Source organism: Pomacea canaliculata, linkage group LG5, assembly GCF_003073045.1.
Source record: "Pomacea canaliculata isolate SZHN2017 linkage group LG5, ASM307304v1, whole genome shotgun sequence".
NCBI lineage: Eukaryota > Metazoa > Mollusca > Gastropoda > Architaenioglossa > Ampullariidae > Pomacea > Pomacea canaliculata.
Window position 1 is genome coordinate 31,705,928 of NC_037594.1, and position 112,810 is coordinate 31,818,737.

The window sequence follows — 112,810 nt, forward strand, 5'->3', positions numbered from 1 at the left end:
AGACGGTCGTCTAAGTCTGAAGTGGCTGCTGAACGAAGGTTCCGCTGAGGTTGGTGACGGCGAATGAGTTCTTGTAGCATCCATGACTTTGACCTCTAAACAACACTCTTCTACTGCACAGACAGCCTCACGCACCGGCTCACTGTCTGTACTGAATGAACGATAGAGTTCAGTGTCATCTGCAAACATCTTACGGTTCACACTATGCTTCTCAATGAGAGGACCAAGCTGAGATGTGTAAATAGAAAATAGAACAGGGCCCAAAACAGAGCCCTGCGGGACACCGCACAACAATGGAACTGTCACTGAAGAAGCCTGATTGACCATCACCCTTTGTGTACGGTCACTGAGGTAGGAATGGAACCCCTGCAAGGCGGAACCACCAATGCCCACCTTCATCTGGAGACGAGTCAGAAGAGTGGTGTGATCAATGACATCGAAGGCCGCACTCAGGTCAAGGAGGACCACAAGAGTCACTTTCCCTGCATCCGCACTGCACAGAAGATCGTTCATAAGACAGAAGGGCTGTCTCACAGCTGTGCTTGGGTCTGTACGCCGATTGGAATTTATCCAAAATGCTGTAGCGATCCAGGTGGAGTGTCAACTGCTGAGCAACTACACGCTCCACAAGTTTCGAAACAAAAGGCAAATGCGACACAGGTCTATAGTTTTTACACAAGCTAGGGTCCAAGTTGTGCTTCTTTAAGACAGGCTTGATCACAGCTGTTTTAAATTGTCTAGGTACAGTGGCAGAGAAAATGCACCCCAATGTTCAGTCCACTTTTTCTCTTGGCTTCAAAGTCACCATTCATTATAATAATCGATGTGTTAAACAGAGAAATAAAGTACCATTGTGGCATTGTCATTATAGCAACCATTTGTGTACAGTATTTTAAACAGAAGTCGAAGAATTGTTTGGCCTTAAACTTTACATTTCTTTTGGAAATGTCAGATTTAAAAAGTCAGCTATTTATTAACAAGTTGTGACAGTCTTTCCAAGTCATTGTTCTGTCAGAGATTTTGCAGTCATCTTGATAATGGTGTTAATGGTGTGACAAAAGGCATGCAGACATTGTTACATGACCCTTTAAGTTCAGTTCAGTTTTTTTTTTTTTTTTTTGAACAGCAGAGTGATGTACATAATAATACTTAATATTACATACTCCAAACAGTTTCTTTGCAAAAAAGACATGAAAGAAGACAAAATTATGCTTGCATTTTTTTATTTAGCTTTTATGACAAACATTTTTTTGTCTCGGGTTGATTGGATTTCAGCTATATAAAGCAAGTTTATTATCAAGTAATCAAAAAACAAAGCACGTCAATATAAATGTGAGTATTTATCTAAAATAAGGCTGGGTCGACTCATGGACTAGCAATGACAGACTTACTCTGATCGAGTCAATTCGATCACAATGCCCAGATAATGATTCTTTGTCATATAAAGTAAGAGAAAATACAATAAACTGGATAAAGTGACTGTCGGCAATCACAGTACAGAGCAATGCCGAAGAATGTGGAAAGAATTGGAAAAGCAGGTATGGTGTGTGTTTTAGAGATTTATTTGCAGGGCTATGCATTGCTACTGTATAATGTATCACATAAAAAAAATCAGTTTTTAGAAGCTACTGCAATGATGAAAGCAGATATGGACTAAGTTCACATACATCATACAGTCTTATTTTGAATGCTGTCTGCTTCACACACACAAAGGCTTACCAATGCAGTATTTTAGCAAATATGCATGTTTAATGTTCATATTCAAAGTGAGCGCATTTATGAAAATTAACCATGACACTAGCCAGCACGTGTGATTTACAGTTTACAGTTGATTAAAATAAAAGTATTACTGATGCTAGTGAAGGATGTTTTCGATGCGTAAATGATTTTGTTACAGCTGAGCACCTCTCAGTTATCTGACAAATTGCTTGCAAAGTATTCAAAGCTGGAGCCCTCAAAAAAAAAAAAAAAAAAAAAAAGAAGTGGAGTAGTAAAGCCATGGAAGCAATACCAGATTATGAGGTAAAGTCAATAAGAGCAGCTTGTATGTTGCTGTCAGTTTATTTTGTAGCTATAATGGGAATGAACTATCTTATAGAGTGTGGTGATGCATATTTGTTTGCACACTCTGCATATGTGTGTGTGTGTTTTGTATGTTAATGGCATAGGCCATTGTACCTAACCCTGTCTCTTTTCATGTGTTTTAAGGGCCTTCTTATAAAGGTCTTGTTGGTTGCATTTTTTTTAAACAGTGACTGGGTAAAGCTCAGTGCAAAATGCTATTTCCCTAGATCTGACTAAATATTTTTGGTTCTCAAAAACAATTTATGAACCATCACAATTTGACTTCTGTAAAGTTTGGATCTATTGGATTCTTCATTTTTTTAAATTTTTTTTTAAGGTACGAAAGCATCGTACCCTTAGTGATATTTTGGAGGATGCTAAAGCAGCATCACCAATAAAAGTGAAAAGGGTGAGTATCAAGTTTTTTCCTGTCATTTTACTTCTACCTTGCAAACCTTATAATGTTGTAGGCAGGTTGACTGCTTTGAATTAGGATATAGTATCGTAACAATAACAACAGTTAAATTTAGTACAGCGCATTTTCCTGTGCAGAGTTGAGCGCTAAGCTATACTTATGACTAGAAACAAGTAGCTTAACATACAACAAAGCAGACGCTTAAACACATAAAATTAGATTCCTATAGATTGACTAACATTTAATTAGTTGTGGAGTCAATGAGAATAGAATGTTTAGATTTCTGAGGAAAATAATCCTTATGTCTTCTTGTTGCTTTTAGCTTTTTAAATTACTTCTTAAACTGTCCAGCAGCCAGTAAAGCCATTGTCTCCAGAAAAAACATATATCAAAAAGCATTTTGAGAAAACGAAGAAAAAATATCCAACAACGAAAAAAAAAGAGGTTGAGCAAAATATCTTGCACAGGTGGGAAAACCTCCCACGAAGGAAACGGGTAAATTAAAAAATTTTCTGCTCTAAATTCTTTAAAAGTTTTCATTTAGTCCCTTGCTACTTATTAATATGACTTCAAATTCTCTTGAAAAATTCATCTTTGAAAAAGATGAATTCATGATGTGATCGCTGGAAATACCAAATCTGTTTTTCTTTTTTTAGTTGAACATGAAATGTTGAAGTTCTGCTGTCTGTAGAAAATATGTTTTCTACCTTTGTGTGTATATATATATATGTGTATGCACTTTTTGTGTAATTATATTCTTTTGATTCATACTGAAGTTTCTATATTTTAAGAAATGTGTTGTAATTAAGCGAGTGGGCGCATGCTGGACGAGTGCATGGGAGTAAAGTGAACCATTGCGCGCAGGATCCACATTGCAGTCCATTACAGTCATATAAAGTAAGAGGCAAGAAAATAAACTGGGATAAAGTGACTGTCGGCAATCACAGTACAGAGCAATGCCGAAGAATGTGGAAAGAATTGGAAAAGCAGGTATGGTGTGTGTTTTAGAGATTTATTTGCAGGGCTATGCATTGCTACTGTATAATGTATCACATAAAAAAAATCAGTTTTTAGAAGCTACTGCAATGATGAAAGCAGATATGGACTAAGTTCACATACATCATACAGTCTTATTTTGAATGCTGTCTGCTTCACACACACAAAGGCTTACCAATGCAGTATTTTAGCAAATATGCATGGTTTAATGTTCATATTCAAAGTGAGCGCATTTATGAAAATTAACCATGACACTAGCCAGCACGTGTGATTTACAGTTTACAGTTGATTAAAATAAAAGTATTACTGATGCTAGTGAAGGATGTTTTCGATGCGTAAATGATTTTGTTACAGCTGAGCACCTCTCAGTTATCTGACAAATTGCTTGCAAAGTATTCAAAGCTGGAGCCCTCAAAAAAAAAAAAAAAAAAAAAAAAGAAGTGGAGTAGTAAAGCCATGGAAGCAATACCAGATTATGAGGTAAAGTCAATAAGAGCAGCTTGTATGTTGCTGTCAGTTTATTTTGTAGCTATAATGGGAATGAACTATCTTATAGAGTGTGGTGATGCATATTTGTTTGCACACTCTGCATATGTGTGTGTGTGTTTTGTATGTTAATGGCATAGGCCATTGTACCTAACCCTGTCTCTTTTCATGTGTTTAAGGGCCTTCTTATAAAGGTCTTGTTGGTTGCATTTTTTTTAAACAGTGACTGGGTAAAGCTCAGTGCAAAATGCTATTTCCTAGATCTGACTAAATATTTTTGGTTCTCAAAAACAATTTATGAACCATCACAATTTGACTTCTGTAAAGTTTGGATCTTTGGATTCTTCATTTTTTAAATTTTTTTTAAGGTACGAAAGCATCGTACCCTTAGTGATATTTTGGAGGATGCTAAAGACAGCATCACCAATAAAAGTGAAAAGGGTGAGTATCAAGTTTTTTCCTGTCATTTTACTTCTACCTTGCAAACCTTATAATGTTGTAGGCAGGTTGACTGCTTTGAATTAGGATATAGTATCGTAACAATAACAACAGTTAAATTTAGTACAGCGCATTTTCCTGTGCAGAGTTGAGCGCTAAGCTATACTTATGACTAGAAACAAGTAGCTTAACATACAACAAAGCAGACGCTTAAACACATAAAATTAGATTCCTATAGATTGACTAACATTTAATTAGTTGTGGAGTCAATGAGAATAGAATGTTTAGATTTCTGAGGAAAATAATCCTTATGTCTTCTTGTTGCTTTTAGCTTTTTAAATTACTTCTTAAACTGTCCAGCAGCCAGTAAAGCCATTACATCCCGAACAAATGTACATTAAAAAACATCTGATGAAGATGAAAAGCAAACAGCCCCTAACAAACAGAAAAGAGATCTACAAAAAGATCTTGGAGAGGTGGGAAAACCTCCCACCAAGGAAACGGGTAAATTAAAAATTTTCTGCTCTAAATTCTTTAAAAGTTTTCATTTAGTCCCTTGCTACTTATTAATATGACTTCAAATTCTCTTGAAAAATTCATCTTTGAAAAAGATGAATTCATGATGTGATCGCTGGAAATACCAAATCTGTTTTTCTTTTTTTAGTTGAACATGAAATGTTGAAGTTCTGCTGTCTGTAGAAAATATGTTTTCTACCTTTGTGTGTATATATATATATGTGTATGCACTTTTTGTGTAATTATATTCTTTTGATTCATACTGAAGTTTCTATATTTTAAGAAATGTGTTGTAATTAAGCGAGTGGGCGCATGCTGGACGAGTGCATGGGAGTAAAGTGAACCATTGCGCGCAGGATCCACATTGCAGTCCATTACAGTCATATAAAGTAAGAGGCAAGAAAATAAACTGGGATAAAGTGACTGTCGGCAATCACAGTACAGAGCAATGCCGAAGAATGTGGAAAGAATTGGAAAAGCAGGTATGGTGTGTGTTTTAGAGATTTATTTGCAGGGCTATGCATTGCTACTGTATAATGTATCACATAAAAAAAATCAGTTTTTAGAAGCTACTGCAATGATGAAAGCAGATATAGACTAAGTTCACATACATCATACAGTCTTATTTTGAATGCTGTCTGCTTCACACACACAAAGGCTTACCAATGCAGTATTTTAGCAAATATGCATGGTTAATGTTCATATTCAAAGTGAGCGCATTTATGAAAATTAACCATGACACTAGCCAGCACGTGTGATTTACAGTTTACAGTTGATTAAAATAAAAGTATTACTGATGCTAGTGAAGGATGTTTTCGATGCGTAAATGATTTTGTTACAGCTGAGCACCTCTCAGTTATCTGACAAATTGCTTGCAAAGTATTCAAAGCTGGAGCCCTCAAAAAAAAAAAAAAAAAAAAAAAAGAAGTGGAGTAGTAAAGCCATGGAAGCAATACCAGATTATGAGGTAAAGTCAATAAGAGCAGCTTGTATGTTGCTGTCAGTTTATTTGTAGCTATAATGGGAATGAACTATCTTATAGAGTGTGGTGATGCATATTTGTTTGCACACTCTGCATATGTGTGTGTGTGTTTTGTATGTTAATGGCATAGGCCATTGTACCTAACCCTGTCTCTTTTCATGTGTTTTAAGGGCCTTCTTATAAAGGTGTTGTGGGTTGCATTTTTTTTTTAACAGTGACTGGGTAAAGCTCAGTGCAAAATGCTATTTCCCTAGATCTGACTAAATATTTTTAATTGGTTCTCAAAAACAATTATGAACCATCACAATTTGACTTCTGTAAAGTTTGGATCTATTGGATTCTTCATTTTTTTTAATTTTTTTTAAGGTACGAAAGCATCGTACCCTTAAGTGACATTTGGAGGATGCTAAAACAGCATCACCAATAAAAAGTGAAAAGGGTGAGAATTAAGTTTTTTCCTGTCATTTTACTTCTACCTTGCAAACCTTATAATGTTGTAGGCAGGTTGACTGCTTTGAATTAGGATATAGTATCGTAACAATAACAACAGTTAAATTTAGTACAGCGCATTTTCCTGTGCAGAGTTGAGCGCTAAGCTATACTTATGACTAGAAACAAGTAGCTTAACATACAACAAAGCAGACGCTTAAACACATAAAATTAGATTCCTATAGATTGACTAACATTTAATTAGTTGTGGAGTCAATGAGAATAGAATGTTTAGATTTCTGAGGAAAATAATCCTTATGTCTTCTTGTTGCTTTTAGCTTTTTAAATTACTTCTTAAACTGTCCAGCAGCCAGTAAAGCCATTTAAATCCGGAAAAATGTACATAAAAAACATTTTAAGAAGAAAAAAAGAAAATATCCGACAACAAAGAAAAAAGAGATGAGAAACAGATCATGGAGAGGTGGGAAAACCTCCCACCAAGGAAACGGGTAAATTAAAAAATTTCTGCTCTAAATTCTTTAAAAGTTTTCATTTAGTCCCTTGCTACTTATTAATATGACTTCAAATTCTCTTGAAAAATTCATCTTTGAAAAAGATGAATTCATGATGTGATCGCTGGAAATACCAAATCTGTTTTTCTTTTTTTAGTTGAACATGAAATGTTGAAGTTCTGCTGTCTGTAGAAAATATGTTTTCTACCTTTGTGTGTATATATATATATATGTGTATGCACTTTTTGTGTAATTATATTCTTTTGATTCATACTGAAGTTTCTATATTTTAAGAAATGTGTTGTAATTAAGAGAGTGGGCGCATGCTGGACGAGTGCATGGGAGTAAAGTGAACCATTGCGCGCAGGATCCACATTGCAGTCCATTACAGTCATATAAAGTAAGAGGCAAGAAAATAAACTGGGATAAAGTGACTGTCAGCAATCACAGTGCAGAGCAATGCCGAAGAATGTGGCAAGAATTGGAAAAGCAGGTATGGTGTGTGTTTTAGAGATTTTTCTCTGTTTTTCCAGTGTAAAGGTTACAGAGATTGCTACTATCTTATAGAGCGTGGTGATGCACATTTGTTTGCACACTCTGCATATGTGTGTGTGTGTTTTGTATGTTAATGGCATAGGCCATTGTACCTAACCCTGTCTCTTTTCATGTGTTTTAAGGGCCTTCTTATAAAGGTGTTGTGGGTTGCTCAGTGCAAGATGCTATTTCCCTAGATCTGACTAAATATTTTTAATTGGATAATACAAATAACTATTAGTCTAGAATCATCAAACGTGTAATTAAAAGTAGCACACTGATTTTGTGATTGCACTACTTGGAATATGTACATATTGTCTGAATTTTTGTGTGTGTACTAACCTACTGTTAGTGTTGATTTTGTTGTCTGAACATATGTCTGCATGTTTCACATTTTTTACTGTTACTGTAACCCACAAGTTCGTCACTTGTCAGGCACTGAAAGTTGTTGCTCATGCTTGTAAACTGCTGAAGTCTGTGTACATGCATGTGCAATCATGAACGCACATGTATGCTGAGTAGGTTGTCTTTGGTTTTTGCAAAAAAGAGTATTTGTGATAATAGAGGCAGCTCACTGAGAAGGACTATAAAGTTGGATACTTTCCTGTCAAAAAAAAAATTTTTAATTGGTTCTCAAAAACAATTATGAACCATCACAATTTGACTTCTGTAAAGTTTGGATCTATTGGATTCTTCATTTTTTTTTCTTTTTTAAGGTTCGTAAGCATAGAACACTTCCAGAACTTTTATCTGATGCTCAGACTGTTTCACCTAAAGTAAAAAGGAAAAGAGTGAGTATCAACTTTTTTCCTGTCATTTTACTTCTACCTTGCAAACCTTATAATGTTGTTGTTGTTTTGTTGTTGTAAAGCACTGAGTCATTAGGAATGACCCTCTATAAATAATCCTTATAACTACTTTCGGCGCTGCGCTTAGTGACAACATGGTCTGTGTCTATGTTCTGTAATAGTAACCAGTGGCAGACACTTTACTGAGAAGGATTAATAAAGATGTTTTGTATTCGTGTTGTATTTGTAAGCCTTTCTGTCATTCACCGACTGTAGGAACGCTTTAAGACAACGGACAGAACTAAAAGCTTTGGCCATGAAGACGACAGCCTACCAGCTACGTCATTCGAGACAAGCAAAATCTTAAATTCCTTTGACGTCACGCCATGATGCAATATTGTGAATTGTGTCACATCAATCACGTGAGAGTGTACCTAACGTGTTCGGCCACATTTAAGTGTGTAAGGAACCATTCCAGTAAGTTAAATCGCCAGCCATTACAACCAAGCTGAGGTTTTACGGAGAGATAGTGAAGAAAAACAGTAAGTAGAGGTGAATATGTGTGGATGTACGAGTGAATGAAACCACTCTAAGACATTTTAAGATGTAGATTACACAGTGTCAATAACAGTAAATAATTTCTGAGAAATAAATTTGATTTGATTTAAAAGTTTGATATATTTGAAAGTGTTTTATATGTTGATAATTTCTTCTTAATATTTAATGGATGATAGGTGAATATGTAGTCACAACCATCGTGTCGGAAATTTTATGTTTGATACTGTTTGCAAATCACTTTATCTGATACCTGATTACAAGCGCGTTTAAAGCTGTATTTTAATTTTAAAACTTTATTTGCTCACCGTTTTATGTTTTGTTCATTTAATCTGAATTTCAAGATGGCAACGACATCAGGTACTCAAGAGCCTCAGGAGGCCGGAATAACTCCTGAAAAGGTCCGGCCAACGGTTAAGACATTTAATGTTTATGAAATTAATTAGCGATGAGATGTAGATGACACAAAATAAAAGAACGCTACTCCCTCAGCGTCAACCTCCTCCTACGGTTAACAGACGGGCTGGCGGGATGACTGATTGGACCAGCAGGTTAATCCAATGAATTACTTCACGCAGTTCGTGAAGTTAAGGTGATTAAAGCCGTATCGGCGAAGATGTTATATTCCGATTGAATTAATTACTACACCACACTCGGAATACACATGTTAATACTCCACTGGAAAAAACGTTGGATATCCGTTGAAGGCAGTTAACCCACACACAGTTCACTCCCCACGGAGCTCTGTACTCTCCAACTGCTTGGTCTCGACTGTCTCGAGAAACGTTAGAACCACCCAGTTAACTCATCCTTTTTCTCCTCCTGACCAATCAGGCCCCCCTAGCGACCAGGTAACTAGGACGACCTCCTAACAGTCTTTCTTGGAGACCTCTCCAGAGTCGCCCTTCGATGGACTCCAGACGGCCGAAGAAAACGAGGCCGCCCAAAGGAAACTTGGAGGAGAACAACTGAAAGGGAGATGAAATTAAAGGGCTGGACATGGTGTCACCTAGAGCGGGTTTCAGCCGATCGACATCGGTGGCGGACTCTGGTCGAGGCCTTATGTGCAACCTGATGCACGAAGAGGACAAGAAGAAGTCTAAGATAGGCTCCAGTAATTTTTTTGTTAGGGGATGTGGGGTTAATTTTCAAGCATAACAAGCCATCGGAAAATTTCATTTAATCTGTACCTCTTTATTTCCAGTCTGTGAGAGCCCAAGCTATGACACACTTTATGACATTTGCTTTTGGGAGTGACTTCAAAATAACACGTGTATCAGGTGAGAAATTTAATGCTTATGATTTGCAGTGATCTTCGCTTTGGTACTTTAAATCAGAAATAAATTATTATGACAGAATTCTGAAGCCACAAGTTTTAATCTTACAGTCATTAATGTTCAAGATTTATTAGTCATTGCTCTCTTTATATCTGTATATATATATATATAAAATTTTTGCTTTGAATTTCTAGAATTTTGCTTATGTTGGTATGAAATGAAGTGATTAAGCCAGTGTTAGGTTATTAGTTTATTCCTTGTCGCTCCATTGAGGAGCATTATAGGGTCACAAAGCCAAAGTTGGTGATGTCAACATCTTTAGCAAAATCTGCTAAACGTGGCAAAACCAAAGAATTTCATTTATATTATACTCAGAAATGGTTATTATATAACCACGGACGTATATAGTTCTTGATATAACGAACGGCCCTCAGCGTGCGACAGAAAGCATCTCCACACAGTTTTCAGTAAGTTTTTCACAAGGGAGGTAACGCCAACACACTTCCTAAGTAACTGGGTTAAGAAAGCGTGGTTAAGTGTGCACTGATGGTCCAAGAACAGGAGATGGAATCTACCTTTTATACCGCGAAACTTCAAAATTGAAGGTGTGGCAGTAGCCAACTTGCGACGAAGCTAGTCGCATCGCAGGGTGCACGGAGAAAAAGTCCGAGTTAGAAATCTTCCCTGTCTTATCGCTGCAACCCACTGTGGTCCTCTCCCCTACCATTATGTGCATCCTCCATTGATCCTCTTTACAGTCATATAAAGTAAGAGGCAAGAAAATAAACTGGGATAAAGTGACTGTCAGCAATCACAGTGCAGAGCAATGCTAAGAATGTGGCAAGAATTGGAAAAGCAGGTATGGTGCGTGTTTTAGAGATTTTTTCTGTTTTTCCAGTGTAAAGGTTACAGAGATTACTACTATCTTATAGAGTGTGGTGATGCATATGTGTTCGCACACTCTGCATATGTGTGTGTGAGTTTTGTGATCAGCCAGCAAGGCCACTGACACCACAAAGACGTGTTATAAAGGAACAGAGACAAAAAGTGAAAGCAAGAAATCCTGGAATAAAAGCGCCAGAGATTAACAGACTGTTGTCTGAGAAGAAGCAAAGTCTGTCACCCAGGAAACGGGTAAATTAAAAAATTTTCTGCTCTAAATTCTTTAAAAGTTTTCATTTAGTCTCTTGCTACTTATTAATATGACTTCAAATTCTCTTGAAAAATTCATCTTTGAAAAAGATGAATTCATTATGTGATCGCTGGAAATACCAAATCTGTTTTTCTTTTTTAGTTGAACATGAAATGTTGAAGTTCTGCTGTCTGTAGAAAATATGTTTTCTACCTTTGTGTGTATATATATATGTGTATGCACTTTTTGTGTAATTATATTCTTTTGATTCATACTGAAGTTTCTATATTTTAAGGAATGTGTTGTAATTAAGCGAGTGGGCGCATGCTGGACGAGTGCATGGGAGTAACTGTGGTGTCGAGCAGCTTGCCACGCTGGTAGCCCAAAAGTTAAGAGAGTGGAACAACACCACACCAGCGCAACCAGCCCCACCCCCACCAGCTTAGGCAACACCAACGACCTTTTTCAGAGAGGACGCCACCCGGTGTCCGCCCAGCGGGACTGCCACCTCGCATGCGTCAGCAGGGGAGAGGACTGTGCTACAGGTGTGGAATTCAAGGACATCTGGCGAGAGAGTGTCGGGCGAGTACTCCACGACATTTAAAAGGCAACCAGTCACTGTTAAGGTGCGGACAGTGACTGCACCAGCGACACCTATCTTGAGGACAAGGGAGCTCCAGACTGATCATGCAGAACGAGACTCGTCCGAATATTTAGATGCTGTGTTGGTACCCTCCTTCGAATGTGATGTTACTGTTTGTGGTTTTGGTACACGCGTCTTGCTAGACAGTGGGTCACAGATCACGACCGTGGCAGAGCAGTTCTATCGAGATAATCTCTCTCACATTCCCCTATTGAATGTAGAGGAGATTTTGGGCTTTAAACAGTCAGTGAGGGGAGCGGGTGACCAGGTGGTACCTTACACAGGTGCCATCAAGGTTAGCTGTTGTCTGCCAGCGACCGTAGTAGGGAGCAGTGATACTGTACACGTTGTAGCACTAGTGAGTAAGGACACAGAGTATTCCTCTAAAGTACCTATCATTATCGGGACAAACCTTTTTAAGCAGTTAGCGGGGAAGGGAAACCCTGAGGCCATTTTTCAGCAGATCCCTTCCGAAGTCGCGCTGGCAGTACGGCTTAAAGGGAGTGATGTCATTCTTCCAGCACATTCCCAGGTCATGGTACAAGGAACCTCCAGGGGAACAGTACCACGGTCAGGTGTTGCAGTCTTAGTCCAAGAGCCCGTTTCACAACCCCTTCCAGAAGGTTTAGGTGTAATAACCACCAAGGTAGTGGTAGCAGATTTGTCCAATATCGACGTCCTGTTATGTAATATCTGACAGGGACGTGAATCTAAAAGGGGGGGGGGGGGTGTCTGTGGTTGCAGATATTATGCGTATTGAGGCCGAATATGATGTCTACCAATTGTTACAGGAATTACATGCCGATGTGGTAAGTAATCATGCGAGCCCTGAGGTTCAAGGTCAAACTCGGACAAGAAATAGTAGTGGGTATCATTTCAGTTTGGACAGAACGTACCCGACGATTGGAGGGAACAATTTGAACAAAAACTTCAGGAATATAAAGATCTCTTTGTGCAGGACGAGTTTGACATTGGCCGGGCAAACACGGGCACAGAGTTTAATATGGAAGTCCAACCAGGGCCTAAAATTCGAGAGCGCGCTAGGCCGCTATCACCCCAAGACTTTCAGGACTGCAAACAGCATATCCAAGGGTTGCTAGATGCCGAGATTATCAGGCCCTCGACATCCTCCTTTGCTAGTCCTCTAGTCTTGGTCAGGAAGAAATCAGGGGCCCTGCGTATGTGTGTCGACTATCGCAAGCTGAACAGCCGCACTGTGCAGGACAGTTACAGCATTCCGAAGGTAGAAGACCTTTTCCTTACCCTAAGTCAGGCAAGATATTTTTCCAGCATGGACCTATGTAAAGCCTATTACCAGATTCCAATTGGACATAAAGCCGGAAGTACGTCATAAGCTATCATCTCACTGCCACCAACAGCTGTGCAGCCTTGACGTCACCTGCGAAAGCGCCGTTAGGTCCAAGTCACATGAAGCATCTTCACCCTCGTCACCGGAAGTCAGCAGTGAAAAGGTCGTTGCGATGGAGACGAACGCCGAACCTGCTGACTGACACCAAGGAACCCTCTCTGAAAGCTCTGTCCGAAGCGGAAGACACCAAGACAGTGCTGAGCTCCGCACATGCGTACATCACAGTAGTTATAAGCTGGCTCTGTGTAAGAGAATCCTCACTGAGCAATTTATAAAAAAGAAAAAGCATGTTACTTGTCAGCTGAGCCTGTATAATGAGCTTAGAAGATCCTAATGATGAAAATCACAACGAAATTCAAGATTCTTTGTTCTGTCACCCTCTAAGGCAGTGGTTCTCAAAGTGTGGTCCGCGGACCACTAGTGGTCCCCGGGCATAAGTCAGGTGGTCCGCGGCTGACAGTCGTCATATGTCAGCAAAGTGATGTTTAAAGTGATACATTCCTCGCATTAACATTTTAATTACAAATAACGAGGTAGTTTTATGTCAACTTATTACTATACTACTGTCACAGAAGGACATTTATTTAGTTTTGAATTGTAATAAAACAAATGCGGCAATTTAATTTTGAAATTCATAGTACAGAGGGATTTTAGGCCTTGGTGGTCCGCCATATTTTTTACTTAAGTAAAGTGGTCCGCGGTCCGAAATACTTTGAGAACTACTGGTCTATACCAGCTCTCCGTGGCAGTGCTTCTCCCAGTCCCTATGTCTGTCCTTATTTGGAAGAGAAGACATTTTTCAGCTCACATGAGGCAGACAAAATTTGTTACAAAAACAGACAGTGCCCGTTGCCCGTTGCAATGCCACCCTTCATAGTGTTTAAAATTGTTGATTTATCAGAAGAACATGTTCATATGTCGTGGGTACGGGTGTGGCTGAGCGGGGTGGAGGAGGAAAAATAAAAATACAAACCGGGAAGAGGCCGTGCAGTTGTCTGGTGGCGAGCTCAGGAGACAGAATGGTAAGTCAACCTGTTACACTTGCGTCTTTGAAATTACTTTATTTTTTTGATTGTTTGCCTTCCTTTCCTAATAATATTAGATATGACTGTTGACATTGTCGCATGAGTTCAGCTACGGGAACACAACGAATGAATAAGACTGTAAAGCACAAGATTTACATACAGATTGCGACGGACATTATTTGCGACAGCAGACTTGACTTAAACTTATGAGATTGACTCAGATGCTAAGACGATCGTGGCCCAAGCCAATTATAGGATACCAGTTTTAACAGCCTTCCATTTTCAGTCGCCAGTGACCAATGGAGTATTTACAATGCATAATCTGCAGTTGTACCATTAATCCCATTTTGCATGTCTGGATGGAAATGGATATATGGGTTAAACTGAAATTATGTTTAATCTGTACCTCTTTACTTCCAGTCTATGAAAACATATCAGTGTTTATTTGGTCGCACATCGACTTTCCCAATCTCTGAATGAGAGTGGCATCGAAGAATCTGTGTCAGGTGAGAAATTTAATGATTATGATTTGCAGTGATCTTCGCTTTGGTACTTTAATTCAGAAATAAATTATGACAGAATTCTGAAGCCACAAGTTTTTAATCTTACAGTCATTAATGTTCAAGATTTATTAGTCATTGCTCTCTTTATTTCTGTATATATATATAAAATTTTTGCTTTGAATTTCTAGAATTTTGCTTCTGTTGGTATGAAATGAAGTGATGTGTCAAAATGTAAGCCAGTGTTAGGTTATTAGTTTATTCCTGGTCGCTCCCTTGAGGAGTATAGGGTCACAAAGCCAAAGTTGGTGATATCAACATCTTTAGCGAAATCTGCTTTTTGTTGATCTTTTGATGTTTTGGGTTTTTTTTAACCTCTAGTAGTGCATTTTGTAATAGATAATATAAAAATTACAATATTTGCTTTGGTGACTAAGTCCTTAAAATTGTGATGTTATCTAGGAGGTTTTGAAATGTAAAAAATCTGTAATGTGGCCTTCGATCAGGGCAAACGATCAGACGGAAGATTTCTAACTCAGACTTTTTTCCTCCGTGCACTCTGCGATGCGACTATCTTCGTCGCAAGTTGGCTACCGCCACATACAATTCAATTCTATAAAACTTGGCAAAACCAAAGAATTTCATTTATATTATACTCAGAAATGGTTATTATATAACCACGGACATATATAGTTCGTGATATAACGAACGGCCCCCAGCGTGCGACAGTTAACAGCAAGTTTTTCACAAGGGAAGTAATGCCAACACATTTCCTGAAGTAACTGGGTTAAGATGGTGTTCATTCCTGCTAAGTTTTTATGTTATTCTAGTACTCGATATTTTGCGTTAAGGGCTCTAATTTCTTTGTTTCTGGCTTTTGCTTTGCTTTTGCTGTGTTGGATTGTTATGTCTTTGAGTCTTTCTTTTAGTCGGTCCCACCAGTCCAGGAGAAGGAGGCCTTTTAGTTTGGTTAGTGAGGCAAAGTGTAGCAGGATGTTGATTTTATTGATGTAGTGTCTTGCAGGAGTGATGTATTCAATTTCCAAAAGCTCTTACCTACGTTGGTTGGTGTCGTGTGGGAAAGTTCTATTTGGACATAGTCGTGGTCGGAAAAGGGGCATACTATGTGTTCGGCCGTTAGTACGTGTTGGGCCAGGCTGTGGGAGATGAAGATTTTGTCAAGTCTACAGCCTACCTGGGAGCTATGCCATGTAACGCTCGTCGTGTTGGGGTGCAGGAGTCTGTATGCGTCTACAAGTCTATGGTCCCTTACCGCTGCCGATAGTTCGGCGTGACCGATCTTTCCTGTGTCTGGGTTGCCCCCTATTTTGTCTAATGTGGAGTTAGCGATGCAGTTGAAATCTCCAGCGAGGATTTGCGGGTGAGATGTGGCTAAAAGTGGGTATAAATCTTTGAAGAAAGTTTTACGCTCGCACAGGTCGTTGGGGGCGTATATGTTGGTGATTTGCATCGTGCATGCGTTGATCGTTACTGTGGCTGTTATGTACCTACCGAGGAAATCTGTCTGAAAGTGGTGTATTTCTGCATTTAGTTTGTTGTTTATGTAAAGGGCTGCCCCCTTGCCCCTTGGGGTGGTGAGCGACCATATTATTTTGCCGTCGAGTTTCTGGGCGATCTCATTTCCTATCTGCAGGGAATCTGTGTGTGTTTCCTGAAGTAAGAGGATGTCTATGTTGTGTTTCTGTATGTGTTGGTGAAGTGCGTTGATTTTGTGGTCGTGTCAGAACCTCTGCAGTTGAGGTTTGATATGCGCATGGTCGCCGTTTGTGTTACGAGGTGAAGTGTGATGATGGTGTATACCAGTGGTTCTCAAAGTGTGGTCCGCGGACCACTAGTGGTCCGTGGGCATAAGTCAGTTGGTCCGCGGCTGACAGTCGTCATATATCAGAAATGTGATGTTTAAAGTGATGCATTCCTCGCATTAACATTTTAATTACAAATAACGAGGCAGTTTTATGTCAACTTATTACTATACTACTGTCACAGAAGGACATTTAGTTTTGAATTAAAATGAAACAAATGCGGCAATTTAAATTTGAAATTCATAGTACAGAGTGATTTTTAGGCCTTGGTGGTCCGCCATATTTTTTACTTAGGCCTTGGTGGTCCGCCATATTTTTTACTTAAGTAAAGTGGTCCGCGGTCCGAAAAACTTTGAGAACCACTGCTCTAAGGGATATTGAGATATTAAAAATATATCCATACACAACTGATTTAAGGTAAATGTGTCAAGAAATATGTCAAACTGGATACCATCTACAAGTACTACATGCAGATATACACAGATGGCTCCCACGACCCAGAGACATTTGAAACTGGACTAGGAGTCTATAGTCCTGACTACATAAACCTTTCAATCAAACTACCAACCCACACCTCCATTTTCACAGCTGAGATGACTGCTATACAGACAGCCCTTGAGAATATACATCTCACAATGGGAAACACCACAAGACAACAGTTCTTAGTACTTTCAGACTCCTTGTCAGCACTCCAGGCTCTTCAAAATCTATCATCTAGCAGACTAGACATTGTTTATGAAATACTGTCCCTCATAAACAAGATCACCACTGGAAATGGTGCTGTCAGGTTCCTTTGGGTTCCCTCCCATATTGGGTTAAAAGGGAACGAGGAAGCCGATAAACTAGCCAAAAGGGCAGTAAAACAAACCAACAATCATAAAATAACTACCCTAAACATCTCTATTTCACCTGCGGAGAGGAGAATGGCTATAAAACCAGCAATAAAATTACGATGGAATGAGAAGTACAAGTTTAAAGGTAAAGGAAATAGGAGACTGCTAGATGATCGTCCTAGTACTACCCTGATTTTCTTTGGCACTAATAGGTTCAGTCAATCAAAGATAGCCAGAATGAGGCTTGGCGGGGAATATTTCACAAAATATAGGTTACACCCTCTTTCATGTACATGTGGGGATAGGCTTAGCACTTCGCACGTACTTCTGGAGTGTTATGAAATCAAAGATGACAGAGTTGTCTTAAGTCGGGTCTTAAATAAACACAGGCTATCCTTAAACATTATCAACTGTCTTAACCCACCAAAAGATATATGGCACACCATACTGTCATTGGTAGTGACCGTGGTGGCACACCACGCGTGTGGTAAGCTTATTTAAACAGGTTTCTATAGGTTGGACTAAACAGGTTGAAGGTAGTCCTGAGTAAGTCTTTCAAAGTTTACTTATATGGAGATCAACTATCTACCGGGTGATTGATCATCAGAACTACAGCTGAACTGAATACTTATTATATTTAATATTTATTATTTTAAATTTGAGAAAGTAAATAAATAATTCGTTCATGTAATTAACGGCTTAAATAGTAGAAATATGGCAACATATCTGGTAACCTGGACTCTACATCACCTCTGCGGACCTGGCAGGCCTCCAGGACATCCTAAGCGCTGCATCAAAGATGGTACAGGGCTCCAATAAACAGTGCTTGCTGAACCCGTGACCGGCATCCCTTCTCCTTTTCCTACTGGTTCCGCCACTCTCAAAAACTTCCCATCTCCTAACCTCTACCTCCCTTACCCCCTCCCCCACAGTGTGAAATCGCCTTCAGGTGGAAGCACTTTCCTTTTAACTACAACAACAAAATATGGCTTCCCTTGATAAACTATACTGTGGTACATTACAGTAGTTATAAGCTGGCTCTGTGTAAGAGAATCGTCACTGAGCAATTTATAAAAAAGAAAAAGCATGTTACTTGTCAGCTGAGCATGTATAACGTACTAAAAAGATCCTAATGATGAAGATCACAACGAAATTCAAGATTCTTTGTTCTGTCACCCTCTAAGGGATATTGAGATATTAAAAATATATCCATACATGTTCATCTTTATAAATAGTGTCTGTTATTCACATACACTCACTGGTTGGTTGTTGAAAGCTTTTGAAAAACCTAACAGCAGCAGCAACAAAAAAAAAAAATGAAAACTAATTCTTGGTATCATACGCTCCAATCCAGAGGAAGAGATAGTAGAGGATACAAAGGAGGACCTCGACTCGTGAACTAGACTAGCAATGACAGACTTACTCTGATCGAGTCAATTTGATCACAATGCCCAGATAATGATTCTTTGTCATATAAAGTAAGAGAAAATAAAATAAACTGGGATAAAGTGACTGTGTGTGTAATCACAATTGCTGCTGGTGATTAAAATGGAAGTATTACTGATGTTAGTGAAGGATGTTTTCGATGCAGAAATGTTTTTGTTACAGCTGAGCACCTCTCAGTTATCTGACAAATTGCTTGCAAAGTATTCAAAGCTGGAACCCTCAAAAAAAAAAAAAAAAAAAAGTGGAGTAGTAAAGCCATGGAATCAATACCAGATTATGAGGTCAAGTAAAAAAGAGCAGTTTGTATGTTGCTGTCAGTTTATTTTGTAGCTATAATGGGAATGAAACAAGCAGTCAGCTTAGTTAAATTTGAGGCAGGTTGACTGCTTTGAATTAGCATATAGTATCGTAACAATAACAACAGTTAAATTTAGTACTGCGCATTTTCCTGTGCAGAGGTGAACGCTAAGCTATACTTACAACTAGAAACAAGTAGTTTAGCACACAACAAAGCAGACGCTTTACCACATAAAATTAGATTCCTATAGATTGACAAACATTTAATTAGTTGTGGAGTCAATGAGAATAGAATGTTTGGATATAATCCTTATGTCTTCTTGTTGCTTTTAGCTTTTTAAAGTACTTCTTAAACTGTCCAGGATTCGGATCCTGGAATAACAATCCCAGATATTACCAGACTGTTGTCTCAGAAGTGGCAAAGTCTGTCACCCAGGAAATGGGTAAATTAAACAATTTTCTGCTCTAAATTCTTTAAAAGTTTTCATTTAGTCCCTTGCTACTTATTAATATGACTTCAAATTCTCTTGAAAAATTCATCTTTGAAAAAGATGAATTCATTATGTGATCGCTGGAAATACCAAATCTGTTTTTCTTTTCTGGTGGGGTGAGCGATGGTCATACCGGAGGAAGGACGTGTGCGTGACTTCGTCCGATAAAAAATTTGTTTTTTGGACACAAAACGAATGTGCAGCCTATAAATGACAGAGGATAGTGTACTGATGGATATATATATATATGTTATAACCTCACTTCAGACTTGTTTTTCTAAAAAAAAATATGTGATTCGAGAGATATCTGCGGTGGGAAAGTGCGGGGATACGTGCAACGTGCGAACATACAACTGCTGACCTCTGGTCAACTAAGAAGTTGGTGTTGGACGATCGCGTGGCCTGTGTTTGCAGGTGTTGTGATTCTTGATGCTGTGTTGTCCTTCCTTTCTGCCTCTTTAGAACGTTAAGCAATGGCTCCGAAAAAAGACAAGAAAAGGAAACAAGAATCAAGCGCCGAAGAAAGTTCTTTCAGCACGCCTCAGAAGATGGAAGAGATAGAAAAATCAAGGGACAGTCGTCAGAAGGAGAGAGCGGGAAGCGTGACCAAAAAAAGTAGACCATCCCAATCACATGACAGACAGACTCTCCTAACTCAAACCTTCTCCTTTACAGTCTCAGAAACATGCTGACTCCATATATACGTTACATAAGGGAACACACAGAAAATGTTAAAGCAAAGAATCCTGGAATAACACTCCCAGATATTACCAGACTGTTGTCTCAGAAGTGGCAAAGTCTGTCACCCAGGAAATGGGTAAATTAAACAATTTTCTGCTCTAAATTCTTTAAAAGTTTTCATTTAGTCCCTTGCTACTTATTAATATGACTTCAAATTCTCTTGAAAAATTCATCTTTGAAAAAGATGAATTCATTATGTGATCACTGGAAATACCAAATCTGTTTTTCTTTTTTAGTTGAACATGAAATGTTGAAGTTCTGCTGTCTGCAGAAAATATGTTTTCTACTTTTGTGATATTTAGTGTACTTAGTGTGTTATTCGGTTGGGGTAAGGTTGATTAGAATGGTTAAAGTAGTGAACTGGTCAAGCAGGCGGATCATCAGCCCGACTGACGCGCGAAATGTCTGGCTCCCCTATTCAACACCGGTGGCCAGTCAGCACTAGCGACAACACCTGACGTAAGCGGCCGCGATTCAACCACGGAAGCGAAGTCTGGGGCAGGGGTGGCGTGTTAGAGAACAGCCGACGGAGATCCGTCTGGTGTGAGACGTTAAAAAGGTCCCAGGGACTTGAGATATGATTGTATCTGGATGTAAGGAATCTTTTGGTGAACTGTAACGGATGGTCGTGGTGCGAAGCTAGGAAAACAGTGCTTTCTCTCTAAAGGTTTGATCTTTTTATTCATACATAGTGTACGAGAAGATGCAGGGCCAAGAAATTTGCAAAGGTGTTCTTTTTGCACTCACAGTTTTACTGTGTTGTTTTAGGAGAAGTATCACTTGCATTACAGTAAGGATCGGGAAGACTTTGTGAAAGCAAATGAAGAGTTCTTGTGAGTATACTCTGCAGAATTTTAAGTTAAGTTTTTTTTTAATCCTAACTGATCAAATTGGTCAGTTTAAAAAAGATAAGACCATATCAAATTATTGTTTGCTCTTTGAAATACCTTTCTACTTCGTGCTAAAAAAACAATGGTAGAGAAAATATATCTTTAAGTGAAGGAAAGTGATTGAAATTACAAATTCAAAACTGAACCCATTAGCCAATGACTGATCTGATTATTTTTTTTATCTACTAAAATAAAATAAGTATAACTCTTACTTATCAGTCACAAGTTCCTCAAAAGCTGCGACCACACTGGCTCCAGCCATTGTCTATATTCGTCACTCCAGCCAGCCTGCAAGCAGTGCTCTGACTGGGCACAGACTCAAACTCTGTAGAAAGTGTGTACAAAGATGAACAAGGTACTGTGGCAGTGTTCCCAAAGTCAACGAAGAACAAATCACATGCATCAGTGTCTACACACAAGGTAGTAACCTTGGCTCTGTACCAGGTCTTTTCACCAAACTGGGCTGCACATAGCTGGTTAACCAGCTCATCCTTCTTAATGTGGCATTCTTCAAGTTTGGAGTAGTGTTCAAACATTGAGTCTATTAAAGAGTTTAAGCAGCCTTGAGAATCCTTGCGCTGAATATAAAACAGTGAAGGGGAGACTACACAACTAACAATTACTGCTACCTGCTGACCAGGAAATAATGTAATCACAACTTTCATCAGGATTCCTGTTGCAAGAGACTGCTTCTGTTTCATCTGCAGGCATGATGACAACATCAGATGTGTCTTTTGTTTCATCCACGGGTGTGAAGTGAATGTCAGATGTGTCTTTTGTTTCATCTGCATGTACACTGTTAACATCAGATGCGCCCTTGTTTACTGCCACTTGACTAGCAACTATATCTTTAACACTAGACCCATCTTCCAGAGTCAGTCTCACTGTATATGGATGATGCTGGCTTGGCTCAAGAAACCTAACATGGAATGTATGCTGTAGAACAATCTCCTCCAATTTTGCACTTATCTCTTTTTTTTTGCAGCAGCACAGCCATCAAATTCTAGTCTACAGCTATAAGAAAGTGGGGGAACATTAGAACTGCACGGTGTGAGACTTCTCAGATCATTTTTAGCAACATCTTTACTGCCATAGTCTATGAATCGAACCACCACACTGTCTTCATTAATGTCCTCAACAACTGCACGATACCAAGCACCATCTTCGGAGAATTTAGCAGAGTATAAAGAGCCGACAGTGAGTGAGGTGATGACTTCACTGCAAGATGATTCACATTCTTCCTGTAGTTTCTCAGTCAGGGAGTCTCTGGCTTCATCATCCACACTCAACTGAACATAGAAGCAGCAATCTCTATCAAAATGAGACACAACACAAGTATCTGATTCTGGTGGGAATTGTGATGGTAATAGAGGAAAAGGTGAAAGTTTTTGATCACTAGCAGTCAGAGGAACTCTTTCTTTTGATAAGTTTTTGCATTCTGGCTTCTCAATTACTACTTGTGTATTTAAACCGGAAGTCTCACCCTCTAGAAGTTCAAGGCCTATGCTGCGAGTCATTTCAACATCATATGGTGGCTTGGATGAAAGAAATGAGACACTCACAGTTTTCTTTTCTGTCAGTGTTTAGAACTTCTCTTTCTGTTCTTCTGTCCACTTATCAACACCATGCAGTCTGCACTCATAAGCAAATGCTGACTTGGTCATGAAGTCAGAGGGAAGCTTTACAATACTTGTCTTCTCTGTCTGTCTTCTAGTGCCTAAGTCCACAAGAAGTACCTCCATAACAGATCAGGGTGTAGGCCTTTCAACTGGTTTGTCGGTGAATATTCTGAATTTCCATAGTCTACAAACTGCACCAAAGCCTTGCCACCACTGATCAACAGCACACGGGACCTCTACCACCAGCCATCAGCTGAGAAACAAGCACAGCAAATAGTGCCTTTGGATATGGCTCCCTTCAAAGGTATGCCGCTGCCAACACACATAGACTGCACAGTGGCAGATGCTCTAGCTGAGAAGATGCACTAAGAAGTTGGATGTAGAAGTTTCCTCCTCTATATGTGTAATGAATGCATCAGATGATCCTGTAGGTGGAGAAGGTTCTTTCAAGACTTGCATGACAGATGCCTCTTTAAACACCCTTTGCTTGTACAGGGACTCGCCAACATCAACATTCCCTATCCTAACTTTAACATTCTTTCCACCAGTGAAAGCTAGTGTAAGTTCTTTTTCTGTGACCATGTTCTCAAAAGTTGCTATAGGTGCAGCATCAGAAGAGCTGGGCTCAAATCCCTCCAGACAACATTCTAGTGCAAAAGTAGGTTGAGTAATGAGGTCTGCAGAGATTGGCTTTACATTCTCCCTTTTCACAAGTTCAGAGTTCCCATAGTCAACAAAATGCACATTCACTTTCGTTCCATGCACAGACACAACCACAGCACGATACCACAGACCATCTTTGTCATAGAGGGTGCAACAAGGCTGTCCTGGTGACAAGGCTGCCAAAGCTGGCTTGGAGCCAAAACCATAGTTCTGACCTAAAGTTTCTTTCATAGAGTCTAGCTGCTTATCTGTGCCAACAAACTGCACCCAAAATCGAGAAATGGACTCAACAAAACTGACATATGCTTGAATGGTTTGTCCAGCTGCAATATTCATGCAGGCATATCCTGTTCCCTCTCTGGACATCAAAGGTTTGTCAGTGATTTTCCCTAATGTTGCTTTCAGTTCATCTGTAACTGACTGGTTATTCTTGAACAAATGAACAATAAGCCTGAAACCTTCCTTTGTTTCACCCTCATGTCCAGTTCTTCCTCAGTGATCTTTACAAATTTTTCCAAGAGACTATCTGCATTTCAGCCTTCATGGATATCCAGAGAGCAATGAATGGCTTGGGCAGGCAGTCAACAATGCAGGATCTAACCTGAACACTGTAGTTCGAGGAGATGTCTGGATATTGCCATAATCCACAAACACATCACATCATGTGCTGTGAATGACTGCACTCGAGCTCTGTACCTCAGCAAACTGGGCAAACATGGCATACCTACCTGAAAGCACAGGCAACATTTTTTAAAATTTAATTTTGGTTTCAAAAGAAAGGAAAAAGAAAGTGTCAGCATTTTTCATCCATAAAATGCAAGATCCCAATTTAAAATTGCAGTGGTTAAAACTTATGGGGGTTTTAAAAAGATACAAATTATTAGGGGAGGGGTAGGGTACCTGCATGTCTCAGAAAGAAATGCACATTAATATACATTTTACTTATCTTGCTCTTGATCCATGTCTTAGATATCAATTAGTTTTATATTTATTTTAATGTTATTAGTTTCAAGTTTATTTCCCATGTCCTGCTTACATCACTACTCACTACAGATCCATAATTTTTCCCATAATTCACCTTTTCAAAGGTTTAGGAAATAAGCACTGCTAAAGACATATGATAACAACTAATGACAAAGTATCAGCTTTGATATATGTAGCTTACGACAAAATGTCTTACAAATTACAAAGAACTCTGGTGTCTTACTGTTTACATGTTTAGACCCCTTTTTAAAAAATTACCTTGACATATTTGGTGCAATCTAAAAAGATTTACATGTTTCTACAGAATAGAAAACATGAAACAATGTCAAATAATAAACAATAAACATAAAGACAATATTTCACTTACCACATAAAATATAGTAAATAACACACAAAACATACAGACATGCTATCAAAAATATCATATCAGCACATTCAAACCACCATCTTGTGCTCAAAGAAAACCATTGACCTACCAGAGGAGAGATGAGAGGTCAGGGCTGAATACTGGAGCTCTGACCATTCAGGTCTGACATCAAACTGTCAAGGTTATCCATGTTTGTAGACAGCTGGACATAAAAGTTCTCCACAGACTCTGAGTGCGACACATACACCTTGGTAAATTGTCCTTGCACAAAAAATTGTCCTTGTGTGAATTGCTTGGTGTGACCAGTTGGTGCTGGCTCTGGCGTTCAGTGCCCCACAGAAAGAGCTGCCATTTCTTCACCAATGTCTCTGCTGTGAGCTTCAAGCTTCACCAAGTATTTAGCTTTCTTGCAACCAAGAATTTTACATGTTGCTCCATTCTCTGTTAGCCTTTCCAAGAAATCTTTTGCATCAACATTCCATGCCTGTCCTTGCAGAGGATGTACACCATCTAAGCAACAACAGATAGCCTGTGCCAGTATGTGTGAAAATTGGGAATCTAACTGTCGTAAATCCGCCAGTGACACTTTTTCAGAATTTCTAAAGTCTACAAATTCCACTGTTGCATCTTGACCAAGATACAAAATACTTCCACGGTACCAGGCCCCATCTTCTGAAAACTTTGCAGCAACTAAAGAACCTAAATGTAGCAAAGAAGCAGGAACAGCTTTAGGACTTGTATAGAACTCCTGCAGACCATCAGTCAGTCTCTCCAGAACTGATTGGTTATCAGCAAACTGAATGTAGAATTCTTCTGGTTATCTCACCCAGCTAAGAAACACCTACACACACAGAAAGAAAACATCATGTTAAAAGCAAATTTGAAATGCACATCTTTGCAACTTTCTATCTTTCTTTTTTTCTGTTTGCACAATCACCAACTACAGATCCATAATTTCCCCCAAAGTTCACATCAATTTCAAAGGTTTTATGTACAAGCGTAGATACTTGAAATTTCCAAAAGTAAATTCTTCATTTAAATTTTTTTTAATGATTTCTTTTGTATCAGAATAATCAAATATAAAATAATTAGCAAACAAATAAAAATAAGTTTTTAAGAAGTTACAATGAAAACTTTGACTTTCAAAAATGTACTATTATTTCAAAATTTGTTTCAGACAGTACTGATAACAGAACAAAGATTACTGATTTTAGTGTTAGTGTAAAGTACAAATTATCTAAATTTGTAAGCATGCTCATTTTGATATTTTGTAAAGTCTTGGGTACTGTGAGGTTAAAGAGGGTATCCCCACAAAAACTGAACCAGATAACTAAAATCAATAACTTACAGGTATATATATACTGGCCATTTAACTATATAATTTAACTCAAACATAGCATTTCAAGCATACAAAAGTTGTTTTATTAGTATTTTTGTCACAACATTATCCCTACATTTGGATATGCATGAATTGCATCCACTGTTTCAGCTGATGCACTCAGCACAGGTCTACTAAAATTCATATGTATGCTGCCTGGTTAAGTTTTCTTTAATAATGATTTCAAACCTGTAATTTTCTATTTGGGGAGACCAGTTAATACATATAAAAAAAGATTTATAGCATATACCTTGTTTTATCAACTTGATTATTCACATTGAATCATGCTGTCCTTTTGTTTTTAAGTAATCGTGAAAAAATTGCTTATAGAAACCAAATTAGGCACTACGGATAATTTTAGTAACTGCCATACTTTATTACCAATGGCACATGTGAAAAAAAAGTTGCACTTCGACATTATCGGCATGTGCTTGTCATTTTCTACTCAATTGGCTTTCTTTCATCGTGCATTTCCATGTTTTGGATGTTTCTTTTCACAATGTTTTACTTTATATAAGTTTATTATTTTCCATCACAAATAAAAAATCCACTGAATTGTGAAATAATATCTCGGGTACCTCTAATAGAGTGGACTAAGGGAATGATTTCATTATGCCATGTCCAGTTTAGAACAATGGATGTGGGCACAACTAAGGCTAAGACAGGAGCGATTTATGGTATGTCAAAGTATCAAAATCTATGGTTGTCTTATTGATCCCAGCACCCCAAAACCGATTTCTTCTGGAGCTGTCTCCTACCTTAAGTCCAGCTCAGCTCTCAACCTGTTTTCTTATTAAATACTTACTGATACTGAAGTAGTAGTTGTAACGGAGAGGACAGGTAATTTTGGAGGACTGGTTCCTTTCATGATAATTCCAGTACTTATGTTGATGCCTGATGTTATAGCATGAACATCAGAAGAAAGACATTCTCAGAAAAGTCGAGACAACATCCTTCTTTCCAATCATGTCAAACAGCTGGACCATGTAACTACCAATGAAAAAGGTGTATATTCTTTATTACATTTCTGTTCAAAATCAGGGAAAATAAGACACATTACATATCTGTCATTGATATACAAAGTGACCAAAATATGACAGAAGTATTGGTGTAAAATCAAGAAGGGACTGTCAAATTTGTGCTAAACAAGAAAACACCTAATTCTCACCTTTCCTGAGTATCTCGATTAAGTATGTTGGCCATGAATGTATGATCCATCACAAGCTCCTCAAAGATCTTTTGCAGCATCATTGTTCCACATACCACTAGTAGGAACAATGCGATGAAGTGAGCATTTCACAGCTTGTGCTGGAAGACCCCGAAACGTTTCCTTCAGTTCTTTCACATTAGCTACAGAGACAATCTCTGTTACCATAGTCTAGGGAAAAATACAGAGACATCTTGGCCAGACACCTGGGGAAAAAAGGAAGCAGTTAACAGACACATGCCCACATACATAACTTTGCACCATCTTTCAAACATCTTCAAAAACATCACTTAAGGTGTTCTGCCAGTTTGCAGATGCACACGCATGAGAGAAAGAGAGGTGGATTGGATTACCTAATATGTTTGGTTTATTACACAATGTCTGACTGGTTGTTGAATGTGATTGGATCAAACAGTGATCCTGTTTACAAAGTTGCAAACACATTCAAGACTACGTATTTAAAAATAAACACATTTGCTTCAATGCCAACCAACCTTCTCTATGATGGCTCTGTACCAAGTCTCATCAGCAGATGACAGTGCAGCACATACATAACCTTGCTGGAGTACACGAATAGCAAGATCTCTCATTCCCAATGTGCTGTACTCAGAATTCAGCTCTTTTGACATTCGTGCATTTTGCTGACTAAACTTGCTGGCCTCAAAATTCCACAGGGCTTTTAACAAACATAACTGTGAACTCCACCTTTTCTCCAACATTCAATCTAACATGCTGAAGAGGTCTTGGTGAGGTTGCTACATGTCCATCTGCTTCAACACCTAGTGACTTGGCAATGCCACATGTTGGTTTGGGGAAGCTACCAGCACGGATGGTCACCTGAAGATCCTTGTCACCACTTGCCTGCACACTGCGAGAACTACCAAGTTTGTTCCCACCCCCAGTCTCTGAGCAGGACATTTCTAGCTCTGCCAGTAGGCAAAACTGGTGGTTCAGGTTCTCATCATTTTCTCCCATCAGCTGCACCATGTATGTGTTGGTACTAGCATTGTAACTTTTCAAGACAGTTGTGACCGATTTGTCAAGAACAAGGTCCTCAAACTGTGCAATGTGTTCAGGAGACCAGAAGTTCTGCAATGGTGCCATACCCTGCAGTTCACAGTGAAAGCTAAGCTTGGGTTCTGAGAGGAGATTAGGAGGCAAGCAGCGTACATTCTCTACAGACACAAAATCTGTATTTCCAAAATCCACAAACTGAACTTCCAACACATTTTCCACTGGATGACCTAGATTTTAGAAAACACACAGATAATACATGACATCGATTAGAAAGTAGAATTTTCAGTTGAAACTGATTTTATTAAAAGCACATACAGCTACATATCTGTGAGCTTACAATAAGGAACTGTGAAGCAATAAATCAGGGACATTTCTCTTTTCTTGATGAGACAGTATTCATACCACTCTCCTGGATCTATGCAATAGATAATATTAAAAACACATATGGTTTGAAAATTTTTGCAGCATGGTAAATTACTTCAAAAAGGACACCCCCACCACCATTAAGGAGCATGCTCTTAGCACCTGAGACAAGAACATGACATGGACAACACCCAAAGGAACAGAATGATGAATAAAACTGATGACTAAATCAGGTAACATGAACTACAAGTGTTGTGATGCAGCAGAAGAAGATAAGTAAGGAAATAGCAATAAACAAAAAGGGATGTGTGTGCGTGTGACAAAGAAGAAGTAGCATGAAAGTATGTGAAACAGTCACTGTGCTTAGATGTTCAATTTTTTTAGGAGAAAAACATAATGATGAAAGAACATTTTCTCCTCAAAAATACTTAACAGACTGACTTTCTAGCATATATATGTTTGTGCCAGTGTTGTGCACGGTGAGCTGCTTTTAGTTGGAACCTGGCATAGTATAAGAATTATTATTATTATTCAATAAGACTTGTCTAAAAATACAACTTTTCAAAAACTTATTACTTAGGTATATCTGACAGCTACTCATTTAAACTACTTCAAGACTTAAAAAAAAAAACTTCATACCTGTAATCTGGCAGCCATACCAGCTAGTATTTGAGTATAGAGCAACACAGGGTGCTTGTAAATCCCATGACGTTAAGACACCTCCATCTTTGCTTTTGTAGTATTCCTAAACATAGGAATGCAATGACAAATCCCTCCAAAAAAATCAAATTGTAGATGGACATAATGTCAAAGCCATTTTGGGAATAAAGGTTTTGTGAAGAAATTTTTTTAAATGCTTGCAATTCAACAATTGATATTAAAAAAATTCCTACTCTCTTTTCTCATTTTTTTTCTTGGCGATGTATGTTCATGCATTAGTAATCAGCATTTCGCGAATTAAAAGATAAAAGGCTACTCTTTGCCCTGGAATGTGAAAAAGATCTTTTAATCCCAAAAAATATCATTTGAATTTCTCAAAGACCACTATGAAAATGATCAGTCTACAATATCTTCAAGCTCAACATGCAATCAAGTATTAATGACTTATTTGCAATGTCACTGAATGCATGTGCACAGCATGATAGTTACTACGAGACACTTCTTAACTTGGTGTATATATATATATAAAATGTTAGATAAAGTTTAACAAAGTTGTGTGAACATCACAAAAAACGAAAACAAAGCCCCAATGATTTTGGAATAAATGTTCAGGACATTAAAATAAAACACAGGTAAGACAACAAACCAGACAAATTATTTTGATATGAATTGCTTCCCTTAATGACCCTTAAGCAGGGTGTCACTAGATAAAACTGATAGACCAAGCAGCACATACGTTTTCTGAACTTTTCTTACCAGGTTTCCAGAACAAAGCATACATTCTCTCCCCTTGACCAAAAAACAAAAAAACCTTCACAATAGCAAAGAATTGTTCCTTCATACATACTGAAAGTAAAACTAAATTAAGAAAACGTAATTGTAAAATCTAAAATAAAAGGGTTGCATCATGAACACACCTGGAGTTGATTAGAAACCTTTTCTAGAGTGTCTGCACTGCTTTCCAGTTGTACAAAGAAGTTGTGAGGATCTTTGACAAAGGTAACATACACATCCTCAATAGAACCCGGTCCTAGGGTTCTATCTGTGTAAGTCTTTTGCCTTAACATTTTTGTATTGTCTTCAAGCAGAACGCACTGTCAAAATCTGTAAAAGGCACAAAACAACCCAAATAAAAATTCTCTCACAGTAATTTGTAGTTCAACAGTTTTATATAAAAATTAATCATTGCAATTTGCATCTTGAAGAGTCATCATGTACTTCATTAGCGTACATGGTTTTTATGTTAAGGGTGCGACTTCAAATCCTTTGGATGTAATCAGTTTGTTTGTACTTTAAAACTAGCTTTTAATTCTGTTTTAGTTCATTCTTTTTTGCTTAACGCTATCCTTTTTAAAGCACAGCCAGAATTCTTACTGGGGGGGGGGGTTTGGTGTTTTACGCTGTGTCAGCAACTAAGGCTATATTACGGCAAGCAGCCAGCCCTGTAAACAGATGCCACATGCAGAGAAAGAGCAGCGTGCCCGAGACGAGAAATGAACTCTGGGCAGCCAACCTTCACTGTATTGGTGACAGGCGTTAACCGTTGCGCCACCGGACCGCTCTGAATTCTTACTGGAGCTAAACTTACACTAACATATTTTGATGAGAAAGGTATTTGCTAGAGGCTTCTCCGATTGGATCTATTAAAATCGAGTGAACAATTCTTTTGTTCAAATTGTGGATCATCCAAAACTCAGTGTCCATTAACATTAAAACTCATTGCCTACGTCAGGGTTCAACGAGGTCACATTCCCCTCGTGCGCATGGAAATTCACCAATTTCAAAAAATCATAAAAAAATGATAGAAAAAAAAATTTAAACTAATAATACGAGATCAAGCTGTGTGAAACAAAAATGTTTACATCTGAATCCTGCATGAACAGTCACTTATTAGGTAATCCAAAGCAAATTAGGTATGTGTAATTGAATTTTAAAAATCTCTTCACGCAGGGTTGCACAAGATATATCATGCTAGCACGAGGTACACCTCCAGGAATCACACTTTGATAACCGCATATAAACTTGAAATGAAAAAACATTGTTCTTGTAAAAAAAAATCAGATTGATTTATTTAATATTATTATTATCGGTTCGCTACGAAGGTACAGAGCCGCGCGAAGATAATTCACTACGAAGCACCGAGTGATTGCGAATAAAATGTTCACCGGTGTTTTAAAAATTTATATTTGGTAAACTACAAAAAAGATAAACATATATGTGATACGCCGTTTAAAAGAGCATTTTAAAAACATTTGCTTGGTGTTAATTTCAAGAATTATAGGTTCTGATTTCTTATAGTAAGCTCACATCAAAGATAGTAACGATATGGGGCAGATTTCAGAAATCGGGCCTGAGATCTAAAGTAAGAAATTAAGAAAAATAACTTGTTTACATAATATATACAAACATAAAGTACCGAACAAGATCCTTTTTAATAGAATATACATTAGTATTACTTACTGTTTTCTTCTCATTTTTGTTGTTTATGTACAAATCTACGTAAATTCGAGTGAGCAGCGACGATGTCAAGATGGCGCTCAAGTAAAAACCTTCGTGTGGTTTAAAGTCTGTTTAAGACGAAAAAAAGTACCTGATTGGTTGATTTTTTTCCAGCCTCTAAAGGGAAGCAATCGAAAGACGAACGTATTCTAAAGGTTCATGTGTTTTCTCCCTAATGTATTCGTTCATTTACACACAGGGTTACAAATTTAAACAATACACTGGTTACAGAAGTGCGTCGGGCACTGGAGTCCGACGCATACAAGTCACGTGAAGCCGTTTGGTCGGACTCTTGGATCCGAAATTAAAGTAGGTCACGCACTCAGGGTACAGATCGCTAGGTCTTCTTGATCCTTGTCGCCCCCAGTGGAGCATAGGGCCGCAACCACGCAGATCACTAGGTCACATAACCTCAAATCCTGACATCTATATCTACTGTCTCAAAGATCCCCATTTCACCTAACCTGAAATCATCACACCTATAGCTACTGTGTAACCGTGTAACCCAACAGGTCGTCACGCCGACGAATAATGTACTGCAGATTAGGCTACCACACTTAAAACCTCTGTACAATTAGTTTAAAATAAGGTCTTCTTGTATGATTTCTGAGTATAGTCGGGTGCGGTATAGTTTCATTTTTTGTCTTTATTTATTTTGTTTGTAAATTTTGCTTGTATTTTTATCATTCATTTTCTTTCAAGCTGTCGATGGCGTTTCATTTATAGCTGTTTCTCGGTCAGTGCAGAGTGTTCATAGGACTAAAGTCAGGGTGTGCTAGTTCCTTGGGTTGGGAGTTACCCATCCGTTTACATCTCGGGTGGGGAACCTTTTTTCCACTGAGGGCCATTTATAAGATCATTCGATCGTGGGCCATAACAAAATCATCAACTGAAAAATTGGCTTGCTATATTTGGTCAAGCCATAGTTTGCCACAGTATGTTAACATTTCGGGCGACATGTACGCTCCCAGCCTGCCTGTCCAGTGAATCCACGCCGAAATAAACAGGCGCGTTGCAGACGACGAGAAGCATTATGTGTCTTTTGTCCTGTCAAGTTCTCCCATCCCCGTAATGAAGACGTTCCTTGCTCAACCCTTGAAGTTTACATTATTATTGTGATTAACTTAATAAAATTATGTAGCTAACGGAAAACATCTCTAGACTTATTGAATTTAGTTCCGCCTACGGCTACCTTTGTCGAGCAGACGAAATTATTTTGTGGGCCTTATATGGCCCGCGGGCCGGACCTTCCCCTGGTGTATATGGTCCTGGGCGACGCAGCATGCAATGGAGTACATGTACATTGCACCGTTACTTTGAACTGACAGAGGTCATGTTACATTGATTCCTTAATGTGAGTTGTACACGTGGCAGATGATATACATTTTTGCAGTAGTCTACATTTGAGGGCAATGACAATGCTTTATTTACGAGGGTAAAATAAGCAACTAGGCTTTTTTCCATTTAGCCCTAGTTCTTTACAGGGAAGGAAATTAACTACATAAATGAAGTAATTAAACATCATAGAAAAAAATTGTAGCAAACATAAAGAAGGGGGAATATTTACAAGGTGATGGTTAAGAATATATATTTACGAGGTCACTTGGAGTCACTGTTCACACGTGAGAGCTCACCATTCACAAATATTTCCCTTCTTCAGATACAATGACGTTCAATGAAGATCACAGCTCACTAATAATACCCTACTTCAGACACAATGATATTCCAAGTCCCTCGGACCGTGAGACATGCGCTGACAGATAAACAGTGGCTGCAGTGACTGCCTCAACTAGAAAGTTGACCATTTTCGTTAGTGCGACACATAACTGGTGATATCGGCGATTATAATGAGAAACAACCTGCTGTCTTCAATATCTCCAGTACATCACCACCACTACCGCTGCCAGCGTCCTTGTGTTTTGGTAATATATTTGGATCTCCTAGATACTTTGTTTTGTTTTTTCTCCACATTTTTAATTTTAGACAAAAGCACTCTGCACTGTATTCTAGCGGATTACAAAATAGAATCTACTGTTCAGAGGTGGTGTTTGTGCTACCATCTTGCCAGACATTGCTTGCCTGAATGTGGCTTCATGGGTCGTGAGGGAGGGGGCGAACAATGTCGCAAATGTTTTAAGAGTTGTGGCTTGTCAGTATTCACTTAGCTCAGTCATTAGGCGGTCCCGTAGCTACGAAGCTTAGACAATCACTTAGCCGTCTAGATACCTCTCTACCTGTCTATTTCTAACACAGACTCGCGCACGCACGCACAATATGCACGCATGAACCAACGGTGAACTCAGGTATCATGTTATGGATCAGTTTACCGCTTTGTTAATTATTCATGTCGGAATATTTAGCCCACTGACTGAGTTCACAAAAAGGTGTTATATTTCACCGTGTAAGGTATGAAGACATGAATACATCGATATTATATTGAACTAAAGAGGGCTTTTAAGAATAATTTATTCATGTGACCTTCACCCCACGTGTCGGTTTGACCTTTTGATGTCGGTCATCGGTTGTGTACATCTGACTTTCATCAACCCTCGAGAAATATTATAGCGGTAGACTATGACCTACTTATTCTAACTAACACCTATCTAGCAAACCTAACACCTAACTCCGTGGGTGGGGAAAGAGACTGAGTGCACGAGCCGCTATTTCCAGCGGACCAGATGCCTCGCGGCACAAAGGTACTTCTCGCTAACTCAGTCTCAAAACGTCACTTACTGCAAGGGTGAGCACTGCTCTTTGCCCGCTATTTGTACCGGGCAGCTTGGGTGCCACGTCACCTGCTGTTGCTGCCCGTGCGCGCCGCTCGCGCGACCACGTGTGGGGTGGAAGGGGATGTGGGGTGGAGGGCACTGGAGGGACTATGCACTGTCAGCAGTACCCGCTGACCTAAACAGCGCTCCCGCTACAATGGCCAACAGTTAAAAAACTCACGAACTTTTCCTGTTTTGGAAACGGCTATTACAGTTTCTTTGGTATTCGTCAAAAATGGATTATAGTAAATAAGGGAGACCACTACTCCTAAGCTATTACTTACTACGCATTGCTGTGTTACTCCCCTGAACCACGTTGGACGTAGGGGAGTTTGGGTGTGCTTCTTGCTGTCGTCGCTGTCTTGGGAGATAGGCGATTATTTAAAGAGCAATAGGGGTTGCGTCCCTTATACCGCATCAATCACAATCTGGCCACACATTTACACCTATAGAATAGATGTTATCTACACATTTCAGATTCACCATTGACTGCGTATGTAGAGATATCCAAACACATTTGCGAACTCGCACATATGCACTACACATATCACCCACAGACTTCAGAGACACACTCAACTTTTAGTTTTAATGCCTAGTTCTATAATTAGGACATTTTGATGTACGTGGCTAGAATGATAGTGAAGCAGTGACGTGTGTGGTTTTGCCATGTCTTATGTGGTATATTCACGTCTCGTTCTCGAGAAGTTCAAGAGACCTATGTCCGTTTCTTCATATGTGCAGTGAAACATGTTTGTGCTGCCGAAGAAGAAAAAGTAATGCTAATAGTAATGTTACATCACTGTCCTTGTCATTTTGTATCACGTGTGTTCACTCTCTCTCTCCCCCCATTAAGTTTTACCCTTGGCTTCCTCTTTCCCGCCTAACTCCTGGAATTTTCCTTCTCCCCCTCCACAGTTCATTTGCTCTGTTTCCCGACATGCCCTTGAACTGCTCTGGGACTCTAACTCTAGCCCTAACCCTTTCTTCTTGTGCCTCTTCACCCCATACTCGTCCAAAAGTCTGACCCCTCAGCCCCAACACAAACTGGGAAACATAAAAATGAAGACATCAGCAAAGTACGTAAACCTCCAGTACCTGGTGGTGATTTGGGAGGGGACGGGGCATTTATCGTGTCCCACTATATTCACCTTTAAATAAACAGCACCGTGTTATATGAACACAGAATGTCACAAGGCTGTCGTCGTGGCGCCTGACCTTTGAGAGGACAAGTGTATTTTTCTCTCAAATATTGTTCTGTTTGAATCTACCCGGTATGTGAGCTTGTGACCAGTCAGCTTCACCAAGGGACTATGGGTAGTCATCGAGACAGCTGAGTTTTACAGAGCAAGCTGACCCGCTGTTCACTGTCCAACTTGGGTATCAGGCTACGGGGGTATGTCAGCTCTTGACAGGAACATGTAGACAGGTGTGTGTGTATATTTAATATCTCAATAACCCTTAAAAGTTGAAGGAATAAATTATCCTGACAGCCCGCAGTCGCAGCAAGTCAACAGTCAGTTGGGTATTCTTAAATTTACCGAGACACCAAGAAACACCTGCTTGCCCATCGTAGCATTTGATTGTGTCCGAGCGTCTCCATAACTATATTTTGAAATCCACCAGAAAAAAAAGCCTCAATTTCTACGAACCGGAAGTACATCGTAATGGAAATTACAATTAACCAAAGTCTACAAAAAAAAAAATGTCTAGTCCACCGCCGAGAGCCAGGCAGTGTTTCTCCGCTTCTATCTGGCGCCGAACAAATCAATCTCATCCACATTAAGTCGACATCTAATACATGAATGCTACAGCATGCAACACCAACTAACTAATGAGTGCAGTCCAGCTTGATTACTAGTACTGTCTACGTTCATTAGCGTTTGTTTACACCTGCTTGCAGTTCATGCTACATCGCGCAGACTGTCTACCCAACAGGCGTAGACACATCAGGTAGCAACAACCTGGTATCATCAAATATGCAAAACGGATGACTACTGGCCGGGTGGGAGAGGGGTTAAAGAGACATCATAGAGTACGGGTACATGCACTGTTGTTAACGACCTTCTTGCACTTGCGACGATAACGACGGAGGACAGCCGCCACGTGTGACTTGCAGCACAGACCACTACAGGCAACACGTACATAGGCAGAAAGCGTGACCACGATGACAGGTATAAATGCGGGTAGGGGGGAGGTCAACAGGCGGCAGGTCATTCTTGTGTGACCAAAGCGTTGTCCATTGTCTCGATTCACCATTAGGTGTAGGACGGCCGAGTGAACGGTAACCAGCCCATGACGTCACCATGTGACTGGCTGGTGAGTACGGTATCAAGTGGTCATCTACAGCTCTGTAACAACTACAACCTTTTCCTCAATCAATCCTCGATACCAAAGGAATTTTTTTGTTTTTTTTTATAAAAAGGAAATGACCAGTTGGTTTGAAGCACTCCGCTGTTCACTTTTTCATGATTACTGAATTTACGAAAATTTGATACATTCTATGATGTTAAAAAAAAATTCTGGTAACCAAAGTTTTTGCGTCTGAGCCCTTCAAGATTTTTCGAAGAAAAAAAAATAAAAGGAATCGCGGCGAAATTTATACGAAAAGTAAAGAGCAATGATGCTCAATGTACATACAAGTAAGTTTTAATAACATTATTTACAAAGCGTTGGACTCGCTTAACAGAAGCCACACTTTGCTTATACTCAGTCAAGAAACGAATATGTATCTTCATCAAGAAATATTTAGTACCAACTTAAAACCGACTGCTCAGGCTTTTTGTTAAATTTGTATTGTCAACTACGCTAGTTTATTCTTGGAACTGTTTATACAACTAGCCCTATCTGATGTTATGGGGGAAATGTTTCCTGAACAAAACCAAACAAAAAGGTCAGAGTAAAACAGAAATAGTCACTGAGTCACGCAAAGTATAAAATCACTTGCATTGTTTGCAGGGCCCAGATTTGTTAGGTTTTGCACTGTGTCAGGCCTATGTTGGAGAAAACCTTATCTACGGTCATCTTACCATCTGACCTGTACCGGAGTTTGTTTTTTAAATTATTATTTACCTGGACATTCTTTAACGCAGATGCCGCCATATGCAAACTTGGCATCGGGATTTATTATGTTGATCATCTGTCGAAAGTCGTAAATAATGGTTGGGGGGCAGTACGGCACACACTTCCCATCGTCGATAAAACTGCGACAAGCCTGTGGACAGGAAGAGGTTTAAAATGCAGGTACAGGTCAGCACGAAAAATGACGGGGAGTAACAGTTATGTATATTCGTTTTTATGATATTGTGACGTAACGAGGCGGGGAGAAGGATGGGCCTAACTCGCCGAGGGGAAAGGGGTCTCTTCAGCTGGCTCGCTCTACCCGGCTTTCGCCCTCACACCCACTCACCTACTCGTTCGCACGTCCGCACGCGTACTGACCACTAGTCACACTCACCCGCGTGCGCAAACACAACTAACAAGATAGTGTACAACGTAAAAGATTATAATTAAACAAAAAGAAAATTAGGTTGACATGAAATCAGTTACAGAATAATGAACTTAGGAGATAATTTGGTCTTACGTCAGTATCTGCACATGTCCGGACACACGGACAACACAATGGCCCTTCGTGTACCGCTTTATAGATCTAGCACCGCCTGCCGCTTGAAAATAGCCCATCAAGGCTCGCTACAATATCTGGCAGGGGCTGCTACCAATTGTCAGCGCCACACCTTCAAATTTGAAGTTTCGCGCCCAAAACATGCGCGTAGGGACGGTAGGGAGTAATGATTTGAGGCGCCAAGAGGTTATAGTTATCCAATGCATTTTATACTTATAGAATTCATTCTATATTGTACAAGTCAATTCTATAAAACTTGGCAAAACCAAAGAATTTCATTTATATTGTACTCAGAAATTATATAACCACGGACGCATTTAGTTCGTGATATAACGAACGGCCCCCAGCGTGCGATAGAAAGCATCTCCACAGTTCAGATCGAGTAAATTCGATCACAATGCCCAGATCAGTATTCTTTGTCATATAAAGTAACAGAAAAGAAAATAAACTGGGATAAAGTGTACAGAGCAATGCCGAAGAATGTGGAAAGCATTGGAACAGCAGGTATGTGTTTTAGAGATTTTTCTATGTTTTTCCAGTGTAAAGGTTACAGAGATTGCTACTATCTTATAAGAGTGTGGTGATGCATGTTTGTTTGCACACTCTGCATATGTGTGTGTGTGTGTGTTTTGTATGTTAATGGCATCGTACTGCTGTACCTAACCCTGTCTCTTTTCATGTGTTTTAAGGGCCTTCTTATAAAGGTCTTGTTGGTTGCATTTTTTTTTAACAGTAACTGTGCAAAATGCTATTTCTCTAGAGCTGACTAAATATTTTTGGTTCTCAAAAACAATTATGAACCATCACAATTTGACTTCTGTAAAGTTTGGATCTATTGGATTCTTCATTTTTTAAATTTTTTTTTAAGGTACGAAAGCATCGTACCCTCAATGATATTTTGGAGGATGCTAAAGAAGCATCACCAATAAAAGTGAAAAGGGTGAGTATCAAGTTTTTTCCTGTCATTTTACTTCTACCTTGCAAACCTTATAATGTTGTAGGCAGGTTGACTGCTTTGAATTAGGATATAGTATCGTAACAATAACAATTAAATTTAGTACAGCGCATTTTCATATGCAGAGGTGAGCGCTAAGCTATACTTATGACTAGAAACAAGTAGCTTAACATACAACAAAGCAGATGCTTAAACACATAAAATTAGATTCCTATAGATTGACTATCATTTAATTAGTTGTGGAGTCAATGAGAATAGAATGTTTAGATTTCTAAGGAAAATAATCCTTATGTCTTCTTGTTGCTTTTACCTTTTTAAATTACTTCTTAAACTGTCCAGCTAGTAAAGCCATTATCACCGAAAAAGTGTTACAAAGTGTTAAAAAGGTTCGTAAGCATAGAACACTTATGGAACTTTTATCTGATGCTTCACCTAAAATAAAAAGGAAAAGGGTGAGTATGAAATGTTGAAGTTCTGCTGTTGTACCTAAATCTTTAACACTGGAAGTTTTGTTTCTGTCCATTTGACTAATACGAATACAGAAGTCAAAGGTTAGGATGTTTTTAGAAATTGGAAAGTAAAAATGGTCTTCTAATCCACCGTTAATTCTTCCTTATGGTCTATGCTAGATAAGACTTTAAAGAACAGTGACAAAATAAGAGGTGGTGTGATGCTAGGAAAACAGTGCTTTCTCTCTAAAGGTTTGATCTTTTTATTCATACATAGTGTACGAGAAGATGCAGGGTCAAGAAATTTGCAAAGGTGTTCTTTTTGCACTCACAGTTTTACTGTATTGTTTTAGGTGAAGTATCATTTGCAGTACATTAAGGATTGGGAAGACTTTGTGAAAGCAAATGAAGAGTTCTTGTGAGTATACTCTGCAGAATTTTAAGTTAAGTTTTTTTTTTTTTTAATCCTAACTGATCAAATTTGTCAGCTTAAAAAAGATAAGACCATATCAAGTTATTGTTTTTCTTCGAAATACTTTATATGTAGAATTGAGATTAGATAGAGACAAAAGGTCACAGTAATAAGAAATGTACATCCTCCCATTGTTCTGCTTACATACCTTACCACTGTTCTAATTTTTCAAGATCATTTCTAACAGCATTTTCTGTCTTTCATATGCAGACAAAACAATCCAGCTAAAAATAAAATAAGACATGAAGGGAAACCACCTGCCCTACCATTCGCATTTCAGTGTTTCTACAATGCAAAGATTTCGAAGTATAAACAGAAACACCCTAATGTATGTTCCTTTACATTTTTGTGCACTTCATTAGTATTTATTTATTTAGATGCTCCACTTGTTGTAGTGATGTCATAACCAATCAAATCACAAATTTAAGTCCGCAAGAGAAATTTTAGCATAAAGAATTATTTCACTTGATCTTGGACAGATATTTTGCCTAGGAAGAAAAAAGCATTCATTGATTTCAGTAAGACTATCATTGTTAAAAGATGAACCTGGGATTTGTGCTACTCCTATTCTGGGTACTCTTGATAACTAACAAGTGACTTTTACGCCATTGCACAGACTATTTTTTTTTTTGTGTGCACTGTTGCAACAGGGGCTCACACTCCCAGACATTCCCAGCATATTCGATGGTCACTCATTGACCTATGTCATGCAACAGTGTCAGTTAATTCTCAGTGAACACAAGCATACACGTGTTTGACACAAATTACAAGAACACTAAAAACAGAAAGTATATATGCACATCAAAAGCAATACAGCACAGAGACATAATACCATTCTGAAATGGACACCAGTGTAAATATAGAAAACATCTGATGCAATTCGTACCTGTCTTTAATACACAACGATGAATCCCTTGCGGGCGGCATAGCTTCACTATCTAAATCTTCCTCACATGTCAATAATCATTAAGCTGGATGAAAGGATGCTCATAATACCTGCTTTGGTAGCCTGTCCATTGCGTCTGAGCTCTAATTTGGTCCCATCCAACATCTTTGTCCTGCACTGTCTTCTTGTTCCTGATCATCCCCAGGAGTATAGTGCCACAACTACACCACACAAAGTGATGGTGCTGCATTTGCAGCTTCTGTAGCATAGTTGTTATACAGGGTGGGGTTGCTAGCCCCAGGCCCATCCCTCCTCCTTCATCCGGGCTTGGGACCGGCAGGTTACCCAGGGAGTTTCCAGGCGGAGTTGATCCTGCACTGTACAGTCTATTAACATGACAATAGCGTTGAGGTACAGTGCACTACCCCCACCTATTCTCTGAACAAAGGTTGTGACACGAGAGACAAATCACGATGGGGATAAAACTTTGCAATCGACCACATGGACAGCTCAGCCTAAAACATTTTCTCAAGAACCACAACTATTACATTGGCACTAAAGTAAGTCACATATGAAGCTCATAATGAAGATTTGTCTGGACAAAAATGGCATAGCTGATATGAAAAATTTGAATGGCAGGCATAAAACCTTTGAAATATAAAAATGGAGTTTAAAAAAACAGTATCTTTTTGTGTACTAAAACTTTGTTTTAAGTATTAAACTCTTTCAGTACTTTCTCCTCCAGTTGAAACATGATGTGAGATGTGTTTTGGCAGGGCTATGCATTGCTACTGTATAATGTATCACATAAAAAAAAATCAGTTTTTAGAAGCTACTGCAATGATGAAAGCAGATATGGACTAAGTTCTCATACATCATACAGTTTTATTTTGAATGCTGTCTGCTTCACACACACAAAGGCTTACCAATGCAGTATTTTAGCAAATATGCATGTTTAATGTTCATATTCAAAGTGAGCACATTTATGAAAATTAACCATGTATGTGTAATTTACAGTTTAAAATAAGAACAGCAAGAATTTCAATAAGGCCTGAGCATTTGGTACTAACCAAGACCTTTGATTTGTGACTTCAAGCTACGTTTATTTACTAAATCCTGAATTTGTAAAAGCCATGTAATGCTACAGAACATTTATTCTATTTTTGAATGCAGTTATTCCTTCTCAGGAAAAAGTAGAAAATGTTTAAAGTAAATGCAAGTCCAGATATGGGACTTCAACACTGATATGATCCTCTGTAAGAGCCAACAGTGTCTGTACCTCTCTGTTAGCTGTCCTCACCCGGTTCTATCAGTTCCTTTATTGAAAGTCTCTTCACTTTTTCATTCATCTCTTGGTTCCACAGCCTCTCCCTAGGGAACAGGAACAGCTTTGTCTCCCTTGTTAATATCTGTTCCAAGATCACTGGAATCAGGCAGAGGGAAATCCCTTATGTCATCAACAAATCTTCAGGAAGGCAACCCTCATTCTATTTCTGATCATGTGTTTTCACTTTTGGTCTGGCTGTAGGTATGTGATGCCTATATGCAGAACCAATCGTAAGCACAACTCATTCACTTCATAAACTCTACTGCCGTAATCTTGTACTAGCCTGAGGTCATCCATTGTGTCTGTTGTTAGGAATATGTATGTGTGAGAGACACTATTTCAGTATGTACATTTATATCATTTATATGTTATTGCTAGTACGAGCACTATTTTCAATTGCTCCTGGGGATCAATAAAATTGTATTGTATTGAGAGATGAACTCAGGACAGCCAACCTTCACTGTATTAGTGACAGGTGCTAACTTTTGTGCCACCAGACTGCCCTTTGTAATGAAGGGATGAATAATAAATTACAACAAAAATGAAAATAATTGTATGCTTTTATGCTTCTTTACAATCCAGTTTATCTTCAGCTTTAATAACAAAGCATGGGTCTTTTTTGTGTTTCAAAATTGTATACATTTGGAGGGTCATAATCATTGTGGAACATTTCTCATTTTCGACCCATTTCTTTATCGACATTAGTCAAGATTGACAGATCAGGAAGATCCAGGTTTGCAAGACGTGTTTTGCTGTTACAGGGATGTAGATGAAATCACAAGACAGCTAATGGAAGTTGCCCCCAAAGATAGGAAGAAAAAGGCTAAAGTCATAAAGAGTGGCAAAGTATGGCAGAGGAAAAAGTATGGGACAAAGCTTCAGAGATTGAAGGAAGACTATGAACTTCAAGTACAAGAATTTGAGAAGGTAAGTCTGCATGCTGCAAAGGTCATCTGTACTTATGAACTGATTGTAGAGTGTTGCTTAATGTGTACAGTTAGAATTATTATTATTATTTTTTTTTGGACAGTGTTTTATGATCATTTAATATTTTTTTTCAGACAGTCACAAGGGGATCTAGCAAAATTCAAGGAGACTCAGAATTACAGTAGAAAGAAAAGAACAACTGACTAACTGAAACTAAAAGCACTTTTCCTGTGTACATAAATCATTATCTTTTGCTTTATTGGGCTAATTATAAATCACTATTTGTATGAGAAAATTGAGAAACTGACAATATTATAAATGTGTAATTTTGTGTTTTACCTTGACTTGATTGCCCTGGGGGGTAGAAGAGGTACAAGAAAGACATAGAGATCACATATCAAACAGTTTTCTGAAAAAGGGAAATCACAGAAAGCACTTTTATTTATAAAACAGTTATCTAAAGTATTTTTGGTTACAGTTATTACTTACAACTAAACAACAATAAATGCGTTAAGACTTAGCAAGAATCTGAAAAAGTGCATGTTTGTAAGAACTTTAGTTTTAAATTAATTTTGAAAAAAATGCCCATCAACGAAAAAGCTTAGAATTATTATTCGAATGTTTTGTTCTTAAATAAGGGAATGTTATATTAGGTTTTAGTGAGATTTAGTTATCCATGTGATACATTTTGTGTAAAGAGAAGTAGTGTGAGCATAAATACTTTATTAGGAGCTGTCTACTGCTACCTTTATTGATAAATTACTAAACCTTGATTTTGATCAATTTGGGAAAAATGTTTAAACTAGCTCGGCTTTAAAAGATGATCAGAATATATGTACAAGGTAAGCATCACTAACATTTAGATGCATTATTACAGAGGAAGATTGCACGATTTTAAGAATTTTTAGCTTCCTGCAAAAAAATTGAGTTGATTTTTATAATTATGTCGTCAAGGTGCAATCTGTGGTATATGAGCTAAGCATACTAAGTTGAACAGGGCAGGTAAAAATAATCCTTTAAAGAAAAGGGAGCAACCTGACAATCCTACTGACAAAAATAGTTACAGGCCTTATGTTGAAAATATTTTTAATAAAGTTTGTCTTTGCTTAAGTGTAACCGATTTGATGTATTTGTCGTTATTGCTTGCTGGATGCCTGGCTGCCTGCCTTTGTTGTGTGTGGAAAGGGCACAGACAAGCACATCTCGGGGGAAAGCAAAACATTTACAAAAATTGCTTAATACGTATAGACAGTTATTTGAATGAAAGGATATATATCTACCTGCAACATCGATGTATGTCATGACGAGATCGTTAACAAAGCTTCCATTTAATTAAATAAAATTCCCTAGACGCTAAAACAGTCGTACCAAGATGTTATTGTTCATGAATGTCAATTTTTTAGCGTCTTACTCTTTACTTTGTTAAACATATACCAGTGAGAGATCATTAAAAAATATATGAAGTTATAACAGTGATGCTTTGGTGCCTCTTGTTTACGAGAAAACATAGTCTTATACATCATGATTATTATCGGAAAATGACCTAGGTATAGTGCAGGTAATGCTTCTAATTCTGAATAAGAACAAGTGATGAAATACGTTTTAAGATTTGGCAAAATTCTGCACTTTATTTTGAAGATCGGCCATAATAAACAAAGAAATGCACGGAACTGATGACGGTAGGAAACATCAACAATGGCAGCGACTTCTGTGTAAAGACTGTATTATCAACATGTAGTAAAGACGCCTATACGAACCAATTCACGTCCACATACAAGACAACTACAAACATCTTAGCGCCACCTGCTGGTCCGGATTCCCTGCAGAGACGCAACATGTGGTTGCACGCCATGTCATCACAGCTCTTAGTTTTACTATGGTTACTATAGTTGCTTTCAGCTCGATGATAAAGGTTCCCATGAGAACTGAAGCTCCAAGCACAATCGTCTTTTTTTCAGAAGAGTTTATTGTTGGAAAATATGAACGACGACGATGTCAACCCAGCAGCTAGGAATTTATTGGCTACAGGTGGACAACAGTGTTGAGTATCCGGGGCCATGTGTGGGCAAAATGGGCGTCGACCCATAGCGAAAGTGGGAAACGGTGCCGTAACAACGGGGTCACTGTCGGTTTTACCTGTCAAACAAGCGTGGGACGCTTCTCTCCCCCTTGTGACGTGGCTTAGTGTCAACCTGATTGGCTCATGGGTAGTCCCCGTTTTTTTTTTTTTTAGTATATCCACTATCTTATATCTTCAGATTATGGTGGTATTTTGGGATTTCGCATATCTCTGATTTACATATTTCTAAATCAAGACATGCATTCCTATAAAATACCAATATTCAAATATGGAGTATAATTTGTGTATTTTGCGAATAATAATGATATATAACAAGCAGCAAAAGAGTGCACAAAAGTGCAAAATGTTATAAAAAACAGAACATGATTTTTGTCATTTTTGGCGATTTATTGAGGTAAAATATAAGGATAAGATTAAAGTCAACTACTTAAAAAAGATATTTTTTTAATATACAATTTTTTTTAAAGCATTGGACTCATTTGTATAGTCAGTAAACAATTACATTTAATCAAGGTAAAAATAATTACACATAAATAAGATAAAAAGCAAACTTATAAGAAAATTAATGTTAAAAATATACAATTTTTTTTAAACATTGTCTCATTTGTATAGCATATGACAATTTTGATTTTATCAAGGTAAAAATGTTATCATAAATAGGATAAAAAGCAAACACTGATAAAAAAAAAATAATTTTTAAAAATATATAAAATTTTTTTAAAGCCATTGTCTGTTTGCATAGCATAAAATGTTTCTCTGATATATTAATGCAATAATTCGTTATTAATTATAAGTTGTAAGAAGCGAGATGCAAACATTTCCATTGACAAACATTAAAGTTAAATTGCAGTTTCCTTAATCACTCAATTACAATTTTCCCAAAAAGAGAAAGGTTCAAAGATCTATGATATTATCAATATAAGTATGAAACTGAATTGCTGGTCAAAAAAGAGTGTGCTTTTAATAGACATTTCTTAAAAATAAATCAAAGTCATGAAATTAACTATAAAAGGGTTCTAGGTTGGGATTGCAGCTTTTATGGTATTAACTACAATCTTTTAAAACAGATTAAAATTTTAAATTCCACCTTTATCACTAAGAAGAGGAAACCATCAAAAACATGTTTGAAACACAATCATGTTCAAGAATTTTAGAAGGTATTAGAAAAGAACTGTAAACATATAAAGTGATTCTGAATTTACCACAACACATCTCTATTGGATCGGGTTGAAAATACTCTCATTGATAAATTAATGGGTTAAAGTAGAATAATAATCAAAGCACAGGTTTTATATAATTATATAAATCCAGATTTAGTATGCCAGGTTTATGTACAAGAATTTTACAACGTGTATGGTGAGAAAGTTGCATCAGCTTTACTCTTTCCACCCACCCTCAGAAAATTAACTGACGTATAGGCGTGTTGCTCAGCTTTCCCTTCTGCCATTGCTCTTGATCCTAGCACCATTTAACACCAAGTGATGCATGCCAAGTCAGCATCGTAGCCTAGCTTCAGGATAACTTGTATTTCCTTGCAGCATTCTAAAAATAGAACAATATATAGAATATGAGGTCTGCATAAAAAAGTAATCACTTAATTGTAGGTTACTGACCCTAAAATCCAGAATATAATGTGGAAACAACAAAAAAGAGGTACAAATGCAAATTATACTGATATGTAAATTGGCATTAAAAAGATTTTAAAGTGTTAGAGAGAAACACAGAAATGGAAACTACATAGTGGAAATGCATTTGAATTTTCAGTTTAGAATTTCTATAGGCAGAAAAACTCTGGAAATTCTAATTTAAAAACAATCCCAATACACATGGGAACTGTAAAGATGCTCTATAAACTGTCATTTTAATTCCTTTCTACACAGTATACGAGCTGATTAAAGGACTACAGTCGTCTAGAAATTGCGTAAACATGTGTGTCCATATTTTATTTTGGCAATGTAATTAATCAATAAACTGAGTAAAATGATGGAGGGACAGTCTCCAGGCCTGCATTTATCTCTCTGTCCAGTTTTTTTTTTTTTAGATGATCCATAAACAAAAATTTCTGTCTGCACCTAGCAGAGTCCAAGTTAGGTCGTTTAATGTTCATCCTAAACACTAAAGATAGTAAGAACAATGATCCTAAACAGTCCTATTTTATGACTTCATGTTATTAATTGTAGACCGCATACACAGCACACATCACAGAGTCAAAATAGTTTAAATCCTAACCACCTGAAACTGTTTGTAAAATGAAGGGTGTGGTTCTTGAGTAGCCTCATTGAAGTTGGGTAATCAGGCCAACCATTGAAAATGAAAAAATAGCACAGATAGAAGCCCCCTCACTCATGCTAATCGAACGTTGGTCATGTCGAAAGGATTCTCCTAACGCATCACCGAATTGGCATTCCTGTTTATTTATAACATTGACAAAAAATAAATACACATCATTTAAAAAAAAATTGCAGATAGGCAACATTATAATACCTGTTATGACACAATAGTATTTAAAGACGACCCCCCCCCCCCCCAAAAAAAAGACAGCAACAATTCATGAAGTTTCATACAACCAAGCAAAAGTGGGTACAGAAAATTTACTATCTGCTCTAATCAATGCACCATAACAATGCCTTTATATACTTTTTAGTACTGCAAACATGTGAATATAGTTGTTATACAATGAATGGTATGGTATGAAACTTTAAAGGGAATCAGATAAAAGAATTTGACTCGCTCCTACTAACAAATCAGAATAAAGCACATACCAAGCATGTCCTTTTTTATGGGTCTGTCTTCATATCTCCCTCAAGACTCTTTCTACATCTTCTGCTGATTGTTAAGGGAGACTGGAACCCCTCTGGCAGATTTCCCGTGTCATTTGCCTTTCCTGTTCTTGTTCCTCCATCCATGTAAACATCCTTTTAAGGTGTTTGTATCATTCTTCATCTCTTTCCAGAAGAGACAGTTGTTGCATCCCAACTTTTCTCTAGTTTAGTTCTAACCTAAGAACACAATAGCAGTAAAACACGTAAAATACTGATTCTTTGCTAGCTTTGCTATAGTTCACAATGCCTGGAAAATACCATTTATTTTGGTTACTCTTTACCATTTGTCATATCTATTTGATATGTGATCCATATTGTTTCAAATTTTTTCACTATGGCAAAAGGCTGGGATTTTTTTTCCACTTCCAGTTGAGATTAACTCATTAAAAGCATGTTCATAACTCTTGGCCAAGGGTAAGAAGAAAAAAAAAGCTAAAATGATTATAAACATAAATGGCTTTAAGAAAATTACCTTCCAAGGGGTTTATGGGGTCTTTATGCTGGCAGGCTGAAAACCAGACAATGGAATCGGAAGGCGCTGGGGGTGTGAAGGCAAAAAGGTGAAACAGTCCTTTTTTTGAAAGCTGCTACTTGGGACACCGCTTGAGATGGTGCCGTAACCACTAGTGGCAAAGAGTATGGCAATGGTGGGTGGACATTGCTGCATAACTGAATGGTCAGCATATAGTGATTCCTCGGCATCCTTCTCTCTTCGCTGTTAGCTGTGGCATCCCTGTGTCAAATGAATACATTTGCATAAACTTTTTTCAGCTTAGTACATTTAAAACTGTCAGCTGCTGATAGGTTGTTAAAAATTTTTTTAAGAACATTTTATTGTTATTGTACAAAACTTGTTTATCACTTGTATGCTATTTTACCAGAAAGAAGACACAGCCTTGTGTCCCTACATGATGTCCACCAAAAAAAATTCCCTAAATATTAAGCAGAGGAAATGAAAACAGACCGAAATCTAATCGGAGTTATCCGTATCCTTTTTGGTTGAGTGGGAGCGATTTTTGTCATCACTCTCCACCTCCGACATTTTTTGTCCCTTGCAGATTCAGCTAGATTCTTGGTAGTTACCTGCATGGAAATAAATATAGAAGGCAAATAAGATTCACAAATCAAGATCAAAAGTATAATAATACACACTCTTATAGTGCAGCATCACAACAAAAGCTACACTAATCTGTGGTGTAATGACTGTGTTCAAACAGTTCAGGTATTATCTTTTTCTCCTTCCTTAAATCTGCAGCACACAATAACATAGAAGTCATTTTGACCATTAATGGTCACATGCTTCATAAATTTTCTTTCTGCACAAGGATTATGAATATTATGAATCAAAAAGTAATTGGCACTTACTTAATGACTTGTGCAGGAGAACTGGAAGCATAGGACATGAGGAATCAGCTTTATAGCTCTAATTAATGAAAGCTTGCATCTGGTTCAATAGATTGTGGTGGGAAGTTGCACACCCTGTGACCACTTTCATCTTAAAAATGCCAGCAGCCAGCTATCTAGAATAACAGTAAAATAAATTATTGACCATTATGCAGTTATTATGATTTGTTGTTGAAAAAGACCATTAAAGTTGTCTGAAATGATACTTCCAGTCACAATCAGTTGTCAATGGGCTATCTATATAAGTTTTTTTTTTGGTTCACCACTGGGAACACAATCCTTATGCTGCTCTTTGACAAATATTCTTAATTAGCTGCTGCAGTGGAAAGTTTGGTGTTTGAAAAAAGTCGTTTAAGCTAGCCTAAAAAAGTTTATAAAATTGAGAGGCAGAGGTTAAGAGTCCAAAGGACCAAATCTGTCAACATTATCAGCAATATGTGACAAAGCAAGTACATTTACACCAAAAATCCTTTACCATACAAACACTGCTTCTTGAACAAATAAACATGAAAGGTTATGAGCCTAATAATCAGCATAGTTCACACACAGCCCAGGACTTGCAAGACAAAAAAAACAAACCCACAATAAATAAGAGAAAAAAATATTATACTGCCCGAAGAAACCTGGCATTTTAAACGCTATCGTAGCCAGTAAAACAGACGGAACTGTCGAAGCTCTGTTACGTTCCACTTTCGTAATCGCAATTTGAGGAAATTCTGACAGCTTCAAATTCTCTCCATTGCTAACGCTAAAGAATTATCAAATACAAGCGTTCAGAACTGCTGAGCACGAATTCTACCTCTGTCTGGAAAACTTGTGCATTTATTGGCGTTAATGTGTACTCTTATTCTTTCTTCTGTTAGAATGATATTCTGCATTAAATTTGGACATTTCTGTAGTTAAAATCTCAATACTATGTTAATATAGAGTATAAAAATTATACGTACTGTTATCGAAGCGTCGAACACATGTATCAGTATAGAAATTGACCGCTTGAGAAGCTTTTCTGTTGGGCAAAGTATAGACTCCAAATTTGAAAAATGGCGGCCGGTCGTATGTAGCACGCCATGGCCAAAAAAGGTCATTGCCATGTTAGGGGTCACGACCCTATATGTGGGCATGATCTCCCGCACTCTGGTTTCGCCTCGGCGAGCGTGGAGCTTGGCTTATGTGCGCATGCGCTGGCAGCGCCATGCCCCATGAGTCAAGCATTGCGATAGATTGACCCCCTGTATCACAGTCGGATCAAGACAAACTTGGTGGACCCCTTGAGCTTATGGTTTCCGATGCTGCTAGGGAAGTTCGTATGTAACACGTTTGCACGGATCGACAAGGGGATGACAGTGAAGGCCTGGAGTAAGGTATAAAGGTCGAAAAGACATATAACAAGACGCATGAAGCAAAAATACAACACGCATGCACACACACCTCTGCATGTAACAACATAAGCAGGATTATAACTAAGGAGACTCGAAGTTTAGTAAAGGTTTGATCACACAGGTTTGTCTGTTGGATAATCTGGCAAACGGCCTAGAGTTTTGGCGACAGTGCATCAGAACACAAAAAAGCGCTGGTGAAAGAAAATAAAAATAATATACAGACGTGCAGTATTCACTATATATATGTATATCTACTGAGTGGAAAACAAATGTTTAAACATAGCTTCTAGAGATTTAAACTTTTCTAAAAAGTCTCATCAGATTTAGCAGTAAAAACTTTACTTTTTATGACAAACATTTTTTGTCGCGGGGTTGATTGGATTTCAGCTATATAAAGCAAGTTTATTATCAAGTAATCAAAAAACAAAGCAAGTCAATATAAATGTGAGTAACTATCTAAAATAATAAGTATTTAAATAATAAAACATTAAAAGCATTGTCAAAAAAACTTTACAAAACTTACAATTGCGATTTTTATTTCACATACCAGATTTTCTTATAAGCATACAGTGAATGGAAGTCATAAAAAGCCTCTTATAGGCTTTTCGGTACTCTATATTTTTCCAGGTGTACACGACAAAGTTCAGCAAAGAATTTGCGAAAACTGGCATTAAAATTGCAGCTACAATCCCTTCATCATTATCCGATCCTTTGTCAAAGAAAATTGAGTGAAATACAAACGGAAGCCAGCTGACAGAAAACAGAATGTTTATAGTCACAAACATAGCAATACATTGACTTTTCTTCAAGTTACTGTCGTTTTGAGAGGTGCAAGGATTAGAGACTGGACTAGTGTGAGTCTCTGGAGTGCCGTGTAAACATATGGTGTCCGTGGCCAGTCCTGTCCTTTTGTATGTCTGTGTAGTCAACGAAAGGTCAACATCAGGTGACTGAACTACCTCACTAACATGAAAATGCGAGGCAAGCACCACCTCACTACTATCTGGACCATCTGGACCTGCCTGTCGTGTGCCGCCACAGTTGCCTTGATCTTGAACAGCTGGGACGATCGGAGGTTCAAGATGACCATTCTCTTGAGCTTCCTCTGAAGACATATGTTTACCAGACTTATATATCCTTCCATTAGGCCTAAGCACTTTGTCTTCAGCAGTAGTACTGTTATCTTGGCACACAAAACCATTCTCTGTTGACCTGATATTTGCCGTTACCTGTAAAGTTGTCCGTATTCGACGTTGATGATTCCGAACAAGGCAGGCGATTCTCATGTAGCACGCACCTGACAGGAGAAACTCTAAGACTAGCGACAAATTCAAAAATATTTTTTCGTACACGTTTCCTCTTGTAAAAAACCTACAGCCCCCTGTTACAAAGCTGCTGTGCAAGACGATGACAGTGCAACAAATAGCTACAGATAAACACCAGATTGTGATTATCAAGGCCTTGGTGAACCTGTCACTTACGAAACGTCCGTAGAAGAAAGGATACACGATGTAACACAGGCGGTCCAGCGCAATGGCCAGTAGGGTGACATGGGATACAGTGATAAAGACAGTGTAAACAAACACTCCTGACATACACAACACGTAGCTGCTGTCGATGATGGCTCTGGCCTCCGGTATGAAGAGACAGGCCATCCACACCAACGCAGCTCCAACTAGAAGGTCGGCTACTGCCAGACTCAACACATACATATTGGCCTGCCACTGGTCACTGTGACGTAGTTGCGGCGTCCGCAGGACGACCACGATGGTCAACAAGTTGACTGCAATGACCAGCAGACCTATCATTAATAACACCGCTGCTATCAACGTCTTGTCCAGTATGGTTGCCATGGAGCTGGTAAGTAATGGCTCTGGATTCGTAACAGTTCTGTCAACACAGTGACCGGAATATAACTCAATGTAAGTAATTTGCACACAGTGTGTTTCCTCAGTTTTTCTGCAATGTCCGCACCTGACCTGACAGTGCAACGGCGGTGACAATCAGTGGAAAACACTTTACCGTTATCCAACGGATGGTCCTGCTGCAGGTCCTTAAAATTACCTTCTCCGCGTGCAGCAGCTTAAATAGAAATTAAATCAGATCGATATTTGCTAATGAGCCTGAAAATACTGCAAACACATTTTGCTCATTAGCATGCGCGAGAGCTTCCTGAAACCATTGGAATCAGAGAGCTTCGCATCTCAGCAGAGATAACTGGAGCGGGAGATAGAGACTACTTATTTTTGTGATATTTATGATGATGATGATGATGATGATGATGATGATGACGACGACGTGACGACGACAATGATGATGACGATGATGATGATGAAGAATTTCAACACTCTTTGTGATAATGAACAACTAGGCGCATGCAAAAATAAAAACAGTTCAAACTGATTCAAAATTATAAAAATTTGGAAATCGTTAAAATGAAAAGTGAAAAAGTGAAAATCGTTGACGTACAAAACAAAGTCCTCTTCATTTTCATCTGCAATATATATATACACAAGTTTTATGATGTCAACGTTTTCCCGTTTATTCCGTCTACTACAGGACCTCGCACTACGCTCGTCTCATACACACGCAATGAACGAAATTTATAAAAAGCCTTTTATAGGCTTTTCTGTACTCGATGTTTTTCCAAGTATACACGGCAAAGTTCAGCAATGAATTTGCATAGACAGGCATTATAATTAGACCCATGGACCTATCATTGTTCTCTGTTCCTCTATCAAAGAAAATCACGTAAACTATAAACGGAAACCAGCTAAGAGAAAACAAGACATTTATAGCGACAAACATACCAACAGATTGTGGTTTCTGCACATTACTATCTTTTTCAGGAATTCTCCTAGACACAGTTCTGTCTGCAATGCAGTGATGCACAAGACTGGGTCCTGTATTTACAGGATGTGCAGGTTCAGTCTGTGGACCTGCTGCGTTTGAACATATCATAGAGTCCAAGGAAGATCCTTTCAGTTCTCCAGTCTTATCCGTAGCCAGTGAAATGGCAACTTTCTCTGTCTGAGCAACTACCTGGTCACTTGGCAACAATACCGAATCTGAATTCAGCGCCACCTGGCTACTGTTTGAACAAGTCTCACCTGCTTGAAGATCATCGCCATTGTTTTCTTGACATTGAAAATCTGCGAGCTGAAGTTCAAGAACAACATTCTTTGATGAAAATAAATCAACTTGAGCATCAGGGACTAAGGACTTCGGAGAGGACTTACATGCACTTGCCTCTGGCTTCACCACTTCATCTTTGTCAGAGATGGAGGATTCTGCTTGTATCACATGATTGTCTCTGAAGCTGTGATTGGCCGGCGTGGGTACAGTGGCCCGTACTCGACGTTGCTGCGTTCGAACAACACAAGCTATCCTCAGGTAGCACACACTTGCCATAGTAGACTGAAACAGCAACAGGGCGGTGAGAATGATCTTAGTGTCATACACCATCACCACTGTGACCGGTTTGCATTCAGTTGTAGCAAAGTTATTTCTCGTCAAAGAAGCCCAACAAGCACTAACTACTGATGCGCACCAGATTACTAAGATGTAAATCTTCGTGGTCCGCTCACTGACAAACCGTTCGTACCAAAAGGGATACACGATGTAACAGAAGCGATCCAGTGCCATGGTTCCAAGGGTGCAGTTGGAGGCGGCAGCACTGATGGAGGCAACGATGACCCTGACATACACAACACGTAGCTGCTGTCAAAGACCTGTCTGGTTACCGGCAGGAACAGACAGGCCATCCACACTAACGCAGTTCCAACCAAAAGGTCGGCTACTGCCAGACTCAGCACGTGCAGGTTGACCTGCCACTGGTCGCTGTGACGTAGTTGGGGCGAGCGCAGAACGACCACGATGGTCAGTAGGTTGACTGTCATGACCACCAGACCTAGCAGCAGGAAGGCGGCTGACATCAACGTGTTTGCCAGACTGTTTTCCATAGCACCCGAGAGGAGACTAAACTATATCTCCAGGCTGCTTTATCAGTCAATGGTGGAAGTTGCTGTTGTTGTCGGATGAATGGCACCGAGCATCTAATGTGTGGCTTCACACAGAACTAAAAACGTCTGCGGTTATCCAGAGGACGGTCCAGCTAAAGATCTTTGAGAAGAATTATCTTGCAATGTGCACCTGTTTGAATACAAACTAAATTGACATCGATTTCTTCTCAGAACCTGCAAATATGGAACCATTACTGTGCTTTGCGGCCGTGAGTGTTTATCCAAACCATTTGGACGAGAGACTTGTGGGCCTACAGAGGGTTAGCATCGACCAGTTGGTGCAGACTGTGAAATTAAAGCCTCTGTGACAGTCTTGATATAAGTGATGAATTTAATTATTTGATTGCGAAAATTTCCTTACAAACATAAAGATATTTTATCACCCTTCTTCACATACCAGTCAAATGGAATTTGACCTCTATGTTAATAATATGATAGTAATTTGATACTAATATACCAAACAATAAAAAGACCCTTTCTAAAGTAGGTAAATTTTTTAGCTTATTACTTTGAGGTGTGACTTACAAGAACCAACTTGTGTGTGTGTGTAGTGGTGGTGGGGGAGGCATATATGCAAACACGAGAATACGGGAAAAGAGAAGGACAGAGTGAAAGAGAAGAGAGTGTCCCAAATTTTATCCTGGGCCTCAGACGACTAGATGTGTGTGTGTGATTTCTCAACTGTTGGTTGGTTGCCATAGCACCGTCGAGAGTGGAGTAAGGTAAGGCAGCGAGGAAGAGCCATGCCTAGACACGAGGCGGCACCAAGGGCTCTAACACTTCACTAACGTGGGACAAAATGGTCGTCGGACTACGCTTTTTTGAGGTGCTTTTTATTTGTATTAATCATAGAAATATTAATCCAAATACTTGAACACTTTAACTCATATTCATACGCAGGGCTCTTCATGAAGGGTCGCTTACCTGCGGACGCGAATACGATCACACTATCGTCCGACGTGCACACTAGCAGCGAGCAACACTCACTTCAGGTTTAATTTATGCTTTATTGTATAAACGACTAAACAACAGATAAAGAATGTTTAAAGCACATTTGTGTTAGGATATTAGCAAGTCCGTGTAGTCCAACTTTGAACAACATACAGAAACATGACACAAAGCATGAATGTGTAGTGGACACACTCTTAATTTTAATAATTTAATTACACATCACTAATCGCTTTATAATGTCAGCAGGTCTGTCTGTCTGTCTGTCTGTCTGTCTGTCTGTCTGTCTGTCTGTCTGTCTGTTTGTCTGTCTGTCTGTCTGTCTTGCGATATCGTATTTCTTCACATTTTCTGCAATACAAGGTGAGTTCTGAGAGCAAACTTCCTCAGGTTAGTATTACAGAATAAAGCAACATCAGTGTTTGGAATGTTTCGTGTTTGTTAGAAACATTAGATTAGTTGGCAGCGTCACACAAAGGAAACAACTCACATTTGTAGAAAAAAAAACTACTACACTGATTTTCTGACATTTTGGACTGTTATTTTCGAAAACATTCACCTTCTGCACCAAAAATGAGACAAATCGCTGAAACACTTTTTAAACGCATTCCGATACTCTGGATTGTTTACCCCGTAAATAGCGAAGTTGACTGCAGAATTGAAATAAATCATCAAAAGTAACACTCCCGAAACCCTCTCATCAGTATCTGTCCCTCTGTCGAAGAACATGGAGAAGATGACGAAAGGAATCCAGGAACCACAAAACAAAGTGTTGACGGCCACAAACGCATGGACAGACACAGTCTTCCTCGTATTCTGAGAGGACAATGAGGACTTGTTGTGTCTTTGTTTTGTTTGGGTTTTGAGGCTGGCACTTGCAGCATCACTGGAAACAGTAGGATGTAAGACGACTACAGGGGTCGAGACTACAGCAGGGTCTGATGGAGTCTGCAGTGATGCACCAGCTTCTATATCAGTGCTCAGCATCAATACACACGACTGTGGGACTGGACTGTCCCCTCGGTGTAACTCAGCATCTGGTCCAAGTGTCACGTGACCTCTTTCCTCTGCTTGTAAAGGTGGTTGAACCTCAGCCGCAGACACAAAGTATGTTGACTTAGTTGATGCTTTAACTTGATTGGCTGGTGTCCGTGCAGACGTTAACTCACTTGCTTCCTTCGTGCGTGCTGCTGTCACGTGACCGCTTGCACGTATTCTTCGCTGTTGGCTACGAACTACACAGGCAATCCTCAAATAACACGCACATGTCATCACTGACTGCACAAGCAAGACAACAAGTACAGTCCTTTTCAATTCCTCTGACATAATAACCGTCATTGGCTTGCACCCACTTTCTTCAAAATTGTTGCTAAGTAACATGAATGTGCAACAACCAGTGAAGGACACCATCCAGATTCCTAAGATGATTGTCTTTGTCACTCGCTCGCTGATAAACCGTTGGTATAAATAGGGGTAGACGATGTAAATCAGACGGTCTATAGCAATTGCTTGTAGAGTTTATAGGAAACACAAGTACTGTTTGCAGTAACAATACTGCTCATTATGCACAGTCCATAACAACTGTCCATGAACGCTCTTGTTTCGGGTACATACATAACGGATAACCATCCCAAACAAACACCCACCAGGGTGTCCGCTACAGCCAGGCTGAGTATATAGAGGTTGGCCAGCCACTGGTCACCGTGACGTAGTTGTGGCGTTCGTAGGACAACAGTAACGGTCAGCAGGTTGACCGTTATAGTCACCAGGCTTAACAGCATAAAAGCGGCTGCTATGAAGGTGTTGTCCAGTCTAGTCTCCATGGAGCGGAGAAAGACAGGTCGGGTGATATGTTCGCTTTGAATTTTGTCTATAAACCAACGCTTGGAACCACGTGACAGCTAAATAGCTGAGTCTGTACTTCACCAGCGGGAACGTCACAGGGAAAACAGTTAATGTAAAACTAAAGGGACAGGACACTCGGCATGACTAGAAATAATTGGGGAGAAAGCTTTATCAAGTCACGTGACGTAGATGGTATTTGTTCATTAGGTCTAGAGATCACTGCACACAAGAAGCTGGCAAACACTGGGCCATTACTGGGATTTGCACATTATCTCATCTGCCGGCATCTGGTGACTCAGCACTCGTGGCTTTCCTACTGTGATAGCAATGGATGCACATGTATTATGCTCAATTAAGGCTCGTTTGTAGTAATAGATAACGGCTTACTCTCAAAACTTGTGTAAGAAAAATAGAAGAAGAAAAAGACCAAGATGAACAAGAAGAAGGAATTCACCGTATATTAATATCAACATTTTTTAAAAGTAAAACTCGATTCTAAGACTTTCGTATGCATGGATGAATGCTATTTTTCAACACGATGGAATAGAGAATTCACAGCATTGAGATAAGATGCTGGAGGATCCTTTGATGTCCTTCAGAGACCACATCATCCACGAGAAAAAGAAGAATCAGGCCATACAAAGACCACCTGACCAGAATGAAAAGCTGAAAAGTGGTGTAAGGACACAGATTAACATCCCTTAGACTGTTATACAGGTAAAAGTACATACAGGTAAATCGGAGACAAAACAGAAGTAAGCGAAGAAGTTGGCAGGCAATCGTCAACCATGTGTGATCGATCACTGAGATCATCCGTCCCTATCCCAGAGTGCCAAACAATATTATGGCTAGAGTAGGTCGTGATATCGTCAGGCCCCTCTTCGGCAATCAGCTTGAAGAATGGATTCTATCTTTTAATGTTGATGATTATATTAATATTAAAAAGCGAAGTACTTGGACGTTAAACTTCACACGTGAGAAAACTATTTGCAGAGTTGCAGAGAGCCATTGCTCCACCCTAGATGTTAATGCTGTATGTAAAATACGGACTAATTAATCTGGAGAGGCTGAAGTTTTATGAAGTGTTTTGTTGAAGCTTTTGAATGTGTTTTGAGAGTGGATACATACCTGGATTGGGTGATACTTTGTAGGGCCGTCTAGATCATTTGATTTGTCCATTGGCATAATTTATGATAGCTTCATATGTGTTGGAGAGTAGCATTTATCAACACATAGGCTACACATCATCTGAGTACAAAAGCTTTAGTCTCACCTTTTATTCAGAAGCTTCTGCATTTTTCTAAGTTCTTATCGCTCCTAACACCCTGATGAACTGTGCCCATCGCACGTGACTGTACAGGTTACTCGGGGCGTTTTTATTATTGTTCTCTAAAACTATTTTGCTGTCAACAGTTTTGAGATCGATGCGTTTCCTATTGCTGCGAACGAGTCATGATAACGCATAATACCCGCCCATTCCTTTCCATCACAGTAGGAAGACCAAGAACTGAGTTATCAGACGCCGGGTGATGAGAGAGGGTGCACATCACAGCAATGGCAGCGTGTTGTGTGCAGTGATCTCTTGATCAAATGGGCAAACATCATTCAGGTAGCGTGACTTGATAAAGCTTATTTTTCAAATGCTTTTAAACAGGCTGAGTGTCCAGTCCCTTTGGTTTTACATTAACTCTGTTTTCCCTGACACGTTCCCACTGATGCAGTAACACCCAGTTTGTTTTTAGCTGTCACGTGGTTCCAAGCGCTCGTTTCATAGACAGAACTCAAAGCGAACAACTCACCCGACCTGTGTCTTTCTCCGCTTCATGGAAGCTAGACTGGACAACATCTTCATAGCAGTCACTATCCTGCTGATAGGTCTGGTGGCTGTTGTGGTCAACCTGCTGACCATTACTGTTGTCCTACGAACGCCCCAGCTACGTCACAGTGACCAGTGGCAGGCCAACCTCTATGTACTCAATCTTGCCATAGCGGACACCCTGGTGGGTGTTTCTCTATTGGGGGTGGCCTCTCTCTACATCCCGCAAACAAGAGCATTCATGGACAATTGTTATGGACTGTGCATAGCAGGTAGCATTGTTTCTGCAGACAGTACTTGTGTTTCTTATTTAACTCTACAAGCCGTAGCTATAGACCGCATGATCTACATCGTCTACCCTTACTTATACCAACGGTTTATGAGCGAGCGGGTGACAAAGACAATTATCTTAGTGATCTGGATTATGTCCTTCGCTGGTAGTTGCGTATCTATTTTACCTAACAACACTTTTGAAGAAAGTGGGTGTAAGCCGATGACGGTTATTATGACGAAGGAACTGAAAAGAATTTCACTTGCTTTCGTGCTTGTGCAGTCAGTGATGACATGTGCGTGTTATTTGACGATTGCCTGTGTAGTTCGTAGCCAACGGCGGAAAATACGTGCAAGCGGTCACGTGACAGCGACACATACGTACGAAGGAAACATGTCGACGTCTGCATGTACACCACCCACTCAATCATCAGCTAACAGAGCAACCTGCGAGCCAGCGGCTGGAGTTGATCCATCTTTAGGAGAGCAAAGAGGTCACGTGACTTCTGGACTACCTACGGTGTTACACCGAGGGGACAGTCCAGTCCCTCAGTCGTGTGTATTGATGCGGAACACTGAAATAGAAGCTGGTGCATCACTGCAGACTCCATCAGATCCTGCTGTAGTCTCGACCCCTGTAGGCAGCTTGCATCCTACTGTTTCCAGTGATGCTGCAAGTGCCAGCCTCAAAACCCAAACAAAACAAAGACACAACAAGTCCTCATTGTCCTCTCAGAATACGAGGAAGACTGTGTCTGTCCATGCGTTTGTGGCCGTCAACACTTTGTTTTGTGGTTCCTGGATTCCCTTCATCATCTTCTCCATATTCTTCGACAGAGGGACAGATACTGATGAGAGGGTTACCGGCGTGTTACTTATGGCTGTTTATTTCAACTCTGCAGTCAATTTTGCTATTTATGCGTGGAAAAATCTAGAGTATCGGAATGCGTTTAAAAGGTGTTTCAACGATTGGTCTCATTTTTTTTGTGCAGAAGGTGAATGTTTTCGAAAAATAACAGTCCGAAATGTCAGAAAATCAGTGTAGTAGTCATGGAGTCTTTTTCTACAAATGTGACTCGTTTCTTTGTGACACTGGCATCTACACTAATCTTATGTTTGGAGCAAACACCAATGTTGCTTTGTTCTGTAATGCTAAGCTTGCTCTCACACCTAGCCTCGAACTGCAGAAAATGTTTAGAGATAAAATGGTCATGTTACAGGACAGGCGAACGGAAAGACAGACAAGTGACCTGTTTATGCTATAAAGTGATTAGTGATGTGTAATTAAACTATTAACATTGAGAGTTTATAATTAAGAGTCCGCTTACATTCATGCTTTGTGCCATGTTGCTGTGTTTTGTCAAAGAAACAGACGCACTTGCTAATATCATAAGAGAAATATGTTTTAGAAACTCTATCTGTTGTTTAGTCATTCAAGCAATAAAGTTTAATTAAAGAATGGTGCGAGTTTTGGTTGCTGCTAGCTGTCCACGTGCAGCTTGATGGTGTGATCTTGTGCACGTGCATACGTAAGAGACCCTTCATGATAGGCCCTGCATGCGTGTATGAGACAAATGTTAACAATATTTTGAAAGCATATTTTAGGAGCAATACAAATAAAAACTACATACAAGAACAAAGCAGGAAGCTCTATGACCTTTTTGTCGTAAATTAGTGTTAGAACCTTTACTTGGTGCCAGGTCGTGCCTGAGCATTGCTCATCTCTAATTTCAAAGTTGTTGCTCGTGCTAAACATACACCAACTACCAGTCAGCCGCTTGCTTACAATTTGTCGATGGAAAGAAGAATTATTGATGTGAGGAAGGTCCCTCCACAGGAATAACTAGGTGTCGTAAGACAGTAAGAACACAACTGCTTACTAGACATACATGGGTTGTTGTGTGGAGGGCGGGAGATGGGCCTGGCAGATGCCATGGAATACTTGAAAAGTGTTGTTACTTTGCTAGAGTTGTTTGGATAGCAAATACTGTGCCATTACTATGATTTGCATATTTTGTCGTCTCCAATCGTCTGATGACACAGCACTCTTGAATTCTTCCTGCTGTGATAAGCACGATGTTAAGTAATTAACGAAAATTAATGAAAATGTTTCCCTGGCTCAGCGTATTCCTCACAAAACTGTAGAAATGGAAAAATCGAATTTTGATGGCTTAGTCTTTTCTAAACAGCGGTTGCTCTTTCTCTTTTGAAACTACAAGAATGATTTGAAGTATTGGAATGTATTGAAAGTATTACAACAAAGATTAAATATTTGAAATTTTAATATTTTCATAGCTGTACAGTTATACATAACATGCCATTGACAATCAAAACTGAGAAAATGAATGCGTTACAAACTAGTTCTTTATTTACACTAGGATATTAGCACTTTATAAATTCAGAAGCCACCACTGCAGAGGAAGCAATATATTTTATTGGCGACATCCTAGACAATGAAAGTAAATTAACCGTGAAATTTGAAAAATATTTTTTGACGACTGTTCTTTCAATTCATGTCAAAGGTAACCTCATGTGCTGCCTCAGTGAACGGTTTATCTTAACGAGTCGTTCGACACAAACGTCCATGGGAACTAACAGCAGGAAGAGCACTGACATGAACACGTTGCTTCCACTAGTTTCCATGGAACACGAGAATCTCAGTTTCTCGTTCTTAAAATCGTTCAATAGAGAATATCTAGTTATTTATTATAGTGAGCACACTCACACAGAACCTTGCTGGCAAAAATATGTCACTGAACACCGTTGAACATCACGATTGAGAAAGAATTATTTCGAGTGTAAAGACAGATGAAGACTGATATGCAGCAAATGTCCCACATAATGCACCTTCGTCGTTTTGAATTTATATTTGAGCACGTCCCACAGAAATCAATGCTTACAATAATGATCAAACATGGCACTATCACTTCCATTTGCAAACCATGTTTTGTCTGCAGGTTTCTGATGACTCAGAGCTGTTGAACCTGTGCGTTTACTGATGGCCATTTCCCTAATAAAGAGTGTAAGGTTTTGCCGCAAAAAGAAAACTTTGTCCACCTCTGTTCTAAAAGCAAAATGTTAGATTGTAGATTTAGGGCTTTAGGTTAAAGTTAGGGAGTGGACGTTTGTGTTTAATTGTTGTAGTAGAATTAATAAAGTAGTGTTGTAGATTATTATGGTCTCGTGTTATATGTCCACTGCTATCTTCTCTGCTATTCACACTTTGTCCTAATGTGACGAAGCCACGTGGTTCCCAGCATGTCGGGTAAGTGTGACCGATTGTGGCGGGTAGCGAGGTGCGCAGTTTCACTCTTTTATTCTCATCTTTAATTTCTTTTATTCTGTAGCAGGTGCGTTCTCCCGGTGCAACTGGTCGAGCAATCTCGAGATATTTGGGGCGTTGGGTATCGTGGGGACTTAACCCAGTGCCGTGGGAGCGTCCCCCGTTATACTATCATAGACCAAACATTTTAAAATCTCGTACCTAGACTGCTGAGATCGGTAACATTAGAGTGTTCACTGAGAATTTAAAAAGCAAATTAAAATCGCTTCAAAATTGGATTTGTTACAAATTTTTGAAATTTTGTGAATATGTAATTTTGTATATTTTAAAAATCAAAGGTGCCCATTTATTTCACTAAATAAGCAAAATAAATACAAAGACAGAAATTACATTTTTACAAGTAATTCAAAATCCCAAAACACCATTTTTCAACAGAAAAGAACAAACATTTGCTTATAATTCAAAGTTTATTCACATTTGCTGCAGTAATGATCAAAGCCCTAGGCGATCACATTTATGCAAAATTCTAAACATATTTCTTAATGGCTTAACACGAAAAATCGGCATTCCATTTTCAGTAGAATTTTACATTTTGAAAAATATATGATACTATATATTAATTATAATATTTTGCTGTTTTTGAAGTTTATAAAATATCTTTACTGATTATGCAATCGTGAAGACCCTCCCACTTTCGTTCAAGACTGTTTTGAACACTATGACATATTGTTCAATTGGCAAAATATGTTTACATTTCACACCTAAATAGATGATACTTATATCACTAAAAGGATTGTTCTCTGCTACTTGTAAATCACTTTACATTTTCAACATCGGATCACCACCAGATTTGTAATATTTTGTTTTAATTTTGTGAAGAGTGGGTGAAGTCAATTTTCAGTTTAAATCAGATAACGAGTTCACCTATTGATCACTCACTCTATTAGGTATAACTTTTAAACTTTATTAAACCTAAGGGTAATTAAATTATTTGCAAACTTTTAGCATCATTATAACAGTTTTATAAGTGAAAAGCTTGTCAAAGGTCTAACATTTATTGAAACGTTTGACTTTTTCGACATTGTGGGCCATGCTGTTTTTCATACGAACAGCAAATGTTATAATTAAAGAAAACATAAGGTTATAGAAATTCATAAAAGATCATCACGACATAAAAGTTAATACTATTCTTCCAGACAACTAGACCACAATACTAAGCTGACTTTTCGTAAACAAGTTTTAAAAAAAACTATCAGCAATAGTCAAATAGGCGAAAAAGGAAACTTACGAAAGGAGAAAGAAAACAGTGTGCTGAGTGTCACATGCACAGGAACAAAGTTTTTCTTGCCTGATTCTGCGAAGTTGAAGGTAAAACAGTAGCTGCTGACATGTCTCGTCCTGGTCTTGTCTTGATAGGGATTATTTCCTAGTCATGAAATTGTAAACATTAGTCAACACTTTTCGATAAGCATTGCGATACTCAATGTTTTTCCAGGCGTAAATACAAAAGTTGAGGAAGGAGTTTAGATAAACAGGCAAAAACACTAGGCAAGAAATTCTATCATCATTGCTTTTTCCTCTATCGAAGAAAATGGAGATGATGAGTGGAATCCACGAAACAGAAAACACGGTATTAATGGCGAAAAACATGTAAACAGAAACAGTTTTACTTGTCCGATTTTGTGATGCAGAAGTTGACACATTAGCTGCTGATGCTTCGCGCCTTGATGTGACTGTGAGGCTGGGGCTTGCAATGCTGCTGGCAGCACTGGGATGTAACGTGTCAACACCACTCCAAGCCACACCTGAAGGTGGTTGACCCTGGGAGGTATGTGATACATCTGGTGTAGCCGTGTCTGCTGCTGCAATTCGAGTAACCGATTTATCATTTTCTCTTGCTGTACTAAGACACTTTGTGAATTCCTTCGAGTTTACATCGCCGATGGCCGGTTTGTGCACGCTTGTAGCCTGTATTTTCCGCTGCTGACTACGGACAACAATAGCAATCCACAGGTAGCACGCACCAGTCATCAGGAACTGAAATATAATCGAGACGGTCAGAATGATCTTCACGTCTTCCGTGAGCATCACCGTCAGCGGTTTACATCCACTTGTTTCAAAGTTGTTGCTCATGAAAAGAAAGAAGCTAGCGCCAGTCAGGGATGAACACCAGACTGCTATAATAAATCGTTTTGTTAGCCGATCGCTTATAACTCTTTGGTAGAAATAGGGGTAAACGATGTAAAATAGGCGGTCCAGAGAAATAACAATGAGGGTAATTGTTGAAGTTGTCATGCCTATTGATGTGACAAGGGCGCCTGATAAGCACAGACCGTAGCTGCTGTCCATCATAGCCCTGGTCTCCGATATATACATTCCGGAAAACCATGCAGAGGAGAACCCGACTAGAGTGTCTGATACAGCCAGACTAATCACATACAGGTTGGCCTGCGACTGGTCACTATAACGTAGTTGGGGCGTGCGCAGAACGACCATGATGGTCAGTAGGTTGACCGCTACGTCAACAAAACCTATCAGCAGGAAGATCGCTGCTATAAACGACTTTTCTAGACTGGTTTCCATGCAGCTAATATAGCAGCTGATCGTCTGTTTGTAGATCGCAACAGCTGTTGGCAGAAAAAGGGAAGATCTTTCGAACTAATGGACGCAGAACTACACAAAACTGAAGGAAAAAAATGATTCTCAGACGCGCAGGATGTTGCAACGAAAGAACATTACTATTCGGGTCTGAAAAACTGACTGGGTCTCTTGGTTCTACAGCAAGAAATAATCTAGGGAAAAAGTCGTGATGTTAATTGCTTAAATTGGTAAACTTTGCATAGTAATCAAGGCACTCAATAATAATGCAAATACTCTGCCATTACTATAATTTACCAATCTCTCCCGTGTGCTGGCGTCGGCTGACACGATACCCTTATGTTCGCATGTTTTGTGGTTGCCATGATACGTGACAATTAAAGTACGGTATCATTCAATTGTGCGTGTGTGCCCGCGCTCCATTTACGTGTTCTGAACATTGTTCGGTACCTTCTAATGCGCGCGCGTGTGTGTAGGTGCGTTGGTATTTCGTCTTACCTTTATAGCTATCAAACATTTGTTGAGCTTCTTCAGAAAACTGTCTGAACTGTCTGATTTCTTTTAATTCTTGAAGAATGCTCCCTAAATTCCCCTTCGATCTCTTCTCCCTCCTCTTGGTGTTACTAATTTGTTGTTTCCCTTCTTCTATCCTTTTTCGGCATTCTTCATGCTTCCTTTCCAAATTATCAGTATCAACTGCATCGGTGTGATCTTGATTCACTGTAGTGAGAACTTCTTTATCATCCTTCCCTTCATACAAAGCATCTTCTGCTTTTTTCTGCTTTCCTACTTGTTACTGTATTTCTTGTACATTTCTGTAAAAAAAAGTTATATTCATAATATTTATGTGGTATAAAATAAATCTTTACACAATAAGCAGTCTTTAAATTTTTAACTCTGAATTAACATTTATAGTTTTGTAACGAAGTATGGATATCAGGCTGACACAGACACATGCATTTTTTTGGCAGTCTTTCATAATTTTTAGAAGTGTTAACAATTTCACAAAGAAACTATTCAATGATATATTAATGCATATGAGTAGCGCGTACGTACACATGAAAAGACTTACTGGAATCTTTTGTCGGTTAGTGCAACCGACTACACAGCAGATGATAGAACAAATGTAGGGTTACTGTATATATAAACACAGAACACTCCGGGCGCTTTTTGCCTGTAGTCTCAGCTCCATTTGCGTTGCCACCGAACTCGAGGAAATCTTCGGTGTAGAAATCATAGAAGTCTGAGAGGCCGATGGTCTTATTCCGCGCCATTTTTCTCTTTTTCAAGCGAGTTAACTCTCTCTCTCTCTCATACTCAAGGGCTTCTCTCCCTTACGGCGGGTATCTCAAAACAGCGAAGAGTGTCTACAACCGTTGACTTGGGTGTACCTCACAGGTCCGTGCTACAACACTGTGAATTTTACAAATTAACAGTGAGAATGTGGCTTAAACTGGATTAAAATACGATCACTATGAAGGAGAGAACGTCGCAGTCAAAAGTAGGATCAGCATGACGCGAATCAGGAGGAAGTATTGAAATTGAAATTCAAAGAGACAAACGGTACTTTGAGACAGTTCTAAAAACAAACAAAGCTAACAAAGACTATATTTTCAAGCAATAAACATGATGATATACTTCATTCTGTAAAACTAATGGATGTATTCACAGGGTCTTCAGAATCCTTAAAGATAAGTTCAGAACAAGTAGCACCTAGATGTGTACATGTTGCTGTATGTGTACAATAGTACTCACAATCTTTTATTTTTTTTTTTTTTTTTCAGAATGGAATGGAGATAGAAACAGCATCTGCAGATGACCTTAACAACAGTGATGCCTGGATGGCAGAAGTCAATCTGTCAGCAGTGGCTGAAGAATTTGAGAGAAATATGTCTGGAATTCACTCAGCTGATTTGGCCAAAACAGATGGAGAGTATCAGACTAAAAGTGTCTCAGACTCTTGCATGTCAGTGCAAGAGATTCATTTACAGGAGAGGTTCAATTTCAACTTGAAGAAAGATGTGCTGATTGATACTAAATCTGTCAGAACATCAACACTTTCAAAAAACTCAAGTGCAGTTTCATCGTCTAAAACATTAAGAACATCTAGCCCACTGAATGTCAGCTCTGAAATGTTATGCAATAAGGATAATCTGCTTGATCTTTCAAGCCAAGATGATTTATTTGAAGATTCAGCACTGGGACAGACAGATCTGTCAACTGATGGCCAGAGTGACTACATTCAGACACCACCAGGCAAAGAGTTTGATCATTCGGTCTTTGCTAATCACATAGGTGCTTCAGAAGACTTTATAAACACTGCAAATAAACAATCCCAATGTAACTTCTCAGATTGTGCCTGTCCTAGCTCAGCTGTTTTGGATTCCACGAGACCTGCAGTAACACATAATCCTTTTATACAGTCTGATCCATTGACAAGCCTGAAAAACAGGATGAAAGAGAGATTGCTTACAAATGCTACTGCTGACAAACCTCTTCAAAATACACTGCAGGAACTCAGAAATGAGAGCATTTCCAGGGCACAGCTTGAAGCTTCTCAGATAAGGCGTGAAATATCCAGCCAAGATGTTGGTCCCTTCTTTGGCCTCCCTACTAAAGTGCAAGAGTTACTAGCTACTAACCGCAAAATCATGAAGTTGTATGGTATGTAAAATTTTTTAAAAACTACATCGAATATCTTTTACTTGTAAGTTTTCAGTTAATTAAAACAAAAATCATCTGTAAGTATTATCTGTGATAAAATAGGACATTGTTAATATATTCATTTCAGCATGTTCAGCCATACTGTAATACACAAATAACATTGTTCTTTCCATTAGCTAATGTAAAGATTTTATAAAGTCTGGTTTTGATATGACGATTTATACAAAATATACTTTTACTTCACACATTGTATGTCACAAGAATGAAATTGGCCAAATATTTATAAAAAAAACAATGGATATTTATATTCTGTCTATACACTTGCTTTAAATTTGAAAATTGATGATATGTATTTTGTGTGTGTGTGTCTAGAATGGCAAGAGCATTGTTTGCAACTGCCAGCAGTTTACAAGGGAGGTAACCTTATCTACACATTGCCAACAAGTGGTGGGAAAACATTAGTTGCTGAGATTCTCATTTTGAGACAACTGTTGTGCAGAAAGAAGGATGCTATAATGATCCTTCCATATGTGTCAATAGTACAGGAAAAGGTAAGTTAAATGATTTTTACCACAAAGTTTAGATCTATTTATTAACATTAATTTGATGTTAAGCTGATGTTTATCATTACCACCAAACTGATGATGACATTTAAAGATAATTGGTATATCTTATCTTTCTCCTGAATACTATCACCTTATGATAAATAATAAATAACAGGGGTTTAAGGTGCTAATCATCCTAGATGGGTAAACAAAACAGAATTGTTGTCTTTTACCACCAGAGAACAGTAGACCTATCTAACGATGATGCACGTCTTACGGACATGACCACATGCTTGCATACACAGGAGCAGGGACATGTACATCCATCCCTCCAAATTTTTATGCACTTTATTGTTTCAGTATTACAAGCTGAACAAATCTGTTTTGAGACTGCTTACTTAAAATTCATGATTATAGATGTAAACTTCTTTGTTTGTGGTGAAAAATATGCAGTACATTTTGAGATCTATAATTATTTTACTATCAAAGTTTTATTAAGCTATCATTACATCTGTTTATCTCATTCAATATCAACGCAATTAAAAAAGAGTGTATTTGTGCCCATGAATGTGCACACAAGGAGAAGATCCTTTTGTACATTGGTGCATAAAACGTAGTGCACCTAGGTGTGATGGCAAGTGTGTGATTAGTGATTGTCAAGAAAAGGGTGGCCATTGTTATCTTGTTGTCACTTGGAAAATAAATTCTTATCATAATTCCAGGACAAATGATGTGCATAGTTAACATTGTAGAGGGCTACTGTATATTCTTCCATTGTCATTGATCATTTCTGCTGTTCAGGTGCGTATTCTCTCAGAGTTTGCAACAGAACTAGGCTTCCTTGTAGAAGAGTATGCAGGTAGCAAAGGACGATTCCCACCAACCAAACGGCAAGTCAAACACAGCCTGTACATCACAACTATAGAGAAAGGGCAGTCACTGGTCAACTGTCTGCTGGAAGCTGAACGTTTAAATGAGATAGGGCTTGTTGTTGTTGATGAGGTGAGTAAAATTTATAAACAGGCATCTTCTATGTACATGTAGATAAGTGTTTATTTTATTTGTTTACACTTTGATAATTTTTTATCATCTTTTGTTCATTTTCATGTTTTTATTTTTGTACAGTAGTTTATAATCATCCCAAAATGCTACTTTTGCTAGGAATGTAATTACTGGACAGATGAGAGTACATGTTTATAGCGATATTATAATTGCACTGCATGGCATATGTTTTATGATGCACATGGTGGTCTAGATGAGTTGGCAGATATTGTTTCTTCATGCACATCGTTTTGTTTTGATAATAAGTAAGAATAGTAACTACAGCATCTACAAAGCACTCACTATTACTACATCAATTCATGGTACACTATCTAGCTAATCTGTTCTACAATACACCATGTGTTTTGTGACTGAGTATTTGCTTTATTTTCTTTCAAACTGAGCATACTTCTCTAAATTACAATTGCTCATTGGGGTTGATAAAACTGGTCACGTGTCATTTAATCATTAAATACTATAAGCTGGTAGCAGTACTAAACCAGCAAGGTTTGATTTTTTTTTTCTCCTTATAATATGATTATTTACTATTCTCAGGTTTCTGTTGTTTCAGCTGCATATGATTGGAGAGGGTGGAAGCAGAGGAGCTGTAATGGAGTCCACACTGCTGAAACTTTTATATGGAACAAATGGAAAGGAATCTTTATGATAAGCTAAAGATTTGATGAAGAACCTTTTTTTCTTGAAATCCTGTTTTAATTGGTTATAATGATTAAACTATGAATGCTGTGGACAGCATGTTTATTTTCACTTTTAAAGATTTTTAGCAAAGTCCATTCAAACTTTTTCAGAAAAGGAGAATATTTACACATCAACCTTTAATTAGTTCTCTTGCCTGTCGTAATTTCTTAATGACATTCAAGTTTTCCTCGCTTGTTTCTTCACATGTTCTCTTCTCTTTCTCTCTGTTGCTTATGTTTGCATGCTCTACCATAAATTGCTGACTTGGTTTTGCTTTTATTTTTAACATGAAGCTAATTAGACACGTTGATTGTAAATATATTTAGGCTTTTCTAGTTTTATCCACAAACTAACTCACATTTAATACTTTCTAGCTTGTCATTGTTTGAAAAAAAATCTGTGAATTAAACATATTTAAACATACTTATTTTTGGCAGTGTGTTGCCTTTGTCATTTAGAACCACCACAGATAATTGGGATGAGTGCTACCCTGAACAACATTGCAGATCTTTGCAAGTTCTTGAAGGCAGAAGTTTTTTGCAGTGATTTTAGACCGGTAATTTGTGTAACATATTAGGATTGTTTCCTATGGCTAAGAAAGTTGACTTTTTTCACCAGACTTCTTTTAGTTGTAATAACATGTAGAATGAGTCCTCACAGCTACTACTACGATGTAGGTAACATGCTTGGAAAAAAAAAAAATATAAAAGTCTGTTTACAAAATCTGAATGGCAAATGATCAGTTACAAAAATTGTAATTGTTGATATCTGTATGTAGCATGTTTTCTTCTTATTTTGTTATTGTAGGGCAGGAACATCTAAAACTGAACCTATTTATCTGCAGGTTGCCTTGACAGAGTATGTGAAGGTGGAGGTTAATTTGTTCAAAGTTGACAACACTGCTTTAGTACCTGATGACAGGCTTCAACATGACAGATTTCTCACATTCACTGTATGTCACTTTTTAATATTATCTTCCCTAGAATTATTTTTATATTTATTTTTTCCCCCAAGATTAACTGAATATTTTGTCTTCAGTATTTTAATATATGGCATGTTGATATAAAAATTACTGTTAAGAGGTGGAACATTCATTTCTCATGAGAACCATAATGTGAATGTTGATGATTGAAATGTTTACTTATTATTCTCAGTTTGCTATCTGTCTGCTGTGTCATGTGATTTTGAAGCAAACACTAGATGCCAAAAAGGTTGACCCTGACCAGCTGCTGGACCTGGTACTAGAAATAATTCCTGATAAGTCTTGCTTGCTCTTCTGCCCAACCAAGAAGAACTGTGAAAATGTGGTCCAGATGCTAGCTACACTCATTCGCAAGCACCATCAGTAAGTCCTGTAAAGTTTAGTCTGAGCTTATATGAATATGAGGTTACTGGCCCTTTAAACATGAATTTATCCATTGCTTGTGGCCTTTCTATAATTATATACTCATTATCTATGATTACACCATATTACACATACACAGTAGCTTTCTTTGGAAATTGTTTGCATAAACCATCAAAGTCCTTTTGAATCTATGCAGTATCAGTGTTTGCATCATAAATTCTAGCTGAATATGTTAATCCCATACATCACAAACATAGATATATGTTCTGGGTGCAGATTTTTCAGCTGCTTAGCTCACTAAAGTTAACTAATATGTCACCTAGTTATAGGTACATTGTCACAACTGTTTACTGTTTTGAGCTTCCTAGAACTGATTTCTAAATGGTCAGACTATATTCCTTTCAGATAGCAATACAACATTTGTTTTGGAATTCAAATATCTGTATTCATAGCGTTTTGCTTTTCATTCTCTCACAAAAACTGTTCATGCTCTTACACATGTATGACTTGCAGAAAGCATGCTGACATTAATAAAGAACAGCGCAGGGCCTTGTTGCAAGAGCTCAAGATGGATGGAGGAGGCAAGGTTTGCCCCACTTTATGTCGAACCATCCCCTATGGGCTAGCTTATCACCACAGTGGCCTTACTACTGATGAGAGACGTGTCATTGAAAATGCTTACTCTGATGGCATTCTTTGCCTTCTGACATGCACATCTACACTTGCTGCAGGAGTGAACTTACCAGCAAAAAGGTAAATCAGGTAGCAGTCCCAGGTTTCCTGTTCAAAGACAGATAAACTGTATCTTTGTTACTGAAAAGTTTCTGTTTGAAGTTTGTGAGCAGTAGAGAAATCTGCAAGTGGCTTGCTTGAGCACATAGAAGGAAGTATAATACAAAGCTCATATTTACAAATGATATTATGGCTGCTCATAGTGACACTGATGATTTTATGTCTGAAAATTGTGATCATTTATCATAAAAGCTATGCTAAGTGATAAAGGAACTTCTGGGGTTAGTGTGTTGTGTTCACCTTGCTGATGCATGAAGTTGTGGGCCAGAAACTCACTATGGCTAGCTAGTGGAATAACTACCTGTGTCCAGCAGTAGCTGGGCGTCTGGCATAAGATAAAATGCAGATTAGGGAAGGAGAGCGATAGTTCCACCTTTATCATGTCATGCCCTGATTACAATGAACCAAGTACACTTTCTCTGCTCTTACAGCCACTTGGAACTTTACCTTTAATTAATTTAGTATTGACCTAATTGATTTGGTGTTTATCTTTGCATAGAAAATAGCCTCTATGTTTTAAAAGTAATGTTAACACCACTAGTGTTAACACCACCCTTTGGCTTCATTTTAAGTTATTCATAATAGATGTTTTTATAAGTGTTCTGAAGTGTTTGCTGAAGACTTCTTATGGTTCAGGGTAATCCTTCGAAGCCCATTTGTGGGAGCAGACTTTATGAAGCACAGCCAGTATAAACAGATGACTGGCAGGGCAGGAAGAGCAGGAATAGACTCCTCTGGAGAGAGTATTCTTATTGCCAAGAATTCTGACATGCCCAAGGTATTTCTTGCTAAGTCACAAGCTGATATCTTAAGTTTATATTGGTGATGTATCTGCAAGGGCACATTACAAGATGGTTTAGTGGAGAAATCATTTCTTGGTCGTCACAATTTAAAAGTCTTAACTCAGTTTCTAATAATGACTGTGTTTTGGTGGAGTCTGTCATAAATTAAAAAAAAGCTCTAATGTTTTTTATGATAGAGCAAAGAGTCTTGATTGTAAATCCTTTCTGTAGTAACTCACTGAGTTAGCAAGGTTACTGTGATGATCATAGCCATAATCTGGGTTTTTTTTTAGGTTCTGGAAATGTTGTCAGGCCCACAAGACATATGTCACAGCAGCCTCATGTGTGACAATGGGAAGGGACTACGCTGTCTTATTCTCTCTCTTATTGGCCTGAAGGTAAATTGGATGGTGCTCAGAAGGTCTTGTATATATTTATATATTGATATATTTATGAGGCAATCAGATGGTGAACTTGACTTTTCTGTTCATCGGTTCATCTGACAGTTACTCAAGATGATGATAGATTCAAGTGTCCCTGCACAAACAGGTGGACCAAATATTTATAGAAACTTTTATATAGCTGTATAAAAATGTTAAATTACATGCAGATATTCTCTATTTTTTCATTTCATTGCTGCTATATTATTTCCAACTAATTATTTCCTGTTTTTGTGACTGACAGATAGTAAACACCATCGAGAGCATACTAATGGTTATCAGCCAGTCTCTTCTTGCTATTCAAGCTTCGACCCTGGGTGTAGATGTTACTCTGGCCACACGAAATGCTCTTCAAAATCTGTTGGATGAGGGTCTTGTCATACAGAAGAATGTGTCTCAGTGCATGCGGTCACAAGGAAAGAAAGGAACAGAGCATCAGACAAAGACACCAGCCTTGAATCCAACCAATGTTCTTGGTGATATTCCTCCAGAAGACATTTCTCAGAGTTCAATGAGAAAAAGCCAGAATTCGACACCGTGCTTGCTCAAAGAAATCATTTGTTTTCAGAATTCACCAGAAGAAAGAAAAACTGCTGGTGAACCAATAGGAGATGATCAAAGCGAGACAGCTCAGGCCAAAAGGCAAAGGATGTCAGAAAGTCAGGATGCTGTGTTAGAGCCAGGCTTAGACATTGCAGGTTCTGGCTTTTTAGGCATTCAGACCACAAAGCACTCACAGAGCAACCAAGTTTGTCATGAAGATGGACACCTAACAAAGATGAAGGATCCATGTGCTGAGAAAAAGATAAATATTGTTGCTGAACAAACCAGATTAAGTGATCTTGTAATTGAGGTCACTGGGCTAGGAAAAGCAACTTTCAAAGGTACAGACATCAGCAATCAACATCATCATCACTATCGTTAAATTCGGCATCCTATTTATCATGATAGACATTTACACGACAATTTTATCTTCTGAGACCACTTTTTTTTTAGCTTTGACAATTAAAGCTAGATACTTATTATTGAGATAGTTATTCAAATAGAAAAATGACTTTTTAATAGGTTCTGTGGACTTACAATGTGGAGGTCGATTGTACCAAGATCTCAAACACGGGGAACAGTCACTTGTGCTAGTCAACTATCTGCATTTGATGTTTCTTGTCACACCTTATGAGATGGCAAGAGATGTTTCCCCTCACTGGATGATCTACCTTGACCAGGTACTATATTTTATCTATTCCCATATTGCAGTGAGTGTGATTTATCTTGGTCATGGTGCTGCATATTATAAATACCCATTATTACTATTATTTAAATTTGATTCCACCTATTGTCTGCAGTGGGCAGCTATAGAATGTAAAGATAATGCAAGTTATTTAATAGTATATATTTTGATGTGTTTTCATGTAAGTGATGTGTTTGTGGACATGTGTTTATGTCCTTTCCATGCTTCAAAATACCAGACTGTGTATATAGATATATAAAATAAATAGTTCTCTCTCACTCTTGCTGAAAACACATATGCACACATACACAAAAACAGAATACATTTTAACCATGATCAATATATTTGACAGAAACCAAGGATAGAGAAGTTAAGAATTAGGATTTAGGGTTTTGTTGTGTGTACGTATGTTCTTGCATTCTAGTGTAGGTGTATGCAAAATTATGTGAAAATACTCATGTAAACCTTGACTGTTGCCCTCAAAATTTTATGTAAAACAGTTTACCATAAGCAATCTTGGGCTTATAATTTTATGTAGAAGCACTTAACATTTGTACCTGCTTTTGATCTCTGGTGCAACATAGTGCTGCTCAAGGTTAAGGCTATTTACACCATGTTCCAAACCTGAGTACCTCTTGGGGTCAGTGCCAAGAAGATTAATTAATACATGTTAGGGACCAGTTATACTGAAAACTGCTTTTGTTTTTTTGTTTTTTTTTTTTTGTTTTAAATTATAGTACAGCAGATTGTCACCAGACGAAATAAAAGTAGCCAATCTGATTGGAGTACCAGAAAGCTACCTTATTAAAAAAGCTACAGCACAGGCATGTCGACAGGTTAGTGAACACTCTTCTCTAAATGAATAAATATTAACTAAACAGGCTTAACAAACACTTTTAATTGCATTAAGATTTTGTAGCACTCAAAAAATACATTTACTTTAAGAAATTCTGTTTATCTTGCAAATCCATAGTTAAGTAAGGATCACTTTATCAGTTTAAAGTTATAATTGGTTCTTTACCTCTGTCATGCAGAAAGTTGATGTCTTAACCATACAGCGGTTTTTTCTTACACTAATGCTGTATGACCTCTGGCGACAAGTTTCCATTTGGGATGTAGCTGAGCGATATCAGCAGCCAAGAGGTTTTGTCCAGAATCTGCTGTCTTCAACAGCTAGCTTTGCATCTTGTGTTCTCCGGTTCTGTCAGGTACATATTTGTTTTAAATAAAAGTGGATTCTATTTGACTTATTATTATTAATATTATTTGGTTGTTTTTTTTCGTGTGATTTTTTTTTAAACTGATATCTTGGACTAGTTGGCTGCATGCATGCATGTGCGCCTTTATGGTTTCAATTAGAAAAATTTTAACTGAACTGTCTCACTTTTTATAGCAACCTCATATGCTAAATACATCTTGCATGAACATAAGTATTTCCAGAAAAAAGTAGATTTTCTTTCTCTCATTTATTTCATACAAGTAAGAGTTGCTACATTAGGAATATAATGATGACAGATTTCAGGCATTTTTATTACTAGTTTGTGGTTAGGCCTTATAATAATCTTTCATTTTCTTGTCCCTTATTCAGGAGTTACCTGAGTTCTGGCCTTATCAAGAACTTCTTGGAAATTTTGTCCGAAATTTAGCATACTGTGTTAGTATGGAGCTTATTCCATTGATGGAAGTACCTGGTATCAAACTGGTAAGATCAATAAATCATTTCATTTTTCTAGCACTTAAATACTGAGACCTTTGTATGTTATAATGTATGAAATAATCTTACTTTTGAAAAAAAGGCTTGTTTTTTAAGTAAAGAAAGTTGATTCTGGTAGCCAGTCATATTTACATGTATGATTCTACTTGGAACCATCTAGAATCTTTTTTACAGGCAGTCTTCCTTCATGAAACACCAAATTAATCTTCTGGGTTACATCATTGTTGACTATAATGATAAGTGAACTTGTAAAACCCCTTTCCCCAAGTAAATTTGAGCTAAAGTGCACTGCACATGAAATACTATAAATGAATTGACAGTCAAACATACAAGAAACATGAATGCTAAATTTCTCCCATCTGATATATGGCACAAAGAGAAGGACAAGCAAACTAAGGAGACAGATTTGGGTGGTGTCAGTAGCTCAGACAAGTATACTGAGGCAAGGCAATGAAGACAATAGTAGCACAGTGATACATTCCTGTAATTTAATGCAAGCATGGAGTGCCTTCCAGTGAAACTTGTGGAGAAGTGGTGTCGTATGGTCTACTTTTTTGCCTACAGAAGACAATATTAGTGGCATAATTCTGAGCCCTTTAAAGTTTTTCCAGCAGATAATATTATTCCAAAGCCAATCATTTTTTTAAAATGGTCAACAGAGATAAGTGTTTACACAGTATTATCCTTCCTTATTCATGCAAGTTTGTTACCTAGGTGATTATTGATGTTTACTCAAGTATAACTCTGAAGCCAAAGAATGACATCAGTAACAGAAAATGGTCTAAGCTTACTTGTTTAATGACATAACAATTTTGTCTCCTGTTTTTGATAACTTGTCCTAAAAAAACTAGGTTTCAAAAGTATCTCAACTCATCAATATAGAAGTTACTTATGTGTAACAGGGAAGGGCTAAACAGCTATACAGTGCTGGATATCAGACACAGCAAGCCCTGGCATCTGCGGATCCCCGAGAACTTGTGGCCCGAGTGAAATTCCTGACCCATAAAGCAGCTCGTCAGCTTGTCTCAGCTGCCAAGGTGTGTTCTGGAGCTTTTGAATAATATTATGAAGTGAACATGCCTAGGGCATTCAGATATTTGTGGTTTTTATAGTTAAGACTGGATGAGTTTGTGTGAGAGACAATTAAACATTTCCATCGTTAAATAAACATACTTCGAAAATGTTAAGGAATAGATGCATAAAGGCAGTCCTAGCTGAAGGGACAAGAGGCATAGTACTTTCAAGGCTGAATTGCAAGATTTAAGGAATTTGTAGTCTGCTCATGTAACATATATATGTGTAACCTACCTTACCTAATAACAACAGGTTCTTTTGGAGGAGAAAGCAGAAGCTTTGCTGGAGAAAGTTCAGGAGCTTGTGCCTTTACCACTTCTCAATCTAGAGAGCACTTCAATGGGAATAAGTAATGCCTATCCTGTCACGGCGCTAGAGAATGAAGACACCAGAGTCCCTCAGACCAGATAATACCAAGAACACTAACCCAGAAATTCAAGGAAACAGCTAGCAATCCTGCTGGATTATCGCTCTTGTACTTTTATTGAATCTATCTGTATAACATGGGATAGATGGGATAAGATGGGCTACATAACGTTTCTGTGGCTGTAATAGTGATAAAACAGGTAAGATTTAGTAGTAGGTTTTAGGATTTTGTTTTGCTTTGTTTTGTTTTTTTAACTGGTGGTTGGTAGGGTGGGTGTGAGAGACTGCTGTTGGGTGAAAACTAAATGCAAATAACATAGCATGAACGAATGACTGTCCATGAAAATTTTGATGAAAATGGAGTTTGGGTTAATTAAAGCTTCATTATGATGAGATGTGATATTCTTTAGGAATGATCAGAAATTCTTTTGTATACTGTTTATAGATTTTTGTAATTTCAGATTCATTGATGATTTAAGAAATAATTAACAGAATAAATGTCATATTTCATGTAGCTGTTATCGTGGTCTCATGAAAACACCTTCTAATTGTGACTCATTCCATGTGCACTGCCATAACAAGAAGACAAATACAAAATCGTCTTGCTCTCTCTCATCTCCCACACACATACACACAGAAAAGAGATCAGAAACAACCTTCATTCACTAAAGAAAGCAATGCATGATATAAATTATAATTTTTAATATCCAAGGGCAGACATAATTTATATTTAGACATTTTACAATTCGTTTAAAACAGATCTCTAGACATAGTGCTTTGTACAATGATGAAGACTTTGCTGCATTGACAGTGTTTGATATCCATTAAAGATATCCATATTAAATCGACGGACTTGATAATGAGCATTACACGCATGCACTTTCGATCTCAAGTACTGAATAATAAAAACAAAGACTGTGCCATCGATATATAGTGACTACATTCATCGATCCCAGAAATGGACAGGTATTCGCACATGTTAACGTGCACCCACATAAAGTTACGCACACAAAGACAACGAAATGTGGGTGTTTTACCGAAAGACAAGATTATGAAGACAGAAAATAAAAAGAATATACCAGTGGTGCTCGGTGACTGTCTATGCCAATAAGAGGATACTTAAGACATTCCAGAACAAATGCCAGAGGAGCCTCCGGATCTCTTACAGAGAACATACACTTTTAAAGACTGTCCTTCAAGGTACCTTGAATAGTGATCAACGCTGCGATGGGCAGAGGAAGACTTGGGCTTATGAACGTGGAGTAAACTCGTATCCCTGTGGACGATTTGTGTTCACTAACCCCCAGGCACAGGTTTGGGTGCTGGGGGTTGTGTTTTATGCCAAGCCAGCAATTAAGGCTACATCATGGCAAGGTAGCCAGCCCTGTAAACAGATGCCACATTAGTGGTGGGCCTTGTCAGCTGCCGGGTATGTCCGTGTGCTGCACCCAACGACTGGTACCAGTCAAGGGACGGACGGACCTACCAACTGATTGACTCAAAACAGGAGCACACACATATACTTGTACTTTTTTTTTTTAATCTGTAAGTGTGAAAAGCGCTTTTTTTTAATTGTTCATTATCCTAAAACGTCCGTTTATTCGAATTTAACTAGGATTTATCTTCTTTTTTATTTTTTCAGTGTCGCTAGAAGGCTGGGGATAATGAAGCTACATATATGCTCTCAAATGTGCACTGCACTCTAAAGGGGAGCAGTTGCTTAAAGCGTACTTGAACACCGGCAAAAGTGAGATTGTGCAGAGACGTTAAAAGTCATTTAACGTCTGTGGATTTTGCCCCTCAGTTCCAATATGTTTGTATGTTACTGGCGAGAACAACTCGCCCACAAACCGTAACACTATAGCTAGAAAGCCACGAGACCTACAGATCACTTTAAGGAGCCAGTAGGAGAAACATTTTAGGTCTATTTGTCACTATTTTGGGAGTTAATTATAGTATCTTGTATGAACACGTCAGCTCAGGATGTTTTTCTTGCAATTGAGGGGAGTAACAAATGTAGAATAAATAATGATAGATATTAGTTGTTAAGATGCTCACATGTTCTTCATTGGTGCAAAGTGTAATGTCATGAAGACGAGCGAGTTAACCAGCGTTAAGAAAGGTCAACATTGGACTATTGCTATATTTGTTCAAACCTTTAAGAATACGCTACTAATGCTATAGTTACTGATAACACGAACTAATATCCCTGGACTGCTGGCAGACGATTTTTTTTCCCAGTTAACTGCTAAAACGAGGCATTAGACGACATACCTTCCGGTTTATTCACATTCTTTGTTACGGTTCGCCGAGACTAACATTGGATCACTTCGCTAGAGGCCAAGATCAGTGAGTCTCGGCATACAGACATCAGTCCATCAATACATGTCAATGCTAATGGTGCATGAACAGCGAGAATGTCATTCATCTTTAACATTATCTTCATATGTAGTCATCGTAGTATAAAAACGGATTACTATAATCAATATTTTCTGCATGTCTTTACACTGAGAACTTTGCCGTTAAAATGGAAAAAAGAGAGTTTGTTTTTCTTTTAGTTTAAAAAGAGATAAGGTTGCACGTCGTTAATGGAGTGGCGAAAAACGCGACTGGCATAAATTTCAGACCTCTGATTAACCCTCGTCATCAATGTACGTGCAGTTGGCTTTTTTCAAAAATGAAAATGTAAGCTTTCTGTGATGCTAGCCCTCCTTTATAAATGTGTAGCTGGAAAGATGGATTGTCCGTCCATGATGTCAGCCGTGAAGCCATCAGAGGAGAAAAGGCGACATTAATAATTCTTAACGCTGAGGGTACAAGGTGCGTGTAAAAGACACAAGATGGACGTGGCTTTTCGAAGCAGACTTTTCCAGATAATCTGAGACAATACCTGGTGTTTGATAAGAATAGCACACATGGCGCTTTGTCCTGAAGGAACAGCTGCTGGGACACCTGCAATCAGTCGGTCCGATACATAGCTGCTCAGGTATGCAGTTGGTAGAAACATCATTCTTTAACAAGCATTGTGAGTCTAAAGCAGGATACGATCAAGGAACATCGCCGATTACATCGAAGACCAGTATGAGAGATAATTACAAGAAAAGCCGCAAGGACCGCTGATTACATCGGAGAATACCTGACCGAAGGATCATGTCTTACAACGACGTTATTGATAATACAAGAGAAAAGACGAGACTGATTGTCGATTACACAAAATTGAAAGAAATGATGAATACATCAGAAAAGAAAACATCGATGATGTTAGACACGATCACAGAGATCTTTAATAAAACTCCTGACGAGTTAAATCGCGGGCACCTGAGACATTTTGATATTTCAACTAGCATACAGTATGTAGGTTGAGTACCACTAACCCGATTTGTTACAATGCACAGCTTTCTCGAAATGTACTTTTACTACAAGTCTATCAAATCAAATTCTAACTTCGATGTCAAAGTACAGGTACTTTCTCAAAGAAGACTCTGATACAGACGAAAGAAGAAACGGACAAAGCCAAGAATAGGTTGGCCTCGTATTCTGTGCAACTCTGGTGGAGAACCGAGAAAGTCCACAAGGGATGGTAGTAGTATCTTTTGGTACCCCTACGGCCAACAAAGACTGATGATGATTTAATGAGTTCATTCTAACCATTCCTTAAAAGTGAACGACTAATAAGTGAAATTAGAATTTTTACATTGGTGGTGCGACTGCAATATTTGGAAATAGGCTTCACCAGAAACTTTCCGCAAAAGCAGCCTCGGGTATTTCCTATCCCGACCTCGTTGATCTGTACAAAGAGAGCATGTCCCATTCAACTAGATATAAATTTAAAACCTTACGAAGAATTCCCTTTCTGGATTTCCTGGACAGATAGAGACACGTTTTTACACATTATCTGATTACATTTTCTGTAGGTCACATTCTTAAGAACGACTTTTTTTTCAAAGTAACTATACCACTCTGAACATACACCATTTTTTTAAATTGTAAATTTTGTTTCCAAATTTTTCTGTATAAAACATTGGCCATTGAGTACTAGTTTCTTATCAAAGCATTGCCAGCGATAGCCACTATCATCAGAGTTATCATTTATCCCACTTTTTCTCGACTTCTGGTGTTGACTTCTGTGCGTTGGTCAGGTCCTGGTCTTTGTGTTGCGACGAGTAAGCATGTGGTGGTCTCTGGTCCTGGCAGTGTGTATGTACTATATCGCATTATATCGTGTTGTGTATAGTGTTATTGCAAATAACATACACTGCCTAGCACCACAGTGCTCGAGGTGTTAGTTCATGTTAGTGCACTGCCTATGACAGTGGTAGCACTGCACATGCTAGTTAGTACTTGTACTTGCAGCTAGCACTTCCTTGGTTGTGTCATGCTGGGTTGTAGTTCATGTAACCTTCACTGCGTTGATCAGTGCTATGCTGGGTGTTGTATATCTTGCTGTTTCGTATGCAAATAGTTTGGTACAATATTTGTTGTATTACGGTAATAACAAGTATAAATGGCTCGTTATACATCATGCATAATGTCTTTTACAACATCTATATAATTGCTGTGTAAGGTGTCGTGCACACGCATCTTATTGCCGGCTTCCAAGCTCTGAAACAATCGCCGGACCTTTTAGAGATTGTCACGAAGCTTGAAACACCAGGCAAGCTAGGGTGAGTTTTTTAAGCACACAAATTTCCATTAGCATCATCGATCTCGCAGTCGTCATTGCGTTTGTTTTTTTTTTTAATTTTTTTTACTTTTTTATTTGCCTGTTTCAACCTATTCTTGCTATTTAGGCAGGTCTAGCTTTTATGTCTGCGTACGTACCGTTCTGCTTCTGTATACTGCATAGAAAAGGACATTTTACCTAAAACCCTTATTACCTCACCCAACGGTTTTTTCTTATGTCAATATTTTTAATATTTATCATCGATTTCCTTCTCGTTCATTCTTCTAGAAAATTTGCCAACCTAGTTTGTATACAATAATTTCGTTTAAAGCTCGTAATCTGTGTCCCTCTCTTCTAATAAAAGACAAAAGTCACCAAAATCTTGACTCAAACGTGCGATGACATGTAAACCCACGTGACTTAATCTTCTGATTGTGGAGTATAAAGGCCTCCTGCCAGACATCATACTCATCCCCCTTGGTCTTTCTACATATGATGCACAGGTTGTCAAGGAAACTGAGTTCTGATGATGTTATAACCATCGACCTGAGCGAGACATCAAGCAGAAACATAGCTCGAGATATCGCCGCCGCAGATCCTTCTCCAGGTACTAAAGTTCATTTTGGTGGCATTCAGTTTCTCGCAGGTTTTTTTTTTAACGATTTCTCTTGCTTTTTAGTTCTTTCGTTATTTATTTACTCAATTTTTCCTGAGCTGGGACGATCACTTGGAGCACATCGTAAATATACCCGAAGAACGTACACTGAGAACAGGTCGAATACGGTCGTTGTAAACTGTGCTTATGACTATTTTTTAAAAATTATTTGACACTGTCCGACTTTGAGCATAATTATTTTACTGAGCTTCGTAACTGCATGCTGGGTGCTTTATGTAGCATGTGTGGACAAGATCTCTGGGTGCTCGAGCTGGGAGAGATATATGGCTACAGCCTGTGCCACGTCTACATCCCCTGGGCACACAACTACTGCCCTCGTTACTGTGACCTCTGTCAACACCCATCGGATACAGAAGGTGTGAAACATATAGTTACTTCCTGTTTCAAAACAGTGCGAAAGTCTGTTAAATCAAATCTGTTATGTGTGGCTCTTCAGGAGAAAGAAAAATTACAAACAAGATACAAATTACCGTCCGCTATTTTAAATCGAATGGGCGTGTTTTGACATGTTAAATCGGTAAATAACAGTGCACAGAAACAATGGTATGCTAAATGAGTGATCAGTAGATTGAAAGCACACGCCCACGCAGAGAGTGAGAGAGAGAATCACATTGGTAAACAAAACTAAACACACAGGCAGACGCAGTTAAGAAATGTGAGAATGTTTCTGGACACTCAAATAACAGTAACATTTAACCAACCACCGTTACAGCTTCCACTGGTCTACCACCAAGAAGCAGCAACGCGACACCTGCTACTGCTGACCCTGTGACATCTGGACGTGAGTTATTGTCCGTTACAATCATCATCCATCATCATCCATCCATCCATAATCCATCATCATCATCATCATCATCATCCATCCATCCATAATCCATCATCATCCATCATCCATCATTTCGAAAATGAAAGCCCACACATGCACAAGCTCGATTGTGGCAATCGTCTTTAAGTGCAAACATAATATCGAATTACTATATTACTGTTATGTTTAACTGAACCTCATTAACTTACCACAACGCGTCCTATACATATATGTCAAAAAATAATTACTTTTCAAAAACAATTATTTCACAGCGGATGCCACCACCCAAGAAGTGCCGGGGGAGACCACACAAACCACTAGTAAGTTACGTGCACAGTAGGAAAGTTATCTTCTTTTACCTTCATTATTGTTTTATAAACACGTTCTTCCTTCCTTTCCCCTTGTTCTTCACATTGTGTGGATGATGGTTTTCCTTGTATACCTTCTTATCATTCTCATCGCTTCCGGATAACTACAGCAGTCCAGCAAGATGACATCATGATCCTGTGTGTTTAAGCTTTGGGGAGCATAATTAACTCCCTGCCGATCATGTCATGTTCTTGGTCGACGTATCAGAATATTATTTATTAACGTATCAGACTAAAAATAGGATGATGATGGATGGATGATGGAGATGATGATGATGATTGATGATGATGCAGGCTGCTGTGTGGATCAGATCGGTTGGGAGAAGTGCATAACACACAAAGAAGATTCCTGTGAGGGGATTTACATTCCATGGGCCCAGGCGAACTGCCAAGCTTTCTGTGGCTTTTGTCAGCGTAGGTATCTGTCTCTAGTTTTGTTTTCTTCGAGTCCCTTGTTCTTTGTTTAGCACCTGGTAGAGAAACTGCCCCGAAACATTGCTTGACAGAACACTTCTAAAGTGATCCCCTGATTGCGCACTCGTTGCATGCACATAGCCATTCTGCTGTTCATAGACTGTCTATTAATCAGCCAACATGTTTTCTTCCATCATTCTCTCAGTTGAGCCAATTTTCACCAATATTTTTTCTCGTCAAAAGTAACCCTGCCCGAGGTTTTCTTATTATCCATTCGTTTGATGTGTCGTCGTCTGTCGTTGGTACTACCTTTTCTCTATGCTTCACTCCAGTTGCTAGAACATAATTATTTTCTCATCTCTTTCAGCCTGTCCCATAGAGCCGTGTGAGGATACGATCTCCAACTGCGACCAGTATGGCGAGGACGCGTGTGTCGCCGAGAGCTTCAGGATGTGGGCCGTCACCAACTGTCGCAAGACGTGCAACCGTTGCTACAGTAAGTGTTACTCTTCTCTGATGAACAGTGTGCCTTGGTGCTGTCTCAGGTGGCGATACTTCTGAACAGGTATTCAAAAGATCTACATTAATCTCAGGGATAAAGGTCAGGAAGAGAACAAAATTTGAAAGATGCGATCACAGATAGTTTTAAGATGCACCTTGAGGTGTGTGGGACCTGTAAGTTTATAAGTGTTATAACAATTTTATGCGACTATCAAAACTCCTTTAGATACTTTTTTTTCATTTTCCGTGGATCATACAGACATACTAATTTTAGTAAGAATAGTATTGAGGCAATATTTAGCATTATTTTATTAGTATTTTTTTAAAAGCAGTAGGCTGGACTGAAGTAGATTTGCGGAAGTAATATGCATTCGTATATAAAGTGGACATGGCCATTTGAATATAGTCATTAGTTTAAATCCAGACAGATGTAGAACGTGAAGAACTAAAACTTAATCTTATAAAAATATAAACCGGGTAAATAAAACTGATATCTCAGGAATGAATTTTATATAACTCATGGATGCTCGTTTTTCAGACTATGGATATCACAACAAATGGAACACAAACGTGACAACTCCCGGTAATTTAATTTACTTCATTTTAATTAGATGATTCATTTTTTTTTTTTTAATTTTATGTACAACCACAATTTGTATGCATGTGCATGCGTCTGTAAACATAGATGTGTGCAGATCCACATATACATATTAACATTTAAACACAGCGGACGAAATTTCGTTTGTGTGTTTTTTTTTTTTAAAATTATTTTTCTAGCTTTTAAAATCCCTTACTATAGTTCTTTTCCGCCATTTTCTCCCTATGTCGATTTGCCTTTAAAGGGTATCCAAAACACAATTATTTTCATATATAAGTTTGCATATATGTATATATAGTACTAATACACATTGACGTATGCTTCAGATTAATTTATTCAGTTTTTTTTTTCTTCCCGGCCCTCTACAGCAGTGGGCACTACAAGTGAACAAGGCGATGTGCCAACGCCAGGTAAGTACCTGTAATTTGACAGTCGCCATGGGTCAGTGGAACACTGCACCCCTGTGCAGTGAATATAATAGTGAATACAATGCAAGGCATTACAGTTCTGGAAGTTACAATTACAAGTACAAGCCTTGTCTTTTTTTTTAAGGACTAGTAGAGTGTAATTTTGTTTTTAGTGATCTCGAGCCACGCGAGGCACAGCAAGAGGTCGGCAACACAGACGTCACGATTGTACAGGGGTTTGCGTGATTGTACACGGTTATGAAAGCCTCAGCCAATGAGATAGGACAGCGTTTATATCTGTGGATTCACGTGACATTACGATTGTGAGCTCTTTGTGTGCACGGTGATGTTTGTAGGCGTGTATCTCAAGAACGGAAAGGTAGTATTTGAACAGATTGTATCTTTTTACCCAATCATTAGAGAAACAAACTGCACCCAACTATTCCTTTGATTATAAGACATCGTATAGTTAGGATACAACACAATACATACAACTTTACACGTTCAAACTGTCATTCTGATCGGTTGTGCTTTAGGGCCGACAATATGTCAAGATAAACTTCCTAACTGCACCCACTATATGGAGGAGAGCTGCTGTGGTGTCTACGAGCCCTGGGCCCGCGACAACTGTGCCAGCTACTGCGGCTTCTGTGGTGAGGATCATCAGACACCTACAGCAGTGCACACACACACACGGGAGCAGGCACCTACGCAAGCACGCGTGCACACACACACACTAAAAGAGAGAAATGCCTGACTTTTCTCGAAGGACTGCGTGAGCAGCATTCACTCACACAAACCTATCCATTAATTCTTCTACTTCTTGACCTTCACTTTGCAGGGGTTCCTCCGCAGCGGAACTGTACAGACAACATAGACTTTTGTGACCGAGAACCCGACGACCTGTGCACCAACCCCAGCTACCGCCTCTTCCGCATGGAGAACTGCGCTGGTTTCTGCCGCCTGTGTGACAGTAAGTCACGTGTCAGTGACATTAGTCATCTGCAAGTGGTCCCGGCAACTTAATTACGACCTCTGACCCCAAGAGATAAATTAAGCAGAACGGCACAGCTTTGAAAGTCTGAGGCCTTTTTTTTTTTGCTTTATTCAGTTTTCTCAGAAAGACTGCATGCAGGCGTCAGACTGCAGATGCTTGATAATGGTTCAGAAATATTTCCTTAGACATGAGCGTGTGGTCTCCCAGTAAGTCGTCTTTCCGCTACGACAAAAGCGAGAAACTAGGAAAAACTTCACTGTGGCGTTTACAGAGCAATTAAAGGGTTTTGTTTGTACGATCAGACAGGAAAGATTAATGCGATTTGGATGATTTGCACCGGTAGACAGTTCCTGTTTGTTATCTAGGCGTTTCTTTGACAGTCCACTCTAAAATATTTTTCACTTACAGTGCGCATAACATATTTATATTTGTGATTGCATGGATATAAAATCAGTCACAGCAAATGTCTTTAGGAGGGTCTTGTGAGTCTTAGACGATAAAGCCTATAATGAACAACCATAACACTAAAACAATATAGTGCATGTTTAAAAGATACATTTACAATTTCGTTTTACGTTTCTGTTTATTGCTACAACAACTAATTTAATCGTGATGTCATGTAGGAAATAAAATTAAAGGTATGAAACCTTATAGATCATTCTCGAGTAGAAAATTTTCAAAACGCATCTGTGACTAAATGACCATGTCTTTATCTGAAGCTTCCAAAGGAATGATTATTCTTAATAAATCTTTTTCTTTCTTTATTATTTTTATTTATTTAATATATTTTTTATTATTTGCAGAACCCTGGGTACCTCCTTCGTGTTCTGCATATCTTTATCCAGGTATAACAGCGCTTATACAAGGCAATGCAAAATAAATGAATATGAATCAAATCGGATAACTTTCAATATGCTCGTTATTGTAATAACCTCCAATCTTCTTATCGGTTTGTCTTCGATCCTTCTTTGTCTCCTTGTTTTCTTCCTTCACCTTAAGGTAGTTCATCTCATGACTTCCATGAACATATTATCACAGTATTACAGACATCGGTCATCGGTCTACCGTTGCTATTAAAGGCAAATCAATTACAAACTAGTTAAATTGAACTTTGTTGTTACAGAGACGACTCCTGCCCTTTCTACCGATGGGTCTTCATCTTCGACGGTGATCCCAGAATAAATCCAATTCAGCTTTGTTCAATGGATCAGTAATGTATTCAAGACCATCCAGTAGTTTAAATATGTAATTGTCAACCACAAATCGCTCTGTTAAAATATCTTAAAATAATAAAATCCTGTTGTGTTTGGTTCCAACGCTGTTACGTGATGGTGACTGCTGCATGTACTCGAGCTTTGTTTTGTCTTCTCTAATGCAGGCCGTGTGGCTCAGGAGGCGAACTCAACTGAAACTGGCAATTAATTAATTAAAGTGCTGTGTAGGAATTGATTTAAAGTTTATAGAAAAATGTTATTTATCCTCTAAACACTCTTATCAAAGTTTTCTTGAGTAGGTGTTATGGCAAAGTGTTGATCACAGATTTGGTGAGTTTGCAATGCTTGATTGCGGAATGATTTTCTCATTTTAAGGACCGAAGAAGTTTTTTATTCTGCCGATGAAGGTCAAGTTTTCAAACCTTCGTTCAGGAGTCCGTGTTCAAAAATGTTAGTTATAGCTATATATAGTTCTTTGACCTCAGGTCACTGTTATACTCACAGTTCACCGTTACTCGATCACTGGATCGCCAGCTTAGCTCGCACTACCGCCTCCCTGGGCTGTTGAGGAAAACCCCACCCCATTGACCTTTTTTCACACCCATTTAAGGAAAACACATTTTTTTTAACCCGGACTACGACGATGACGATATGATGATCTATTATAGCTTTCGTGCTGAAGTGACTTTCGATTTTGCTGTACGTGCTAATATATCAATTACCATACACATGGACTAGAAAAAAAACCTTATAAATGACCCACGAGGGAGGAGCACAGATTAGTCGGTTAAATCAAATGCATCTTTCAACATCGCACACGTACCAACACAGTGTGTGTGTGTGGGCGGGGGAAACGCCGACGGTCAGCGTTCAAAGCGAGAAATGCCCAGGTAGAGCCCGCGACTTTCGATTCTACAGGTGACAGGATACTTTTGGTACCAAGCCGCGAAGTTTTGTTTTGTTTTATAATCATTGACAACGTAGCCGACATATTTGTAATCAATTTACTACGGTCAGCTTCTAGTAAAACTTAATAAATAGAGCGCTTACACACACACACGTGATAGAAAGGAAAGTGGCAGGAATTTGCAGGGGAGCAAAATAATCCGGCTACACCGCAAGCTCTCCAGCAGGTGAGTCACGATTTCCGTTGTTGTTGCGACCTCGTCGGACTTCTGCTTGCCTCTGCGATGATTATGTTTACAAGAGAGAAGACGGCACGTATCTAAGAATTGTGCAAAGAAACTAAAGATGACCAAAACACTGGTGGACATTACAGTTGTGGACGCAGAGAAAAGGAGAGTTCCTAGTAAACATTATGTATGTATGTCTTGTTTGCCTTTGACGAGTTCATGAGAATTATTAGTTATACCATGGATGTGTAATACAAGTTCGTGATGATGTGTATACTCTTCACTGTCTAACATTACTTCTTTGTGTACAAATCAGAAAACACACACAAAACAGATTTTTTTGTTTATGCAGAGTCGGTCCCAGTAAATCATAACGGTGTGATATGTGGTGTACTTTTTGTGGCAAATGAATGTGAAACAATTAAGTTATAAAAATAGAAACTAATAATCCAGAAAGAAGAATCTAGGTGACCAACTTAAGCTGAACTGACACCGATCTGACAATAATAAGTTAGCAGGCGATGTTACTGAAGAGATGGCATTACTGTATTCAATTGTCATCAAACTCGATCTATCTTGAAAATTTGCCACATGAGTTCTTTCTTGTTTTTGATGTAAAATATTTTGAATGTGCAGGTTTATGTGATCCATGTTCAGTGGTCAGATGGCAGCAGCATGGTGATTTATCGTCGCTATAGCCGCTTTTTTGATCTGCAGGTATACAATATTATACTTACTGTAAACTTGAAAAAATATCGTGGTGTGTGTAGTCCTTTTTGTTTGTTTGTTTTTTGTCTTTCTTTTGTATTGCTAGAGGACAATAGCCCCAACAATCTTTTTTTTAAACAGCAGGAAATGTCCATAGGCATATTGTGTTTATATGTTCATAAGCCTTAATGATCAGAGACAGAGAGGCAGTACAAATGTTCTAAAATCTTTAGTTGGTATGCTGTGTGAAAATGAAAACTGCAGGTTGTGGATAGTTTTGCTAAAGTATTCAGTGATGTACTTCCTCTTTCTGGCACAATATATTTTGTTGACATTATTCACACTTTGCCATGCAAAGATGTGCACATTTGGGAAGTGGGGCTATTATATAGAGAGAGACTAGAAAGATTCAACTTGATGTGTTTTTCAGTTTTCAAAATAATAATATGTGCATTTTAGTTACTTGTATTGCTTTGTTTATTTTTTTTAATTTTCCTATTTGGTCTCTACGTATCCAGTAAAATACATCTAATACATGTAAAGTAATTATCAGATAGATATTCTTAGAGCTCTTAAAATATAAAGATTTTGTAATCATTTCCAAGCCTTTCTGTTAGAATATTTTAAACTTTAATCCCCAAAGTTTCATATTTAACATGCTTAAACAATACTTTAGTGAAAGCAAAAAACAGGTTATGTGAAAGTTACAGTAATTTGAATTAACTGACTCATGTTTTGGTGATGGTATTTGAACCACTTGGTTATGATGAACACAGAACTTTTTATGTGGAAATGTCATTTTGGCAAATGCATGGCTAGTTCAAAGCTTACAACTGGAACACTGTCCTCAGCAAACATACTATGCACTAAGAAGCAATGGTGAAGAGCTAATGGGGCACCATATGTACATAGGCAAATTACATTACTCATTTTCTCTGGGTAACATTTAGTTTGTACATTTTTGAACAAGTCTTTGCCAAATAGAACTATATCATGGTGTTACCTTAATTCTTTTGTAACTTTCCTCAAAACTGCCATGAAATCAGTGTGTACCACATGAGATAATTTGTCAAGGAAGTCGGAAAATGTAAACAATCTATTGTCAGCACTCGGGAAAATATAGAAGAGTTTAGATTGGAGTTTTCATTGCATGTTAACCAAATGTATGAAAGCAAATGTTTTGTCATTGCTGTCATATGTCAGTGACACAGTTTTATATGCATGAAAATATGTCAGTCATTTATAAAACAGCTTCTAGATAACAGGAATCAATATTACAATAATACATGTGCATTGAATGATGTGTGCTTTTTTGCAACTAGCCAATTAAACACCCAATTTATTTATGTGAGGATGGGGAAAGCGTCCTAAAAATCCTCAGAAATTCTAAGTGGTGATCTAAAAATCTCTTTGCATTTCATGAATGGGAAGTGCTATGTGCATATATGTGTGTGTGTGAGAGAGAGAAGAGAGAATGTGTTGACCATTCCTGTACAAGTGCATCTTTATGCCCTGTCTTTCCACCATTGATCACGAAGTGCATGAGGTATATATATATATGAGTAGAGTCTTAGGTACATGTGTTTATAAGAGTTGAAAAAAACTGGTTTTGTTTTATAAATGGATTTTCAGCAGTTTTAAGATGTTGTGATAGTTATTTCTTGTGCTAGTTTAAGATGTTATGTTGAAGATATAAAAAAATCAGTCTCTGTACTTAAGCTGTAATAGTTGCAATGATGCATAGAACACCAAATAACTGATACATTTTTCCTGTATCTGAAATCAGACACAGCTTTTGGACAAGTTTCCAATTCAAGCAGGTGCTGCAGATCCATCTTTGAGAATTATTCCCTTTTTGCCAGGTAAATATAACACTCATTTGTGTTGTTTTTGTATACATTATGGTTTGGCTTTGATAGGCAGAGTTCACAGAGGTAAATTGCTAATTGTGCAAATAGTTTTCATGTGAAGGCAAAGCTTTTAATGATCAGTTCACTAGCATTAGACTGTAGCAGTGCTTAGACAGTGGTATGTTAAAGATTGCAACTAACCTTGATGCAGCAGTCCTGCTTGACAGGCCACTGGCATATTTACATGATGGTAGTTGTATTTGGACTGCATTGCTGAGACAATTAGTAATTGTGAGTTCTTTTTCTAATTTCTATAAGGTTACTAGCTTGTGTCTCCAGCTTTATCTGGGTAAAGATAACTCTTCTAGCTGTCAGTTTATTGTCAACTTTTGATCTTGTACTCATTTGATTCTAGCTTATTTATGTATAGGCTTGATTTGGAGCCACCAATAACATTTTAGAAAATAGAAAATAAACAAGGAAAAAATAAATATACACCAGAGCAGTGTAACACACCAAACAGCCTATAACAATAAAAGACTTAAAAGGAAATTTCCATCAAATTGGTGGGGGATCAGAAAAAAATGGTTTGGTTTTACGAAGTTTCAACTGCTGCTACAAAAGAGCACAAACATCACTGCTTTTGCTTTATTTATATTATCAATTTGTTTGGTTTTTCCAAACTGTTAAAATATCACCACATAGGTTTAGATTGAAGAGTTCTATATTGTCAGTGCTAGCAAAATTTCTCAAGATTTAGGCTTTGCAAATATCGGAGAATAAATTCTTACATAAGAGTTAAAATAGTCATCTCTAGTGTCATAGAATACAAGTCTCTGTGTGTTTTTTCTCTCTTTTTTTATTTATTCTTTTGCTCCAGTGGTGCCAGTATTGTGTTCCAGTAAATTTTCTTTAGTCATGCTCTTTAACAGGCAAAATATTTTTTGGTCGGAGCCAAATTCGGGATGTTGCAATGAAAAGACTAGGAGAGATTGATACATATTGCAAGGTAAAGAGATTTTGTAGGGTAGTAGAGGGCATTGGCTTGATGATTATAAGGAATTTATTTGCTTATGTTAAGTTTTACTTGAGCCCAACACAAGTGTAATCTTACATTGCCAAGTAAATCTAACATAAACATTTATCAGCTTGTAGCAAAATGCTTTGTTGATCTTTATTATTAACTTTTGAATTGCACCATTAAAGTGCTATAAACACAAGTGGACTGGTAGCATTTTTTATTGGATATATCCTTGGTAACAGAGCACTGTGTAGTGTGATTAGTGTCTTGTCTTTCAAAAAATGTTTCCATATTTCAGGCTTTGTTGAAACTTCCAGCGGAAATTTCTCAGTGTGATGAGGTTCTTGAGTTTTTTGAAGTTGAACCAGATGATCTGGAACCCCCCAAGAGTGAGGAGTAAGTAGATTAACAAATCAGTGCTTAAAATTACAAACATAACTTCACAACTCATCCCTCACCAAAACTTTGAACTTACATAAATGGTGTGTAGAAAATGTAGAATGGAGGAAGAGAGTGCAAAAAAAAAAACCAAACCCAAATAAACCAAAAAACCACGTAGTCGAACAATGTAAGGACAGTCATCTTTGTCCAATCTTCAAGCAGATTGTAATGGACAACATTGATAATTTTCTTGCCACTGTGCAAGAATAACATCTCCCAAACTCTGTGGTATATCTGTTTATAAATGTCTGAAAGGTCTGTGGGACATAATGTAAGTTTTGACTTTATTTTATAAGATTTTGAGCCTCAAGCTCTGTAAGTGCAGTTGGTATGGTGCTTGTAAATTATTATTTACAAACTTTACAGGCTAGTGGATCAGTGTATATGAAGGACAGCTGCATACATTTCATAAGAGAAATTCCTTCCCTGCTCAAAGTCTTATAAACACTGTAACAATGGAAACCTTTTTGTTAATTGTCTTTTTCTAATATTACCATAATGAAATATTTACAGCGTTTTTTTAAGCAGATGCTTATTTCAAAGATAATTATACATTTCATGTTGCTTCATTTGTCAGAAAAGAGAGCCGCTTTATACACATTTCTCTGGGGTGAGTTGCATGTGCACATTTTCCAAAAATGGCTTGTGTTGAAACTTACTTGTTTTCCTTGCGAGAACAGATTATTTAATTTGTGCTTTATGTGATTTCACTTACTTAGCATTGGTCAAGTGTGGCTGATTTCCCTGAATTTTTTGTTGCTTATTTTTGTTAGCATGGTTTCCTTTTAAAACAACAACACAAAATTTTAAAATGAGCTAACCACTTTCACAACTAGCAAAGATTCATCTCTCATTTTGATTTGATATAAATCATTCATTTACTTTGTTAACAATAACTCCATTTCATGAACATTGATCTTTTTATTTACAAAAGTTAGTGATAAATAATCATGCCCTTAATTAACCACCCTTGAATAATTAGACAACACTTATTTGCTTTGAAAAGCTGAAGAGATCAGTTTATAATATTCATCTATCAAAACTATGTCATTGTCACTTCCCTGTCCCAACCTTAGATGTGTATGGCAATTTAGAAGGGAGAAATTCCTCCCTTTTTAAAAATTTTGTTTTGATTCGCTTCCAGAATATTCAGTAATCTCCCAGTGCTTCAACATTCATGCCTTCACAGTCCCAACTGCTTTTGTTATTTGTACACTCAGCATTAAATAAGCCTTGAATAGATGATGATGTTAAAAAAAATAGATAATGTATATCATCACTCCATCTGAGTGTCAAAGAGAACATTCAGCAACAGCAATGTGTCCTGATCTGTTTTCTTTTAATAAGGATGGCATCTTTCCTCTTCGAATTTAGCTAATACAGATGATGCTATTTTTAGAATTGCTGCTCTTTCGTCACTTCCTATTTTCTTTATAAATTCAGGTACAATTAAGAGAAAAACATTAATGTAATATTTTTTGTTCCTCTTCGTCATAAAATACCACATGAATATGTTTTTGCGATACCTTATGCTCTATTTCCAGAGATTTTCATTGAGTGCTCATGTTGCCCTTTAAAATGCAAATTTATAGATATCAAATCTTTTAAAACTAGAAAGATTTGCTGTCATTAAAAGTTTGCCACTAGATAAATAATATACATACAGTGGTACCTCGACATACGAGTGCCCTGACATACGAGTGTTTTGAGATACGAGCCGCCGAGCCAGCGATATTTTGCTTCGAGATAAGAGCAAGATTTGAGATACGAGGAATCGCACACTACACCGCTGCACACGACCCTAACATGCGGGGTGGATGTTGGGGTCGGGTGCAGCGTCTAACAGTTTCTCCCACCTCAGACTAGACCTCAATCTGTGTTGTGTGCTTTTTTCTTTCGTTTTCGAAGCATTTTTGATAAGTTGGGTTCGCGTTTTTTTGCTTTTGTACATTACAAACATTATCACATTTATTTTTATAACCATGTCCGAAGAAGAAGATGATGTCTATTGAATTAAAGCGCGAAATCGTAGAAAAACATGAGCAAGGTGTGCGAGTAATTGACTTGGCGAGGATGTACGGGTGTAGCACATCAATGATATGTTCTGAGCTTAAACAGGAGTTGATAAAGGGTACAACGCCAGCTAGGGGCGTTACAACAATTTCTAAGCTCCGGACTTCTCTCCATGAAAAGATGGAGAAACTATTGACTGTGTGGGTGACAGAGAAGCAGTTTCAAGGAGGAACCTTAACACAAAGCATCATGTGTGAGAAGGCACGAGCGATTTACGGCGATTTGCTGAAGCAGATTCCACACACTTCCACAAACGAAGAATTTAATATGTTTTTATAGAATATGCATTTGTTATTCATAAATAAATGTTTCTTCTTGTAAATACACTTTTTCTTATTCAAAAACACTTAACAAAAACAACTGAGGTGGTGTTTTGGGAGCTGGAACGGATTAATGGCATTTCAATGAATTTCAATGGGGAAAATTGCTTTGAGATACGAGCACTTTGACATACGAGCAAGGTTACGGAACGAATTAAACTCGTATGTCGAGGTACCACTGTACTTTGAAAGAAATAAACAAATTTTAAGTCAAATACTAATTTTTAAAGGTGATTATGCAGTAGGGTTATTGTAACTGTGCATGGGTGTGTATAGACTGGTGGATGCAGTAATTTTTGGATAGCACACATTTTTACTTCTTTAAGTATTTGCTATTTTGGCCTGAATTGCTTCCTAGCAAAGAGTTTAAAAAAGAGCTAGATTGCAATTGAAAAGTAGTCTGGCATAGATGTTGTGCTGATAATGTGGCTTATGCACAATTGCATTTCTAGTTCTTTGATATTTTTAACTAATAATACGTTATATTTGGAATCAGGTGCCAATTACATTGAAAAAGTAAGAAATTTTGGGCTCTGAAGGTGGAGGGTTTTTAATGCACAAGGGAACATTTCACATATGTGATTGCATGAAAAATACATTAATTAAACTAGTACTTTTCACATTTGCAACTTTTATATTAAAGTTAGGCTCATTATTTCAGTGGCTGCTTCAGTCTTCAATAATTTGTTTTTTCCTTTTTGGAAGTTGATTTTTAGAGAGAAAAACTCACAGCCAGAAAAACACAGGAAAATAGTGATAGTACCTTTCATGTTTTAATTGTTGCTGATTTTCTATTCTAGTGAATAGCAGCCAATGCTGTGTAAGTAGTGGTGCATAGCATGCTTTAGCTGCATTTGGATCAACCTCTGAAGAAGGATTTAGCCTGAAGTGTGCTTTAGATGGCCATTGTTCTTTTGTGTGAAGTAGAGTTATTATATGCCGAGTTACTTACCATGTCTATCCTTATCTCAGGAAGAGTGTTATTACCATATCCTTCCTGCAGTCAATGTTTTGTTCAGGCTAAAATTTCAGTGCTCTGTTGAATTGTGCAAGCCACATGGCTACAAGTTGAAATTAGATACCAGAGTTTGTTACATTTGGCCTTAAGCACTTCCAGATATAGTTTATTACCTTAGTTTTGCATTTATCTAATGAATTCTTTAAACCTGACATTTATGTGACATACTGACATGAAAGGAATCAAGCAGTATGTACATAATTATATTATCATCAGAAACAAAAAGTGGAGTAATTGATAATTAAGGAGTCTCAAAAGTATATGAAGAAGATAAGCTGATATTAAATTATGTCATGAATATTAGATGTCATTTGCTTGCACAATATGGTACTTGAAAATACACTGTGGCATCAAAACAACAAGTTAGCAATAGAGATGATATATCAGAACCTAAAGCATATTCCTGCACAGATAACACACTGTTTAATGACTGCACATGAGGACTACAAAGATATTTTGAAATGGTTGTCAACATTCTATCAGATTAGCCTACAGATCAATGGTAGATTGTTCAAGACACCACAACAAATCCATGGTGTACTTTTTTGTTCTTAGAGCACTTCAGTCATTCACTAAGTTTTTTTGATGTCATGCACAAAGAGTCCCCAACTGTAAGAGGTTCAAGAAAATTGCAGTCTTAAGTTGGTGTGACATATTCAAATCTGAGACTGGTGACCCTTATGAATATCATCTTGCCTGTGTATTAGCAGTGACATTGTCACTGAGATGGATGCATTACATATAGGAGCATCTGGATCTCCACATATGATTTTGTGGATAGGAAGACAGGAAAACGGAAAATGCTAGAACTTTAAAGTGGTTTTTTTTCCTTCATTTATGTAAAGCCTTAAGAGCAAAAAGCTAGTCATCCAAAACAAAGAAAGAAACAAATGCAAAAGACTTTAAGTTTTGTAAGTACTAGAAAGACTGGCCTTTCCACCATTTCCTTTAATCAGGTATGGTAGTTCTGGGTAAGGGTTAGATGAGCTTAGGTTAGATGTGTAGATGAGCATTCCTATGGACAGAATGCTTAGGTTAAAAATGTTGACAAACAACTGATTACCTTAATGTTGCTTTAAGAACATTATATAGATCCTTATATAAGTGTCAATGATACAGAAATGGTGTATGCATGGTTTTAGCTACCAGTTTTCAGTTGACTGTTTATTTATGGGGTTTTTTTTTTCTTAACAAGCATGTACATTTCTGGGCATGTCTGTCTAGTATTCAGTGAAAGACTAGGCATGCTTTTTGGTGGCTGTTCCTAGATAAACAGCTACAGTTACATCCAAAGCAGAGAGCTGTTTGAGTTAGACAAATATCCATTCATCCATCTCATCCTTTGTGTCTTTGTGTAAGCATGTTTCTAATGCTTGGCACACACAAACACTAAGTTTTTGTTCTTATGTCAGACTGATGAGAATGGTTCACCTGTAGCAACATGCGTTTGAATGTGCCTCAGGTAAAAGCTTTTTTGGGTGCGTAAATGTATTTGTCAGTGTGGGATATTCCACTAGCTGCAGTCCAGGAACCCCACTGACCAGCAGCTATTTATGAGTCAGGTTTTGTGCATCCCTGAATCAGGGAACAAACATCAACCACTTGATTTGTCTGACCTCACTTCCTGCTAGTTTTAAATTGATGCTGCGTCACACCAGTCACTGGCTTAATGGCAAAGCTGTCAGAAGTTGTCAGAGGAGTATTCATTTGCTTCAGATGTGTTGACTGCAACAGGTTCATGTTCATGTGTGCTGCTGGATTATCTTGCCAAAAGAATTACTTAGCTTATATCAACACCGTATTGTGCTGTGGATTCTTGGATCTTTAAAGCCTTTAATGCAGAGGATAATGTAGTTGCAAAGACCAGAAAGGCTCCAAAAACAGTTGTTTTCAGTTTTGAAAAATGGAGTTATTCAAGTTCATATGAATAATTGATTTTCATGGAATGTTTAGGTTGTGTCCAGAACATTGTGAAGTGATGATCTAAAGATTTTGAAAGCCTTCCTTACCAGCAAAAAATCACTAACACATTTGCTTTAAAAATCTTTAAGTGAAGTAAAATTCATGCCATTGTTTAAACTTTTTTGTAGGAAAGATTATTATTTAGTCACATATAGCATATAATCAGATATTTTTTAGAAGATCTATAAAAGTCATTGGTGTTTTCACTGCATCAGAGTTTCACTTTTTTTGCTTTTTGCATTTTTACTTTCTGCAATTTTGTAAGAGTGATTTACCAAACTACATTAGTGATTTCATTCATTATGGAACAAATAAACAAGCGCTACTCTGTTGTGAAGAAGAATTTATATCACATTGGCTCCAGCAAGAAACAGAGTGGTGACAAGAAGCCGAGCAAGATCTCTGGTCCAAAGCAGCTAGAACAGTACACAGCAGTGGCAGATTATGAGGCACAGGAGAAAGGGGAAGCAAGTCTTCAGGCAGGAATGACAGTGGAGGTTGTGGAAAAGAGTGAGAGTGGTAAGAGTTTTCACATTGCTTTTTACTTGTGTGTATATGGCAAGGGGTATTGTAGGGGTCAGTGAAAGCTGCTTATTATTGGTGCTGTGTGCTTTATAAAGAAAGATTTTAATTAGTTGATTTTTTTATGGTGCTTTTTCTGTACTTTGTATTTTTTTGTAAGATTTCTTTTAGGTTCTTTCCACAAGAGTTTAGCTATGGTAAGTATATAGGCTGCTCCAAGTTTTGGATTATCTTACATATATTTTAAATGAAGTGCCAACCTTTGAAGCGTGTAAGAAGACTTTACTGCGAGAGAGAGGCTGTTTAAGAAACCTTGAAAGATGAATTCATTTCTTTTCATGGGATGTTTTTGTGGGTGAATCTTACAGTTTGTGAATTGTAACACAGGTCAGTCTCATGCTGGCAAATGATCACATTTTCTCTCATTTTACATGGTGACATTTAAAGTTTTGCATCACATGACATAATGGTTATTTCTAACTTAATGCATAAAAACTACCATCCATCTGGATGTATCTAGTGATGATTATGCCCCGTAAAATCAAAAGTCCGTAAACATGAAATGAAATAGTATGGTATGTGCTGGTTGAATTGTTTATTGGTTTGATCATGGGAGCTCTAATATAGTATTCATTCTGGTTTGATGTCTATCCATGAGACATGATTGGATGTCATTTTGCTTATGAGTAGTTGGATGAAGGTCTTGCCTTTCTTATTTGCTGTGTGGAAGTGGACTTAAATCTGCTGGAGACAATTTTTAGAAATAACGCTTCAGTGAACAAATTACACGTTAAGCCAGGTCAATGTGTTTATGTGACTGCTTTTTGACCCTCCAAGTTACAGACTGCATAATCACCGAAAGAAAAACAAACTCCAGTTTTGCCCAGCTATACTTCAGTATAACTTTATATTGCACCTTACTTGTCAGCATGGTATTCAAGTCCGTTTGCAAGCTAAGAGCAAATGTAGTTCTTTATGTAAAGAGAACAATGCACTAATTTTTTTTCATGTGACCTTTATTCATTTATCTGTGTCTTCAGGAGAAGAATTCAATAGTGTGCAAAACAAAGTTTCATCGAAAGAAAGGGCATTCTTCCCTAATCATGAAAATATTTTCCCTTTTATGGTTTTTTTATTATATTTTTTATGATTGTTATTAATTTGGAGGAACTTAAGTTCAGAGGAGAGTGACAGTCTCTTGGTTTTGTGGAAACAAGGATAATCTGTAAAATTCTAAAAGTTTAATTTTTTTGTTTTTTTGTGGTGGCCTTTGTCTGCACCAAATGGCTGTTTGCCCAAACACTTAAAAAAATTTGCATTTCTTCTGTCTAGGCTGGTGGTTTGTGAGTGCAGATGACCACCAGGGCTGGGTGCCAAGCACGTACCTCAAGACATTAGATAATTCAGGGGCAAATACACATGCCAATGTTCGAGTCGAAGATGGGGAAGGTTGGTATGGTCTTTTCATTATGGAGCTAATCATTTGTTTAGTCATATTTTATGAGGAGGATGAACTTAGCAGAAAGTTGAGTGGAGAATTCCATATCATTCTTATGTTTGTGGAGTTTCGGGAATTTTAGCAGTATCGTGTCTCCTTGGGCCATGTTGCTTAGAAACATTAGTTATTATTCTTCACTGACTCCCTCTGAACATTATACTTTCCTGGAAAGATGCCTTTTTAGATGCCTTCTAAAAAGCTGTTCTTCCTAATAACGAAATACACTCTTAAAACGATTTTCATAAAATACACTCGTTCCAAATGTTACCATTAACACTTAGACTAAGCTTTCAGTGTCTATTACTCCTTCCTCTCCTGATCAGCGTAATCGAGGAAAATGTCAAGTCAAAAGCCATTGACTCAACCTGTTGCATTTTGATACTGGTAAAACTTGAACTATGCAGAGCATTTAAATGCAATTGCAAGGCTTAAATTTTATGCTTTATTTTTTTTCTGCTATTTACAGCTGTTATGAGTAGATTATCAGTGAGTGGGTTATGCCAGATTAGCTGTCTTGTTTTAGCATGTAATTGTTGTTTATTTGTGTTCTAAATATTAAGCTGACTTCTCATACCCAGAAACTGAAGGGTTATCTATTGTGATATTTCAGTTGTTGTTTTTTTTTCTGTTTTGCTTGAAAGTGTCATAATAGTCTAGGTAAAATGAACTGGTTCTAACAGGGTTTGTTTTGATATAACATATTTGAAAAATACTTATGTTTACAGAAGAGCGTTACATTTGCATTGAAACTTACTCAGCACAAAATGAGGATGAACTGTCTCTTTCCAAGGGTGTATTGGTCGAGGTGGTTCAGAAAAACATGGATGGATGGTGGGAAGTCAGGTAACAGATTTCTTAGATAACATTCCAAACATGTTGGAACATATCTAGGTCCTATCTCACATTTTTTGGTTTGCGTTATACAAGCTACCTGAATGGTGGGGAAGTTCAAGTGAGTCTTTCAAAAAGCAAAAATACTAAACTGGACTAGTTTACTAAACTGGAATGAAGCTACAGAAGTCTTAGCCATTTAGGAATTTGTATTAAATATCTTCAAGTCTATGGCCACTAAACAGATGCATCTATAGTGTTGCAGTGAACAAGTTGAGCTAATACAAAAGATGAATTGCATTAAAATTATTGTGTCTGAGCCATCTTCTGCATTAATGGGCGGTCATCTCATGGGATGGCAGTAAAGTGCTTGTCACCAAGACTGTGAGGATTGTGGGTCATGAGTTCAGATCACATCTGAGACACATGTAATTGCTCTGGATCTTGCATCTGCTTACAGGGCTGCACAGGACTAGTTAGCTGTTATATAGCACTTAACCTTAAAAAAGCCACAGACTTCCAGTGCATGGAGCATTATAACCTGACTTTGATTTGTAGTGTTTGAAATTGTTAATAGTGTTTATGCACTGCTGTTATATATTTTGTTTTCCATAATTGTGTCTTGAGAATTTATTGGCATTGCAAAGTCTAATAAGACACATGGCATGAAAACTAGCAGTTTTAAATTTCTTTTTTGTGGAGTGGGTTTTATTTAAGATTTACAATCTTTTCCCTGTTGCTTGTTTGATTTAATGCCATTTAGTTTTTTGTGATTTTCTTTTGGTACAGTCCTTACCTCTTTCTCAAACTGCTTTGTGGTTACAGAAAGAGTGGTACATGTAGTTTGTTAATTAGCTGCTGTGGAGACTTGGGCACTCTCTGTAAACAATTTAATCCTTACATTTAAAAGTCTCTTGTCTGTCCAGAGATTGTTTTAAGGGAAAGTTTTCTTTATAACTTATGTGCTAAACTATGGTTACCTATGCTGGCTTTTAGTCTGAATGTAGGTTTTGAAATTTAATCTGAAAAGTTATAAAAGCTTGATCCTAAGTTGAAGCAACAGTGTAATATGCTACTAACTGTATTTATTAGATAAACATTTATTTTGCTTCAGTGTTCAAGTGAGACACTTTGAAATGTCTTAAATATTTAGCATATTCCATATGGCTTGCTCGTGGTAATATCTTTTGTTGCCTTTCCCACTTAAGGTACCAAGGTCAGGTTGGAATAGCACCAGCAACATATTTAAAGAAATGTAGTGATCCTTATGCAAGAAGTCTGGTAGAAAAAAGTCGTCACAGTGGTGTTCAGATTATCGGCACCCTTGCCGATGTCTCCAACCTTATGACCTCCAGTTCTACTACTCCTCACAATGCTGGCATCTTCTCCACACCAGCAAGTGGGGCAAAAAACACTGCAGCTAAGCCATTGGAGGATCAGGCTAAAGTGAGCAAGAACCCAGAGACACAGGAGGAGATGGACGTGGTTGGAAAGATGCAATTGCAAAAAGATTCCCATGCTCAGAGACAGTCACAGATTGTAATCAAGCAGCGCAGCTTAGAACGTGGGGGTAATCTCAAGCCACCGCCCAGACAAAGTTCTGTCCAGGCAAGACAAATCTCTTTATATGAGATGCTGGAATGTTGGCTTTTTTTCTTAAAAGTAGTTGTCAGAGACAGTTTGGTAGACGGAGATAAATATAGTTGAGACTGGTAGTTATGCAAATTTTACATTTTCTTGCTTGTATTCTTGCAATATTCAACTGTGTCTTTACAATTTAATGAAGATCAGTGGCTTACAGAATTGTTTAAATGATACCTAGAACTATGCAGTGCTAGTTGGCACATTTTTTAAAATTATTTAATTGTTTTAAAGTATTAAATAAACATGAAATTCAACAAATTAGCATGAAATTTAGGAAATGTTATACAAGTAAAGACTTCCTTGATCCAGATTGATTTAAATACTAAGCTTTTTGTCTTCAGACTCTTAAGGTCCTGTTTTACCACCAAATAATAAGAAACCTCTTTTTTAAGTTATATTATTGCTGATGGTAAAAAGTTACACTTTTTTTTGACATGATAATTAGTCCTGAGAAATTTGGGTTTTAAAAGTTCTGCACGTAGGAGAAAGAGGGTTAGTTGTTTTTTTTTTCTTTTTAGCACTAATAAGACACTTAAGCATACACTACTCAATACATTACCACGTTTAAGTTGTGACTTATCAGTCGTTTTACAATAAGATCTTACCTTTCATTGTATTTGATGTGTACCATTGCCCTTTTTTTTTTTTAATGCTCTAGAGAGAATATTCCAGGATCCTCTTATGAAACTGATATAAAAATTCATACTTTTCAGTAACCTTAAATTTTTTTTCTCCATTCTAGTCAGTGCATCTTTGTGTACCTTCATCACCTGGTTCAAAGTCTGCCACTTATGTGACTGCTGCTGACTTTGAAGATACAGTAGGCGATGGAATCAGTTTTAGTGCTGGGGAGTTTGTGACGGTATGTTCGCAGAAAAGTCATTTCATTGATTTAATACAGTATAGACTAAACATTGAATAGTGTTAAATAGCATTTAACAACTTTCTATGAGTCATTTTTTTACAGCACCTTGAGACATATTGTTTGTATTGCCTGTCTTGTTCAATGTTTCTAGTCAACACTGTGCTACAAAGTTACATTTTTAATAGGAATTTAATCCAGAATTGCCCTCTGAGATAAATAAAGTGTTTGTCTTATCTTAATATTAAACCAGTGATATTCACCTTCTATATTTATTGAAAATTGCAATGGAGCTGCAATAAAAAATACTTTATCAGCTGGTGGTACCTTTTGTAGTGTTTTTACAACTCATTTATTTTGTTAATTTGTATTTCCATTTGTTTGATGTTTTCTTATTGCCGTCTGCATTTTACTTTAGAGGTATAATAAAAATGGTCCTCGTGGAACAATAATAATAATGTTGCATTTTTGGAGAAATTCATTAATGTTATTAAATAACTTGTTCATCAATTCAGAGAAATGAAAACATCTTGTTATCCCTTATAATCAGTCCTTGACATTAGGGCTATAAAGTGAAAAAGGATGACACTTGAAGCAGATCTAAACAGAAGCAATTACTACACCACTTTTGCAGACAGCAATTTAAATCATAGAAATTTGTAAATGAGTTTACAAAGATAAACATATCAAAGAGAGAAGATATGTGGGCACTATTTTAAAATGCAGAAAAGTTTCTGCCATTTGGTAATTACCCAAAATTGATGCTAAATCATTTTTCATGGATAGGTATATTGAATTGCATTGGATTAACCAAGATTTTTCCACAACAAAAAAAGAGAGTGAGATTAAAATGTAGTAGAAAATAAACTACATGATCAATAAAGATACTTTTGCAGGTGTTGGAGAAGTCATCTAGTGGTTGGTGGTTTGTACGTCGGGGTCAAGACGAGGGTTGGGTACCAGAAGCATACTTGATGCAGGAGAATGCTGCTGATTCTCAGGTAAGAGGATTGACTATGGATCCATTAAAATTGTTGAAAAGACAATTTGGTGGCATGTTACCAAAATTTAATTACAAGAAATCATAATTACCATTCTCTGTTACATAGCATGATGAGTATCAGTTTAAGATTTCTGACATACTGCTTGATCTGTGACATCCATGCTGCTTACAATTTTGCTAGCTAAATTATTATTAAGGGACTTCCAAACTTCCACTAATCAGCATTATAGTTTGGCTACCAATCAGTCACATACCAATATGGACAAGAATGGTGTAACACTTCATGTATTTGTTGTTTTTTGTTTTGTTTTTAAAAGTCTAAATATCCCAAGTTCTAGTTCAAGGGTGGGCAAAAGTTTCTTTTCACAGGCCAATCTCAGATTTCTGAATTATGTGGTGAGCCAATAACCTACAAAAAAAAACCAACATGCCAGCAAACTTTAATGGGATGGGAAAAAAGGCATACAAAGTGTTTGCTTACTGAATTTAATGTATAAAGTGATGCTTTTTGAATCTGCTCATGATAAAACATAAAAACCAGCCTTTCCTTTGAAGACGGTCATTGGCAATGCTCTCTTACCGCTCCATCAGATATGCCAGCCATGTTATTTGTTATTTTTGTACTTTATCTGTGGTAGAATGCTACAGACTTCCATTTTCTAATGCTAATTTGTATTTGATAAATTAGATTTCAATCAAATTAACCCAGGTCAAATAACAAAGAAATCATGAAAACAAGTACATATCACATTTTGGGCAGATGGGGAGACGTTCACAAACCACAGCTGGCCCAAAGGCCCTACTTTGCCCACCCCTATTCTAGCTTCTAGGCCACCCTAGTCACAGAGTAACCCTCCCTATTCCCATGAAAGTTTGCCTTGAGTAAACCATTCTAACATTCTAACTCGTGCAACACTGAAAATCACCAATGTCCAGGCTTTTTTGTAAAAGCAGTCCGGCATGAAGTGCATCCTGATAGTATTGGCCATCCTGATATCATATCACACTCCTACCCAGCTTTTGTGCCTTATTCATCACCCTTTCCCCTCACCACCACCACTTGGGAATAGCCCACTTTGTGACTAGCAATATCCAAATAACTTGATAGGGAACAAATCAGGTAGTTACACGTTTACCTGAAGTTTTCTGGGATTGTTCATTACTAGAGAAATATATTAGTCCTAATATGCATAGTCCTTTAGTAATCCAACTTCCTATATTTTGTCAATACAGCATGATAAAACATAAGTTATTCATTTACATTGTTTATATAAGATGCACTTTTAGATAATTAAAAAAAAAAAAACTAAATTAGAGTTTCATAATTAAGTTAAATGTAATAAGTACATTGATCCCAAAATGTTAATAAATAAGACAAATTTTCACGAGTCACAACAGTAAATGCAAAACTAAAGAGTGCCAACTCCCTATCCCCAGTGAAGTCACTGCTGTACAGAGCCCTGAGAGAGCAGGTTCATGACAATTTTAGAATTGATTGGACTTTTGGCAAGAAAACTAGATCTATTATATAAATGCAACTGACCATCTGTGTACCCCATTTCAATGCTTGCGCTTGAGGTGACAGGCTAGTTTGCCTAATGGTGGAAAGGGCCTGCTTACAGAGGATGTGTGACGAACTAGCGGGGAGGAGAGATGGGCTAACTAGCCTGAGGGGAAAGGGAAAACTTTTACTGGCTCACTTCACTGACCCTTCCATCCTCGAACACCTACTCACCCACGTTCGCACCTTGCATGCCACTAGCAACTACTGCCTCCCTCCTTGGGTGCGCAATGACACTGACAACACAGTTGTACAACAAGACAAATTATTATTAAACAAGGAAAGCAAAATCAGGTTAGTGTGAAATCAGATGCTATGAAATCAAATATACATACTACTAATGTGACCCGGCGTCAGCTCAGAAAAATTGAGTGTTATACAATGGCAAATTTGGAAGCTAACGAGGTCATACACCCGTATATACGGTCTGTTCCTGGCCTACAGTTCATGGTCTCAGAATCTGATAGGTTCCCAGGATATGAACAGTTCCCTTGTGCTGGAAATGGCAGGGTCACTCAGTTACCTTGCCCTGGGTTGCTTGAAGATGGGTGGCAGGCACACCACTTACGAAGCACAACTGATGGAAAACACTTCAACACCACTGATTCTCTTGTCGAAGATTTCTTTCTGCTGCCCCACAACAGTTGCCCCCAGCAATGGACGACAGCGACCATTCCAAACAGCAGCGATGATTTGTCAGCTGTCCTCTGCAGACCACAAACTGGACCGGTGGCACTGTGGGGTTTACCAGCACTGCCTTGCACTTATTGCTGCCGGTAATACAGTTGGCTCTTTTGCTTGTCGCCTGAGAGAACCAGCCTCTTGTAGTACACTCTCTTCTCTTCATAGACCAGACCGTAGGTGCCAGCAGGTAGTGATGAGCATTCTAATAGAACAGGCTTCCCTCCTTTTTCAGACCTGCTGCTTAAGCTGGGAAAAAAAACCTCGGAGAATGTCAGTTCCTCTGGAATACTAAGCCTCTAACCTAAACTATATACACCCACCTAATCATGTAACCCTTAAAATCAAATCTACCCGACCCTGATGCTATCAATATTATACTAAAGAAACTTCTGCCTGCTGAGCTATACCCCCTAACTACTAAGTCCTATCGCCCTACCCCTGGGCCTTAATTGCCTTCATCAATCAAGGCGAACTGTCAAGTCATAAAACTGAACAGAAAGGCTTCCCTTTACTGTCCACTTCCACTGACCGATGCCCACCTATAATTATTCTACCTGATCTCGGCCCTGTTGTTCTGGCCATGAACCAGGCTTAATAGAGGTAATTTACAGACTGCCTTACATTTCAGTTGTCATAAACAAAGAAGACAGTCATGATGTCCTTTACACACTAGGTATGCTATTTACATGGACATAAAAGTTAAGGACATCTGTGGTTTTTATTTGTTTTGCATTTTTTGTTGGATTTTTTTTTTTTTTGCAGAGGGAGAGCATGTCATTGCATTCCACTTATGACAGCTTTGATGAAAGCAGTGAGGATGAAGAGCCATGTTCAACTACCCCTGCTGATGGGTTAGCTGGAGTTCTCAAAGATAAATTGAGCAACAAGCCAGCCACAGCACCTCCAAAGCCTCCAAGCAAAGAGATCAAACCTCCACCACCAGCTCCACCTGTCAAATCTGCAGACCAGACAGCACCTAAATCCACCGCTGATAGTGGACAACATGCTGGTATCCCCAGCTCTTTAAAGTCCAAATTTGAAAAGACTGTAGATTCCCAGAGTAAAGTTACACAAAAGCCTAGCCTCCCACTGCAAGCCCCTAAAAAGGTGCAGTACATGGCACAGGAGGATTCTACATTAGGTACAGGATCTAGAACTGATTTCCCATCGACACGTGCTGATGGTTCACTGAAGTCCAGGCTGGAAGCAATCCAGAAACATATGGACAAGCCAGATAAACCTGCAGGAAAACCCACTTTACCTGCAACAAAGCCTGCTACACCCTTTAAAGGCAACATTGGGACTGATCAGACATCGGGAAAACCAAATCTGTTGCAGAAGCCACCTGATGTAACCCTTAAAGCTTCAGAGTTTTCAAGACCTCTTCCACCATTTAAAGTGAAAGAAAACCAAGGTTCATCATCCAACACTGGTTCCACTGTTTCATTCAGCAAGCCTCAGATGGGCCCAAAACTGCCTGCAGGACCTCCTAAACTACCAAGCAAACCTCAAGCATCTAAAACCAGCTCACAAAGTAGCACTTCTACGAGTGTCCTTCCCCCACCCAGCCATAAAAAAGTCCACGACATGGCTGCTACATTCACCAAACTCAATACCACATCAGCTACTGCAGATTCCGCAGGGAGCAAACCCAGTTTACCTGCCAAGAAACCTGCACTACAAGCCCCTAGAGATAAACCTGGAGCAAAGAACCTTGATCTTGGTGCAGGTACTCCCCGTGTGGGTAACCTAGTCAGTGAACTTAGTGGCAAGCTCAATTTTGGCAGTGCTGGGTCAGGTCCTAAATTGACCAGTTCAGAAACTTCTCATAGAAGTCCAGAATCCACTCCTGTTACAAAGGTCACTCCATGGTCAGTAACTCCAAATGGTAACAACAATCCTTCAGCAGCTCTAACCAGCTCAGGTGCAAAGCCAGGTGTTAGCAGCAGTCAAACCACCACCTTACAGTACAAAGCTGTTGCTGACTATGTGGCCTCAAGCGTAGGAGAGATCAGTCTCATTTGTGGAGAAGCAGTGGAGGTAACTGACAAGCAAGAAGATTGGTGTTTGGTGCGTGCACAGGCAGGCGAAGGATGGGCACCCAGCAGTTATCTTGAGAAGGCCAGTACCCTAGGAACAGGAAAGGTACCAAAGCCCAAGGCTGGCAGCAAGGTGATATTCCGGACTTTGTGTGCCTTTCAAGCAGAATCCAGCAGTGAAGTCAGCTTTGAAGAAGGTGAAGAAGTGCAAGTTTTGGAGGAGTCGGACTCAGGCTGGTGGAAGATCGAAGTTGCAGGCCGTGAGGGTTGGGCACCTTCTGATTACATTGCCCACAATTAAGCACATTTTATGTTTGCAACCTGTAAATCTGTTTTAATGTGTGTTTACGTGTAAGTATTAAGAAGGCAATCAGCATAACCAGCACATTTGTACTTCCATAATTTGGTTGTGCAGTATACAGAGTTTTTAATTTTTATTGTTTTAAATGGTTGCTTTGTCTGGATTTGTGCTGCTTCGCTCCAGCTCTGTGTGATAATAAGGCATTACAATCAGCAGGACTAGAATTGAGAGATTACAAGACATTAAAGATGATGGTGGCAAGTAGCCTTATCTGCTTATAGTGGTTCATGATAACTGCAAGACTTGTATTCCTATGAGGCTAAGAGTGTATAAAAGTGTGAGAAAGTGTGCATACTGTAGTCCACTCAGACACGAGGAGTGCTGAAGACCACTCAGGTGTAAATGCACTAAGTATAAACTTCCATTTCTATCACATTCATCTGCTGAGCTTGCATTACTTGAATCTAACTGAAACAGTGAGGTTGAGGACCAATATCACATCCGACAATTTGTAGCAGTATTTCACTTCCAAAACAAAATATACCACCCCTACCAAAAACAAAATGAAACAAGGTGGATCTTCTGAATACAGTATCTTTTCATCATCCACAACTGAAATATGATAGCTTGGCCACTTTAGTTCCATTCCTGGGTGTACATGGTAGCTTGCAAACATATGATTGCTAATACTCTGACATGTTGCATTTCATTGCAGTTACTATCCACTATCAAAATCAAAAATCAAAATCAAAACAGACTTTATTGTCTGCCCAGGAGACCCAGGGCAGAAATTTGTCTTCGCTCACATACCCATACAGACATTTAACACACAGTTAGAAGTAAAAGTGAGGAGTAAAATAGTGTTGATTGCACCAGTCCATCAAAGCAGTGTATGTTTATCCTAACAACAAACCTTGGGTGACCAAGGGCCTAAAAGCACTGCTGAACAAAAAGAAACATTTGTTCATCACGGGCAGAAGCCCACGACAGAAGATTAGTACAGAGGACCATGATGCTATCCGTTGGGTGGGCAGAGGCTCTACGAGCATACTATATAGTTAGTCCGCTTTCAGTAGTTTGCCGGTGGACCAACGAGTGTCGACGAGATTGAAACAGAGGTCGAGTTAGCTCTCGCCATAAACCCGATGTGTCAGAATGCGGCTCGAAATCACGAAAAGGCAGCAAGTCCAGACTAGTTAAGGTACACTTTTATTGATAATAAGATTAAGACCAGATTAACTTTTACTATTAAAATAGACCAAGCAGAATCTTTGTTCTAAATACTGAACAATATAAGACAGAAGCTGTTTATCCTCCAAAAGGGTTGTAATGGTTAAGAATAGTGCCTTTTTTAATATTAAAAAAATGTCTAATTTTTTTTTGTTTAGGGATTGTTGTTAAAATGGTGATGAGTGTAAGTGAAAATAAAATGGCCACAAGAATAGAGGCACACTGTGTGTAGCAAATTGTATTCATTTTGATGTTTATACAAGGAATGTACACAAACTTGCTGTTATATTTTTGACATGGTATTTACAGTCCTGGCTCATTATCTTGGCACCATTCCTCTAATACAAAAAAATCCATTCTGCCACAAAGTCTGGCAAGAGGTGGGATGGTGAGATGATGGGTGGCAAGATAATGAGTTGAGACTGTGTTGTGATGAATTGTAAAATATGATAACTACCTGAATGATTACCAAATTGTGATCATTTTAAAATGTACTGTGCCTACTACAGAATGCTGTTGGTTTGTGGTATCTGAGTGACTGTGATTCAAGTACACAATATTATTAATATTAACAATTTTTTATGTAAAAGTGCAAGGAACCAAAATGTTAAAAAAGCTCTATAGTCATGACTTTGTATACAATGATTATTCTATTATCAGCATGTTAGCTGTAATCATGTAAACATCTTTACTGTCATGGTTAATGTTATCTTTCTTTTCCTTATTGTTTTATTTGTGATGTTTTAATTTCAGGAACCACCATAGAGTTGTTAATCCAAACAATTTTTTTTATTTCTCTATGCTCTCCTACCTCAGTTAAAAATTTTATTTTCAAGATTGTTTTCAACTATGGCAGCAACTAAGGCTATATCACGGTGGGAGTTGCTTTATTGGTGACTGACGATAACTGTTGCACCAACAGACTATCCTTGGAGCGGATCAGAGCACAATACAAAGTAAGCCCATG

General features: G+C 38.2%; 5 protein-coding genes and 1 long non-coding RNA gene across 12 annotated transcripts; 5 read left to right on the forward strand and 1 right to left on the reverse strand.

Moving 5' to 3' along the window:
• The first annotated feature begins 897 nt into the window (after positions 1-897).
• On the forward strand, positions 898-44,452 carry LOC112564878 (transcription factor A, mitochondrial-like). 5 transcript variants are annotated; one of them, XM_025239973.1, is made up of 7 exons: positions 898-3,469; positions 3,830-3,955; positions 4,330-4,402; positions 4,763-4,903; positions 40,084-40,148; positions 43,177-43,342; positions 43,477-44,452. In XM_025239973.1, exons 2-7 carry the CDS (start codon positions 3,951-3,953, stop codon positions 43,525-43,527), a joined length of 501 nt encoding a protein of 166 aa, XP_025095758.1. In that variant the 5' UTR covers positions 898-3,469; positions 3,830-3,950; the 3' UTR covers positions 43,528-44,452. The 5 variants fall into 5 exon arrangements, with proteins under 5 accessions (XP_025095758.1, XP_025095756.1, XP_025095759.1 ...); XM_025239971.1 differs by lacking the exons at positions 3,830-3,955; positions 4,330-4,402 and having other exon boundaries at positions 898-2,022; positions 2,402-2,473; positions 4,760-4,903; XM_025239974.1 differs by lacking the exons at positions 3,830-3,955; positions 4,330-4,402; positions 43,477-44,452 and adding an exon at positions 40,413-40,530 and having other exon boundaries at positions 898-2,022; positions 2,402-2,473; positions 4,760-4,903; positions 43,177-43,315.
• LOC112564879 lies at positions 6,863-11,169 on the forward strand. The gene is made up of 3 exons (XR_003099273.1): positions 6,863-7,331; positions 8,089-8,163; positions 8,437-11,169. It is a non-coding gene; the product is annotated as an uncharacterized LOC112564879 (long non-coding RNA).
• On the reverse strand, positions 24,949-38,318 carry LOC112564877 (tudor domain-containing protein 1-like). Its single transcript, XM_025239970.1, has 8 exons — positions 38,288-38,318; positions 37,777-37,918; positions 30,358-30,544; positions 29,420-29,525; positions 27,895-28,644; positions 27,362-27,606; positions 26,999-27,183; positions 24,949-25,656 (listed from the first exon to the last, which is right to left on the reverse strand). Exons 3-5 carry the CDS (start codon positions 30,505-30,507, stop codon positions 28,061-28,063), a joined length of 840 nt encoding a protein of 279 aa, XP_025095755.1. The 5' UTR covers positions 30,508-30,544; positions 37,777-37,918; positions 38,288-38,318; the 3' UTR covers positions 24,949-25,656; positions 26,999-27,183; positions 27,362-27,606; positions 27,895-28,060.
• A 22,677-nt stretch (positions 44,453-67,129) lies between the features above and the next one.
• LOC112565188 (helicase POLQ-like) lies at positions 67,130-79,608 on the forward strand. Of its 2 annotated transcripts, none has more exons than XM_025240519.1 (18): positions 67,130-67,207; positions 67,594-68,473; positions 68,846-69,024; positions 69,820-70,020; positions 70,631-70,709; positions 71,217-71,314; positions 71,603-71,710; positions 71,949-72,103; positions 72,617-72,856; positions 73,532-73,673; positions 73,971-74,075; positions 74,362-75,001; positions 75,183-75,340; positions 76,083-76,181; positions 76,380-76,553; positions 76,934-77,047; positions 77,962-78,096; positions 78,386-79,607. In XM_025240519.1, exons 2-18 carry the CDS (start codon positions 67,600-67,602, stop codon positions 78,542-78,544), a joined length of 3,660 nt encoding a protein of 1,219 aa, XP_025096304.1. In that variant the 5' UTR covers positions 67,130-67,207; positions 67,594-67,599; the 3' UTR covers positions 78,545-79,607. The 2 variants fall into 2 exon arrangements, with proteins under 2 accessions (XP_025096304.1, XP_025096305.1); XM_025240520.1 differs by lacking the exon at positions 67,130-67,207 and adding an exon at positions 67,223-67,372 and having other exon boundaries at positions 78,386-79,608.
• Positions 79,609-82,575: 2,967 nt separating this feature from the next.
• LOC112564524 lies at positions 82,576-89,244 on the forward strand. The gene is made up of 14 exons (XM_025239390.1): positions 82,576-82,696; positions 83,064-83,163; positions 83,666-83,769; positions 84,058-84,194; positions 84,551-84,619; positions 84,916-84,963; positions 85,306-85,425; positions 85,793-85,921; positions 86,465-86,509; positions 86,893-86,934; positions 87,468-87,584; positions 87,773-87,904; positions 88,732-88,773; positions 89,052-89,244. Exons 4-14 carry the CDS (start codon positions 84,059-84,061, stop codon positions 89,108-89,110), a joined length of 939 nt encoding a protein of 312 aa, XP_025095175.1. The 5' UTR covers positions 82,576-82,696; positions 83,064-83,163; positions 83,666-83,769; position 84,058; the 3' UTR covers positions 89,111-89,244.
• An 864-nt stretch (positions 89,245-90,108) lies between these two features.
• LOC112564523 (SH3 and PX domain-containing protein 2A-like) lies at positions 90,109-111,465 on the forward strand. 2 transcript variants are annotated; one of them, XM_025239388.1, is made up of 13 exons: positions 90,109-90,462; positions 90,912-90,992; positions 92,770-92,845; positions 93,766-93,842; positions 94,153-94,250; positions 94,873-94,905; positions 100,033-100,187; positions 101,523-101,639; positions 102,414-102,531; positions 103,728-104,127; positions 104,906-105,025; positions 105,922-106,026; positions 109,036-111,465. In XM_025239388.1, the coding sequence occupies exons 1-13, from the start codon at positions 90,394-90,396 to the stop codon at positions 110,611-110,613; spliced, it is 3,027 nt and encodes a 1,008-aa protein (XP_025095173.1). In that variant the 5' UTR covers positions 90,109-90,393; the 3' UTR covers positions 110,614-111,465. The 2 variants fall into 2 exon arrangements, with proteins under 2 accessions (XP_025095173.1, XP_025095174.1); XM_025239389.1 differs by lacking the exon at positions 94,873-94,905 and having other exon boundaries at positions 90,111-90,462.
• The last annotated feature ends 1,345 nt before the right edge of the window (positions 111,466-112,810 follow it).

Excerpts from the sequence above, each read along its gene's own strand:
- LOC112564878 (XM_025239971.1), top strand. The coding sequence starts at position 1,999 with ATGGAAGCAATACCAGATTATGAG. Across the intron at positions 2,023-2,401 it reads AAGCAATACCAGATTATGAG|GTACGAAAGCATCGTACCCT; the intron begins GTAAAGTCAATA and ends TTTTTTTTTAAG. Across the intron at positions 43,343-43,476 it reads AAGTACAAGAATTTGAGAAG|ACAGTCACAAGGGGATCTAG; the intron begins GTAAGTCTGCAT and ends ATTTTTTTTCAG.
- LOC112564877 (XM_025239970.1), bottom strand. The coding sequence starts at position 30,507 with ATGTTAAGGCAAAAGACTTACACAGATAGAACCCTAGGACCGGGTTCT. Across the intron at positions 29,526-30,357 it reads AGGTTTCTAATCAACTCCAG|GAATACTACAAAAGCAAAGA; the intron begins GTGTGTTCATGA and ends TCCTATGTTTAG. Across the intron at positions 28,645-29,419 it reads GTATGGCTGCCAGATTACAG|GTCATCCAGTGGAAAATGTG; the intron begins GTATGAAGTTTT and ends TCTAAAATCTAG.
- LOC112565188 (XM_025240519.1), top strand. The coding sequence starts at position 67,600 with ATGGAGATAGAAACAGCATCTGCAGATGACCTTAACAACAGTGATGCC. Across the intron at positions 71,711-71,948 it reads ACAGATTTCTCACATTCACT|CAAACACTAGATGCCAAAAA; the intron begins GTATGTCACTTT and ends GTGATTTTGAAG. Across the intron at positions 73,674-73,970 it reads AGAATTCTGACATGCCCAAG|GTTCTGGAAATGTTGTCAGG; the intron begins GTATTTCTTGCT and ends GTTTTTTTTTAG.
- LOC112564524 (XM_025239390.1), top strand. The coding sequence starts at position 84,059 with ATGTGTGGACAAGATCTCTGGGTGCTCGAGCTGGGAGAGATATATGGC. Across the intron at positions 84,195-84,550 it reads ACACCCATCGGATACAGAAG|CTTCCACTGGTCTACCACCA; the intron begins GTGTGAAACATA and ends CCACCGTTACAG. Across the intron at positions 85,426-85,792 it reads TTTCTGTGGCTTTTGTCAGC|CCTGTCCCATAGAGCCGTGT; the intron begins GTAGGTATCTGT and ends CATCTCTTTCAG.
- LOC112564523 (XM_025239388.1), top strand. The coding sequence starts at position 90,394 with ATGACCAAAACACTGGTGGACATTACAGTTGTGGACGCAGAGAAAAGG. Across the intron at positions 94,251-94,872 it reads GAACCCCCCAAGAGTGAGGA|AAAAGAGAGCCGCTTTATAC; the intron begins GTAAGTAGATTA and ends TTCATTTGTCAG. Across the intron at positions 94,906-100,032 it reads TTTATACACATTTCTCTGGG|CAAGAAACAGAGTGGTGACA; the intron begins GTGAGTTGCATG and ends CATTGGCTCCAG.